Below are 144,179 nucleotides of genomic sequence, written 5' to 3' on the forward strand. Positions count from 1 at the left end.
CGAGTGAATGTGTGTGTGGGGGATGGGGTCAGGGGGCAAAGGGGGGTGGGTGGGCAGAGGGGGGGAGTGATGGTAGAGCAGGGAGGGAGTTGAGTCTCCTGACAGCCTGGTGAAAGAAACTGTCTTTGAGCCTGCTGGTCCTGGCTGGAAGACTCCGCAGTCTCCTCCCTGACGGCAGCAGGCTGAAGAGGCTGTGAGATGGGTGGGTGGGATCACCTGCAATCTTGATTGCTTTGCTGGTGATGCGGGTGTTATAAATGTCCAGAAGAGGCGGGAGAGAGACACCAATGATCCTCTCAGCTGCTCTCACTATGCGCTGCAGAGTCTTGCGGCAGGACACGGTGCAGGTGCCGTACCACACGGTGATGCAGCTCGTCAAGATGCTCTCAACGGTGCCTCTGTAGAAGGTGTGCATGATGGGGGGCGGGGCTCCTGCTCTTCTCAGTTTGCGGAGAAAATACAGGCGCTGTTGGGCTTTTTTGGCCAGTGATGCAGTGTTGTGACTCCACGACAGGTCTTCAGAGATGTGCACACCTGTGAAAGAATGGCTGTACGAATAGAAAGGCAAAAGGGATTACGCTCGAACATGCAAATATATCGTGGGTGTTCTTTCTGCATGATTTTGCAACGAAAACTGAAAATGCAGTGTATTCTTTTGAGGATGAATTGTAGTTTGCAATAATGAACTGTACTCATATACGTAATATACAGGGCGCCGCGGTAGCGAGATGTTAACTACCTCGCCTGGTATACAGGAGGTCGTGGGTTTGATCCGACACCTGACAACTGTATATTTGGAGTTTGCGTGTCTCTCTCCCCGTGCTCACGTAGATTTTTCTCCGGGTCCTCCGGTTTTTCTTTTCACATTTAGAAACGTGCGTTTAGAGTATTTGGCCGCTATAAATGTACACATGATAAGCCACTTCGTTGAGCTATCATTTGTGGCCAAGTCTCTTCTGAAAAAAGCTATATAGCTCAGTGGACCTTACCTGAACAAATCAAACGAAAAGTTGAGTTTTTAGTTTAGTAATCCTCATCCGTCTTTGCCAACCTGCACTGCCCACTGTGGTGAAGTATTGTCAGGTAATCCCCATGACCTGCATGGCATGGGGAGGCCAGCATCCAGCAGCGCATTGACACAAGGGCTGTGTGTTGCCAATTGGTGGTGGCTACGCACGGCTGTGATCCAGCAATTGGCACACCTTCTCACGCTTTGTACGTATGTAGGTTGAACTTCTTTCACACTGTAAGTAGCCAACCGAGCTAATCGGAGGTGCGGGGGGAAGGACATGTAAGCACTCATTAATTGGCCCATAATATCTTAATATTAAGCGGTCCACAAAGCTTGGAGGGGAATTGGGTGGCAGCTCATCGCGTGGCTGCCTTACTGCTCGTCTGTCGCTCCTTGTGCCTCTGAGTTGTGAGCGAATACGCTGCGGCGTGTTATATTATTATAACGATTTAATTGTAACATTACATGCGGTATGAATGTATTTTCAAGGTCAAGAGGTCACCAGAGCCAGTGCCGCTGATTTCGCCAAACCACATCATCACTTCTTTCCTTCTGCTAGATCCTGAAGGTTGTTGTGAAGGTAACACCCATCCTTCAAGGTATATAAACATGTTTTCCTTTACGTATTTTTTGTTCTAAGCAAAATTTTATCAACAGCCATTACAAGAGCTTTTGGGTAGCTGTTGTGTAAATACATTACATTTATTATTTCTTTGTACACAAATGAACATTCAAATATCCAACTGAGAGGACTATGGAAATGGAACAATGACATTAGCTGACACGCAGGTTCTAGATGGGATGTTGTGTCGTAGGATCGTGGCTGACGACCACGATCATTGACACAGCATGTTGTGTACCAGCAAATGTTACATGTCACAGAAAGCGTCCATGCTCGGGGTCAGTATGTGGCGTGCCAACCACTCAAGTGTTCGTAAATGAATAACACAATCTCGCGTGTAAATTCCTTGGTGCCATTAGCATATCGGAAAGGCACGCAGGTTTCAAATCCCCGATGTGCGCTCACACGCACACACCTCCCTGGCCTCGGCAGTGGGGCTCAGTTAAATGTCACATTCTGGCAGATGCTGCGAGCTGGCCAACCCTCCGACACATCACCCAAGTTCATTAGCTGTCGGGCCAAGCAGTGCACGGTATTAGCCAAACTTGAGCAATTACTCTGGAGAGGCAACCTTTTTCCTTGGCCTTGCCTGGGTAATGTGGCGGCTTGGCTGTATGCTAATTAACCAACCGAGCCTTTTTGCATCAAAATCCCTTTGCCTTTTGATCGTCATCAGCGCAACACCGTTCCGGCATCACAGTGATGTACTCCACATGCGCTACGTGCTTCATCATCGTCCATCTATCGATCCACTGCTGGGTGACTGCCTCCCGAATGCGCCACCGTCGGCTCATTATCTTGTGATGTAATAATTATCCATATGGTTCACCTTCCCACTTGATTATTCCATCGCTGTATCTCCTTGGCCAATGACCCTCGGAAGCGTTCCCCGAAATTAATACGAACGGCACTTGACGGTGCTGCGCACTGAAACTATGGGATGAAGGGATGTCCAGTCGGTGGTAAAGAATGATGATGGAGTGGCAGCCGAGGGAAGCCCGGCAGCGCGTCCACCACAGAGACAGAGCGGTGAACTTACACCACAAACCACAGGATCGTGAGAGATGACGAGAGATTGTGGGAGGCTTTCATCCAGCAGTGAATTTATCGTGGTTACTGATCGTGATGATGACGACGACGGCGAGGGTGGTGCTTGTTTACTGCAATAAAATAATACTTTGTTATCATGCAATATTAAGCCCCGTAATATTTGTCTTGTTGAATGTGTAAAACCGCAGGAGGGCGACAGAATGCGTTGTTAACGGGTGAATGGAGCAGTAAACTAGCTTTAGAAGTATATGCGTAAAAGGTTGTACAAACCCATCATCCGATGGCTCAGTAGGCCAACTAACGGTACAAACTAATAATGCGTGCGCCTCCGGTAAAGTAGAATGATATCACACCACTCATGCCTGCGTGATGCAATTTAAATAAGACATCTCTGCTTTCGGGATAATCATGAGTATCCATCATACACATCTCCAAGTGAGTGTCCATGCTGGCGTGTAGCTTGCACGTGGCGTTGCGCGATGTGTTCACGCTATACCCGTGCCAGCTAAGCGCATGTGGATCCTCCCTGGCTGTCTTCTCTTCGTGTGTATTTGCATAATGACACGGCACATTGGCAGGCTCTTGAGAAGGAATGCTCACCATGCCATGTGTTCTTTCCGCAAATGCTGCTGCACTTGATTGGGCTAATCTGTAGCTCTGAGAGTTCAATATTGGTTTTACTGTCGTGCGACAAGCATTGCTTCTCCTGCGGCAGAGCGGGTGAGAAAGAAAGCGCCAGCCTAGAATGCGTTGACTCGAGATCACTCGAAGCGATCTCAGAGGTAGCTCTGTGATATCCACTTCAGTGGGCCGCTGTCTAACAGGAAGGGTTGCAGTGCTCTGTGAGAGATCCGTGTGGACACTTTTTATCATGACATCATGCCAATAGCACAATCCAGATAAAATTGTGGGAAAATAACAGCAACATTTGATGTAAAAAGTGTTTTATGGGATCAACTCATGTTGTGCTATAATAATAACAACAAGATTAAATCTGTATGCTAAACATGCATTATGAAAATCAATTAACAATTAATTAACACAGGCTGCACATACATACTAATGTTTGAATTGTCAAGCTCACCATCACCGAACAGTGTGATACAATAGTATAATTGGAGTCATACTGAGAGATCGTAGCGTGTGTTTGCCAAAGTATATATTTATTTTACTCCCGCAATATATCAAGAATATATTAGAATAGTATTGGCTAAAACACTTTCAATACTTCTGACCAACTTAATATCATTTTTTTTGGTGGGGGGGGGGGGGGGGGGTTTGTGTCGTGGTTGTCAGAAAAACACTAATCATGTTTATGAAAATATTCACATTCTTAAGAATTTGGATATTCTTGAATATTTAGAGCAATTAATTACAGCAGTACACCACATATCATGGCATTTTCAACTATGGTTAGGTTCATTTAAATGCCCTCTCTCAACTAATTTTGAAAGCAACCCATTAACAACCACCTACACAAATTAAAAACGATTGGTGCACAGCCCAGTTTCAATCTACTGATGGATGAAGGCGTTCACCTAACAGGCTGGGCTTGTGGTGACCACACATCACCGTGCTGGTCAGTGCAAGTTGGTGAAGGGTGAGCGGGTGGATGAGCGGTTAATTGCAGATATCATTCCTCACTGATGTTAGCCGTCGGCAGGAATCAAACTCAGGTCGCCGGATGCAGAGTGCGTTGTGCTAAACGCTGCCACATCACTCAGCACATGTACAATGACACGCGAATTCAAAACGACTCCTAAATAAGTAATGAGGTTTACATGATGGCTACAATCTGTACACATCATTGCACGCTCCTTTGAATGCCACAATCTCACAGATATAGTTTCCAACTTCAAACAATTAGCTTCCCCCACTGTAGGGTCTCATTAGTATTCACAATAATATGAGCTGCGAGATCTGATGTTTATAAATATTTTTTTAGGAAACGTGCAGAAATATCCCGACTCCACAGCAATTAGTGCCCCCACCCCCAACACACGCACAAAAAGGTTCAGTTTAGTTTTTTTTGGTCTGTTGTTGACACAAACCTTAAATATTAACATTTATAAACGTATCAATATTTGAGATGCAATCAAAGCAATTTTCTCAAAGGAGGAGTAAAAAAAGTCAAGTTTCACAAACAACAACAACAAAAATTTGCTGAATGTAAATAATATATAAAAACAACGTTTGTTTTCAATAATTATGATTTTTGGACAGATGGCTGGAGTAGAAATGGATGGGGAGGGGAGGTGCGCACAGCAACTCGCACTGTGCACACGTCTCAGGCAGCGAGAGTTGAAGACAACAGTCGCCCCCCCCCCCCTTGCAAACCTAACGAGCGTCGCCTCTTGCTCACCAGACATCGTAATTGGCGGTGCACAGCACCACAACACGCCCGATGAATGGATGCACGAACACGCATAGCACCACGCTATCTCCAGATTACAAGAAGCACTTTCCCCCACCCCACACAGTGTTATAAAACAAGAGTTAGTGGGGGGGGGGCTATAATTTGTTGAGCGTGTGTTTTGTAGAACTTGTATAACATCTGGCCAGACGGCCGCGGCGGTAGAAGTCTACAGTGATTGTGCCGTGGATAGGCATTTCCACCGCTATCTCAGGGACTGTGAAGTGGAAATGAGCCACGCTCATTTTGACGTTCAGGTGCCAGATTTATGTTTGCTTAGCAGGGTGAGAACTCAACATATCGGGGTAGAGTTGTCACCCACGAGATTGACATGGGTCACCAAAATCTCAAAACGCATCGCAAATAAACAAAGTTACAGCAGCGATGCACGTACGTATGTTGAACTTATTACGCACCGTACGGACCCAACCGTGCTCATCGAGGTAAATAACAATCAGACTTGACTTGAATTAATTAATACCGGGCAAAGGTTTGGGGGCGCGGCGGGTGGGGGTCTTACTTTTCGGAACATCATACAACCTTAGAGAATGCGGTGATACATAATCCACATTTTCTCACTGAACCCGGTTCTTCTCACCTTGCCGTTATTGCAGCAGCAACACTTTATACAACAAGAGCACGCGACTCCCCGTATTACCTCTTCTCCAACCACCAACACTCAACAGGGGTAAAAAAAAGTAGTGGGGGGGGGGGGCTGGAGAAGCCGATCGGGAGGCTGGCTTTTGGGACTCATTAATGGGGCCCGTGCAGGCAGGCGCAAGCAATGCCACTGGCAATGCGCCGCAGTGAGGCGTGCGCGTGTGTCTGCGGTGTGTCGGTGTGTGTATGTGCAGGGTCAGGAAAACATCAATAGGAGGGGTGCGGGTTGTGAAATGACTCGGAGGAGCTGGGACGGGGCTGTGTGTTGCTATAACAAGAGCTCAATCCCCACCGAGTGCTCTGCGGCCGGGGCTGCCGGTCCCGTCTGCTTGCTCAGCTGCGGGCGAACACTCTTCTGAAGGCTTTAATGGGATTTTGCCTCGGGCAATTTTATAAAGACGTCGGTTTCCACTCTCCGAGCAGCTGAAACCATCCCCATCAGCTGGGTCCCGACAATGAACTGAATTACATGCTTCAATTAGCAAGGAGCCCGGGCCGCACCGCCTCGCTGAGTTTAATGCCGCAGAAAGAGAGAGAGCGAGAAAAAACCCCAACCCCACCCCGGCCACATGCAAGGGAGGTAAAGTCGGGCACACGCGATATTGCACACGCTGCGGTACACGCTGCGCGCGCGCACGCAACGCAAGGCACACAACGTGGGCGCGCGCGTGGGGTGCATGGGTAATACGTGAGCGTTGAGCTGTGTGAGTTCAAGGAGGCACGCTGAGTGAGAGAGCGAGTGAGTGTGTGTGTGCTGGGGTGTGTGTGTGTGTGCTGGGGGGTGTGTGTGTGTGTGTGCTGGGTGTGTGTGTGTGTACAACTGCGCTGGCACCCACATACAAACAAATACGCCGCACTTTTAATGCGCACGGGGTTACGCGTGTCTTTTAAGTCTTCACCGTCAGCAGTGCGTGATGCAGTAATGTATGATGCAGTAATGTGTGATGATCATGATATTGGTGGTCGCGGGGGTTAGTGATACTCTTTGGTTCTTTCGATAAAGTCACGTAAGTAGAAAAATAAAAAATAAATCACGACGTTTCGATCGCAACACAAGCGGTCGTCCTCACCTGATGACGATTGCTTGCGATCGAAACGTCGTGATTTATTATTTATGTTTCTAACTACGTGACTCTACCGAAAGAACCAAAGAGTATGGATATCTGCAGTCACGAAAGCTTCAAATCAAGATTGGGATTAATGATGAAATATGATCTTGACGATAGTCGTGAAAATGTATAATAATGATAATTCTTGATGATAATTGACGATGTGATAAAGCATGATGATCAATAATTCAGGATAATCGTGATTTGTCGTAATGGTGATCATCGTTCGTGATGATAGTTGCGAAGTATGATTTTAGGACAATGATCATACTTTGAAATTCATGATCATGATTTAGGTGGTTCATGATGATTATAATAGGTCATGATAATGATCATAATAGTAATTCATGACGATGCTACATGATGATGATTTTTCATGATTATCGCTCCGATATAATAATCCATGATGATAAAAAAAACCCACCGTGGCTATCAAAACAGAAGCGCAGAGAAAAACGCTATAACAATAACAATTTCTTTGTTAAGGGCTTAAAATTAAACAGGAACTGCAAACAACAGCTGGTAAATCCAATTTAATCCATTAATTATTGATAGAGCGCCTTGCCTGCCTTGTGAATTGCGAAGCCTCTTCTCATTACGACCGTGCCGTTAACTAGTGCGCTTGCAGACGCTGTTCTGATCCTCTCGATAAGGTATGAGGGAATTCTCATCCCCAACACTCGCCAGCCTAGGTGCACGCGTGGACTATTTACAGAGCAAAGTTGATCTTTGCGGCTTCGCGCTGGCGTTAAAGGTTTTCGGTCGACGGTCGGGGCCTGGACCGAGGGCTGCTTGCGACCGCTCTTTTTTCTCTCCCGCGCTTTGGAGCATTGCCAGCTGTCATTAGGCTCTTCGCAGTAATTAGCTTTAGATGGAGGGAAGCCACTACGTTAATAAGGGGCTAGCTTCCCAGTGCGTCCCGTGTTGGTGTGTTCGATGGCCCGTGAGCTGGTCCACCCCGGTTCGATTCACAGTCACAAACGTGTGTGTGTCTATGTGTCTGTATGTATGTCGAGGTTGACTCAGCCTCAAATGAGTATATGATATATGTGGCGCGGTGTGTAAACATCGCCACTGGGGAGACAAAGACGGCCGGGCGTGGTGTTGGCCATCCACCCCCTCGTGTGCCGTGCCGGCCTTTATAGGTGCTCGCTAACAGCACTTGCCCCAACAATCTGTGGTGGTTATACGGGGATCTTTGTTTTGTCTGTATATGTATATATTCCTGCGTGTATCCCGAACCTCGTAAAGGTCTTACCCGGCAAAATAAAATAAGAGTATAGTTTAAAACAGTCCTCCTCCATGTGCACTCATCCTTAAATGACTGCTGCGCCTGTTATACTGGCAGCCGGGAAGACAAAGACGGTCGTGCGCGGGGGTGGCGCTTCACGCGCCGCACTGAACTTAGTAGGTCGTCGCGAGCAGCACTTGCCATACCGAATGTACAGAATATAAAGCAGGAGGATCATCACCAGTGGCGAGTGGTATTTGAACTTTGAACCTGTCCTGACCACCACTGCCCCCCACCCCCGCATTGAAAAGCGTGGTGAAATATAACGCAAAAATAAATCATTTATCAATACATTATTTGCCCTACCTTCCCAGATATCCACAATCCATCACAAGTCGAAGCTGCGATGACGTATAGGACGTGTTCACGTGTGTGGGTGTGGAGAGCGGTAGCGCACCGGTTAGCGCTACGCTGCGCTACGAACCTCGGAGACCCGAGTTCGATTCCCGCTCACGGCCAACACCGGTGACGATTATCTGAGCCGGTCCTGGGCATCCCCTAGGTCGACTCAGCCTCGAAATGAGTACCTGGTGCGGTGTGTAAAATCATCGCCACAAGGGAGACAAAGGCGGTCGGCTGTGGTGCTGGCCCACCCACCCCCTCGTACGGAGATGCTCGCTAACAGCACTTGTCCCAACAGTCTGTTAGGGCTATAGGGTAGACATTTGTCTTCCTGAGCTTGTGCAGTGGTTTGCAACTTCTTAAATTCACGGCCACCATCGGCGGCGAGTGCATAACTGAATTGGTCCTGGGTTTCCTATAGGTTGACTGAGCCTTAAATTATACCTCGTGCGATGTGTAAACAGCGGGAATTGGGAAGACAAAGGCGGCCGGGCGTGTGTCTGACCACCACATCACCACTCTCTTCCTACGCGTCGACATTAATAGCTGCTCATAGCATTTGCCCTCACGGTCTGATAAATGCTCTGAAGGAAAACGTTGTATTTTTGAATGTGTATGTGTGTGATATCTACCACTTTCTTCGAAAACAATATCACCTTTGATGATATAAACAAGCATTGTAATTTAGTTATGATTACTCTTCATAATACACAGTACTATTTCAACTTGCTATAGAGGCATCTCGGGGCCGTGAGAGATGGCGACGGCTTGGGGAGGCCTACATCAAGCAGTGGATCGATCATGGCTCATGATGATTGTCGTGGTTAGTGATGATAAAGGATTCATCATCACGCGCCGCGTCGGACTTCGATAGGTGCTTGCGAACAGCACTTGCCCCAACAGTCTATAATGACTACATGTGAACAACAAGCCCATTCAATGGACCCTTTGTTCAATGTTTGAGTAGAAGGGCCGTTGTACGAAACGTCGCCCTTATATGTTGTTGTCCTTTTAAGGCAGCGATATTGAGGAACGCGTTGAGTTTCTGTGACTTGTCCATAATACAGATTTTTTTGGGTTAGATCACGTAAATATAAATATGTCGTTAAACCCGCCACCACCCGATGCAGCCAATTAGCAAAGTTTGTCAGGCAAACAGAACATGACAATTCGTTACGAGTACAGCACACCGGTGTGTTGGAGAGTAAATCCACAACATTTACAATATCATTGATGATATTGGTCGCGATAACCTCCTACGCGTTCAACTAACTTATGTTACTTGTGCTTGTGCATCAGCGTGCCAACGCGGCTATCACAGACACGTGCTGTTGTCGTATGCATCTCGAGATCGTTGTCCTTGTGACGTTGCTTGCTCAAACGATCGCTTAAATTGCGTGACCCCCCCCCCCCATACCTAAAAGTAAGACGGTGTATTTGACTTGTTCTGGCGATGATACGCCCTAACAATCACCAACTGCTCGAAGCGTCTCTCAAGCCCCCTTAGCTTCATTGAATTCTGTGAGTGTACTCATTTAACGTAAGAGGGCGTTTACCCACCGCCTCCTTCCCCCCTCCCCCCCAAAAAATGTAGAAAGCATAGCCTTGTACAAACCATGACCTGCAGGGAAAGGACCCCTTGGTATTTACGGTACCGTCAGGCCTCTTTGCATGAGGCTGTATCAATGTGAGGTTTTATACATATATGAAATATTTAACCTTGGGGCTTTAGCACATAGTCGACTACCGTTTGTATTGTTCCCCGCAGAAATGTATGCAGGTAAAACGATATCAATTATCATTTTTATAATGGGTCACATGGGCGCTGAGAGTGTGCGCTATTCGAATTTCGGTCCTCTTGCGATAACTGAAACTGATCACAGCGAATGATATTCTGGTGCAGACCCCGCAATTTCCTGCTCTTGCCACTGCTGTCAGAAGGGCCTCCACCAGGGAAAGGTCTGGAGAACCCCTCTAGAAGAGAGGATTTTTTTTATCCTAATCGTCAACTCTTGTGAGACATCTTGCATGCGGTTGGTGGTAACCACTTTTTGACCCAATCACACGTGACTTGCCGATCGACTAACTCTGGCGTGTTCTCATTTAGTTCGGGACATTTAGTACGGGACATTTAGTATGGGACATTCAGTTCGGGACATTCAGTACGGGAAATTTAGTACGGGACATTTAGTACGGGACATTTAGTACGGGACATTTAGTTCGGGACATTTAGTACGGGACATTTAGTACGGGACATTTAGTTCGGGACATTTAGTACGGGACATTTAGTACGGGACATTTAGTACGGGACATTTAGTACGGGACATTTAGTTCGGGACATTTAGTACGGGACATTTAGTACGGGACATTTAGTACGGGACATTTAGTACGGGACATTTAGTACGGGACATTTAGTACGGGACATTTAGTACGGGACATTTAGTACGGGACATTTAGTTCGGGACATTTAGTACGGGACATTTAGCACGGGACATTTAGTTCGGGACATTTAGTACGGGACATTTAGTTCGGGACATTTAGTATGGGACATTTAGTACGGGACATTTAGTACGGGACATTTAGTACGGGACATTTAGTTCGGGACATTTAGTACGGGACATTTAGTACGGGACATTTAGTTCGGGACATTTAGTACGGGACATCTATTACAGGACTGCTGGGTGGACGGAGATGGTGGGATCGATTTCAGAAACTTGTACCAATTGTTCCAACTGCCGTGCTGGGCAGAACTGACGGATGGATGGTATTCATTTCAGTGAGAAGGGCCCAATGAGCTGCTATTGCTCTCTTTCATGAGCATCCTGCGACAGTACACAGTGGAGAGATGTTAACGAACTCGCCTGGTATGCAGGAGGTCGTAGGTTCGATCCCAACCCAGACGCCTGCTGTGATGTGGATTTTTCTCTGGGTCCTCCGGTTTTTCCCTATACTTTTAAGAAACAACACGCGTTTCGAATATTTGGATGCGATACCTTTCCACACAATAAGCCTCTTTGTTGAGCTCTCATTTGGGCCAGGCCGCTCCTGAAAAAGAGATATATAGCTCAGTGGACCTCACCTGGTAAAATAAAAATATATAGTTTAGTAGAGATGTTATACACAGTGCAGATATGTATCTTACCTATATATGCTAACTATTACACCGCGGCAGCATCCCGATAGTAATGACCAAACAACATTTTCTTAAAATACCAGACCAGCGCAAATTGGGTCTTCACACATAGCTACGGACGGCAGTTGTGGTGGTCACGTGTAAACACCAGGGATAGGAGGCAACATTACTCAGCTTTTAAATGAACACGATTCATTGTTGTTGTAATTGAATTTCAAACAGGCTTGCGAATGGTTATGTGTGGACGTTTTTACAAGGCGAGCGAGATTAAACGAATTACCACATGGCTATCCACGGATACCAGTTTGTAGCGGATGCCTTGCGGGGTTTAAATACATGTTATAACTTACACAAATACGTACCTTATTTATACATATGTGAGCAATGCTTTGAACTGGCGTTGTGACGATTTGTGCAGTAGTTTGTCATACAGCGCATTATTGTATTGTAAAATATGGTGGGGAGTGGTGGTGCAGTGGTTAGGCGGAGGCACGAAGTTTGATGCCGTGAACCAGGCGTCTTGAGTTTCATTCCCAGCAATGGCTCTGTCAGAGTGGACTGGTCGGCCCTCCCCCCACCTCGCAACTTAATCAACCCACGCTGATTGGCGTGGTGAAGTATGGTGAAGCAAAACCCCCACGAACTATCCACGTCTTGGGGAAGCATTCACATCCTGCAGTGGATGAACAAGGTCATTTGATATTCTTTGGGTCTTTCGCTAAAGGCGCGTAGATAGGTTCAAAGAAAATAACAAAAAACTACGACGTTTCGATCGCAACACAAGCATTCGTCATCCTCTTCCTGATGACGAACGTTTCTTTTGCGATCGAAACGTAGTTTTTTGTTATTTTCTTTGAACCTATCGACGTGACTTTACCGAAAGACCCATAGAATATGAATTACTGCAGTCAAGATTTAAGGACATTTGAATGACAGCATTCACGTCGTATGAACAGGGGCGGTTTCTTCATTAGGGCGATTGGGCGACGCACCACCAATGTCATTGAACCACAGAGTCACGCTAGCCGTCACTGTCAGCCTCTGGATATAGTCCAATCAGCGTCATGTCACGTTCTGTGGAGTACCGCCTCTTTTTGGGCGATTTCACTCCGGCTGAGAATCGCCCCGAGTGGCCCCATAGACTTACATTGAAAGATGTTTTTTTCGAACGGCGGGCGCTCCAATGCATTCTCTATGGCTTCTGGGAGGGCTTGCACTAACGTGCTTACGTCATCATACGTGCTAACGTCATCATACGTAAGCACGTTTCATCCAATAATATAATTTATCGCCACCTAGTGGAATCTTTAATAAAATAAACTTGAGTGGTTTGTTTTAATAGTGAGTATAGAAACAAACAAGATGTATTGTAAGAATCACTTTATTTTTCATTAATATTAAAGAAGTGAAGTTGCCTTTAGATGCTTAAGCTGTTAATTTATCCATTGCATGGGTGGACCTTATCCTTATCAATCATCCAGACATTTGCCCCCCCTGAGAGATTTTGCAGGAGCCGCCACTGCGTATGAATGTGTACACGTACACATATAGCCCTGTGTTAATTCACTTCTGCCCAAGGGTATCCCTACGCCATGCGACAGTTGTGTGTATCACACTTCACCAGTCTGGTCAGTGCACAATATAACATATCGTTTTTCAATACGCGGGTGTTCATTTATTTAATAGATTCGCCTACAGACTAGTTTCGCTTGCACTTCAAAAGTCGCCTTTTAATTCGACATCGGTTTGAGAGTGGTGACGTGCAGTGGCATCGCCATGATTGTGGATAATTACCCTTAATTCCCGTGTGGATTAGGCGAATCAATACGGCGGAGCTCCCCGAGCCAATCTCGTCTCCTTACGCTCATCAGGCCAGCCAAGGTCAGCGCAGCCCGGCAGGGTTCAATACCAGCTACAGCCCATGCCACCTAATCGCCTTTTCAGTCTCCTGCACGAACTCGCCTCTCCACTACAACGTGTAACAGATAAATGGACAGGCAGACAATGTCTCCTTCACATATACATATTCGTCCACGTACAAACATAAAAGTATTTCTTACACAGCCCATCTTGTGTGTACAATCCATTCAACACTCCGGTTATTGTTTTAAGGCTGCTAAACAACAGCTATGATGATACAGAATCATATGTAGCTTTTTGTTAATCCATTGTTGTATTAAGGGCGTCCTACACACACCGTGTTGGTCATGGGCGTTGTTTGACCATACTTCACCGCTCTGGTTAGCGTGAGCTGATGAAGCGGAGGAGTGCGGGTGGTCAGATATCACGCGCACTGTTGCAGATATCACTTGCTCCTATGCTATTCTTGGATATGGCAATCTTTTCAAGAGCTAAATCCTTAAACTTGTTACGGACACTTTCCGTGGCCAGGAATCGAACTCGACGTCGCTGGGTTCATATGCAGTTTTAAGAAGAAGAATAAAAAGATAGCCCTTGTCAATTCACCGCTGTATGTCTTGGTCATGGGGGTTGTGCGACCGTACTTTGGTGCACTCGTCAGCATGGGGCGGTGAAGAAGGGGGGGGCCTTATATTCAGATATGATGTCCGCCGCGGCGGAGAGTCAATCCCATGTGACTGGACTCATAGGGCAGTGCCCGAAAGCACTGTGCCACTGCTTATCGTAATACATAATATCGTCATGCTACGATATATAATAATAATCCATATCAGGGTGCATTTTAGCCGATATAATGTGTAATCTGCTAGCACAGCGAGGTCTATGCCTGCTGCATTCTACTTGTTATAAAGCAGAAATGTCTTGTAGGTCTGTACATTGTAATAATTATCGACATCATCATCAAGCCATGATTTATCCACTGTTGGATGCAAGAGGCCTCCAAACATCAGGGTCCTAGAATGCCATAATATATATGACTCCTGCAGTGAGCTCACCATAGGTGTAAGTATACACAGGGGAAATATTAACGAAAAAATCCCCTTAACAATCAGAATGTACAAATCAAAATGCAATATTGAGGAAAGACTGCCGTTCAGAATTTGTTTTCGAGCCCACACTGCCGGTGAGAATCGAATATAAAATTGTCAACATTTTTATTGCTTTTCAATATCCCAGTTTGCTGAAAAAAAAACAAGTAAATGTAGCATATTTACCCACGTGACAACTTGATTTAATCGGCTCTGTCGGGTGGTGGAGGGTTATATATAGATTTTTTTTAAAAATCCAGTCGATCGGCTAGTTGTTTGTGGTGGTTTGAAGTGTGGGTACTCCCACTCTTCCTCGAAGGCGTGAAAGAGTGGGCCACCAATACCCTACAGACGTGCTCTCTAGTCTATAGCACCCTCTAGTTGAGACCTTTCCACCAGCAATGGACAGAGCAAGCAATTTCAGGGCTGCACCTTCGCCTTTACTAAAGGAATGTGTGAAATAATGCAGGACATCAATTTGCTCATCATAACCGCAATTAAACATACTAAACACTCGATTTAAAGCTTTCGTGACTGCAGGGATTTATCTTCTTGGTTCTTTCGGTAAAGTCACGTAGAAGGGAAGTAATAAAATAATAAAAATAAAACATATTATGTTTTATTTTTATTATTTTATTACATATTATGTTTTATTTTTATTATTGTATTACTTCCCTTCTACGTGACTTTACCGAAATAACCAAGAAGATACTAAACACAATTTATAAGTTATTTATTACCAGGTAAGGCCCGCTGAACTATATAGCTCTTTTTCAGAAGCAACCTGGCCACAAATGATAGCTCAACGAAGTGGCTTATCACATGGACATTTATAGCAGTCGAATACCTTAAACGCATGTTGATTCTAAATGTGGAGGGAAATTCCGGATGATCCGGAGAAAAATCCACGCGTGGAGAACATCCAAACTCCAAATATACTGGCATCGTCAGGGTGGGGATCAAACCCACAACCTCTTGTATACCAGGCGAGGTAGTCACCATCTCGTGCCACCATTAATAAAATTCATCGTGGCACATGCTGTCGCCGAGAGCTGACGCTCCAGATACAATCTGCGAAGCTTAATAGCCCCGCTCATTAGCCAAGAGTGATATTGTTCTCAGCCAGCTACAATGATGAGCTAAGATACTGCATTTTAAATACAATTTCTTGCAAGTGTATTGAATATATTGATTGAAATTCAGATTCTACGTGCTATTCATTTTTTCGCGTGCATATTTGTGCGTATGTTAGAGCACAATGGAAACTCCCGATGATGCTTGGACAACCAAATGGAGTCCACAGGAAGTTACATACTCCTCGCAAAAGACCCGACGCAGAAGATCTCTCCCGGACCTTGACGCAGTTAACTCACAGCATCCACACAAACCATGGCAGCAGATACGGATACTCTATGGTCAGTGTGGCGGAGTCTGTGGTCACCCAAAACAGACCATGGAAAGTATGTACTGTATGCTGAACTTATTTCGCACCACACGTAGCAAACCGTGCTAATGGGAGGTGCGAAATGAACGACTTTAACGACGCAATTATCTGGCTCAACCACCGCAACGTCAAAATCAGCAGCCATGCAAAGAAAAAGACGATGGAAACTCCTACGGAGGTGAAGAATTCTAGTAAACAGCTGTCGCAAAGCACCAAGAGCAGTCCTAGCAAGTAATAGCGTCTGTGGAATGAGAATGGTGGCTCGAATGACAACTCCACGGGTGTGCACACTCCGCCAGTGCAATGTCAGGATCTATTTTTTCTCTCCAATACTCGTATATATATTTTTTTTTACGAATGATAGAAATCGCCAATAGTTTTAATAATTGAGATTGTAACTCTATAAAGTTCAGGAAGGCGTGCAATACACACTAAATTCGATATTTGAAAACAATATTCCGAAGAGGTGATTTTTTTTTCTGATGCATTATATGGCTGAAGAATCAGCTATTATCCATAGATATTACGTTAGCTTGATATGTAGATGGTTTAAACGAAACACCACGCGTAAAAAGCGTATGATAAACAGTCCAAACTAGACAAATAATAATATTGTTTTCTGAGACGGGTGAGTGTTTTATCACGAGGTAGTATTTTGGAGTATCTGTCATAAACACCGTCATGTCTGTGACACGTAAACCATGGCCCCCAGTTCCCAGCAGCTTTCCCTTCGTCTGTGTTCAACTCCACGGGAGGCAAACGAAATGACTCACTGATCGTGCGACGCGTGTGCTGTATTCGCAAGTGTTTAGCATTGCATGGGGACTGAAGGCAGTGTGAAACTTCAGGTTTACCTTGAAACTAAATATTCCCATTGGCTGTAATTTTGGGAAAGCCGAATTTGAAATTGTTGATTTTCAAATGTTTCTCGACGTTAGTGCACGGAGGCTATATTTGTCCCAAATGTTTACTTTCAAAGCCTTTCCAGTCGAATGTGAATGTTAATATAATTGCAACACATAGACCTCGTCCGTGTCATTAAAATCAGCTCTGAGATTATTAAGCCAATGCTGCCACCTTCTGCTAAATGTGGGTGCACAGCTGGAAACGAATGCACACAATTATGGCCTTATTCCGTGTGCAATTCTAATGAATAAAGATCGGCATCAGCCACACTCAATCCATTGCCGAATGAACGATCGCCTTTGTGGCCGGCTGGAACGCTCTTCATTCCAATATTAGGAAGCCACTGGAGCTATGCACGTTTAAATCCAGATTGAAAACGACTTTCTTTAGAGCTGCTTTTTGTGTTTAGTTTGTTGTCTCCTCCCTCACCTCCGATTAGCACGGTTGGCTACGGACGGTGCGAACAAAGTTCAACATACATCTCCCATGGTTCTGCGATTTAACAATCGCATATTGATACACTGCACTACAAATCTCATGTTTTCTAAGCACCAGATTGAAGTGGTTTATTAACAAGTAAACAATGATTTTTTTTATAGCAAAGGAACGATATGCACAGCAGTATGGCTGGGTATCTATACTACATTTACGTTGGGAGTAAAATACATTTTTATCGAACTGGCAGAATTGGTACATAACCACACTTTAGCTATATGTCGGTTGCTATTGACATTAACAATTTTACAGACGCTACAGGCCTCCTTTTCTCAATCCACTGCTGTATGGTCTCCAGAGCCACTCCGTGTCGTGAATGGTTTATTTGACCATACTTCACCCTAATGGTCAGTGCAGGTTGGTTAAGGGGATGTTGGCTCTGGACTGGTCCAGACATCTCAATCGCCACTGGTGACAGCACAGCCGTGGTTGGGAATTGAACTCGCGTGCCAGCAGCTTGTTACGCAGTGTGTGAATCAGTCCACGACGCCACCCAACATCAACAATGCAGAGCAATACACGTGATGGGGCTTACTTCGGGTCTCACCTAATGCGCCTATTCATTGCATATATTGTACAATTGGACCTGTATGTACATATTCTGGCTGTCAAAGGAAAACCTCAAATGAAATGGAGTGCTAAGCTTTCATCGAACTGGCAGAATAGGGAGAGGTTTATCTTCTTGGTTCTTTCGGTAAAGTCACGTAGAAGGGAAGTAATAAAATAATAAAAATAAAACATAATTTTTTATTATTTTATTACTTCCCTTCTACGTGACTTTACCGAAAGAACCAAGAAGATGAATCCCTGCAGTCACGAAAGCTTTAAATCGAAAGGGAGAGGTTTTTTTGTTTTTAGGATTTACGTAAAACTACTTTTAGACGTCACCGCGACTCTCTCCGTTGAATACGGTGAACTCTTTATATATTCAAAAAACGCTGCCATCCGCGTCACAAATTACACCGCAACAACGTTACAGGGCACACAAAATTATACACAACGGATTGTTGTTATGACAGTGTCATCGGTAAATCTGAGATGGTTCCTCCACTCGTGTGTATGCTTTTTGTTTTACCAATGCAAAGTTCACAAATGGTCATCTCACGTCGCTGTGAATAACCTTGGCGACATGAGTCTCCTAGTCTCACTTGTCTTCTGATGCACTTCTCACTTACTCCTCTTCATCCCGCATGGGATTCATAATCGTCTTGTTTTTGTGCGTGTCGTAAACCCTCCACCACCCGACGCGGCAAATAAATAAAAGCGTCACGTGAATAAAACGTGGCCAATTGCATAACTGCTTGAGCCGCACACCACAGGCGTTGTTGTTGGAGAGGAATCTTAAAATACTTAAATGCGTAACGAAGTTTCGCTGGAGATTACATCCAGCATCACCACGTTGCTAACAGGAGCTCAGACGCAGAGTAAAATAGTTTTCCAGATCCGGCCCTTTAAGTAGTAGCCATGACGTCATCGGTAGTCATGCGCGTGATCTAATTTAATAATTCGTCGATTCCGGGTTAATTGGCTGTGACTTGGCAGGTTCGGTTACATGGCCTGACCCAAAATAAACCAATTGAGTCATAGTGGCCGTGAAAGCCCACGTATAGATTAACTTTTCAATGTATTAATGCAATTCCATTTTAGATATTCTATTTTTTGTTTTTCTTTTGTATATGCATGTGGTTCATCAAAGACGTGGCACAAGTTGGCACACTCTTAGCAAATCTACTTTCTAAAGGTTTACACAGAGATGAAGTAATGTACCTCAATAACTGCTCAACGCGAAAGAGGTGATGCAACGGCATTGACACATCTGGGAGCAGAATAAGGGGGCATTTACGGGGCCAACCAACGACATAAGCAAGCCAGTCGTCACACACAATAAGATTCTGATAGAAAAAAAAACCTCGTGAATATCAAATGCAATTATGGCTAAGGCTTGCAAACTATGGAAGAGAAATTGACTTGAGACATTGATGCCGTCATCCCAAGTACGCGCAAACCAAAGTCTACATAAAATATATTGCCATTTATACTTTTGTGCTTTTAAAAAATGGTCAGTCTGCAATGTTTAAATATTTTGATCTTCTACCGTTTGCGAGATCTCGGTGGTTTTCTTCCGTCGCATAGACAAGGGTTCAAATGAAATGGCAAGAGGGGAGAGACATGGGGAAGAAATAAGTGGATTTATGAACGTGGATTGTATTATTCTTTTCTCACATGTCTCCCCCAAAAGCTCAGGAATCAAGAATACTGGAACAATGCTGTGATGGGTATGCCTTTCATTTCATTCTAAGCTGTAGCCTATACAAGCCCATGGGATTATATTCTACATTTGTACAAATTAAGCCGAGGGGAACTGCTGGTTAAAATGGTTACTGATAGAGTTAATTACGCTTTCCTGCATTGCAAATGTAATGGCTTACATATTAGCTTTTATATAAGAAAATCAGCATTAAAATATAAATTTAGCTTTCTAATGCATTTTTTGGGAACAATCATTTTCGGAAGAATCTCCCAGCATACTCGGACATTGCGTCGGGATACCGGGGTACAACCTCAAACACATCAGAGACCTATACAGCACAACCGCGAACGTCTACACAGTGGCTAAAATAAATATTATTATTCGCAATGAACGATCAGGCGACTGCTGTTGCGGACAGAGCCAACATGGGTCGGAGAGGTGAACAGCATAGATGCGACCGATATTTCTCAGAGCTACGATGTGGAATTTTCATTCGGTGCACAAGGTGGATGGAACAATCGTCCCTCTCAAGGATTGAAGTGCCCTTCGTTTCACCGACTTGTGCAAATGACACACTCGCTCGGACAACTAGAATTCGCATAGAGAAATCGACAAACGAAAACCGACAGTAATTATCTGTTTATTTTGTTTAAGCATGCAGGAACACACCGCACTAACAAGAATGCAACATCAACTTTGGACGAGTTATTCAATTGCTTTTCGTACACTTACAGGCCTTTCAGTTCATGATATAAGATGTCGAACACGTGTGCTTTTACAAACCAAGGCAATGAGGCCAGTTCAGTAAGCTAAAATAACATCTAGTGCTGGATATCCAAAGTTGCTTGTGCTATGTCATTGTTAAGGGCAAGGAGATTATATGATTTAGTCTATAACACCTCTGCCAAGCCTTCCTAAAATCCCCTCTACCGTAAAAAGGCATCTATAAAAGCAGGCACATCTACTGATAAGGCACACACTACCATAATCCATGGAAAGTTCTCCCAAACAACTGTCATACGGTAACATTTTCATCATCATCATAAATGTCTTAATAACATACAAAGTCGATGCTGTGTGTGCATGTACTTATCATAAGTACATTGGACATCGAGTAAAATTAAAGGAATACAATACATTTTATTGTGGCCAATGTAGAAGAATAAAAATGTTTCCATTGTCGATCACAAATGTTTTAAGATCGCCAAACGACATGCAATTATTAATCCTGCCAAAGTAAGCCTGAAAGGAATCGATGAGAATTTAACCCATTACACAGTTAATAGTTAGTAGATACAAATGGTAAAAAAAAATCCACACACACCCCTTTGTTTGAAATTGATATATGATTATCTCGGGACATCACAGATACCACGCATATGATGGTGATGTCAAATAAAAAAAACGTGTGTATAGAAAACTGGGGCCAATCCTGAGTAATGTTGTTATTATTTCTCGAACGTGACTGAGAAAAAAAATGATGGATATTTAAATGATTTAAACTATTGTTTACGGAGGAACTCTCATTCACTATAGTCAATATAACCCCCTCCCCCCCACACTTATAACAGTTAAACGGTTGAATGTATTATTTTACTTTACACACCGTCAATCCAAATTGTGCTGTCGAAATCTTGAAACTAATATGGCCATTCATACTCTCATTCGGCACAGCCTCATATCACGTCGGGGAAAGAATAAGAAAAACAAAAAAATATCGGAAATTTTTAAATCGTGCCAGTGGAACGGCGGTTATTAAACTACAGTAAGTATGCAGAGGCCAATCTCCTCCCCCACCCCCCTCTTAGCTCAGGAGTGCAGCGTTTGGGGACTTTTGTCCAGGGAGTATCTGTGTGACCCCCCCCCCCCCGCCGCTACTTCGCGGTTGGTCATCTGTCCTATTATAATAAAGACTTTTAAGAAAAGAAAACAATAGGGTATGCAACCGTCGCCCCATTTTCATAACGATCCTGGCCTCGCGAAAGCGCAGGCAGTCCTCCCGACATGAGCAGCCACTTTCATTAATCTCAGCACCCCCCCCCCCCACCCCGCGGCCATTCCGTTAGGGACAAGCTAGTACGTCTCCTTCTCGCGCACCACCTGCTCGCGCTCGCCCTGCCAGTTGGCGAGCTCCACGAACTTCTCCTCGGAGATGAGGCCGTTCTTGAATGCGTCGACGAGCCCCATCTCCTCACCATCGACCATGATGCGAACCTGCCGCTTGATCTTCTGCAGGCGGATCGTCTCACGCTCGCGTAGACGGTTCTGCAGCTCAGCCACGAGCGTCACCTGCTGCGCCAGCATGGAGCTCAGCCCCGACATGCGGTTCTGGAGCTCCAGGAACTGGTGTGTGTGTGTAGAGGCGGAAGCAGAGATGGCGGGGGGGGGAGTTAAATACGAAGCAATAATAGAGCACTCGTCGGTGGGAGCATACCAACTGATTCATTATTGTTATAAATTAATGCTTTTGTTTGCATGGAACAGCGTCCCCCGTTATTCAGATGGAGTGCTCTCACCAATAATATATGGTTACGCAGCAGTATATATTTTTTTAATAAGCCTGACTTGGCTGATGAGACCCAAATGGTTGAAGCTGCCACAGATTAATGCAGCTGGACAAGATTGGGATGGACTGATATAATTTTTTAGTTTTTTCATAATATGTGCAGACACAGAATGAAGTTCTGCTTACGTCTGCTTTATTATCGTGATAAAAAGGGCAATTCCACACGTTAGCCAAAGGTTTGGCTGTATACAATACATGGATAATTTCTTTGACGAAATAAATATTCACGGACTTAATTTTGCTTAGGATTTTTTTTTATCAAACCCGTAAATAGTGTTGAAACAAGTTATAAGTGGAGTGGGCCAGAATAAAAATCATCATATTTACAGTCTGATAAAATAAAATATATGATTCAAATAAAAATGGATAGCAATTGTATTTGTTTCTGAGATGTTTCCTTTGATAAAAATCTAATTTAGTTCACTGAAGTAAGCCATACTAGATGAGAAAATGTCATGCCTAAAACCGATCATCACCTGTGGTAAACATGTCTCCACTGAATAACATGTAATAATAATTTTACTTGTATTTTGTGATGTCTATTTAATGAAATATATGCTCTAAAAAATCAAGTTCCTGGTAAAGTTAATTGATGGTAATAAAGAAATAACAAATAAACAAATCAGTTGCAATCTATTGTCAATTATAAATACAACTGTTGCCAAGATAAAAAAAAACACATTAATCAACAGAAAGGTACAAAAAGCAACATTTTAAATTAATTGCACTCTTGTTATTCGCAGTGCAGCTGCGTTTAGCCACTATATGACCCAAAATGTGTTATTGAATTATAATGCATTATATGAGTTTGTATATTTAAATTGCAAAATTTCTCAGTACGCCTAAATTTAATGTTATGAGTCCCTTGCAAAAAAATCTTACAGAAACGGTCACGTTAATCACGATATTCCATTGAAATAAAAAAAACTACTATAATATGAAAAAGAGAATAAAAAAATGGTCTTATCTCTCGGGAGATAATCAAAACCTTTAAAGGAGCTTGTTGAATATTAGACATTCTGTAGGATTTCCTTGCAAAGGCTCAGAGAGTGTATAACTTATATTGTTATATTGACATGAAGTAGAAGAGACAATAAGTTTGGTTATTTATGAATGCATACACACACAGCCAAAGAAAATGTTAAGCCAATTATCAACAAATTAAAATATTAATTGTGATAACGCTTAACCTTGCTTTCTGTCAAGTAAATAACACAACCTATTTCACAAATCGCATATGACAAAGATGTGAATTTATCATGCAATATAAACAGCACACACATTATTGCATTGGTGTTGCTGTTGTTTGTAAATACACAACAGAAAGCAGGGTTAGACACACACACACACACATTATTGCATTGGTGTTGCTGTTGTTTGTAAATACACAACAGCAAGCAGGGTTAGACAAACAGGGGTTACACTTGAATTGTAAGGGTGCAGCAAACGTGGATTCAGGATTTCAACGTGGGGGGAAAAAAACTGTATATCTTACTTCGTATATGTTAGTCATAACAACACTTGAATATACATATTCTTTGGGTCTTTCGGTAAAGTCACGTAGATAGGTTCAAAGAAAATAACAAAAAACAAAAACTACGACGTTTTGATCGCAACACAAGCTCTCGTCTTTATAAAAAAAGACGACCTCTTGTCTTGCGATCGAAACGTCGTAGTTATTGCTTTTTGTTATTTTCTTTGAACCTATCTACGTGACTTTACCGAAAGACCCAAAGAATATGAATTCCTGCAGTCTCTAAAGCTTTAAGTCAAGATTTGAATAGACATGTTATAGACTAACAATTCTATCACGCATGAGTTTCCACTGGAGGCCACTGAGATAATCCTGGATCCACAACTGCCCTTTTACCGTGAGTAAAAAATCACACGTTAATAAAATGTAATGAATAAATGCCCACCTGACACGACAAGGTTTGTCTCAATTGCTCTTGCTAATGAAGAATAAAACAAAACCAGAACATTCAGCATTCTGCCGCCAACTCGCGTTGCATCACCACTGTCAAGTCGAGCACTAAAAACAGGTCACGGCTCTCGTTGAAATTGATGCTGGGTGGATCAATCGGAATTTTACAACGGGGCCACACCTGCCTCCTGACTGACAACAGCGTTCAGTGTGGCCTGTTGTTGTTACCGGGGTTTCCATTTGCCGTTGCATCGAATAAGTGCTGTTTATTCGAATCAAAGTTTCTTTGGAAAAACATTTTTTATGAAGATGAATGAAAATGCATCTAAGTATCCTACCATAACACTTATCCAGAATATAAAAGAATATATATTGTGGAATAATTGGCATATTTTGGGGTGGTTGATGAGTTTTACATAGAAATAAGCTACCTGTGATGCTTTATAATCAGTACACATAATTCAATTGTATGGATGTATGTTTAACTTCCTTCACACCGTACACAGCCAACTGTGCTAATCGGAGGTGCGGGGAAGGGACAACAAACTAAACACAAAAAGTAGTTTTAAAGAAATTAGTTCATGTAGCACTTGGGTCATTTGTTTATTTTAATGAGGGCCTTTCTTGTGAGTTTTAAGTCAAAATGAGCAATGCGTTGTGTATTATAATCAGGGCACAACTCTAAGTAAATGACTGAAAATGAGAGAGACAACTGCATGTAGGCAAATTTAAACAGATAATTTAGTGATATTCCGTTGTGCACAAGCATGAATAACAAAAACTCACATTCATGAGTAATGCTGCTGGCTTAAAAGGAAAATAATATATAATAAGAAATATTTGTGCTTTGGGTTATTTATTTAATTTCAACACTGGCATTAAAATATTTAAATTGTTTATTCTTTATATAGAATGCTATTTTCATCTTCTTTTTTAGATGACATTTAAAAATGGAATGAAAATTGACAAAAGACGAACAAATTCAATTCGTTTCTATGTACGCTAAACAAGGCAACTGTAATATAAAAAAAAGTGCTAAATAAGTTTCAAAGGATAATTCGTGCAAGCATTAATATTAACGGACGTCAGTTTAGACATTTGGTAAAATAAATAAAATAACCCTGTGTGATTTGTTAAATTAAACATAATAACCCTGTGCGCCCTGACTTTTGGGCCACTCTGTATATAGTTTCCATTTGAAGGTAGTTAATTTATTTTTGAGAAAAAAAACAACAGTGGGCTTTACCTGCTAAGATACAAATAGTTTAGTTTTCTCTGTTTATTTTTTTACGTGACTTGTTTACCTTTCCTATACTTTTAACTCCTACCGTGTTTTTGTACTGTTTGTTGTTGTAAAATTCTGACCCGCCCTCACTTGACGTCTGTGAAAAGAGCTTTATAGCTCATCGGATTCCTCCAGTAAAAATAAAGATTCTGATTCTGTCTTGCACGAATATATTTTTAATAAAACAAGCCGAGCTAATACTCCAACATTGCATGGGAGATGTTTGACCACCCTTTACCGACTGTAACGAGAGCAACAGTTATCGCCACTCAGTTTCAATTTCAAAGCGGTGGAGACGTGAAATTGCCAATGGAGAACCACTTGCATTTCAAACCGGGTACGTACGCTCGACAGCAAATTATTTACAACCGACCGTTAATGCATTGCGGACGGAAAAAAAATCATCGCACTTCACATTCTGTTCGTATATCATTTCATCATAACAAATAATACACATCATATATCACAAGTTCGATATGAGCACATCCCTTAGGAGCAGGTGCAGCTGTGCTTATATCCGAAGTCGTGTGCTTATATCATAAGTTGCCATTTGCTTCCCACCCAACCAGTGTGTTTCTTATATCAGAGCTGTTCCTACATTAGGAGTGCTTCTAAGCAGATTCTACTGTATATACCAGTGGGTAACAAAAACACGTGCTCTGATCTAGTACCATTTTAAAAGTGCGTGTGTGTGTGTTTTTGTGCAGTATATGGACGGAAAATATCAAATTAAATCTATGAACCTGTAATTCATGCAGTTCTATTCTTCTGTTGATTGATTACAAAAATGGAAATCATTACGTTTGATTTGAATAACAAAATGTCTAAGAAAGTTACCCCCTTTCACTAAAATTCACCTTTAGATTGTGCAAGCCGCAACGGAACCGAAAGCAGCCCTGCCCTGCGTCTGAAGAGCGAGCGCCTCGCCAAATCCTTGCTGGCAGCTTTAGCCAAATAAGGCGAAGGTGCAGCCCTGAAATGTCTTTGCTCACGCCACTGCTGGTGGAAAAGGCCTCGCACCGGAGCAGGGGTCTGCAACCTGCGACTCCGGAGCCCCTCACACGCGGCTCTATAAGGACCGCGTCTCGTGACGTTGTTTTTTATTAAGGACCACCGTCTCGTGCTCACACTCCACTGTGGCTCTTGAAATGTTGCGTTTTGTACCGACTTCGAAAAAAATGGCCCTCCTCGTTATTTTGGTTGCCGACCCCATGCACTAGGGGGAGGACTAGAGGGTATTTGGCCTACTCTTCCATGCTGACCAGATGTGTTGGAAGTGGTGGAAGCACCTAAACTTTACCCCACCATGCCACGACCTGCCATTCAACTTAACTACGGTGTACTCATTTACACTGCTGGGCAGGCAGTTGCACGCATGCACGTATGCATGTTGAACTTCTTTCGCACCGTACGTAGCCAACCGTGCTAATCAGTCAACTGCTGGAACAACACGTGGAACGAAACTGGGGAACAGAACCTTGACCTCTGAAATTGCAAGGCCAATGTGCTGACCATTACTCCATGGCAGCTCCCCCACTCCATCTCCCCAGCGGACGAGGTCCTCTCGGACACGTCCCACTCCTTTGCTGCCACTCTTGACCATCGTCCATCATTATTTTGATCAACGTGTCCTGCCCAAGCCCACTCACTTTCCTCAACCGTTCGGATGATGACATTCACCTGGGACAAATTCTCCAATGTGTGCGTGTTTCTCTTTCTGTCCCTTGGTGTATATCCAAGCGTGTGTGTGTATGCTTTGTTGAACTTCTTTCGCACCGTACATAGCCAACCGTGCTAAGCCCATGTGCATCTCTCCGCGTTTCTCTGAACACGTTTCAGTGTTTGTTCACAACAGACACTTAGCTTTCAAATACAGCTGCACGGACGTGCGTCCACAATATAAATAGGTGCCTTCACTAACGCGGCATAATTCACAGGGTGATTTGAATGTAGTTCAGTGTCGGAGGTATCACTCACGTCCTGTTTGAAGCTTTCCATGGATGCTGTTTGCTGAGGAGGGAGGTATGTATAGCTGGTCTCAATCTGGCTTCTGTACTTAAGCAGCAGTGATTCATAGTTCTGTGTTTTTACAAAAGGGACAAAAACACATCTTCAATTTCAAAACAACAAGACAATGTAAAACTATACAACAGACGTTTTATTGCACATGCATATCGTTAGCAAACGTAAAATTCAACCGCAACTGACGTAATACATAAATTATTGCATTTTAACCAGAGCTGAAATTCCATATTTAATGTTGTGTATTTTTAGCACAAAGGTGAGGTCACATTTATAAATAATTTCCATGTTTTTTTAATTATAAAGAATTTACCTTCATTGCCCCCGTCAACTCTTCTGAGTTCCTCTGGTAATCGCCGAGCTTCTGGGCGTTATTGGTTATTTCCATCCGGATTTTCTGTATCAATCACAATCACAAAAAAACAGTTTTCAATCATCATGTGTGTATGCTTCGTAACATATGTTTGTATGTATGTACGTTGATCTTCTTTCAGACCGCACTTAGCCACCCGTATTAATCGGAGGTGTTAGAACATAAGCAATGTCAAGTTGTCACAGTACACAGACACAGATGCATTCCATTCACGTGGAAGGTGTGAGCAGTGTTTGGGTCACGCATTGGGGACATTCGGCCAATTCCTTATCAACGTGCGAGCCATTGTGCGGCTGCGGATGAAGGCCTCCCCGTAGCATGTCGCTCATTCAGGGTGCGTGACCAAACTTCACAAGGAGGGGTCAGTGCCGGTTGGTGAAACGAGCACCCACGACCGGTTTGGGGTGCCACGGTGGCAAGATGTTCACTCCCTCGCCTGGTATGCAGGAGGACATGGGTTTGATCCCGATCCCGATCCTGAAGCCTGTATATTTGGAGTTTGCGTGTCTCTCTCTCCCCGTGGTCGCATGGATTTTTCTCTATAGCTCAGTGGACCTTCTCCGGTAAAAAAAAATAGTTTAGTTTATAGTTGAGTTCAGATATCACTTGCCACTGATATCTGCCGTGTTCAGGAATACAATTCAGGTTGCTCTTTTATAAGTCCAGTAAAGGCTAAATCTGAGTAACGTGACTTTTTTGTATTGTTGGTCATTACTTCGTTCAACATTCTCGACTAATGGGTCACACCAGTTTGGGTCCTCAAGAAGCTCATCGACACATGGAGCAAAGCGCGTGTCGGACATCACGCCAGACAGCTCACGGTGCAATCCGCGAAAAAAAACACATTGGAGAGTTCTCCTGGACATCTGTGAAAAGAGCTTTATAGCTCATCGGATTCCTCCAGTGTAAATAAAATAAATATTACTTTGATGTGGATTGCACCCACCTCCAGCTGGCTGAGCAGCAGAGCGATTTCCTCGTTGCTCTCCCCCTTGGCCTCTTGCAGCTTCTGCAGTTGTGAGGTGGCCTGGTCGAACCAGCTCATGAAGAATGTGCGCAGGTCAAAGTACTGCTGCATCAGCTGCCGTAGATTCTCCAGTTGCTGGACCCTTCGTCGGCAACACAAATCGTCGGGAAAACACAGAAACATCAATGCACATTGAATAGACTCAGCCGTATCGTGCCACTCAGTGGTGTGGCAGAGGGGGAGTACAATGAACTGCATTGTTGAACTGTGCTATGACACGCCCTCGTCTATGCTGCTCACCTTCACCAAAGCGCATGTCCAGCCTGGTTGAAGTATGGGCAAATAATGCCCCCCACGATCTGATATCCGAGTTTATTCCCGTAAATTTCCCCTGTTATCCGTCCGTGGAAAAATGGATAATAGGATTAATTTTCAGCCACTTCTGGGTGACTGATCTTGTCTATGGGCAAGCGCTGATAATAAGATGAATTATAGTGCCTCCGGGAGACTGTTTCCATGGTGACTCATTTACAGATAAAGTGCGGATAACAGGAAGAATCGACACGCGGATGATAACACTTTATGTGGATCAATTCAGATAACAGGGACGCAGATAAGAGGAGTGTTACTGAATATGGACAAACAGGGTGGGTTCCTACTTCGCAGGTTTTCACGGTTGTTTGTACAGCTCTCTGCGACATATTGCGTGCATGCACGTATGTTGAACTTCGTTTGCACCGTACGTAGCCAACCATGCTAATCGGGTCCATGCCGTACGTAGATTGTTACACGTATGTCCGACGTTTCACTCCAGCGGTTCCAAACAAGTTCCCGGCCACTTTGGGGGTAAAAACGTCAGACACCGCGCCGAACAACCACGCGGCAACGACCCGAAATCGCAATCGGGCGAGGGCGGCTTCGCGCGCGTCGACATTTTGGACCCGGGCGACACCAAAGTTTTACCGCATCTTGCTGTGACTGCCCACTCTGCCCCAGCGATCCAGCAGCTGCTGCACCCGCGCCTGGTGGGCGTCCAGGTTGGCGTCGCGCTCCCGGTGGGCGCTCGCCAGCCGATCGTTGGCGGCGCGCGTCGCCTGCAGCTGCTGTTCCAGCGCGGAGAACGCCTGCTTCTTCTGCTGCAACTCGGCCTGCCAGCGCTGGTGGGTGAGGCAAGAAGAGAGCCATAAATGTGTGCGACGCTACACTCTTTGTCCGGCTATGGCTCAAGGTGGGTGGGGGGGGCGGTTTAAATACAGCATAAAGCACAGAACCTGATAATTACCTAAATGTTCTTCTGCAGCAGGCTGATGCAATATACGAAAGTGTAAATGTCATCAATGCCTCCTATATTCCTGCATTGCCCTTGTAATTCTGTTGCAATGGAATTACCCAGTTATTTTTTAAATATATGTCCTGAATTTTTTCCTACAAAAACACATTCAGGGAGTATGAAATAGGACGAACAAAAAATCTTAAATTTTGTACCTTTCTTTTTTCACATGACGTATTTTACCCTACTCATAATCATAAATGCAGTTGGTGAGTGAGCAAGTGTGGGGTGTCAAACAAAGATGGTCACTACATTGCGCGCAAGTGCGCTTCTGCGGCCGTGTGGAGCTATGCACTTTTAAATCTAGATGGAAAACAAATTTATTTTGAACTGCATTTTGTATTTAGTTTGTTGTCCTTCCCACGCATGTCCGATTAGCACGGTTGGCTATGTGCGGTGCGAAATAAGTTCAACATACTTACAAAAACATAGACCGCTAGTGGCAGTTAGATTAGGATGAGTGCAGCTTTGCCCGGGATGTTACCTTGAGGTTGCTTATGAGGTTATCGATGCCCTTGATGTCCCCAGGCACAGAGGCTCCATCGCACAGCTTCGTCTCGTACTCCCGCACAATGTCTTCGGCTTGCTTGGCGCTCCTCACCAGCCCGTCCATGCTCTTCAGCCTAATCCACAGCAAGAGGCACAGGATCCATACCACAGGGTCAAAGCGACGTACAGAAAACCTCTGTTATCCATCATCCGTGGGGAACGGAGGTTGCAGCTTAATCAGATGTGCCGGTTATCCGAGAGTCATATTTATGGTTCACCAATTTTTTTTCAAGTACATGAAACTTTACAAGAAGGAAACTAAGCCCACATTTTCACGATGATGGAAGAAATAATATACTCTTTTACAGAGGTGCCCACCGGTCAGTTGTAGAGCATTCTAAGAAGTCGTGGGGCTATTTAGAGTACAGTATACAAAAGTACAGTACTGCATACAGTAGTACAGTGATGTACACAATAGTACAGTGATGCATACAGTAGTACAGTATTGTATGTACGGACTTCCCTGAGCGCCACCACTTGGCAGCATCCAGAAGCTCCTGTAAACAAAGATCTATGATAAGTGCACAGTAAGAAGGAAGATTTGTATTGCAATCTAGGACAGATACCAGTGAATAGAGCAATCGGGATGGTAAAGTGATGGACAAACAGAGCTCTTTGTTATAATATTATTTAGTAAAGGTGATGTTAACAAGTACAGCCCTGCCATCGTTTGCTGATGCCACTTCTGGCAGAGAGGCCTCGGCTCAAGGAAGCTCAAAGAAAACCCCTCTAGAGGGTACGGGAAATACTCTTCCACACCGGTCAGATGTCTTGAAATAGGTGGGAGTACCCACACTTTACCCAACCACACACGACCTGCCTATTGGTGATAACTTTGGTGCAGCGAGTCGGCAGCACGGACAGCCGTGGGAAGGGAATTACAGACATTTAGCACAACGGCAGAGAATAAGCGACTTCCCACTGAATAGATAGAGGTTGATCGGGGCGTTCACCAGAAGGCCTTTGTTGAACGTGCACGCTTTATACAACACGACCTTCTGATTTGTATCGCTGCTTGCTTGTCCATGCGGCAGATATTCGCCTATCGTGCGTGCTGCGCATATGCAGGTGTGTATCATACTCGTCCAATGCCATGGAGGAGTAGTTGTTGAGGAGTCCCATCCTCTGGTTGGCTCCCTGGAAGCCGGCTTGGAGGGTCGGTTGGGAGGCCACGATGCTGGCGCTCTGCTGGTTGATACGGCCCAGGTCACCCTGCAGCTTCACCACCTCTCCGTGCAATTTCTGTGTGGACAACACATGTGGCCGAAGGGACATTGAGTGGGGCCTACTTATCATCAACAAGAACACCCGCCAATCGCCACTAAGTGGTGGTGACATCGCCACGGGGCCTGTGCCAGGCCAAGTGCATTTTGAGGCCACGTGAAGTGTAGCAGTCACGGAACAGACCCAGGAGCCATGGGTTGACTGCCAGAGATGACTGGCAGTTGCACTACCTGTGCACCCTACTGTGCCAACCTGCTGTATTTTAGCTGCCCGGTGCTCCGCCCGTTGCTGTGCCCAGTAGCTTCCTTCACGAGCCTTCTCTATATCATCAAGCAGGGCCATACCTGCTTTCTTCTAGGTATCAATCAATGGATTTAACGTTTGGTGTTATCCTTATGTGACCTGTGTCACACTGTGCATTTACAAATCCAATTGTTTACAATTTGCATGTGTGCACGTGCACAAATTTGTCAATCCACTGATGGACAATGGCCTCACGAAGCACAGTGAGTCGTGGGGGATAAATAATTCGACCAGATTTCACTGCTCCGAGCGAGTAGGTGTTGGGTGTCGTAGTAATTGGTTCATGTCACGACTGCAGCCCACTGGAGATGCTACATTCTCTATAGTATGAACAAAAGTGTTTTTTTGCATCGACTCATGATATTGAATTTTGGCGATTTGTTGAATTGTGAGTGCAATGCAGCTCTGTGTGAGAATTCTGCTATTGGGCAAATTAACCCATTCCCATTCCCATTCCCATCCCCATCCCCATCCCCATTCCCATCCCCATTCCCATCCCCATTCCCATCCCCATCCCCATCCCCATCCCCATCCCCATTCCCATCCCCATCCCCATCCCCATCCCCATTCCCATCCCCATCCCCATTCACATTCCCATTCCCATCCCCATCCCCATTCCCATTCCCATCCCCATCCCCATTCCCATCCCCATCCCCATTCCCATCCCCATCCCCATTCCCATTCCCATCCCCATTCCCATCCCCATCCCCATCCCCATTCCCATCCCCATTCCCATTCCCATTCCCATTCCCATCCCCATCCCCATCCCCATCCCCATCCCCATCCCCATCCCCATTCCCATCCCCATCCCCATTCCCATCCCCATCCCCATCCCCATTCCCATCCCCATCCCCATCCCCATTCCCATCCCCATCCCATCCCATCCCCATTCCCATCCCATCCCCATCCCCATTCCCATTCCCATCCCATCCCCATCCCCATTCCCATTCCCATTCCCATCCCCATCCCCATCCCCATCCCCATTCCCATCCCCATCCCCATCCCCATCCCCATCCCCATTCCCATTCCCATCCCCATCCCCATTCCCATCCCCATTCCCATCCCCATTCCCATTCCCATTCCCATCCCCATTCCCATTCCCATCCCCATCCCCATTCCCATCCCCATTCCCATCCCCATTCCCATTCCCATTCCCATCCCCATTCCCATTCCCATCCCCATCCCATTCCCATTCCCATCCCCATCCCCATTCCCATCCCCATTCCCATTCCCATTCCCATCCCATCCCATTCCCATTCCATCCCCATTCCCATTCCCATTCCCATCCCCATCCCCATCCCCATTCCCATCCCCATCCCCATCCCCATCCCCATTCCCATCCCCATTCCCATTCCCATCCCCATCCATTCCCATTCCCATCCCATCATCCCATCCCCATTCCCATCCCCATCCCCATTCCCATCCCCATCCCCATCCCCATTCCCATCCCCATCCCCATCCCCATTCCCATCCCCATCCCCATCCCCATTCCCATTCCCATTCCCATCCCCATCCCCATCCCCATTCCCATCCCCATCCCCATCCCCATCCCCATTCCCATTCCCATTCCCATCCCCATCCCCATTCCCATCCCCATTCCCATCCCCATCCCCATTCCCATTCCCATCCCCATTCCCATCCCCATCCCCATCCCCATTCCCATTCCCATTCCCATCCCCATCCCCATCCCCATCCCCATCCCCATTCCCATCCCCATCCCCATCCCCATCCCCATCCCCATCCCCATTCCCATTCCCATCCCCATCCCCATTCCCATTCCCATCCCCATTCCCATTCCCATCCCCATTCCCATCCCCATCCCCATTCCCATTCCCATTCCCATCCCCATCCCCATCCCCATCCCCATTCCCATCCCCATTCCCATTCCCATTCCCATCCCCATCCCCATCCCCATCCCCATCCCCATCCCATTCCCATCCCCATTCCCATTCCCATCCCCATCCCCATCCCCATTCCCATCCCCATCCCCATTCCCATTCCCATCCCCATCCCCATCCCCATCCCCATCCCCATCCCCATCCCATTCCCATTCCCATCCCCATCCCCATCCCCATTCCCATTCCCATCCCCATTCCCATTCCCATTCCCATCCCCATTCCCATCCCCATTCCCATCCCCATCCCCATTCCCATTCCCATTCCCATCCCCATCCCCATCCCCATCCCCATCCCCATTCCCATTCCCATCCCCATTCCCATTCCCATCCCCATCCCCATTCCCATTCCCATCCCCATCCCCATCCCCATTCCCATTCCCATCCCCATCCCCATCCCCATTCCCATTCCCATCCCCCATCCCCATCCCCATCCCCATTCCCATTCCCATCCCCATCCCATTCCCATTCCCATTCCCATTCCCATCCCCATCCCCATCCCCATCCCATTCCCATTCCCATCCCCATTACCATCCCCATTCCCATTCCCATCCCCATTCCCATCCCCATTCCCATCCCATCCCCATCCCATCCCCATTCCCATTCCTCCCATTCCCATCCCATTCCCATCCCCATTCCCATCCCCATCCCCATCCCCATTCCCATCCCCATCCCATTCCCATCCCCATTCCCATTCCCATCCCCATCCCCATCCCCCATCCCCATTCCCATCCCATCCCCATCCCCATCCCCATCCCCATCCCCATTCCCATTCCCCCATTCCCATCCCATTCCCATTCCCCATTCCCATCCCCATCCCCATTCCCATTCATCCCCATTCCCATTCCCATTCCCATCCCCATCCCCATCCCATCCCCATTCCCATTCCCCATTCCCATCCCCATTCCCATCCCCATCCCCATCCCCATCCATCCCATTCCCATTCCATTCCCCATCCCCATCCCCATTCCCATTCCCATCCCCATCCCCATCCCCATTCCCATTCCCATTCCCATCCCCATCCCCATCCCCATTCCCATTCCCATCCCCATCCCATTCCCATTCCCATTCCCATTCCCATCCCCATCCCCATCCCCATCCCCATTCCCATTCCCATTCCCATCCCCATCCCCATCCCCATTCCCATTGCCCATTCCCATCCCCATTCCCATCCCCATCCCCATTCCCATCCCCATCCCCATTCCCATCCCCATTCCCATTCCCATTCCCATCCCCATCCCCATTCCCATTCCCATTCCCATTCCCATCCCCATTCCCATCCCCATCCCCATCCCCATCCCCATTCCCATCCCCATCCCCATCCCCATTCCCATTCCCATCCCCATTCCCATCCCCATTCCCATCCCATTCCCATCCCCATCCCCATCCCCATCCCCATTCCCATTCCCATCCCCATCCCCATTCCCATTCCCATTCCCATTCCCATCCCCATCCCCATCCCCATCCCCATTCCCCATCCCCATCCCATCCCCATCCATCCCATTCCCATCCCCATCCCCATCCCCATTCCCATTCCCATCCCCATTCCCATTCCCATCCCCATTCCCATTCCATCCCCATCCCCATCCCCATCCCCATCCCCATCCCCATCCCCATTCCCATTCCCATTCCCATCCCCATCCCCATTCCCCATTCCCATCCCCATCCCCCATCCCCATCCCCATCCCCATTCCCATCCCCATTCCCATTCCCATCCCCATTCCCATTCCCATCCCCATCCCCATCCCCATTCCCATCCCCATTCCCATTCCCATTCCCATTCCCATCCCCATTCCCATTCCCATCCCCATTCCCATTCCCATTCCCATCCCCATCCCCATCCCCATTCCCATCCCCATTCCCATCCCCATCCCCATCCCCATTCCCATCCCCATTCCCATCCCCATTCCCATCCCCATCCCCATCCCCATCCCCATCCCCATTCCCATTCCCATCCCCATCCCCATCCCCATCCCATTCCCATTCCCATTCCCATTCCCATCCCCATCCCCATCCCCATCCCCATTCCCATCCCCATCCCCATCCCATCCCCATCCCCATTCCCATCCCCATTCCCATTCCCATTCCCATCCCCATCCCCATCCCCATCCCCATTCCCATCCCCATTCCATTCCCATCCCCATTCCCATTCCCATTCCCATTCCCATCCCCATCCCCATCCCCATTCCCATTCCCATTCCCATTCCCATCCCCATCCCCATTCCCATTCCCATCCCCATTCCCATTCCCATCCCCATCCCCATTCCCATTCCCATCCCCATCCCCATCCCCATCCCCATTCCCATCCCCATTCCCATCCCCATTCCCATCCCCATTCCCATTCCCATTCCCATTCCCATTCCCATTCCCATTCCCATCCCCATCCCCATTCCCATTCCCATCCCCATTCCCATTCCCATTCCCATCCCCATCCCCATCCCCATTCCCATCCCCATCCCCATTCCCATTCCCATCCCCATTCCCATCCCCATCCCCATTCCCATTCCCATTCCCATTCCCATTCCCATCCCCATCCCCATTCCCATTCCCATTCCCATTCCCATTCCCATCCCCATCCCCATTCCCATTCCCATCCCCATTCCCATTCCCATTCCCATCCCCATCCCCATCCCCATTCCCATCCCCATCCCCATTCCCATTCCCATCCCCATTCCCATCCCCATCCCCATTCCCATTCCCATTCCCATTCCCATTCCCATCCCCATTCCCATCCCCATCCCCATTCCCATTCCCATCCCCATTCCCATCCCCATCCCCATTCCCATTCCCATTCCCATTCCCATTCCCATCCCCATTCCCATCCCCATCCCCATTCCCATTCCCATTCCCATTCCCATCCCCATTCCCATTCCCATTCCGAGACATCTAAAGGTTGCAGGGTGTGGGGTCCCGGTCACTGCTGAATCGCGGAATGCTTAAGCGGTTCACGTTAATTATATTTAGAGAGGCATAGCGCCGTTGTTTGTACTTAATGCAGAGAACTGTAGTGACTTGACCGCACTCAATAATAGCTGGCGCCAAACTGTGCCACATGTCCTCCTGCATGGCTTTGTGGGAGCCTTTGTACCAAATATGTTATTTTATTTTAGTTTTTCTTCCGATTCTGTATATGTATGTCATCGGAATGTAATCAGAAGAAAAAACGATGACGTACGAGTACATCATTGGACCTGCATCATCCTACAAGTACGTCATCGGAATGGGAAAGGTTTAAGGATATACATTTCTAAGGGCTGAAAAGTTAGATGAGGATCTACCACGAATCGCCCGATTGATCGTCGCATCGCTCCAGCGTGAGAGATAACAGCAGCTTTGGGGAGACCTTCATCCAGCAGGCGGATGTATCATGGCTGATGACGGCCACGGTCATAATCATCATGATGATGACGACAATTTATCTAATTCCAAATAGAAATTAATTCAGGACTTCTTCTCCCACGTACAAAAATAAAGCTGTGACCATCGGAGGGACGGTCGACGGACACCGAGATTGCGCATCATGCAGGGGAGGGGTTGGTGGTGGGGTGACCTGCTGCTGTCCAATGCGTTTGCTGTTGTCCTGCACGTGGTCACGCTCCAGCAGCGTGCGCAGAATGAGGGTGATCTCCCGCTCCAGATCCTCGACGCGCGGAGTGAACGTCTGCAGCTGGGAATGCAGTCCGGCCATCGCGTTCTCCTGCTGGCTCTCTGAAGTGCGTGGGTGGGTGGGGTAGGTTGGGTGGGGATCGGGCAGCAGAGAAAGAGATGCACGGAAAATGTTACGGAGTAGCACTGCATATTCTGGCTCGTGCCACTTCTGGCAGAAGGACCTCCACTAAGGGCGCTCTAGAGGGTAATGCTAGGAATGGAATATATATGTAAGAAAGGACTCTCTCTCAGATGTCGATCTCCGTTGTCCTTTATTGGGTTCGTAGAATCTCGATACCACGGCGTCCTCGCTCAGGCCCGCGTCCCTCTCGACGACCTCTCCACAGCCCCTCGGCTGCTCCGATATGCAGTCTCCCTGCTGCTCTGATATGCAGTCTCCCTGCTGCTCCGATAGGCAGTCTCCCTGCTGCTCCGTTAGGCAGTCTCCCTGCTGCTCCGTTAGGCAGTCTCCCTGCTGCTCCGATATGCAGTCTCCCTGCTGCTCCGATATGCAGTCTCCCTGCTGCTCCGATATGCAGTCTCCCTGCTGCTCCGATATGCAGTCTCCCTGCTGCTCCGCCTTGCAGCCACACCGCTGCTCCGCTCTCCAGCTTCACTGCTGCCCCGTATACAGCTAGCCTCCCACAGCCGCTAGCTCTCTGCGTCTGACACCGATGGCTGACGGTGTCGACGTCTCCCACCGTGTGGCGACCGCGCCACTCTCTCTGTGCTGCCCAGTGTGGCCTCCTCCTGTTTCACTCCGTCTCCACTCCCCCTTCCCCTTCCGGTTCTCTCCCTAAATCCTCTCCCCCACGTGACCCTAACTCCACCCACTCCCCACGTGACCCAGACTCCGCCCTCCCTCAATCCTTGCTCGCATTACATATATATAGGGTGGGAAGGGGGCGCTACTACAGTTAACAAACCATCTCAGCTGTAACAGCTATGAATCTCAAGGCTTTTATAAAAGTGACCTCATGAAACCCTCTGTTATCCAGAATGTTAATGTTTCTTGATCATTCGTTTGATATTTTGGAGCATTTTGCATGCACCTCTGATTAGTGCGGTATGCACGGTGTGAAATAAGTTGAATATACGTACATACGCACGTACAGAGCCATAATATGACTGAAAATAAATATTATAGGATTTCACAACCCTCCCGCGTGGTCGCATGAACCGCGCGGTCATCCCCACACACGCAACCACCCCAGCTACACACGCAATGCCTCGCTTCCATCTCTGTTCGCGGCGGAGAGCTCGTCATGTTTAACACCGTTGGCCCTCTCCGTGTCTATTCATCACAAAAACAAACCCCCCCCACACCATCATCCCCCCCCCCCCGCTGCCCCCCGTCTCTCTGTCAGAGGCGCTCGTAATGCCGCCCGGCGTGACTCTCGGCGAATACATTTCCACACTCGGCGCGTCTCAACGGGGCGCGGAGAAGCTCCACCGTGAGAGAAGCCTTTGTTCTTTCATCCATCGATTTCCCATCACACCAAGCGGCCATGCAGTCCAGTGGCAGCAGGGCTCACCTCTAACACTAAAAGTTCACCGGTTTAAGCAAGAATCCCTCCCTCCTTAGGTGCGAAAGTGCATCATTAAAAGGCTCACGGCCCTTCAGGAGATGATGGCGTCCAGCGCATGACGTTCTGAGTTCTTGCTCACGGGGACGCAAAGGGGCTACGTGACACCCTTCAAGATAAAGGGCGAATAAAGTGTCGGAATTCCACAAGCGGGGCGGAACGAACGCGCACTCTAGCCGAGTGAGTCGTGTACATTATCCCCATTCGGGTAAATCGCTCGGAGGCTAATATGGCTTTCTCGAGAAAAAAAATTCACCAACGAGAACCCGGTCCGGGCCGGCGATTGGTCCGTCATCACAGTGACAAAATAGGAGATGCGAACGTTAACAGGCGAGTCGTCCCGAGATACTTCACACACGTCCCTAAGTCCACAACAGCAGCGAGGAGTCGTGGTGGAACACTTGGCGAGCACAGTCGGCAGCCCACACAGTGCCAACAATGAAAGCCAACAACCGACAGAAACGAAACTAAAAACTTAACTATTTTTTATTTTACTAGGTAAGGCCCACTGAGCTATATAGCTGTTTTTCAGAAGCGACCTGGGCCACAAATGATAACTCAACAAAATGGCTTATCGTCACGTGGGAATTTATTGCAGCCAAATATTCTAAACGCATACCGATTATAAATGTGGAGGGAAAAACCGAAGGACCCGGAGAAAAATCCACACGCCCATAGGGAGAACATGCAAACTCCAATTATACAGCAGGCGTCAGGGCTGTGATCGAACTCACGCCCTCCTGTGTACCAGACGAGGTAATTAACATCTCGCCCCCGTGGCGCCGAACACTCGCGAGCACACGGCGCTTCATGATACCCCCCCGGTACCTTTGGAGATTCTCTCCAGCAGCTCCTTGTAATACTTGCGGCAGGCCATGACGTCTCTCTCGCTTTGCGCGTGGTCGGCCGCGTTGATGGAAGACCCGGCCTGTGCCTTGAAGCGGGTCAGCTCCCTGTAATGAGTCTCCATGCGCTCCAGGCCACATTCCGTCTCCGTGCGTGGCGCCGATTTCACCTTACAGAGGGCACGCATCGCACACGCGTTGGCAAGGTCGGCCGTGAGCGAGTGGCAGAAGGATGACTGCCCAGTCAATAGAACCTGTCGGTGTGAAGATTCGTGGACCGCGTTGTTGTTCAGGCTTTCGCAATCAATATTATCCATAATAGTTTTTTTTTTAAGTTAGATTACGTATGTATAAATGTGTCGTTAAACCCGCCGCCACCCGACACAGCCAATTAGTAAGGTTTGTCGCGTAAACAAAAGGTGCCAATTAATTACTGCTTCAGCACACCGGTGTGTTGGAGAGTAAACCCACAACTGATTGGCTGTGTCTTGTGGTGGCGGGTTTAACGGCACGTTGATATTTATGCGACCTAAACAAAAAAACACATTATTCTGGTTGTTCAGAATGCCTGACATTTGGCTCAAATTGCCGGGAGCTTCAGCTCGAGCTGACAAAAGTTTCAGCTCAGTTCCTAAAGGATTCACCCATCAAGTGAAGCGAAGCAACGGACATCGTGCCGAACAGCCTGGAAACACAACAGAGAGCTAAACAGCACTAAACAGCAAGCCCGCGAACACCTAGGCAGTGGCAATCTCATTCTAATTCCACTGGGGTTCGCATAGCTGGAGGTCACTCATTCACCTATGCTGCCCCCAAGGGCTAGAACTCCCCCCAGTCATGCATGCTGTCGACTCCCTTTCCCTCTTCAAGTCCTGTATTCTTTTGCCTATGAACGGCTACTATATATACACGAGAGTGCACAGTGAGCAAGACGTGTAATATTGGCATGAATCCATCAAGGAAAACCTCGCTGAGATGGTCTTACACAGGTATGTTTGCCAAATAATGTTGTATGTATGTACGTTGAACTTCTTTCGCACCGTACATAGCCAACCAACCGTGCTAATCAGAGGTTCGAAGAACTGCCTTTAAGGATTGCCTTTACGAAAGGCAAATAAATTAAATTGAGGGCTCTTATTCGGTTGTAATATTTGAGGTTCACATGGCCAAACTTCGGTACCTGTAGGATTTTTATAGTTAAGAATGTATGCACGAGGGCGTATGGAGCCAGATTAAGACTCCATTAGGCAAATTTTCCAAGTTTTACTTTTTTCATTTTACATAAAGCAGTAGTTGCGAACGAGAACATAGAAACAGAGCGTGACATTGAGCCTCACCGAATCCGCCGTCCAAGACTTGATGGTGTCCGTGTCTTGGCGCAGGCGCTGCCAGGCCGTCACGCTCTGCAGGTTGCCTTGCAGCGAGTTCCACAATGTCCACACCTCCGCATAGAGCTGCTCCAGCCTGCGCGCACGGCCATGCGATAACCGGGTGCCAGCAAACACGCACGAGCCAAAATGGGGGGGGGGGGGGGGCGGGGGGTTAAATGCAAAGATCTTCCCCACGGCCTGTCACTCGGTCGTCGAAAGCCAACTTTTTTAAAACCGGCGCAAAGAAATCCCGTGGGGAGTTTACCGCTGGGTATTTACGTTTCGGTCAAATCACCCTGCAAGGCGCCCGGTCTCGTCAGATCTCGTGAAGCTAAGCAACGTTGAGCCGGGACAGTGTTCTGATGGGTGATCGCCGTTTACGACGATTTCTATAGGCTGCTGCGGGACAATGTGGTCGGTAGCAAAAGCCAGTGCAGCGAAGTTCATTGTTAATGTGTATGTATACGCTCCCATGCCTATGCTCAATGCTTCCGCCAACCCACACTCATCAGCGTGGTGAGGTATGGTCACATAACCCAGCAAGATCCGCATAATGTGTGTGGTCCATACATATTTATTTTTATTTTGTGTGCATTGTGAAGAAAACATTTCGGTTTTAAACATAGACAATAATTGATTAACATCAGTATGCATGAATAACTGATTACTACAATGTTAACATGACGCTGATCAATGTTTGTTTGACGAATTACTCCCAGTGCCAATCAGGTACAAGGAACCATAACTTCACTGGAGGGTCTCCGTTCTAACACACATTTTCATTACAGCGCTTTGCAATGTAGAGGAGAGAAAGCAACATCCTTGCCTCTTAGCAGTTTCAGCATCAGATTGAGTTTTAGCCTTTCCAGACAGGTTGGAGACTTTCGCCTTGTACTCCGTAAACTTTGCCTTCTCCGACTGAGAAACAACAAGATTCAGAGTGAGGTTAATGCAGCACACAGGTAACAAGAATACAGTTAAAGACTACACATCAAAGAACATTCAGCACTGGTGAGATACAAGTTACCAAAGTTGATGTTGCACGTAGTCTTGGCCATCATAGTTTGTTACTAACAGCACACAACCTGGAAGCCTATACGGCTTTGCATCTCTATCCGTGTGCATGTTAATGTGAGCGATGCATATTAGTGGTGGCTATGGATGTGGCCTGTAATCCAGGACCGTAGTAGCGAGGGTTGGTAGATCGTACTATGTTATGCAACTCCCTACCGCTGGGAATCGAGGTGCAATACCCTGGCCCGCCAGGAGACGGCGGTACAGCAAAAAGGTGGATTCCACCTTTTCCGTCTGTATGGGATAGAGTATTCCCCCTTCGCACGTGTGGATTTTCTCTGGGTAATCTAGTTCCATCCCACATTAATTGACCAATAACACCTTTATACACGGAGGAGCGCAGAACTTGGGTAATTGTTGACACCAGCTCATCATGTGGCTGCCTTCCCCAATCGTCTGAGGTTCCTTGCTCCTCTTGGGGGTTCTCTCTCTGCGAGTTTGAACTGTGTGGAACGTTACAGGTTTAAATAATAATACTAATTGTTATCATTCATGCTAGGATACCTCAGCGTCCTCAGTGATAGTCTCTACGCGAGAGAAACTGGTCGACTTGTCCACAGAATACTTCTCCTTGATGGACTCCTGCAGGATCTTCAAAGTAATCTCAAGCTTGCCAGCCTCCTTAGCGAACTGAAATGACAATGGAACACACCCCCAACCAGCATACTCGTACAGTGACCAACCGATTCACACGATATCCGGCATTTAAAGCACAGGCAAGAGGCCACTGAGCTAACACGTGTGTCTTTTTCAAGTCTACATTGGGGGAAAATACAGACAAAAAAGGTGGCGCTTAGAAAATAAAACCCATAAAATAGATTCATCGTGTTTAGCACCAACAACATCCAACTTACTGAACGTGGAAAGCAGTGATATGTAGCTTAAAATACAGTACGGTTAGAATGGCAAACTTTAAAAGGTATCTGTTCAAAATTGTGGATCGTATTTAGAAACAAAGGTAATGAATGTAAAGCGTCTAACCCAACCCCCCCCCCCACCCCTATAGAGACACGGAGAGAGACAGTCGACCATAGGCAGAGAAGAAGAGGAGGATCTTGAGAATGGACTTGAATAGCGGTTGAGGGGGAGGGGCGTGAGAATAATCTAATTTAAGGAAAAATACACTGAGAGACTCATACCCGTGTTGCCCTTATCAGTGTCTACCTCATTACAGACCAATTTAGACCTCATTGATCACCGCGTGCCCTTATACATCTCAACGTTCATCCTACATAGTCCCATCACAAGGGAGAAACACAAACAAATAGACAAAACAATGTTTGCCCGTATTGAAACGGCTGTACGCCGTATGGACTTGAAAACTCAATTTCCCCTGTACAAGAATACGGGGTAAACCGTGCGGGTTGACGGGCATTGAGGATCGAATTTCCCCTCTAGAGCTCCGTGGTTTGTGAGATCGCGTCGCTCAAGAGGCAGTGGCGCGCCCGCGTACGGAACGGCGGCACGGCTGTGGCACAGCCACCGCCGCTCGCCACGCTCACCTCGTCGTCCTTCTGGCGGCTCATGTTGGTGGTGATGAAGCGCAGGAAGTGACGCATCATGGTGAGCAGCGTGGAGTAGCGCGTGCGCAGATCCACGTACTGCGCGCGCAATGGGGTTGACAACGTCGACGGGGGAAGTGGGGGGGGGTGTGGGGGGTGGGGAGGGTCACGTGATAAGCCACTTCGTTAAGCTATCGTTTGTGGCCAGGCTGCTTCTGATAAGGAACTAATAGCTCAGTGGGCCTTACTTGGTGATTACAACCAGCTTTTTCAGGCGATTTTCCTTAATTGTGCAAAAGTCTTCCTGTTTCGGTCTTATAAATACAAACGTCATATTTTTCTTCTTCTTCATACTCAAATTGTAAATGTTGTGGATTTACTCTCCAACACACTGGTGTGCTGAAATAGTAATTGGCATGTATTGTTTACTTGACAAACCTTACTAATTGGCTGTTTCGGGTGGTGGCGAATTTAACTACATAATTATTGTTACGCGATCTAACCCTTGAAAAAACCTTCATTATGTCTATACTCAGGTTGCCACCTCTGAGGTATTTAATGAGAAAAAACGGGGATCTTCATGGGAAGATAAACATGTCACAGCCCCAGAGGAGGGGTAAAACTCTTCGTGCAAATGCACGGGACCAGCTCACCTCGTTGGTGACGATGTCCGACGCAGAGTGGTGAATGCCCTTTCTCTGCGGAAGCCTGTGGTACTTCTCCACCTGACCTCGGAAAGTCATGAGCAGCACCTCGTAGTCCTGCAGAGAAACGAATGTGTTCGCGCCGCTCGGTCATGATACGTTGAGGGACGTTCTTTTGAACATGTGCGCGTACGGCTGTTTCATCAATCCACTGCTGGATGAGGGACTTCGTGATGTTGTGCGGGTCGTAGGGGTAACTTGAGTTCATCACACTGGTCGGTGCGAGTTAGTGAAGGCTGGGGGCACAGACATGTGAGCATAAAAATTGCGGGACCATAAATCTTGCTGTGCCCCTCTCTGTTGATGACAATGGAGCTTGCCTAGCTGCAGCCTATAACACCTGTGTTAATAATACTACTTTCATTTAATATAGCGCCATTCGTGCTAAAAGTTTATTTGAACAGTGAGAGACAGAATAACAACAACAAAATCCAGAAAAACGCATGTCAAAAATGTTATATATTGATTTGCATTTTAATGAGGGAAATAAGTATTTGAACCCCTCTCAATCAGAAAGATTTCTGGCTCCCAGGTGTCTTTTATACAGGTAACGAGCTGAGATGAGGAGCACACTATTAAAGGGAGTGCTCCTAATCTCAGTTTGTTACCTGTATAAAAGACACCTGTTCATAGAAGAAATCAATCAATCAGATTCCAAACTCTCCACCATGGCCAAGACCAAAGAGCTCTCCAAGGATGTCAGGGACAAGATTGTAGACCTACACAAGGCTGGAATGGGCTACAAGACCATCGCCAAGCAGCTTGGTGAGAAGGTGACAACAGTTGGTGTGATTATTCGCAAATGGAAGAAACACAAAAGAACTGTCAATCTCCCTTGGCCTGGGGCTTCATGCAAGATCTCACCTCGTGGAGTTGCAATGATCATGAGAACGGTGAGGAATCAGCCCAGAACTACACGGGAGGATCTTGTCAATGATCTCAAGACAGCTGGGACCATAGTCACCAAGAAAACAGTTGATAACACACTACGCCGTGAAGGACTGAAATCCTGCAGCGCCCGCAAGGTCCCCCTGCTCAAGAAAGCACATATACATGCCCGTCATGAAGTTTACCAATGACCATCTGAATGATTCAGAGGACAACTGGGTGAACGTGTTGTGGTCAGATGAGACCAAAATGGAGCTCTTTGGCATCAACTCAACTCGCCGTGTTTGGAGGAGGAGGAATGCTGCCTATGACCCCAAAAACACCATCCCCACCGTAAAACATGGAGGTGGAAACATTATGCTTTGGGGGTGTTTTTATGCTAAGGGGACAGGACAACTTCACCGCATCAAAGGGACGATGGACGGGGTCATGTACCATCAAATCTTGGGTGAAAACCTCCTTCCCTCAGCCAGGGCATTGAAAATGGGTCGTGGATGGGTATTCCAGCATGACAATGACTCAAAACACACGGCCAAGGCAACAAAGGAGTGGCTCAAGTAGAAGAACATTAAGGTCCTGGAGTGGCCTAGCCAGTCTCCAGACCTTAATCCCATAGCAAATCTGTGGAGGGAGCTGAAGGTTCGAGTTGCCAAACGTCAGCCTCGAAACCTTAATGACGTGGAGAAGATCTGCAAAAAGGAGTGAGACAAAATCCCTCCTGAGATGTGTGCAAACCTGGTGGCCAACTACAAGAAACGTCTGACCTCTGTGATTGCCAACAAGGGTTTTGCCACCAAGTACTAAGTCATGTTTTGCAGAGGGGTCAAATACTTATCTCCCTCATTCAAATGCAAATCAACTTATAACATTTTTGACATGCATTTTTCTGGATTTTGTTGTTGTTATTCTGTCTCTCACTGTTCAAATAAACCTACCATTAAAATTATAGACTGATAATTTCTTTGTCAGTGGGCAAACGTACAAAATCAGCAGGGGATAACATACATTTTTCCCTCACTGTACATATAAGGGACCAAATCTCATATACAGCCACTACAAGCAAAATCTAAAATGAATAAACAAATGAAGAATTGGCACCAAAAAAAAAAGTGCATTCTTTACACAGACAAATTCACAGCTGAACTACATTTTGCATTAAATACTTTAAATTGTGTTTCGAGTTTTGAAGACAAGTCCGACTTTTTTAGGGTATGAATGTAAACGCTGTTGAACTATGCCTTGTACTTGCAGTTTAAAATGAATACAACCTGTATTTTAGTCAAATCTAAAGGACTCTTTAAAAATGTAATTCTTTTCAATGCTTAACATTCTCATATCATACAGGATTATGTATTATTGATCCTTTATCACGTTTGATGTATCGCTATGTGGTCCTCTCTTGAAAATTATGTAGCTACTCTCAATGGGCTCTCGTATGGTTATAAATCATTTATACGAATAAAATGAATCACACATTATGGACTGAATATTTGTACAGCTCAGTGTAAGTCATACATTCAAATTGCCCAGTAACATGTGCTTCTGCTAAATTGAATGTCAGTCCACACTTCATACTGTCTTTGTGTATTACCTGAATAAAAAAAAAAACTATATCGCATTGCGTATTAATAAACAGGTCATTAAAATTGTGAATTGTAAAATTGCACACGTCATAAAGTGAGCAACATTTCCAATTGCAAAGTTGTTTAATGATCTATTCCAGCAATTACGGAACTTTTGCACGTTAACTCTGCATGAATATTTCACGATGTAATTTCATTTCAGTTCCTCTCCACGTGTGTCCTGGGGGAAACGTTAGTCAACAAAGGCAGCCGGACATCACATATTTTTATTCTAAAGTTAGATTTAGGATTCTTTTTTTTCTTCCCCAGACTAAACAAATAATCTCTCGCACTGTGACAAAAGCAGAATGACCCAAGTGTGAAATGTGTAAATGTTTAGATAAAAAAAACAATTGTCTTAATCGTTCAACTTAATTGCTTTACATTGGTATGCATTAGCAATGACCCACGCCTCATTAGGTATGTAAAGAAAGTGCTGAGTCCCAGTGCTGTAAATGGTGGAGCCCTACAATTGCTTGCTTATGCCAATGCTGGCAAAAGGGCCTCCGCTAGATAGAGCTCGAGAGAGTTCCCACAGAGATATTGTTAAGCCGACTCTTCCACACCGGCCAGACAAATTGGAAAAATAGGTGGCAGCACTCACACTTTAGCCCCACCGTACACGACCTGCCGGTCGTCACAGTGTGGCGCCACACTAGCGAGATGTCAACTACTTCATCTGGTATACAGGAGGTCATCGGTTCGATCCCGACCCTGGCGCTTGTATATTTGGAGTTTGCATGTTCTCTCTGTGGTCGTGTGGATTTGTATCCGGGCCCTCTGGTTTCCCCTCCATATTTAGAAATATGCACTATTTGCCTGCTACCAATTCCAAGTCGTAAGCCACCTCGTTGAGATATCATTTGTGGCCAGGTCGCTTCTGAAAAAATAAGTAATAGCTCAGTGGGCCTTACCTGATGAAATAAAAAAAATTGGTTGTAATAAGTTTTAACAGTGTGGTATACTTCTGGGTGGACAGAGGTGGAGGGTATTTAAGAAACGTGCACCACTGTTTGAACAGCCGCACCAGGAGATGGGAACCGGTTGACCTCGGCCTCGCAAGTCGAAGGTGCTGACCATTACTCCACGGACGGCATCCGTCACCAGTGCTGCACTTGTTAATGTGTTTACCTTTACTCCGGATGCGAACTCTTCCGAGTACCTCTGGCACTCGTTGACTTTGCAGTCGTTCAGCTCAACCTCCTCCGCAAGTTTCTGCCGACATAAATGGAATAAGACAGGGAGAAAAGTGGCATCATATTCCCGTTAAAATACAGATATGTTAAGGGCAGGAACCCGAGAATGATTCTGAGAGAGCGAGCGCTGCTTGGTGCACGTGATTCGCTGCAGTAAGGTTTGCTATACTGTGACCTGTGACGGAAGATCATGAGGTGGTTTCCACCACCAACAAGGAAAGTTGACCGCAAAAGGCATTGTGGAGAGGGGGGTGGTGTGGGGGGTAAGAATGTGGGGAGGGGGTGGTGTGGGGGGTAAGAAAGTGGGGAGGGGGTGGTGTGGGGGTAAGAGTGTGGGGAGGGGGTGGTGTGGGGGGTAAGAAAGTGGGGAGGGGGTGGTGTGGGGGGTAAGAAAGTGGGGAGGGGGGTGGTGTGGGGGGTAAGAATGTGGGGAGGGGGTGGTGTGGGGGGTAAGAATGTGGGGAGGGGGGTGGTGTGGGGGGTAAGAAAGTGGGGAGGGGGTGGTGTGGGGGGTAAGAATGTGGGGAGGGGGTGGTGTGGGGGTAAGAATGTGGGGAGGGGTGGTGTGGGGGGTAAGAAAGTGGGGAGGGGGTAAGAATGTGGGGAGGGGGTGGTGTGGGGGGTAAGAATGTGGGGAGGGGGTGGTGTGGGGGTAAGAATGTGGGGAGGGGGTGGTGTGGGGGGTAAGAGTGTGGGGAGGGGGTGGTGTGGGGGGTAAGAAAGTGGGGAGGGGGTGGTGTGGGGGGTAAGAAAGTGGGGAGGGGGTGGTGTGGGGGTAAGAATGTGGGGAGGGGTGGTGTGGGGGGTAAGAAAGTGGGGAGGGGGTGGTGTGGGGGGTAAGAGTGTGGGGAGGGGGTGGTGTGGGGGTAAGAAAGTGGGGAGAGGGTGGTGTGGGGGGTAAGAAAGTGGGGAGGGGGTGGTGTGGGGGTAAGAATGTGGGGAGGGGTGGTGTGGGGGGTAAGAAAGTGGGGAGGGGGTGGTGTGGGGGGTAAGAGTGTGGGGAGGGGGTGGTGTGGGGGGTAAGAATGTGGGGAGGGGGTGGTGTGGGGGGTAAGAAAGTGGGGAGGGGGTGGTGTGGGGGGTAAGAAAGTGGGGAGGGGGTGGTGTGGGGGGTAAGAATGTGGGGAGGGGGTGGTGTGGGGGGTAAGAAAGTGGGGAGGGGGTGGTGTGGGGGGTAAGAAAGTGGGGAGGGGGTGGTGTGGGGGGTAAGAAAGTGGGGAGGGGGTGGTGTGGGGGGTAAGAATGTGGGGAGGGGGTGGTGTGGGGGGTAAGAGTGTGGGGAGGGGGTGGTGTGGGGGGTAAGAGAGTGGGGAGGGAGTGGTGTGGGGGGTAAGAGTGTGGGGAGGGGGTGGTGTGGGGGGTAAGAAAGTGGGGAGGGGGTGGTGTGGGGGGTAAGAATGTGGGAAGGGGGTGGTGTGGGGGGTAAGAAAGTGGGGAGGGGGTGGTGTGGGGGGTAAGAAAGTGGGGAGGGGGTGGTGTGGGGGGTAAGAAAGTGGGGAGGGGGTGGTGTGGGGGGTAAGAAAGTGGGGAGGGGGTGGGGGTGGGGGGTAAGAATGTGGGGAGGGGGTGGGGTGGGGGGTAAGAATGTGGGGAGGGGGTGGTGTGGGGGGTAAGAATGTGGGGAGGGGGGTGGTGTGGGGGGTAAGAGTGTGGGGAGGGGGTGGTGTGGGGGGTAAGAATGTGGGGAGGGGGTGGTGTGGGGGGTAAGAGTGTGGGGAGAGGGTGGTGTGGGGGGTAAGAGAGTGGGGAGGGAGTGGTGTGGGGGGTAAGAGTGTGGGGAGGGGGTGGTGTGGGGGGTAAGAGTGTGGGGAGGGAGTGGTGTGGGGGGTAAGAGTGTGGGGAGGGGGTGGTGTGGGGGGTAAGAAAGTGGGGAGGGGGTGGGGTGGGGGGTAAGAATGTGGGGAGGGGTGGTGTGGGGGGTAAGAAAGTGGGGAGGGGGTGGTGTGGGGGGTAAGAGTGTGGGGAGGGGTGGTGTGGGGGGTAAGAAAGTGGGGAGGGGGTGGTGTGGGGGGTAAGAATGTGGGGAGGGGGTGGTGTGGGGGGTAAGAAAGTGGGGAGGGGGTGGTGTGGGGGGTAAGAAAGTGGGGAGGGGGTGGTGTGGGGGGTAAGAATGTGGGGAGGGGGGTGGTGTGGGGGGTAAGAATGTGGGGAGGGGGTGGTGTGCGGGGTAAGAATGTGGGGAGGGGGGTGGTGTGGGGGTAAGAATGTGGGGAGGGGGTGGTGTGGGGGGTAAGAGTGTGGGGAGGGGGTGGTGTGGGGGGTAAGAGTGTGGGGAGGGGGTGGTGTGGGGGGTAAGAATGTGGGGAGGGGGTGGTGTGGGGGGTAAGAATGTGGGGAGGGGGTGGTGTGGGGGGTCAGAGTGTGGGGAGGGGGTGGTGTGGGGGGTAAGAATGTGGGGAGGGGGTGGTGTGGGGGTAAGAATGTGGGGAGGGGGTGGGGTGGGGGGTAAGAATGTGGGGAGGGGGTGGTGTGGGGGGTAAGAAAGTGGGGAGGGGGTGGTGTGGGGGGTAAGAAAGTGGGGAGGGGGTGGTGTGGGGGGTAAGAATGTGGGGAGGGGGTGGTGTGGGGGGTAAGAATGTGGGGAGGGGGTGGTGTGGGGGGTAAGAATGTGGGGAGGGGGTGGGGTGGGGGGTAAGAATGTGGGGAGGGGGTGGTGTGGGGGGTAAGAATGTGGGGAGGGGGGTGGTGTGGGGGGTAAGAGTGTGGGGAGGGGGTGGTGTGGGGGGTAAGAATGTGGGGAGGGGGTGGTGTGGGGGGTAAGAGTGTGGGGAGGGGGTGGTGTGGGGGGTAAGAGAGTGGGGAGGGAGTGGTGTGGGGGGTAAGAGTGTGGGGAGGGGGTGGTGTGGGGGGTAAGAGTGTGGGGAGGGAGTGGTGTGGGGGTAAGAGTGTGGGAGGGGGGTGGTGTGGGGGGTAAGAAGTGGGGAGGGGGTGGGGTGGGGGGTAAGAATGTGGGGAGGGGTGGTGTGGGGGGTAAGAAAGTGGGGAGGGGGTGGTGTGGGGGGTAAGAGTGTGGGGAGGGGGTGGTGTGGGGGGTAAGAAAGTGGGGAGGGGGTGGTGTGGGGGGTAAGAATGTGGGGAGGGGGTGGTGTGGGGGGTAAGAAAGTGGGGAGGGGGTGGTGTGGGGGGTAAGAAAGTGGGGAGGGGGTGGTGTGGGGGGTAAGAATGTGGGGAGGGGGGTGGTGTGGGGGGTAAGAATGTGGGGAGGGGGTGGTGTGCGGGGTAAGAATGTGGGGAGGGGGGGTGGTGTGGGGGTAAGAATGTGGGGAGGGGGTGGTGTGGGGGGTAAGAGTGTGGGGAGGGGGTGGTGTGGGGGGTAAGAGTGTGGGGAGGGGGTGGTGTGGGGGGTAAGAATGTGGGGAGGGGGTGGTGTGGGGGGTAAGAATGTGGGGAGGGGGTGGTGTGGGGGGTCAGAGTGTGGGGAGGGGGTGGTGTGGGGGGTAAGAATGTGGGGAGGGGGTGGTGTGGGGGTAAGAATGTGGGAAGGGGGTGGGGTGGGGGGTAAGAATGTGGGGAGGGGGTGGTGTGGGGGGTAAGAAAGTGGGGAGGGGGTGGTGTGGGGGGTAAGAAAGTGGGGAGGGGGTGGTGTGGGGGGTAAGAATGTGGGGAGGGGGTGGTGTGGGGGGTAAGAATGTGGGGAGGGGGTGGTGTGGGGGGTAAGAATGTGGGGAGGGGTGGTGTGGGGGGTAAGAATGTGGGGAGGGGGTGGTGTGGGGGATATGAATGTGGGGAGGGGGGTGGTGTGGGGGGTAAGAATGTGGGGAGGGGGTGGTGTGGGGGGGGGAGTATGAATTTGGGGAGGGGGGTGGTGTGGGGGGTAAGAAAGTGGGGAGGGGGTGGTGTGGGGGTAAGAAAGTGGGGAGGGGGGTGGTGTGGGTGATACAAATTTGCTGCTTTGAGCTCTCACTCACCCTCTGCAGGCCGATCTGCTCGGTGATGGCACGCGCGTCCTGCTGGGGCATGCTCTCTATCTGCTCCTGCCTCTCCATCGCCTGCCCCAGCCACGGGTTGAGCGCCGCGTGGGAGTCCTTGTAGGACTTCAGCATCCGGCCGAGGCTGTCAAGGTTCTGGTTCCTGTGAGAGCGCACGAGTACAGCGCACGGTGCCGAGCGGATCAGACACGGTACTTGTAGCGCCACGATTGCGATGTGCTGTTGGGCACGGTGATGTCCGACGTTTCATCCCAAGCGTTGGCAGCTTCTTCAGGAAGTGAACTGAACTACATTTAAAACAAGGAGGCTGTCACGACTAATTTTACGATTATTAATAAAAAAAAAACATATCTATTGTGAAATATACGTAAGTATGTTGAACTTCTTTCGCACTGTACATAGCTAACCATGCTAATTGAAGGTGTATGGGGGGGGGGGGGATAACAAACTGAACATAATAAATTAGTTCGATAGAAATTAGTCCCACCAAGTTTTCACAGTGATCATTGCTCCGATGGCCACACACAGTGGCCTGCTCTTGCAAATGCCACCAGGGGCTTTTTTTATACACCCACTGTGTGCAGCAGATGGCAGCCCTCCACCGTGGATCCCCCGGATTTGAACCATGACCCTCTGCGGGAGAAATGTGCTGACGGGGCATGCGGTCGGGGAATGTCACCTGGCGTCGATCTGCTCGCGGACGGCGCGCCAACGCTCGGCCAGGTCCGAGGCCCGCGAGCGCCAGCCCTCCAGGTTGGGGTCCCTGCGACTGTGCGTCTTGGTCAGCTGATCGTTGGCTGCCCGGGCCTGGACCAGCTGCCTGTCAAGGTCAGAGAACACCTCCTGCTTCTGGTTGACCTCAGCTCGCAGTTGCTGCCCAGGGGGGGAAACAACAAAAAAAGGCAACCTCAGGCACCGGTGTGACCGCGTTTTGAAAATATTCACAATTCGTCGGCTAGAGATGTTGTCCTTCCCCCGCACCTCCGTTTAGCACGGTTGGCTATGTACATTGTCAAAGAAGTTAAACATACATGCGTATCTATGAGCAACAACGACCATTTGTGTGGCCAGCCGCGATCAGCCCGTCCTATGGACAAGGGTTCATCTTTATAAACTAGTCTACAATAAAAAGGCAAAGCACAGGTGGCTCGAAGCCTCGTTAGGATTCGTCACCTTTATGTTTGTATATATCTCAATCATTGTACGTTAATGGCACGTTCAATGGCAAGGTGCCTTTCTTTGTACAATTGAAATCCCATCATTTAACACGAGACGAAAAAAAGTATTTGATGGAATTAGCTAAGATATACTCTTAGATTTTTTTGGTAAAGTCACGTAGGTAAAAAATAAATAATAATAGAAATAATAATAAAAATAAAATAATACATCACGACGTTTCGGAGGCAACACAAGTCTCCGTCATCAGGTGGGACCGTCACAGCTAGATTTACTGTGACTTTACCGAAAAACCTAAGAGTATGAATCCTTGCAGTCACGAAAGCTTCAAATCTAGCTAAGATATAACATCTGTGAACACTAAATCTTCTGGACATATGTGAAAAAAATAGCTTCATAGCTCATCGGATTCCTCAACTACAAATATAGATGTTGCTTCAGATTCTGGTAACATGTCATAAAATATAACACTTGGGTGGCATTAGCCAAAATATAAGTGGACCTATCAACAAGTGGTGTCTAGCGATTGAGCGTGCAGGTAGTGCAACTACACCATGGCCCACTGGACCAGAGGTGGACAGGCCCCCCGGGCTACGAAGAGTGGGAGGTGGTGGGGGGGAAGGTGGACAGGAGTTCCCATTTCATCCCTTGTACTCGGGGGTGGGGGCCCGGAACAACCGTCCCGCGACACTGATTAACGCGCACAAAGTTGACACAAATGCCCAGCGCCTCACCTTGAGCATATTCCTGTAATCTTCAATGCCGCGCACGTCCGCCGGAGAGGTTTCTTCCTCCACCAACTTGGCCTCGATTCCACGCACCACTGGCTCGGCCGCGATGGCGCTCTGCACCAGGCCATCCATGGCCTTCAGTCTGAGTGGACAAGGCCAGAGGCAATGTCAGTCCCCAAAGAAGCCACTTTCGTTCAACACTCCATGCAAAAATTGTAAACGATGACGTCAATTCTCTTTCACGCTTTCCATTTGTTTAACACGTAGGTTTTCGCGACCAATATCATCCATAATATAGGTCTTTTTGGGTTAGATCGCGCAAATATAAATGTGTCTTTATATTTACACGAGCTTTCCAGAGCTTTTAACAAAGTGTTGACGCATTAGCCTCGTCCATCCGTCTATAAATATGATATTCCATATGACGTTTGGGAATCACCCGACTGGGAAATGGCCAAATTGATTTGGATTGTGAAAAGAACTTCATAGCCCCATGGGATTCCTCCAGTATAAATACAGATTCTAATTATGGTCGAAGAGTTGCCCAAAAATTAAAGACAAAATAGCAGAGCAGAAAGTACTGTTCACATATGTGTAAAGTTTTTGCCCTGACAGCTTCCCATCAATATCTATACTGGTAAAGAAATACTTCTTAGGACAAACTAATGTTGGAAAATGTCAGTCAAACCATGTACATGTAATGTGAGGATATATCCGGGTGGTTGATGGATCACACCTCATTATGATGATTGGCTCTACCGGTCCTGGCCCATAGCCAATAGGGGGAAGTCTAGGGGCGTGGCCCTGACGTAATGGCAAGGTGACATCTGTAGGTAGAGGATTGGATCTGCTGGCTTTCGCCACAGCCAATGGGGGGACGAGTCAGGAGCGCGGTCCTGGGATCGTACAATGGAGTCTAGAAGATTCCATGGAGGTTAACCAGGATTGGTGGAAAGGTATCACGTGACCCGGGTATTAAAAGGGGTGGAGATGGCCAACACGTGGTCAGATCTGGAACGAACGGAGGGTGAGGCCACACTGGAGCGGGGTCCAGGCTGCCACGTGGCCGCGCGTGTCTCTCTCTCTCTCCCTCTCACGCTGTCTATCAGCAGCGTGAAGGAGTAAGACAGGAGTGTTGTGAACGAAAGACAAATAAAGACCGGATTCCAGAAGTCGCTTCCACGACCTTTATTACATACATGTAAAATGTTTTATCATCAACTGTATCTCAGTTTTGTGGTTGGGAGTCATATGGCTAAGAAAGATCCTCATGGGAAATGTCTTCAATCATCAGTGAGTCACAAAGAAAATGCCATTGTAAATGGCTGCTCTTCTTCATTCTCTGTACAGGGCAAGCAAATTCTCAGATCTATTTTTAATGTTAATCCATCACAGACGCACCGGGCCAAAAAAAAGGAACAAATGGAAGAAATTTGCATGGTGTTTTTCTTTTGTGCCGTTCTCAATGGCTGGGCTGGGATCGTGAAATTGCTACACTTCGCAAGACATTTAACCCATTGTGAAATATAAATTACAACCAAAGCACCATCTTAAAAAAGATTGTAAGAAAAAAAAACGGTGGCATCATGGCCAAGAGAGGAGCTCGAAGCGGACCGCTCCTCCTACCACACATGTTAAGTAAACGACGCCTTTCACAACAAAATGTTGGTTAACTTACTTCTTCCCCGTCCCCTCTAACCACCCCCTCATATACAGGGTGCTTCAAAAATGTTTTAACACTTCCGAGAATTTGCAACAATACCACAAGAAATGTGCCTCCGGGCTCTGGAGACCTCCTGGAGAAGATTCCAGGCATGCGTTGGCAATGATGGCGAACAAATGGAGACTGACTTTTTGAAGCTATTAATATACATTTCTTATCATGTTACAGTATATTATCTGTTCTTTTTCCATTAAAACGATAGTCCCATATAAATGTTAACATTTTTTTGAAGCACCCTGTATATAAAGCCCTCACCCCCATCCAGCAGAAGATCCCCACAAGTTAGGGTGTCGAGCCTTCCACCCCGCCACCTACATATGATTTTGAAGCGCCGAAAGTCCTCCCCGCCCTGCGTTTTTTTGTCTCTCTCCCTACCCTGAAACCACCGGCGCACGGTACCGGGCTTGCACGCTTACCAAACACACACACAAAAAAACGTAAGCAAAGGGAAAGTGCCGCGCTGGCTCGCATTACCACGATTACTCACTCTTGTGTGGCCATGGTGGAGAGGCTGTAGACTTGGTCCAGACGCTGGCCCGTGCGCTGCAAGTGAGCGGTGATCGCCGGTGGGGCCGATGGAATCAGCATGAGGGTGACCTTCTCCTTCACCCTCTGGAAGTCATCGCGAGCGCCGTCCACCTCCTGGTGCACTTTCTGGACACAGCCCCACCAACGCACCCAGGTCAGTGTCGTCGCGATCGCCTCTGCTGGCAGTACGTGTCCATGCTCCCCGCCTTCACCAACCGGTGCTAACCAACGTGGTGAAGTGGGACAGGCAAACCAATCCCTACCCCCCCCGCCCCTTACTGTGTCCTGCATGGCATGAGCAGGCCCTCATTCAGCAATGGATTAACAAAGGACTGTACGTGTGGCGAGCTGTTAACTACCTCGCCTGGTATACAGGAGGTGGTGGGTTCGATCCTGATCCTGGTGCCTCTCTATTTGGAGTTTACATGTTCTCCTCGTGATCACGTGGATTTTTCTCCAGGTTGTGTGCTTTAATATGACAACATAGCCTACGTGTGTTTAGAGTATTTGGCTGCAATACATTTCCACACAATGAGCCACTTCGTTGAGCTATCATTTGTGGCCAGGCCGCTTCTGGAAAAAGAACTACGAGGCTCGGTGGGCCTCACGAGGAAATAGTTCAGTTCATAAGTTGTGTTTGGTTCCACCTCTCAAATTGCTCACCTGCAGTTCGGAAATGCGCTTGGCACTCTCCTGCGGGGGGTTCTGCTCCAGCATGGTGTTCACCTTCTCCACGATGCGCTCCTCATAGCTGTCGAGGCGCTGCGAGACGCTCTGGCACTCGTTGACGCACGTCTGGCTCAGGGTCTCCATCTGGGAGGCTGCAACCGCAGGGCGATGGAGACACAGAGGACAGGACGGATCAGAGTGTCGTTTTGCTTTCCTTCCCTCCTCCAACGCACGGGGGTTAGGACGACGGGAGGTATGTATTTATGTATGTTGAACTTCTTTCGCACCATAAGTAGCCAATCGTGTTAATTGGAGGTGTGGGGAAATGACAACAAACTAAACACAAAAAGCAGTTTAAAAGAAATTTGTGTTCAATATAGATTCAAAAGTTCCAAGCCTCCAGTGGCTTCTATATCGATGGGTAATAGTGTAATTTTGCTACTCTTCCTCGTCCACCGCGTGGGGTTAAGGTAATGGGAGCTGGCGGCCGGGGGGAGAGGTGGGCAGGGGGGAGGAAGGGCAGTGCGGTCCCAGTGGCGGAGTTTCAACGGGAGGAGGGGGAAGAGGGGGAGGAGCAGCGATGACGCTTCGATGACTCGTCGGTTGAAATCGATCCTCGACAGTCACGACAGGCGCGTCGCCGCATGTCAGAATGAATCACAATTCGCGCAACTTACGCGACGCTTAGCGTTGCTCCTCGCCCTCGACCGACCCATACTGACCAACGCGGTGACGGGTGGACAACCCCCTCACGATTTGCCTCGGTAAGGAGAGGCTCTAATCCGGCAGGGCATTGACAAAAGGCTGTTGTAACAGGTGCAATTCTAATGGGGATTTATTTCCGAGTTGGTGCATGGCTCACGGTGTCGCTGCCGCTCGTGATTAAGGCAACGTGATAAAATGCTTGAACAAAATGAATAAAGCTTTATTGAAATGACAGTGGAATATGTTGGCTGTGAAAAAAGTCTGTAGGTGTCTAAAAGCACCGAATCCACCTGTAGATTACAACCCATAACCGCGGAGAGCACCCCCTTGTGCAGTGCTTTACCCGTGAAGTATCGACAGTTCAATGTTAATGTGCAGTTTTATTGAGGGACTGCGTGTTACCTTGGTGTGGTCTGGGACTAATTTTGTTGTTGTTATTTTTGCTGCCACGCTTGCGTTTAGTGTTGAACAATCGGCAGGAATTAATGTACTCATGTGCATTATTTATTTTTGGTGATTTGGTTACCTTTTCTCTATTTTGCACTGCTATCGTTTTTTTTCTTCCTATTGTTTGTTGTAACTTGCTGACCCGCCCCTACTGGACATCTGTATAAAGATAGAGTTTCACAGCTCATTGGATTCCTCCTCCTGCAGTCTAAATACGGATCCTGAGCTCAGCGCTGTCGAGTGCCATTCGTATGGACAAGAGCGGATTAGAGCGGCGCATGTTGGGGGGGGGCTTGTGGGGGGGGGGGCTTGTGGGGGGGTAGGGCTTGTGGGGGGGGGCTTGTGGGGGGGGGGCTTGTGGGGGGGTGGGGCTTGTGGGGGGGGCTTGTGGGGAGATGGGGCTTGTGGAGAGGGGAGTGGGGGGCTTGTGGGGGGGCATATGGAGGGGGGCATATGGGGGGGGGGCTTGTGGGGGGTGGGGCTTGTGGAGAGGGGCAGAGGGCTTGTGGAGAAGGCGGGGCGAGGGAGGGGCGAGGGGGGAGGGGACGCCCACCCTTGTCGACGCTCTCCAGCAGGCTGCGGTAGTGCTTGCGGCACTCCTCCACCTCGGACTCGGCGCGGCCTCGCTCAGTGCGGCCCAGCGCCGGGCAGCCCTGCGCCACCTTGAGGAAGTCGCGGTAGTGCTCCTCAAGGCCCTCGACCGTCGCCTTGCTCTCCGCTCGCGGAATCGCTTTGAACTGCACGTGGGTGAAAGCGACGCACACGGCGGTCGGCATGCTTCCACCTCCTCCTTCTCCTCCCCCATCACGTTCTTGCTCTCTCTCCTCGCCCCCATTCACCGGAGCAAGCTTCCCCCTCCGCCATTAGCTCACTAGTTTCCGCTTCTCTCTCAAAACTCACTTTTTCTCCCTTCTAAACACTCCCCCTTCTAACCACTACTAACCACTTCTAACCACTCATCTCTGGCCAAACATCCATTGAGATTATTTAGATTATTCTGGTGCTGTAAATGTCCAAATGACGGGCTGCTTTGTTGAGCTATTATTTGCGGCCCAGTCGCTTCTGAAAAAACAAGTGAATACCTCAGTGGCCTTGGCCTGGTAGGATGGGGGATGGTTTCGTTGTATTTGTGTGTGCTTGGGTGATTTGTTTACCTTTCTTGTACTTTGCACTACTGTCAATTTTTTGTACTGTTTGTTGTTGTAACGTTCTTACCTGCTCCTGCTTTGTAGCTAATCAGATTCCTCCAGTATTCATAAATATTCTCATTCTGATCTCCCCCTTCCGACCACGACCGTTCCTGCTCCCTCTTCATAATATCTCCCCCCATGGCTACCACTCATTTCCCATCCACCCAATTAATTCATCATCATCATTTACTCTTGCCAATGTTTCTTTTACATAATTCACACATCACATGTTCTTCTCGTCTATTTGATTCACCTCATCTTCACCGTTACATTAATCTGTACCGTTGTTAATTCTCTGTAAAGCGCCTTGGTCAGGGCATCGGTCAAGGCGCGATATAAATTACAATAAGATCAGATACTGGACATGGTGAAGGTGCAGCCCTGAATTGTCTTGTTCATGCCAATGCTGGTGGAATGGCCTCCACTAGATGGGAGGCTTTAGAGAGAGCCCTTTTCAGACAGTATTTGGCCTACTCTTCCAGGCTGGTTAAACATCTCGGAAGCACCCACATTATATGCCACCATGAGTGGCCCGCCAATTGACTAATCGCGGTAAACCCAATCGTACTGCCGGTTGACACAATTTGTCGGAATTACAAAACTTGCCCATTGTTTCAACTGCGGCGCTGGGAGATTCAACCTGCAACCTCTGGGTTGCGAGTCCAGCGTGCCAACCATCACACCACACAAGCAGGGTCCCATTGACAGACTCCGTCGTGACGTTGCACAATGCCACACTTGCAGCAGCGCGTTTTGAGCGCTGGGGCAGGGGGTGCCTTGCCCCCCCCCAGGTGGCCAAAGCTACGGGCTGGGTGCCCCCTTGACAACCACTGTGAGATTTGTTTTCAACAACAGTGTCAAAAAAGGAAAGAAAAATTAAAATTGGAGCACCCCGACAGTGTTAAATCTTGGAGGCCGTGAGCGTAACGATGTGATTAGGCAAGAGGAGGCGCTATATATAATAGCCGAGGTGCGACCGTGCGAGACCAATCAACTATTGGGGCCCCACCTGACCGATTGCCGCACCCCTTGAGCCGACAATGAAGTCACTAAGTCACTACGCCACGAGACCACTGCGCCCATTTGTACTCGTAATTGCTTTCCGACAGAACCGGCTCCGTCTGGGACCATTCACAGCGTTGCCTCTTCCCTCCCCCTACCCCCCGGCACCTGGCTCCAAGCTCGCTCGACGTACCGAGTCGGTGGTCCACGAGCGAATGTTCTTGGTGTTTGCCAAGAGCTGGTGCCAGGCGAGGAGGCCCTGCAGTGCTGCCAAGCGCTTCTCGTAAGCCGCCGCAACTCTGTCGTACAGCTGCTGAATCCTGCAGCCAACGGGGGCAAAATTAGGGAAGGGGGGGGGACATGAGATTGGTGGATGCCTTAGCTGTGATCTTATCTGATCGCCGCCACAACTGCCTCGCAAATATCACAGGCACGGGAGATTCCACGGTTACGGAGTTACGGAACCAAAGTAGGCGTACGATACGTGCAGTCCTTTTCTCAATAGACTTCAGGATGAAGACTTGGTTGATCAAGGGGGTTGTTTAGCTATGCATCATTCTGCTGGTTGGTGTGGGTTGGTGTCGAGGAACAGGCTGATACCGGTTCAGTTTTTTTGTCTTTAATTTGTTGTCCTTCCCCCGCACCTCCGATTAGCACGGTTGGCTACATACAGTGCAGAAGAAGTTCAGCGTACATACGTGCAGATATTACTCGTTACCGCTGTCAGCCATGACTGTGAATCAAACTCAGGTAGCCACATTGATAGTGCAATGCGTGAACCACTGAAACGGTAGTTAACATCTCGCCACCATGGCACAAGAGCATTCGACCGTGGAGGCAATGCTTACGCAACCGCCAGCGGGATTGCGCATGTGTGCGTGCACGTGTGTGCGTGCGTGTGCGTTCTATGCACTCACCCCCGCGCCATCTCAGACTGCTCCGGTGTCTTGGTGCGCGCGCTCAGCTGTCCGATGCGGATATTGTATTCCATCATCTTATGCTGTACGTCCTGCGATCACACGTTTCAAACTGATGCCTTCAGTAGTTGCCGAGCGCAGCCGGCGTGGGCGCCCACGCGTTTGTTTTCATATATCACCCGTGGGCGAGTGGCGGAACGAGTGGACGCCCGTCAATCACGGCCCCGATCAGGGGTCGTTGATTGGCGGGTGGACCGATCCCTGATGTCCTGCTGCTGGACAAGAGTTTCTAATCTTTAATGCATGTTTTGAGTTTTTTTTTTCCTCAAAAAACATATATATTCTAGTCAGTGGTCGTTTTTTTTTTTAAAGATGATACGTGTATCCCTTGTAGCCCCAAAAGAGAAGAAAAAACGGACGAGCTACGAACTATTTGGGCACAATATGTAACCTTGTCAAGAAATAAATTGAAATATACATTTCCTAAAATCCTAAAAGAAAACAAAGCTGCGAACCAATTTATTTCAAGATAAGCCCGGATTTTTGTGAATTGCATGGAAAATTGTCCATAGCTCATAGTAAAATTTTATTTTATTAAATTATTTGGAAACGGCCAAAATCTGTCCCATGACAAGCAGCGATTTGTGGCGCAGAACACCGTAGGGTTGCCATCTGTCCCGGTGCTCCCAGAATCATCCTCTCTCTTGGTGGAAGCTCTTCTGTGAAAGCAGTACGTCTTCCCGTTGTTTTGTCAGTTGCGTCATAATGCACCACTCAAGACAGTTACAAGCAGTTCTGCTCTCCTCCAGTGCTGCTATATATTCTTCTTCCCATATTTCCCGTTTTATACATATATACAGTAACACTGACATAGCAACACTCGTATGAGCATTAATATGGACTTGCTTCCCCACTTCCAGCGAGCGAAGGAGAGCAATAAAAACACGCAAAGGTGTGCTCGCAGGCAACAGGAAGGCACGACTACCACTGTGCCTCGGACGCACGTCATGTGACCACCACATTGCATGTGCAGAGCTTTTGCAGTTGCATAACAGCTGGCAGCAGCAGCACCCTCAATAGCCATAGCCGTTTGCATGTGGAACTCCTTTTCCATCACACGTAGCTAACCTTGCGAATTGGAGGTGCGGTGATTGCGAGCACACACGTGCGTGCCGTTATTCTTTACCCGTTTCCAACACGCATGCATTTCCCCCGCTTTTGATGAGTTTTCCCCGTCGTTTGCAAGGAGCGTCGGATGGATTCATCGCCATGGGGGGGGGGGGGTGGTGGCCCTTACGTCCAGGCCTTGCAGGAGGGCCTCCACGCGGTTCTGGCCGGCGGAGGAGTCGCTGCCGTACTTGCGGGTGAGCGTCTCGTCGGTGGACTGCAGGGCCTGCTCGATCTCCCTTGCCTCCCGCACGAACTGCACGTCGCGGCCGACAACGCGGACGCAGGCGGCTCGGCGTTAGCGGACGATCGATGGGCTTCGCCGAACCCGCCACCGCTTGCCGCCCGCCCACGACAACGCGATGGTGATCGCGCGGGGAAGGTGTTTCGCGAATCGCAGTGAATGCGTTTCAAATCGACACCGTCGACAGATGCCTCCCGTGCGTTGGTGGGGAGGTCCTCACCTCGTCGCCCTTGCTCCTCTTCTGAGAGTCGGTGAGGAGCCGCAGAAGCTGGTTCCCGGTGGCGGTCAGGGCGTTGTATCGTGACCGCAGGTCCATGTACTGCAGACAGCATTGAAACATCGCCGGTGTGTTCTTACGGACAGAAAGGAGTGCTGCAGACCTGCGGTACGTTTTGACGCGATACGGACAGGCCGTCGACTGACCATAGCAGTGAGGTTATGCGAATATGTATACATTTCTTAGTAAACAGACGTTTCTTACAAGTCAACAATCTTAACGAGCATATTTGCGAAGAGATGTATGGAATGCATGTGAAAAGTTGGTATTTTGATATACATGGTGAAACGTAATGGGCAATTTCCAATATCACTTTAGAAGAAAAGTACAACACATGTAAACCATTCATAAATCGTAAACCACTCATAAATTATTTATAAGATTAAAAAAAATGTGATGCTGCATTTCCAGTGATGAAATAACACAAATAGCACATTCAAATGTTCGCCAATAACACTACCCGACAAGGAAAACACATTATTCCCAACATTTTGGAGCAACGGCTCTTCTTCATAAGCAATAAAGAACTCCTTTCACCTCTCAGAATATCTCTCTTATAAAGAAGGGCCATTGCCTAAACGTATATTTTCCTTTTGGGAATCTTGTTGTTACTTTTATTTTAAATTCACGTGTAGTGAAACTTGGCACCATGCCCCTTCAAGATACGCCACTGCCAGGAGATGAGGGAGGATGCTCCAAGTCGCTGTTCGTGCCCGTGTAAAGATTCAACGCTTGAACGACCGTGGAGACGTACCTCCTGCAAGATGGCATCGGACTTCTGGGCACTGTGAGGTGGCGCCTTCTTCATCCCAGCTGGGTGATGTTGCCCAACCAAGGCTTTGTAGGTCTTCAGTGCAACCTCAAAATCCTGTAGTTACAGCGGACATTTGCAGGTTATTCATCTCTCTCCGATGCGACTGCAGGGTCGGTACCGCGTGCCGTTCGGCAAGGTGTCCGACGTTTCGCTCCGCGTGCTGGGAGCTTCTTCTTAGCAATGAATCGACATTCCAGAGGTTAGTTCATTGTGCCGAACAACACGCGACACGATCCGAAAGCACATCAGAGAGCTGTAACAGCATGGGCACAAAACAACCAACGCAGCGGAGCTTTCAATGACGACGTAGTCACACGGAGACGGTGGAGACAGGAGCGCAGTCTCACTTTGACCGACGAGCAGCACTGATCGCAGTACTTCTGGCACTCATCCATCGACGCTTGTTTACGCTGAACTTCATTGGCCAGACTCTGCAACCCACACAAATCACATACACACGTCACACGTATATGTCAAAAAGAAATTCACTTAATTTTTGCATCTGTGCACAAGTTATATATTAGCTGTGTTTTACAAGTGATACAGACCTCCGTGCTGGATATAGACGTAAACATAATTTAGTTTTAGTCAATCAGCTTATTGCCATCATATTCTTCTTTTTTTATAAGGCATTTGAAAAAAAGCAACAGGCAAAATGTTATTTTAAAATGTGCGAGACATTCCATGGCATCAGGGGTAGCTGAGTGGATTCCGTGTGTTCTACCGGAATACATTGGATTGTAGTTTTAGATGACCCTGCAGCATTGCTTTAAGCAAGTCTCATCAGCAGTCAAGCTTGCTAAATTGATTGTTTATCAGATGTAATTGGTAAGAGCTCTCTCACTAAATGATGGGGGATGCTGTCACTGGCAAAACAGTATTGTATAAAAACGAATGTATTACATTTGCAGTGTCACACATTTTTACTTTATGAAGCCTCTATAAAACAGTACCAGACTAAACATAAATGCATAACTGTGTAGAGATAGACAAACCGCATCACTCTTAGGTTCATATACAGTATGGTGTACCCCTTACAGGAACACATTTGTTTACAGAACACGTGATGTCTCAGTAGCATTAGACAACAGTGGGTAAAAGAGCAAGGTTAAAATAACTTGGGGAAAAGCGACGATGATGGGAGGACATTTTAAAGTGGAGCAGTGCGAGGAAAGAAGCAGAGACAGAAGCGAGGTGACCTGCAGTGTGGTGGGTGAGTGGGTGAGTAGGTGACTGAGTGTGTGGGTGAGTGAGTGTGTTGGTGACCGAGTGTGTGGGTGATTGGGTGAGTGGGTGTGTTTGGTGACTGAGCAACAGAGTGGGTGATTGCTTGAGTTTTTGTGTTGGTGACTGAGAGTGTGGGTGAGCGACAGAGTGAGTGGGTTGATTGGGTGAGTAGGTGTGTTAGTGAGTGTGTGGGTGAGTGACGGAGTGATTGGGTGATTGGGTGTGTTGGTGACTGAGTGTGTGGGTGATTGGGTGTGTTGGTGAGTGAGTGTGTGGTTGAGTGATGGAGTGAGTGCGTGATTGGGTGAGTGGGTGTGTTGGTGAGTGAGTGTGTGGGTGAGCGACAAAGTGAGTGGGTTGATTGGGTGAGTGTTGGTGTTTTGGTGACTGAGTGTGTGGGTGAGTGACGGAGTGAGTGGGTGTGTTGGTGAGTGAGTGTGTGGGTGAGTGATGGAGTGAGTGCGTGATTGGGTGAGTGAGTGTGTTGGTGAGTGATGGAGTGAGTGCGTGATTGGGTGAGTGGGTGTGTTGGTGACAGTGTGTGGGTGAGTGACAGAGTGAGTGGGTGTGTTGGTGAGTGAGTGTGTGGGTGAGTGATGGAGTGAGTGCGTGATTGGGTGAGTGAGTGAGTGTGTTGGTGACTGAGTGTGTAGGTGAGTGATGGAGTGAGTGGGTGTGTTGGTGAGTGAGTGTGTGGGTGAGTGATGGAGTGAGTGGGTGTGTTGGTGAGTGAGTGTGTGGGTGAGTGATGGAGTGAGTGTGTGATTGGGTGAGTGAGTGTGTTGGTGAGTGATGGAGTGAGTGCGTGATTGGGTGAGTGGGTGTGTTGGTGACTGAGTGTGTGGGTGAGCGACAAAGTGAGTGGGTTGATTGGGTGAGTGTTGGTGTTTTGGTGACTGAGTGTGTGGGTGAGTGATGGAGTGAGTGCGTGATTGGGTGAGTGAGTGTGTTGGTGAGTGATGGAGTGAGTGCGTGATTGGGTGAGTGGGTGTGTTGGTGAGTGAGTGTGTGGGTGAGTGATGGAGTGAGTGCGTGATTGGGTGAGTGAGTGTGTTGGTGAGTGATGGAGTGAGTGCGTGATTGGGTGAGTGGGTGTGTTGGTGACAGTGTGTGGGTGAGTGACGGAGTGAGTGGGTGTGTTGGTGAGTGAGTGTGTGGGTGAGTGATGGAGTGAGTGCGTGATTGGGTGAGTGAGTGTGTTGGTGAGTGATGGAGTGAGTGCGTGATTGGGTGAGTGGGTGTGTTGGTGACAGTGTGTGGGTGAGTGACAGAGTGAGTGGGTGTGTTGGTGAGTGAGTGTGTGGGTGAGTGATGGAGTGAGTGCGTGATTGGGTGAGTGAGTGAGTGTGTTGGTGACTGAGTGTGTAGGTGAGTGATGGAGTGAGTGGGTGTGTTGGTGAGTGAGTGTGTGGGTGAGTGATGGAGTGAGTGGGTGTGTTGGTGAGTGAGTGTGTGGGTGAGTGATGAAGTGAGTGCGTGATTGGGTGAGTGGGTGTGTTGGTGAGTGAGTGTGTGGGTGAGTGACGGAGTGAGTACGTGTGTTGGTGAGTGAGTGTGTGGGTGAGTAACGGACTGAGTGGGTGTGTTGGTGAGTGAGTGTGTGGGTGAGTGATGGAGTGAGTGCGTGATTGGGCGAGTGGGTGTGTTGGTGACTGAGTGTGTGGGTGAGTGATTGGGTGAGTGTTGGTGTGTTAGTGACTGAGTGTGTGGGTGAGTGACGGAGTGAGTGGGTGTGTTGGTGAGTGAGTGTGTGGGTGAGTGACGGAGTGAGTGGGTGTGTTGGTGAGTGAGTGTGTGGGTGAGTGACGGAGTGAGTACGTGTGTTGGTGAGTGAGTGTGTGGGTGAGTGATGGAGTGAGTGCGTGATTGGGTGAGTGGGTGTGTTGGTGAGTGAGTGTGTGGGTGAGTGACGGAGTGAGTGGGTGTGTTGGTGAGTGAGTGTGTGGGTCAGCAACCATGACCCCCTGCCCCCCCCCCACTACAAAAACTTGGTAGCACCCTCCTGAAAAGTAGTAATGGGACTCAGACAGAGATACCCGGGCAAATCAGCAGAATGGTAATAAAAACATGAAAATAATAACGTGCGTCTCTGCTTGGTGCAAGGGGCGCAATTTGGATCAACGGATAAAATGTGCCTTACACAACTACAACGAATGATGAAATTGCCGCTAGGGAGACGGTGGCAAGATGTTACCTGCCTCACCTGGATTTCAGGAAGCAGTGGTTTTGATCCCGACCCTGACGCCTGTATATTTGTAGTTTGCATGTTCTCCCCGTGAGTGCGTGGATTTTTATCCGGGTCTTCACATTTAGAATCAACAAGCGTTCAGAGTATTTGGCTACGATAGAGTTCCACACTATAAGCCACTTTTGTAGAGCTATCACCTGGGGCCTGGTTGCTTCTGCAAAATATCTATATAGCTCAGTGGCCCTTAGCTGGACAAACCAAAATTATTTCTGTTTAAAATATAATTCACAATTACCTTGATTTGGGAGATCTGCTCACTGAGCCCGGCCTCCCCGTCGGGCTGCATGGACTGCACCTTCTCGTGCCGCTGCGTGGCCTCCTCCACCCACGGCTGCAGTGTCCCGTACGACTGCTTGTAGTTCTTCAAGGAGCGGCCCAGGTTCTCCAGCTCCAGCAGCCTGCGCAGCAGCGGCCACCATAAGACACGTATCCGTAAAGAGGTGGGGGGGGAGAAGCTAAACGGCACACAGCCGTGCAGCGATTTCCCACCCACGCACCACCGCCAGTGGGAGGGCCTCCAATTGGGAGGGAGCTCTTTTAGAGACGCCTTCTGAAAAAGGTACTTTGGCCTACTCTTTCACGCTCACCAGACGTGGCGGGCACCCGCACTTTACCCCACCGCCGGTAGCGACCTGCCGGTAGCGACCTACCGGTGGACCAACTGCGGTGCAACCGTCAATACCACTGGCTGGACAGAAGTGGGGCGGGGGTTTGGGGGGGGGTATTTAATAAATCTGCTGATTCTTCTTCTTGGATCTTTCGGTAAAGTCACGTAGAAGGGAAGTAATAAAATAATAAAAAATAATAAAATCAAATAATTCTCACGACGTTTTGGCTACAACGCAAGCAGCCGTCTTCAGGTGAAGAATGAGACACTGCCAAGCTAGGAGCTTATATATAAGCTGAGTTATATATAAGCTCCTAGCTTGGCAGTGTCTCATTCTTCACCTGAAGACGGCTGCTTGCGTTGTAGCCGAAACGTCGTGAGAATTATTTGATTTTATTATGTTTTATTTTTATTATTTTATTATTTCCCTTCTACGTGACTTTACCGAAAGAACCAAGAAGATGAATCCCTGCAGTCACGAAAGCTTTAAATCGAAAAATCTGCTGATTGTTTTAATTGCCGTGCCAGGAGACTGAACCGGCGACCTCTCTGGACCGTGCCAACCGTTACGACACGGCAGCGTCCCTTTTTCTCGTGATGTAAAGCAGCATCATTGTTGATCGAGGTGAGGTGGTAATTGGCGCTGAATAAGAACAACGGTATCGTCATCGGTCCAAGGACACGCAGGCACCTCGATAGCACACGTGTGCGATCCCCACAAGGTCTGCTTACGTCTGTATTAAATCGACCAAAAAAAGAATCGTACTTATCCATGAAAGTGCCTCCTCTCACCAATTAATCGAGCGTCTAGTGCGCCATTAATATCAGCCGAGGGATGTGGCGGTGAGGCGGTGAGTAGGCAAAACGCGAGACGGTGAGGCGGTGAGGCAGCAAGTTGGTGAGATGGTGACAAGGTGAGATGGTGAGGCGGTGAGGCAGTGAAATGGTGAGGCAGTGAGATGGTGAGATGGTGAGGCGGGGCGGCAGCGAGTTGGTGAGGCGGTGAGCCAGCGAGGCGGTCAGGCAGGGAGGCAGAGAGTTGGTGAGTCGGTGAGTCAGTGAGACAGTGAAGCAGTGAGATGGCGAGGCGTCGGCAGCGCTCACCGGTTGTCGATCTGGTTCTGGACGTTGTCCCAGCGCGTGGCCGCATCCTCCACGCGCTCGCGGTAGAGCTCAACGTTGACGTCGCGCTCGCTGTGGCCGCGCTGCAGACGCTCGCTGGCCAGCTTCGCGCGCTGCACCTGTCCCTCAAGCGCCGTCTGCGTGGCCTTCTGCTGGGACATCTCGCTCTGCCATTGCTGTGGGGGGCACAGTAGGAGGGTGGGTGGGTGGTTAGCCACGGCAAGTCACACCGTCACCGATGTTGACATGACATCACAAACTTTGGTTGACGCGTCTTTACAAGTAGAATGCCATTGAAATGTGATGGCTTAAGTCCTCCCCCGCCGAAGGCTCAAGGTGTGTTTACACCACCATGGTTGGCTACGTACGGTGCGAAAGAAGTACAAAATACATACATACGTACGTGTCCCGTATGTTAACTAGAGATTTATTTTTGTACGTGTGTATTTATGTAAGTTGGTAATTCTTTTGCACCGTATGTAGTCAACCGTGCTAATCGGAGGAGTGGGAACGTTACAAAAATATTCCCAACTCAGAAAATATGAAGATCTGCCGTAATATTAGCAGTTGTGTATATTGTTATAACCCACCCCCAGAAGATTATCTGCAACATTATTTTACTTATATTTTCATATAAATATATAAAACAGATGACGTATCGATCTCCTGAGCTGGTTGTTTTTTTTTCTTCTGTATTAAAATAAGATTCACGTCCTGACATGTTTCTTGCATATTTGCCATACATCTCCTCTGGCTGGAACGATCAACAATTCACAGTACCTCAATGAGACGTATCAAAAAAAGTGTGACAAAACGCAAGAGGGCAAAAAACCTCACAGCTGAACGGGTGATTATTTTCTGACGGATACCTTGAGGAGCTTTGTGAAGGACTCCACCTCATCCACGCTGTTGGGGACATTGTCTGCCTCGAGGAGGCGAGTTTCCATAGCCCCCACCATGGTCTCGGCCTTCTTGCAATTCTGCACCACCGGCTGTAGAGCTTTGAGACTGACAAAAACATCACGAGGTAAAGCTTTGAGACTTAATTAAAGGCTCACAGAGTGCTTGCCACAAATGAACCGAAATAACTTTGCTGATCTCATCGAGGAGCACAAACCATCAACGCGCCAACTCTTGTCATTCTCGCGGCGGCGGCTTTTGGCTGGCCATCTGAAATGCTCTTCCCTCCAATAATTAGGAAGCCACTGGAGCTATGCACTTTTAAATCTAGATTGAAAACTAATTTATTTTAGAACTGCATTTGCGTTTAGTTTGTTGTCCTTTTCCTGCACCTCCGATGAGCACGGTTGGCTACATGCGGTGCGAAAGAAGTTCAACATTCTTACAAAATGACAGACTGCAGAGGCAGTAACATTAGAACACGATGGCAAGGTGGCTCAGCGGTCAGAGCACCGAACTGGGTGGGTACGTGATACGTATCTCATCGCTTTTCGCCACTCACTCTTCAAGGCAGGTAGTGGAGAGGTCACCCACAGAGTCCAGCCTCTGCTTGACGTTGGTGAGGGTGGTTCGAAGTTCCGCCTGTTTAGGGCCCAAGTTGGCCTGGTTCAGAATGGGGCCACAGTTTTGGCCAATTCGTTCCACCTCATCCTTCAGGTTCTTGATCTCGAGTTGGATTCTCTGCAGGATGGAACAAAAATCGTAAATTCCCCTTTTCAAACAAAACAAAGGTTCATAACACGATTATAACCAAAAATTGCCTCTACATGTTAAAATAAAGATGTATGCATATATATTTTTTTCACTGTTCACTCAGCCTGCAGCTTAGCTTTAGGGCTTCATGTAAACCCAAAGTGCCCGTAGGCTGACCCCAGCTCAGCCTATGGGCACTTTGGCTTCAGCTTCGATGAAGAGTAAGAACCACCTCGGAGTGGGCCCAGGGTGGTTCAGAGGTCAGAGTGCAGAGCTGGCACAGTTCATCGAACTGGGTTCTTAAGCGTCGTGAGGTGATGGCCTCAGCCCGGTCACCGAGAACCGCACAAAGAAAGTCCATCATGTTGAATTTGGTTTGACATTTAATTTCGTTTGAGCACAGATTTGAGAATTTTAATAAATATATGTTTAACTGTCATGCAATAAATATTCATATTTAAAGGAGGGCAGGTGGAAAAGTGCTTCCTCACTCCTTTGTGGACCAGAGGTCGCTTGAAGCTATGCTAGAAGTAGTTCTTTGATATCTACTTCCATGGGGCAATACTCTGACATGGAGGACTGCATTGCTCTGCGAAATATCTGAATTAATTTTATATCACATGACAGAGATAGCAGAATTGGGTTTAAGTTGGGGGAAAAGACAAAAAAGACAAAGAACCACCCAGCTCAGCAGCTACCAAATTAAATATCCAGGTTGTGAGACACTCCGGAAAGAGGGACGCTCCCTAAACTTATGCCAAATGTCAATAAAGTTATACAAATATGGTCACACACGAACACATAAACACGTAACAATTTATAATACGAAATAATGATTTACAACCCACCACACAAAAAATAAAAGTATATTATACATCCCATCAACCACATGGATTTCGGAAATGCGTATTTTCAGCAACATCGGTTCAACACGAGCAAACTCTGGACCACTCTCAACATTCGCAGTCTCATCAGCAGATTCAGGCTTGCTTGAACCAATGCTGGTGAACTGCCAGATGTTTCGATTATAAAGAGCCACAACCAATTTTTGTTTCTTATTATCCAGAGGATACGGGATTGCTGCACGTGCAAATTCAAGTCAAGGCATTTAACCAAGGCGAGAACTCAGGAAACCAGGATGAGTCTCATTAGCGAGATTAACCTAGCTCACCAAATATTACCAAAAAGCAAGAATACTAATAAAAAGTTACAGCAATGAAGCAAGAAAATGAAAATCAGAGCAAAAAAACCCAACTGCGTGTCATATGAGAAATCACAAAAATATCCCGCAAACACGAATCAACATTCCTGTAACAAATTCCCTGAAGCACAAGTCGGCTGGGGCAAATTATTTTTCGAAACAGAAAGAGGGCGACTCTTGTGCTAATGCGGAAACAGATGCGGATATACGTATATATATACGCTCAAGAGCTTAGTTCGAGGGGGACAGCCGTCACTCTGTGGACACGTCGCCCGTCTTGACGCGCAAACTCCAGCAAATTGCGCAATTCAGTTGGCGGTCGACGTTCAAAGCGGACCGCGACGCACAGAGGGATGGCGCCACCCCCGTGGTCGCCTTCCGTGATCCGTGGATCAAACAAATCGCTCGCTACACCGGTGTACGGCAGCGAGAGCAGTTTACGCGAACACCGTCGCAAGAGGTCACGCCTTCGGCGCGACGGCCCTCCGCCGACCGAGCGCGATGAACAAGTGGTGTAGACACGTCCGGACTGCGACCGCGAGGGAGTCGCCGGCGAAGAATCGACAGCCGGGCGTCACGCTGCGATCGGTGTGGGAGTGCGAGGGGGTGCCCCTCCCCTACCTCCTGGTCTCCGGTGCGCTGGCGGAGGTCTCCCTCTGGGTCGTGACCGAGCGGCGTGCGGACCTTGGGCAGCGTCTGCTCCACGTAATTCTCCAGCAGCTGCAGGATACGCTGCAGGCTGCCCATGTTGCCCTGGCAGGCCGAGTCGTCTTGTTTCCCTTTGGTAGAAAATGAGGTCGGTAGCAGGATTGTTTAACATGCAATAACAAGCATTTCACGACCAGTATTATTCACAGTAAAGGTTTTTCTTTTGTTGGTTTTTTCTTTTATTTTCCATAGCAAGAGTTGTTTTGGGGTTAAATCACGTAAATGTTAATGTGCCGTTAAACCCGCCACCACCTGACACAGCCAGTTAGTAAAGTTGGTCACACCAGTGTGCTGAACTAGTGACGAATTGGCATATTTTGTTGGCATAATTGGCTGTCGGGTGGTTGCGGGTTTCACGACACATTAATATATGTGGGATCTAACCTAAAACACCTCGATAATGTATAAATGTTAATTTTGGAGCTTTCGTGACTGCAGGAATTATTCTTTGGTTCTTTCGGTTAAGTCATGTCTAAAGATAAAATAATAAATTAAATAATAGCATATTGCGACGTTTCGATTGCAACACAAGCAATCATCATCAGGCATAAAAGAAATAGCAACAAAAATCTAACTAGAAAACTATAGACAGACATACAAGCAGACAGACATCACAAGGACACACAGAGAGAGAACACATATCGGCACAAAGAGAGAGGTCGTTTCTGTGACGGGGCCTTTCTGTGACGGGGCACTTCCTCTCTCCGCCCCCGCACCCCTCTCTATATTTAAGGCCCCGTCACAGAAACGACCTCTCTCTTTGTGCCGATATGTGTTCTCTCTCTGTGTGTCCTTGTGATGTCTGTCTGCTTGTATGTCTGTCTATAGTTTTCTAGTTAGATTTTTGTTGCTATTTCTTTTATGCCTGATGATTGCTTGTGTTGCAATCGAAACGTCGTAATATGCTATTATTTAATTTATTATTTTATCTTTAGACGTGACTTAACCGAAAGAACCAAAGAATGTATAAATGTGTCGTTAACCCACGGTCCGCCGACGCAACCAATGAGTAAAGTATTGTCGCGTAAACAGAACGTGCAATCAGTTACTGCTTCAGCATACAATTTGAGTCCGACGTTTTCCCTCATTGTGATGAAGCTGGCCGTTGTAATCACAGGTGAAATGACGTGCTCAAATTGTAAACATTGTGGGTTTACTCTCCAATGCACAACCGGTGTAGGAGAGTAAACCCTCTGCCCGGCTTGCGTTGTTAATGTGTACTGTGCATTGTTGCCTTGCTGTCTTCTAGGACTGTTGTTGCTTTTGTTCTTTTTGCTGCCTTGCCCAAGCTTCCACTTACTGTTTGATTTACCAAATTGGCCGGAATTTATATACTTTTGCAATTTGTACTTATATCCTTTATTTATTTTCTTTGTGTGTAACTTGCTTACCCTTCCTATACTCTGCACTCCTATCGGTCTTTGTATTGTTGCAACTTTCTGACCCGCCCCGACTGGACATCTGTGAAGAAGAGCTTGATAGCTCATCAGATTCTTCCAGTATAAATAAAAGATTCTGAATTATTCTGAAAACAAATGTGGAAGAGTAGGCCAAATACCCTCCATGGAAGGGGCTCTCTAGAGCCTCTCTCCTGTGGAGGTCGTTCCGCCATCAGTGGCATGAGAAAAGCAAGCAATTGCAGGGCTGCACGATTACTCGTAACCTTCCCCACTTTAATCTCCCGACCGGCGATCCGGAGGTTGCCGGTTCAATCTCCCTGCGCAGCAGTTGAAAGTTTCCCAAATTTCCATGCCTCTGTTTAACTTGCAGTGTTAATGGGTACACCTCGGTCAGTCTATGAACTAGTCTATCGACTAACTGTGGAACTGTGTGTTGTCTTACTGTGGTCTAGGACTGTTGTTGTTGTTGTTGTCATTATTGCTGCCTTTCCCAATCTTGCGTTTGAATGTAAAAAAATCGTCAGGAATCGATATATACCCGTACACTTTATTCATTTGCGTCCATTTATTTTATTTTTTGCGTGCGCACACGGAGGGGGAGGAGTGGCACCTTTTTCGATCTGGCCCAGCAGCATCTGGTAGTGCTGCTTGCAGGAGCGCACGTCGCTATCGGCCCTCGAGCGGTCATCGGCTCCCAGCACCTTGGAGCCATGCAGGTGTTTCTGGAAGCCCTCGTGATGCACGTCCAGGTTGCGCATGGTGCCCCGGTGCTCCTCTGGGCCGAGCCGTTCGAACTGGCGGCACGACAGCGGCGCGGCCCGTGAATGCGCGCAAAAAAAAAAGGCAAACGAATTAAGATCTTTCGGGGCGATTGCCATTCGCGTGCACATATGAAGGCCAGCACTTGGGACACGGGGTGGGTGGTGGTGTAGTCAAGCACCACGCCTGGCCGCCTTCATCTCGCCAGTGGTGATGTTTACACATCGTACCCGGTTCTCATTTGAGGCTGAGTCCACCTAGGGAAGGCCCCAGGACCGGTGCAGATATCCTTCACTGGTGTTGGTGGCCGTGAGCAGGAATCGAACTTATGTTTTCGGGTTTGTAGTGAAGCACGCTAACCGCTGCATTATCGCTCCTCACACACATGCATAAATGTTGCAAGTGACATGGCCCAGCAGTAGCGCATTGACTGCAGCTGCCGGCAGTCCAGAAATATACATTGTTGTACTGTACTGCACTCTCAAGTCTAAGTATTTCACCTTAATCAATCGGTGCTGGCAGCTGATTGGTGAATTATGGCGAAATATACTCCATGACTGACAACGCGTTTGAAGGCCCTCCTCCAGCAGAGGATTGACAAAGAGGGCAATACATGTGTAATGCGGGCGTAAACGGCCCTCCAGAGGTGATGTCAGGAGGGGAGGAGTTAGGTCACGTGGGGGGGTGAGGGGTTAGGCTATAGAAGGAGGGGAACCGGAAGAGGACAGGGAGTGACGGGGAACCAGGAACAGAGAGAGGCCACGAAGGGCGAAGCGGAGGGTGGCGAGATCGCCACGAACACGGGGGAGCGAGGATCGGCACCGTTGGCCAGCGGTGACCGACCCGAAGCAGCGAGGAGGCTGCAGTCAGCAGCGGGGCTGCACAGAGAGTCAGCAGCGGGGCTGCATACAGAGTCAGCAGCGGGTCTGCATACGGTAGCAGCCAGAGGGTCTGCATATAGGGGTAGCAGCGGGAGTCTGCATAGGGGTAGCAGCGAGTCTGCAGGGAGAGAACAGAGGTTACGGTAGATGAAGCAGAGAGTCTGCGGGAAGAAAAGGGAAGCTATAAAAGCAGTCAACAGCCGGGGGCTACAAATACAGGTTATAACAGAGTGCCGTGTGGGAGAAGACAAGAACCCAATAAAGGACACGAAGACAGAAAGAAGTGTCTGAGTCCTTTTATTACACATGTTAAGATCCAAGTCAATTGAGCAAACTATAATCCGAGATGAAAAAAGGATTTCATTCCTGAATCGAATAACGACCGCAAATCGAGTCGATTCACCGCACTTCCTGTTAGTGTGAAACCTGAATACATGCCTCATGCATGCAAGCAAATGCGACCACACGCGAGACAGGCTGACCACTCGATGAACGGACACGAGCAAAGTCCCACCCCACGTTCGCTCACCGAGGATGGGTTCCAGGCTTGAACGGTTTTGATGTCCTCCTGCAGTCGTAGCCAGCCCAGCAGGCTCTGCATGTCGATCTGCTGCTGGTGCCACAGGTTGAGCAGGGTCTGGTAGAGCTGCTCAGTTCTGAACAAAAAGGAAACGGCGATTGGGGAGACAAAACCGGACAACAGAACAGCGTGGTGGTGAGATGTAAACTCCCTCACCTGGTATGCAGGAAGTGGGTTCAATCCCAACCCTGATGCCTGCTGTATATTTGGAGTTTGCGTGTTCTCCCCGTGGTCGCGTAGATTTTTCTCCGGGTCCTCCAGTTTGTCGCCTCCACATTTAGGAACATGTGTTGAGAGTATTTGGCTGCTATAAATGTCTACATAATAAGCCACTGGGCAGGTCGCTTCTGAATAAGTAATATTTAAAAATATTTTTTTTAAACACGCTTTAATGAAATGTACCGTACGAGTAATGGCAGAACTCCACAACTCCAGGAAGTGGCCCCGAAGCTTGCCATAACGGGACCGTGGTGATTTACAGCCAACGTGAGTTGAGCGTGGACAATTAGACCCAAGCCGAAACATAAGATATAAAAAAGATTGCTTAAAATATTTATATTTTATTTTTAATGATAGAATATAGTATTGTCATCAGTATGACATACGTATACCAAGTTTGCAGTTGATACGACATTGGGAAGTGGGTTAAAATTGAGTTACAAGATTTGAGGATACGACAACAGACAGAGTTGAGGATACAACAGACAACTCAGTAGGCCTAACCTGGTAATATAAAAACAATAGTTTATATATCTAAATGACTATGAAAACGGTAATGTTCTTCTTTGTATGGTTGCTGATGACTCAAATTTTACATTGAGTCGTTCAATGTTCCATGTTTTGTTCTGGGAGACCACAGTCACCGAACAACGGAGGATTTAACATTTTCTATTTGGCATCAAGTATCTGCATGACAATAGTGTCAGTGCATAATAATAGCATCAGGCAAGAGAACCATATACGTTTCAATCATCGGCACTTCCTGAATAAGTGCAATGCAATATTTTCAATTCATCAGGAAATGTAGATGTTTTTTTTGGATAGCGCACAAAAGGCTGTGCATTCTTCACATATTCTTGTGTGTTGTTTGAAACACCAGTGTATGCACATCTAAGACAATTATTGAAGGCAGACCAGGATCACATTGATGAAAGAGGCAAGCGAGAACACAATTGAGTATTTTTGGAAGACTAAACAAATGCTTGCCATGTTTTTTTTTTTAGTAATATTTACAGTATTTGAATGTGTTGAGTTAAAACACTGACATGATATTTAAGCTCACACCCAATATGATTTTGACAGTATGGCTATGTTGCCTGACAGAACCTGTGGCGATGACAAGCATTATAATTTCACAACTGAACACGAAAAAAAAACGAAAATTACAGTTGGCATTAAAATGTACTGTATTGCTTAACACACACACACACACAAGCTCCCTTAAAGTCCACAAATCCTCAGGTATTTGTATTTACATTTTCTCATGTAGCGGTGAATATTTTTTTGCAACTATTGTAAAAAATCAATGCACATGTTTTTTTACCTGTCAGCAGAATCCTTCTGATCTGCAGTGGTGGCCTTGGATGATATGTCGTACACAGGCTGCTTATACTTTGCAATCTCTTCCTTTACGATCTATAACAAGGAGCGCACAAACACACATGCAATGCTCTCTCATCGGGCACAGAGAGGGCTAAAAACTAATGATAAAAAGTCACAAGTGACGAAGCTAATAACAACAATCACCAGCAGAATCAGAATTTGTATTTCGACTGGATGGATCCCATGAGCTATGAAGCTCTTTCTCACAGATGGCAAGTATGGGCGGATCAGCAAGTTACAACAGAATTTTTTTTTTACTATCGGAGTACAAACATAGAGAAAATGGTAAGCGAGATATGAAATATGATTAAATAGTAAATTCATAATTTATCAAGATTGGGCAAGGCAGCAAAACCAACAATAAAACAGTTCCAGACCACACAAAGATAACACACAGTCCCTCAATAAAAGCATCAGCCAGCAACGCTGTGTAATCGACGGAAAGAATGAGTTGCTCCAGTCAGTTGCGGAAGAAGTTCCCAGGTATGGAGAGTGAAACGTCGGGCATTGTGCCAAACACCCACACACTCCTGAGAAAACGCTCACCACTGAATCCTGAATGAGAGCTTCAAGCCGGGGAATGGTGGTGAATTTGTCCACAGAGTACTTCTGCCTCAACGAGTCCAGCAGCCTCTTGAGAGCCATCTCCAGGTCACTGGCTCCCCGAGAAAACTGACAAACACAGCACAGTCAAGTTTTGCTGATCTAGAGGGAGCCTACCTAGCCCGCCATCATCTTGCGCAAGCGAATTATACGAGGTTGTCAATTGGGATGCCGCCACGGTGTAATCGTGAGCGCGCCGCCTCACAGCGTTCGGTCTCCCGGCGCGACAGCTGAAACGATGGTTTCGAGTTCCTTAAACCCTGCCGCCTCTTTCCACCCTGCAGTATAAAATTGGTACATCGCAGATATTCGATCAGCAGGTCACGTATGGTGGGGTAAAGTGTGGGTATTTTTACACCCTATTTCCAAGATGGCTGCTCAACTTGGCAGTGTAGCCCCAAACACTCTTTAAACGGTCTCTCTGGAGCTCTCTTTGGTGGAGGCCCCACTGCCAGTAGTGGCATAAGCATGATATTTCAGGGCTGCACCCATACCTTTTGGAGCATGCGGTTGCTATAAATTTCCACGTGATAAGCCATGCTATCATTTGTGGCCAGGTCGCTTCTGAAAAACAGCTATATAGCTTGGTGGGCCTTACCTGGTAAAAGAAAAAAAAGTTTATAGTTTAGTTTAGTAACACAGTTTCTAAGCTCCCATTGTCACTTGTCTTCCTCTTTTTGAATGCATGTCGAACTTCCTTTGCACCGTAACAAAGCCAAGCGTGCTAATCGGAGGTGAGAATGGAACGTGCGTGTGTTTGTGTGACGTCAGCGTTACCTCTTTGTCTTTGAACTGGCCAGACTTGCTGTTGATGAGGCGGATGTAGTTGCTCGTCTTGTTGAGCAGCTCCGTGTAGCGCGTGTAAATGTCCATGTACTGGGTACGCGGAGGTGACGGCAAACGGATTTAGTCACAACACAGCTCTCGAGAGGGGGCAAAAGTTACGTGAGCGCCTCTTGGAAAAAGAACATTTGATTGACATCCAAATTAGTAATTGCATAATACAAAATTCCTTTTAAAAACTTTGCAATTTAAGTGGTTAACGTTGATATAGTTTTTGTTTTCTTTTTGACACATTAACCTTTCATCGAGTCACCACACGTCCCTTCGGATTTCAAAATACATTTTCTAAAAGTATCACCCGAACACGCCTGCTATCATCAAACCTTGGAAACTAGGCATACGTGAGCCTGGATATTGCTTGTAACGGAAATAACCATGCATAAAACAGGTACTATATAGGCTGCTGTGGGACTAAAGTGTATGGAGTGCATAACAATATAACGTTGTACTGTACCATGCTCTCACATCTATGCTCCCCACCTTCATCAACCCACACTGACCAGCAAACCCTAAAGCCTGCAACATCTGGCATTTCCAATCATGATCCTATTGATGTGTTAACCAGGCTCAGACCTGCTCAGAAATCGAGCAGGTGAATTCACTGTGATTTGGCCCTCAGTAACATCGAGGTGCATGTGTGCAAAGACAGAGATCCCCTGTACAGCCTCTAACACTGTTGGGGCAAGTGGCCTTAGTGAGCACCCGTGAAGGCCGGCACGGCACACGAGGGGGTGGTGTGGCAATCACCACGCCCGGCTTCCTTTGTCTCCCCAACGCTAATGTTTTACACACTGCACCAGGAACCAGAGGTGTGGACTCGAGTCATGTGACTTGGACTCGAGTCAGACTCGAGTCATGAATTTGATGACTTCAGACTCGACTTGGACTTGCATAACAATGACTTTGTCCCACCTCTGAGGTGTGGACTCGAGTCATGTGACTTGGACTCGAGTCAGACTCGAGTCATGAATTTGATGACTTCAGACTCGACTTGGACTTGCATAACAATGACTTTGTCCCACCTCTGCCAGGAACTCATTTGAATGCTGAATCGACCTCAACTGAATGCCCAGGGATCGATTCAGACAACCGTCACCGATGTTGGCCGTGAGCGAATGCCGTTTCGCTGGGTAGCGCAGCGCAGAGTGCGAACTAGCCGCATTGGCGCCCCCACCACCACGTGTGCACGGTTTGCGCACGCACACACGCGCGCACGCACGCACCTCCTTGGTGACGGTGTCGGAGAGGGAGGTCTGTTCTCGGGGCGTAATGGTAGAAGAGTGGAACTTCTCCACCCACAGTCGGTAGTTCTGAAGGTGGTCTTCGTAATCCTGCATGCAATGCGGGGCAACGGGGGAAGAGACTCGCCTGAGCACTTGAGAGTGATAAAAATCCATTTGACGATTCACACCGGTGCACGAAACTAACTGGGGATAAGACACGCAGCAACATTACCACCATCCTGTAGCACTACAAATACAGGCAGCAACATTACCACCATCCTGTAGCACTACAAATACAGGCAGCAAAATTAGCACCATCCTGTAGCACTAAAGAGACCCAGCAACATTACCACCATCCTGTAGCACTAATGCCCATCTGTGGTCATCCTTGCAGCAGCGGCTTTTGGCTAGCCATCAAACAAAACGGTCGCTGCATCGTGCGCTTTCAGATGCGCTTCTGCGGCCGTCTGGAACGCTCTTCCTTCCGATATTAGGAAGCCACTGAAGCTATGCAAGTTTAAATATAGAATGAAAACTCATTTCTTTAGAACAAATTTTTGTGTTTTGTTTGTTGTCCTTGCTCCGCACCTCCGATTATCAAGGTTGGCTGCGTACAATATGAAAGAAGTTCAACATACATACACCTGCAGACTCGTTCTGCAATCGCCTTGCATGACACAGGGACAGCTGCCACCCGGGGTCCCCCTTGGTTGGACTACAGCCAAGGCATTGGAATTGTTGAGATGAGAAGTGACGTAATGCACGTTGACTTCGTGAGCTATTTAGGCAGCCTATACATTCCCGATCCTTAGATTTCACTGCTCCGAGACAACCTCATACTGACACACACACTGCCAACCAGTACAGACATGATAAAGCAAACCCACGTAATCCAAGACTCCAACGTTAACATCGCAAATGATCATATTGCATGACTGAATGGGATGATGCCGTTAAGTAGCAAGTAGTAATGTGACCGATGTGTTCCCAATTAAAGATAAAGGATGCTTCTAACGTTCATGCCCTATATCACAGGCCACAGGTCTACAATTGTTTGTTTTTTTAAGATATGTGAACGTAAGACCGCCACACATGAGTATGGAATATTTGATGTGAAAACTACATTCCGAGCTGGTGACAGTTATACAATTTTTTGTTTACTTTTAAACAATACGTTTTTTTCCTACTGAGCTATATACTATTTTTCAGAAGCGACCTGGCCACAAATTATAGCTCAACAAAGTGGCTTATCACGTGGAAACTTATTGCAGACAAGTAATATAAACGCATGCTCATTCTAAATATGGAGGGAAAAAAAAGGAAAACCCGAAGCAAAATCCACACAACCACGGGGAGAGAAAGAGAGACAAGCAAGCTCCAAATATCCATAGTAGAGGTTTTTTTAGGGTTAGATCATTTAAATATAGATGTGTCTCGATTTAAAGCTTTCGTGACTGCAGGGATTCATCTTCTTGGTTCTTTCGGTAAAGTCACGTAGAAGGGAAGTAATAAAATAATCAAAATAAAACATAATAAAATAAAATAATTCTCACGACGTTTCCGCTACAACGCAAGCAGCCGTCTTCAGGTGAAGAATGAGACACTGCCAAGCTAGGAGCTTATATATAAGCTGGGTTAGAGGTGGAAGAGCGCCTTAACAAAAAGAATGTGCATATCAAGAGGAATTTAGCATATTCATGGGAAATGCATAGGAGGTGGGCGGGGGGGTTTCAAAGTCATATTATGCCCATGCATTATGCAGGATCAACAGCACCAAGGGAGGGTGCAGGGAGTAGCATTAACAAAGGAAAGGAATGTTAATAGTATGTAGCTGCAGTTACTAAACAACCACGTAGAAAACTAAAGTATAAACTACATAAAAAACTAAAGTATAAACTGCATAGCACCATCAGTATATTTACTATACTCTACAATAAGCTGAGTTACTAACAGCAAGTAATACATTACAATTCTACGTCGTAAAAATTATATAATATGCTTCCATCTAAACTTTATTCTCTTACATCACACGAGCATACACCGTACTGCCATAGATAAACCCAACATTAAATTATATACTGTATTGCTATAAACCTTATACATTTTAATATAACACTATGTATTATTCTACCCACCCTAATGTGTATCACACTGCTATATGTTTACTATACAATTACGATACTATATATTACTTTGTACATTGTATTAAGCATATTAATGTTATACTATTTGTTATTATACACTGTACCATTGACCGTCGTGTCAATGGGTGAGTAGTGAGGGGAAACTTGCAGCGGAGCAAAGAATCCATTCCCTGCGGAGAATACAATGCCAGTGAGTGGAACGCGGTCTGAAAGTCACCGTAAACGTGAACACAATCAGTTAAGATCCGAAATGGTTTATTACGGCCTTCCAATGATTGCTAAGCCAGAATCCATCTTCTCGGTTGAAATTGTCTCTGTGTTTGTATATGTGGATCGCCTCATGAACGAATCTCTCATGATAGCCAGATGGCTTGCAGAGAACCTCTGTCTTGGAGAAGTCAATGTCATGCGAGCCCACTGAGTTGTAACAGTGATCTGCCACTGCTGAGGTGTTTGTCCTACAGTGTTTCAGGTCTGCTTTATGTTCACGGATGCGGTCCGAGACATGTCGTTTGGTTTCCCCAATGTAACTGCTACCACAGAGGAAACTTAGTTTGTAGATGCCAGCGTACTGTATGTCTGGAACCACATCTTTTACAGACGGGACCAGATCACGGATTTTATGTACTGTGTTGAATCGGACCTGGATCTTGTGTTTAATCAGGATTTTGGAGATCTTTTTTGTGACCCCAACAATGTAGGGTAAGGTGATGGTCTTGAAAGGCTCCTCAACAGGATCCTTCTTGATGGTTGGAGTGATGGCTTTGCGGATTGTGTAGTCGGAGTAACCATTAGCCTTAAGAGCTTGGCGTATGTGCTTGAGTTCACTGGCAATGTGTTCCTGGTCGGAGATGCATTGGGCTCTATGGTATAGAGTCTTGATGAGGGAATTCTTCTGGGATGGATGGTGGTGGGAATCCGGTTTTAGGTAAGCATCCGTATGGGTGGCTTTCCTGTAGACAGAGTGGCTCATTGAACCATCAGGTCTCCTTTTAATTAGGACATCCAAAAAGGGTAGCTTGCCATTTTTTTCGACTTCCATGGTGAATCTGATGGCTGGGTGTATGGAATTGATGTGGTCGAGAAATTGGTCTAGAGCAGGCCGGCCATGTGGCCAGATGACAAAAGTGTCGTCTACGTACCTCTTCCATAAGGTCGGGCGTAGAGTGGCAGTCTGGATGGCGTCAGTCTCAAATTTCTCCATGAAGATGTTGGCTACAACCGGAGATAGGGGGGAGCCCATTGGGGTGCCCTCAGTTTGCTTGTAGAAAGTTCCATTCCAGGTGAAGTATGTATTGGTTAAGCAGTGTCTCACCAGGGGGGGTACCCCAGCATTCAGTCCTTGATGAACCAAGTCTTCAATGATTGTGATGGTGTCAGGTACAGGAACCTTGGTGAATAAGGAAACCACATCAAAACTGACAAGCAGGTCGTCTGGGGACAGGGCAATCCCCTTGATTGTCGATACCAGATCAGTCGAGTTTAGTACCGCAGAGGTGGTTTTTCCAGTGAAAGGCCGTAGGATTTCAGACAAAAAACGAGCCAATTTATAGGTGGGGGAGTTGATAGTAGAGACAATGGGACGAAGAGGTGTATCTTCTTTATGTATCTTTGGCAAGCCGTATAATCTTGGTGGCCTGGCTGCAGAAGGTTTCAACGAGAACTGTTTGGTCTGATCAATTAATGCGGTTGAATCAGAAATGATTTGCTTGGTTTTTGAGACGAGACTGTTGGTGGGGTCTCTTTTTATTTTTGTATAGCTGCCATCGTTGAGTAGTTCTTGGATTTTGTTGTTGTATTCTGTTTTGTCCATGATGACAGTGGCATTGCCTTTGTCGGCTGAGAGGATGACAATGTCATCCCTCCTTTTTAATTGAGCTAATTCAAAACGCTAATCTTTGCTGATGTTGCTAGCTGGCATCTTAGCGTTTTTGAGGGTTGCAGAGATTTCAGATCTTGCTAACGGACCGCATCCGTGAACATAAAGCAGACCTGAAACACGGTAGGACAAACACCTCAGCAGTGGCAGATCACTGTTACAACTCAGTGGGCTCACATGACTTCTCCAAGACAGAGGTTCTCTGCAAGCCATCTGGCTATCATGAGAGATTCGTTCATGAGGCGATCCACATATACAAACACAGAGACAATTTCAACCGAGAAGATGGATTCTGGCTTAGCAATTATTGGAAGGACGTAATAAACCATTTCGGATCTTAACTGATTGTGTTCACGTTCACAGTGACTTTCAGACCGCGTTCCACTCATTGGCATTGTATTCTCCGCAGGGAATGGATTCTTTGCTCCGCTGCAAGTTTTCCCCCCACGACTCACCCATTGACACGACGGTCAATGGTACAGCGTATAATAACAAATAGTATAACATTAATATGCTTAATACAATGTACAAAGTAATATATAGTATCGTAATTGTATAGTAAACATATAGCAGTGTGATACACATTAGGGTGGGTAGAATAATACATAGTGTTATATTAAAATGTATAAGGTTTATAGCAATACAGTATATAATTTAATGTTGGGTTTATCTATGGCAGTACGGTGTATGCTCGTGTGATGTAAGAGAATAAAGTTTAGATGGAAGCATATTATATAATTTTTACGACATAGAATTGTAATGTATTACTTGCTGTTTATAACTCAGCTTATTGTAGAGTATAGTAAATATACTGATGGTGCTATGCAGTTTATTCTTTAGTTTTTTATGTAGTTTATACTTTAGTTTTCTACGTGGTTGTTTAGTAACTGCAGCTACATACTATTAACATTCCTTTCCTTTGTTAATGCTACTCCCTGCACCCTCCCTTGGTGCTGCTGATCCTGCATAATGCATGGGCATAATATGACTTTTAAACCCCCCGCCCACCTCCTATGCATTTCCCATGAATATGCTAAATTCCTCTTGATATGCACATTCTTTTTGTTAAGGCGCTCTTCCACCTCTAACCCAGCTTATATATAAGCTCCTAGCTTGGCAGTGTCTCATTCTTCACCTGAAGACGGCTGCTTGCGTTTTAGCGGAAACGTCGTGAGAATTATTTTATTTTATTATGTTTTATTTTGATTATTTTATTACTTCCCTTCTACGTGACTTTACCGAAAGAACCAAGAAGATATAGACCCGCCACCACCCGACACAGCCAATTAGTAAAGTTTGTCACGTAAACAAAACATGCCAATTCGTTACTAGCACAGCACTCACCGGTGTGCTCGAGAGTAAACCCACAACATTTACAATTTTAGTACTACGTTTCACCCGTAATTACAACCAGCATCATCAGGCGACAGCCAGATTAATGGAGAAATCCTCCTGTTTCATTCTTAAATAATATACAGCCGTCAGGGTTGGGATCGAACCCATGACCTCCTGCATACCAAGCGAGGTAGTTAACATCTCGACACCGCGGCGCCCCAGACACAAGCAATAGCCTTGACAGACAAGGTCGCGGCAGACGTACCTTCACCATGTCCACACAGCGCTCTGAGAATTCACGACAATCGTCGACTTTGGGCTTGTTGACTTCAATTTCACTCACCAATATCTGCATCGATGCCATAACAAAAAAAAGCCATGTGAAAATCCTTCAAAGAATGAGCGGGGACATTTTACATCACAGCAGTGTTATTGTGATGATTCAATAATATATATAGGGATCTATAGATAAAATACTTATCATTGTTGCAGATAGTTCATTGGAACTTATACTTAAATTCTTGTGAATATTTTTTATCTAAGTGATATAAGATTTATATCATGAGCAGGACAACCAGTATTTGCCAGGTAATCCAATCCTAGATTTGAGAATAGTACAAAAAATAATCTGTCCCTCGACATAAAAACATAATCTGTAGAGGGACCTATGTGAAGAAGGAATATTGTCTGCTTATGTATTGCATTACTCATATCCTCCACCACAATGCTAACAATTAATTTGTGTAATGTATTGTGTCGAACTAGGACACATGTTGTAGTAGTAAAAGTGTTTGCCAATAATGTATCTGGCAGTTCACCAGCACTGGATCAAGAAGGCCAAAGTCTGCTAATGAGACAACGAATGTCAAAACCAGTGCTGAGTTTTGTCACTGCTGAGGTTATGCAGGTAGACATTATAATTTGTCCACCTTTTTTCTTGATGTGGGAGAAATGCTAATAACATTCCATGGTTTCGGTTACACTCAGACATACTAACTTTTTCATCCACGCTGGGATGATGAAGGTAAATGATTCAGTTGTATTCACGTGTCATACGGCCGATTAATTCCATGAATGAGCTCTATAGAATTATTGTACCTTCAAAATTACACGCAAGATGTATAATTTAGATGATTTTGACATTTTAACTTGGAGGTTAATTTGTGATTGCTACTGGGCGGGACTGGGATGACATCTACTGCCGCCGAGGTATTTAACTTTCAGAATGAGAACATTGCACTTGTACGGGAGGAATCCAATGAGCTACAATGCTCTTTTTCCACAGATGTCCAGTCAGGGCACGGGGTAAGAACGTGACGACAACAAAACAACACAACGACATTTTGCAACGCGAAGACCGCCGTCTCTTCCGCTCGGAAAGTTGCCGAGCACATGCAGAGAACCGTCGGATGTCGTGGCAAACGCACCGGCCGGCGTAACCCGAGAACGCTTCGGGCAGCCCGTAGAGGCCATCCGCGCGGGGGGGGGGGGGGGAACCCCCACATGCGGCCGCTCACACCTTCTGCTGCGTGAGCTGCTCCGTGAGCTCTTGGCTGTTGGACGGCTGAAAGGCCTCCAGCTGCTGCTGCTTGACCAACGCGCCGTCCAGCCAGCCGTCCAGCCAGTTTCTGCTGTCGCGGTATGGCCGAATGAGGACGGTCAACTTCTCCATCTCCTTCAGCCTGTCAAGAGAGCAAGGGTTGTGCGGGCGCACAGCACGCAAGCCAGGGTTCGGTTTGTCTCCCAGAATACTGCCGGACTGGCGTGGAGTATGGGTTATGGGTTTAAGGCATTGCTGATCCCTAGTAATCCTACACTATTACGCGCTACATATTCCTAGAATTCAAACAACAGGTTCATATTACTCTTTGGTTCTTTCGGTAAAGTCACGTAGGTATAAAATAAAATAAATCACGACGTTTCGATTGCAACACAAGCAATCATCATCAGGTGGGAAAACCACAGCAATAATTTGTTTTGCTGAAGTTGTAGAGAGTTGCCGTGGTAAGAGGTTATATAGGTAAGAAAGGGGGAGGGGCAAGGGGTTCATATTAATTTGACGCATGAGCTCGCACATTCTTGTCGGTGTGATTTTCGTTTGAATAAGGAAAGAGGGATCTTATTTTTATGATTACTATTTTTGTGATTTTTTATCCAGGAACACATCACTGAGCATCAAGTCCTGTTATGTTTTCGGTGTAGGTAGTGACGATTGCTATGTAGATTCCAATTGAGTCATTTGTGGTTTAATTTGCTCAAGTGTGACAAATGTAGAAAATAACACTGGCACACAATGGACTATTCTTGCGAATTAAATCAGACGATCTTTAACATTCACTGTGAAGCTGACATCGTGCATTTTAGGGTGAATACGCACGCTGCAGCATTAATCGTGGCGGCCACTGAATTTGAATCGCACGAACCTCTGCAATGAGTGAGCCGTGTCGCGATGTGGTGGTGCCAAAATAACTCCTGCAACAGCCTCCGTGGACACGTTGTGGCGCGAAATTAAGCACTCGACTCCAGTTACGCGAGTGTACAAACGACACCGCATGAAGTCTTTACTTAAGATTTTGTTGTTGTTGTAAACCGCTTTGCTTTTGACCCACAGCATGTGGCACAAACATCCAGGCACTATTGAAGCAGGTTATGAAAGCCAGCTAGGCTACATTTCTTTTTTAAAGGTTAACCGTTTTTGAAATACGCAATGCATCTGTGGCACGTGACCATACTGTTTCATGGATAACATAGGTGACCCAGCCGTCTACACCATTTACACCATCTGCTGCAGCCACACATTGTTGGCTGTTGCACAAGTTAAATAATAAAAACTATGCACATTTATTGGTGGGCATGTCTATGCGTAACTTACAATCAGATACAATTATAAGCACCAGGTGTGTGTGGAGATTTAAAGTTTATAACTTATTGTTGATGCACAGTTTTGTAATGTACCTACTAAAGTGAGCTATATAGCAGAAGGGACCTAGCCACACATGATCGCCCAACAAAGAGGGTTATCACGTAAAAATTTATAGCAGCCAAATACTCGAAACACATGTTTCTAAATGTGGAAGGAAAAATCGGAGGACTCGGAAAAAAATCCACACGGCCATGGGGAGAGAGACACGCAAACTCCAAATATACAGCAGCAGGCGTCAGGATGGGGATCGAACTCTTAACCTCCTGTATACCAGGCAGATTATGTATGTTGAACTTTTTTCCCACCGTACGCAGCCAAGTGTGCTAATCGGAGGTGCGGGGGAAGGAGGTAGTTACATCTTACACCCTAAACTATGCCCCTTAGATCATTCTGTTCACCCCGCCCACAAAAATGAACATTCCCTATTAGTCATCAGTGGTTGGTTTGTGTGTGTGCGTTTACTTAATACAATTTTCTCCAAATAATTTTAATCCAATTGCGCAATGAGTTAGATTCACCCTGCATGGCAGAGATATCACGCAGAAGGAAATGGCAGAGAACTGTCCGCCACGTGGCAGTGAACTCAATGGCTTTTAGCTGTGATTTACCCACGTTAAATTCAAACTTAATGTCCAGGGCTTCACCTAGGTTGATTCATCCTCAAAATAAGATACCCGGTGTAATGCGTAAACATTGCCACTGGGGGGAGACAAAGGCGGCCGAGTGTGGTGCTGGCCACCCACCCCCTCGTGTGCTGGTGCCAGCCTTCATAGATGCTATTCGCGAATAGCACTTGCACCAACAGTCTGTTAAGGCTATACGGAGGAATCTTTGTCTTTTCTTGCAGTCATTGGTGATTGGGCTGTGACCATGCATGCACTGGACTCGAGTGCTGGGATAAATCAGAATGGACGACTGCAACCCAGAGTCAAAGCCAAGTTCTCAACGAGCTCTGGGGACAGGGCTTGTGTGCACTGCTAAATGAACAAAGATTTACATCATGGGACCTCCTTTGCCAGTACCAAAATATGAGAAGAGGTTTTCCCCTTTTTTCTGGCAACAAAACAGGTGTTAAGATGTTCAAACACCAAATAAACCCTTTTACAAGGAATCATGTCTGCATTAACCACAATACTTGTGGTCAGAATGCAAACAAAAAATATACTCTGATAACATATGGATTGTCTTTGAAACTGATTGGCCCACACCAGAGACAGCTTTCTTTCGAGCCTTGTCTCAAACGGTGTTCGACCAGAGGACGCCAAATGAGCCTAGTCTAACACCGTTTGAGACGAGGCTCGAAAGAAAGCTGTCTCTAGTGTGGACCAATCAGTTTCAAAAACAATGCATATATTATCAGAGTATGATGAACCCAGCGAGTTTAATTACCGGAACACGACAGAAACACGCTCAAGCGGTTGACATCTGTGACCAGCCTTGGGGCAGACCACCCTTCGCAGATCGACACCGCCCACGTGTGGTGAAGTATGGTCAAACAACCCCCCCTCCCCACGAGCAAAAGGCACGGTGAAGCCTTCGCCCAGCAGTTTATTGACAAAGGGCTATAAATGATTATTGTTATTGTGTATATATTTAAATGTCTGAATATTTTATCCATGTACACGTGTATAAACTATGCAACTCTACAATAATGTTACTGCACAACATTCAAGAAATTAATTTCTAAGACAGGTCGAACAATGCACCCACATTTTGCAATGAAAATGTTATCAGTGTATACGTTAACTCCACAAGCACTACGATGCTTGTGTTAACTCTATACTTCAAATACACTCTGCAGGGATGCTACTGTTCACCTTCGAACGCGAATCTCCACTGCAAAACACATTATGCAATTAAAACAGGCAGGCATTTGAAGCAGCGTGCTGATTTGACTTAACCCGACAGAGTGTGCACATAGGAACCGGAGCTCTGAATGGCCCCCCTCACTCCACACCCCCCCCAACCCCCTACCCACCCCCCTCCCTCAACTGTCTGACACATATGCCAACGTATTCATTTGGAAAGGAAAAGCGCCCTGGGACACTGAGTACACAGCATTAAACATGTCAGGAGGAGCAGTCGCATGTTCATCGTTGAAGCATCAAGCCAAACGACGACCGCACACTCACTCACACGTTGCACTCCCAGCCCCCTGGCAAGGGAACAAGCGCAGACAAGACAGACCATCTCGCTCAACCGCTACCCTTTCAAAATAAAAAATATTTTACTCTTCTTATAACATTGGAGTCACGTTTGGTGAAGGTGCCAATCAATACTTGGGCGCCACGGTGGAGAGATGGAAATTACCTCGCCTGATATACAGGAGGTCGTGGGTTTGATCCCGACCCTGACACCTGTAAATTTGGAGATGGCATGTTCTCTCTCCCCGTGGTCGTGTGGATTTCTCTCCGGGTCCTCCGGTTTTTCCCTCCACATTTAGAAACATGCGTTTAGAGTATTTGGCTATTATAAATTTCCACGTGATAAGCCACTTCGTTGAGTGATAATTTGTGGCCAGGTCACTTCTGAAAAATAGCCACATTGCTCAGTGGGCCTTACCTGGTAAAATAGAAATAATGTTCATGGGTTATAGGGTTTTATTCAAGACGGGAGAATAAACATCATCAGGTAAAATTGTAACACGAAGGTAAAAATGGCATCATTTGATTTGAATGAAGATCGGTCTCGTTTGAAATGCTCCCAGCAGACGTGTTAATTCAGAAGGTCCTCAAGAACATTTGCTGGGTTGACAATCACATAGATTTTTTGTGGAATTGACTGGAAGACAATTAATTAAGTGAATTATTACATTTACTAAATCAGTCAATAAATATTTTAACCGTGAGCATTGTGTACACACGCTGTATGTACACACTGTACAAAGAAAAAAATGCACCTGTTGGTCGGTTAATTATGAAGTCGTATCTTTAAATGCAAAAAAATACAAAAAATAACAGAACATGTCCGTTGAGTTATTCGTGAAATATAAAAACAGCAACCTATTATGAGATTAATTGCAAGAGCAAGTTACAGTCACGTCAGAACGAGTCAAGTCTAGTCCAGCAAGAAGAAGATAACTCGTGCTAAAACAAGCACAAATTCAGCAATGGCATCACAGCCTTTCCCCCAAAAAAGACAAAGATCCCCCGTATAGCCTGAACAGACTGTTGGGGCAAGTGCTGTTAAAGACCACCCATGAAGGCCAGAACGGCACACGAGGGGGTGGGTGGCCAGTACCATGCCCGGCCACCTTTGTCTCCCCAGTAGCGATGTTTACACACCACACCAGGCACTAATTTCAGGCTGAGTCGACCTAGGGGAGGCCCAGGACTGGTTTCGACAATCGTCACTGATTATGGCCGTGAATCGAACATGATTCACCAGGTTCGTAGCGCAGCGCACTAACCGCTCCACTACCACTCTCCACAGCCTTTCCCCACACACACACACTCGGGAGTGTTGGAACTCGAGGAGAATGCACGACAGACAAAAAGCGCGTCCTATTACTCATTTTCTTTTAGCGTTTCAGACTTGCTTCAAATTAATTTAACATTCCCTATGTCAGTGTGCCCCCCCCCACCCCGACTCTGAGCTTTCCAAGACCCCACTCCCCCCCCTTTAAACAAGGTCACGAAACAGGCCTGGTTTACGTCTCTTCATCTCCGTCTCTTCCCAATCTGCGTCAGAGCCGCCACGGCGATAACCGCCGAGCGGTGCCGCATTTGTGCCGCTCGTTGCGGACGTTTGCAAATTCGAGCCACCCCCACCCTGGACCACCCCGGTTAATACTGCGGGTGCTTGCGTCGCAAATACATTGCCTTCCGCATCGCAGCGAGACAATGAAGATCCCAAGCGGCGTAATTCGCGCGAAGCAGTAGGCCCCCACGTGCCGGCGTCACGGTCAAAAGATTTGGCAAATTACTCACAAATTACTTGATTGGAAAATATCCAAAACAAATATCACCCGCCCCCTTGCTGACTAATTGCCCACTCACAGACTGGTGCTGTGTTAGCTTGTGCCACACAGGGACAGCTGCCATAAGGGGGGTCCTCCCCATCAAATTACAATTAAAATAATCTGTGCCTTAAGTTTCATGGTTGACTCCTGGGTGGGTTCCTCTCCACCCCAACAATAACTCTGCTGCTGTTTGTGGCCATGGGGCCGGGTAACTGGCTACACGGGATTTTCCATGTAAACAAAAATTATCATTGAATCGAATTGAAATGATGGAATAAGTTCAGAAGACGAACAATAGATAGCGACACCGAAGAGGAGGGGGAGTAAACACAGTTCACTTAAAATTGTTCGAACTTTTTAATTAGTGCTCCTATTGATGTAATTATTTCACCAGAATATTAGTTAAATCCTAAAAGAATATGAAAAAAAACACATTACCTTTAGCGCTCAGAGTCCAGCATTGTGTGACAAGTATGAAAATGGCAACAGTCTCTTATTTTACGTCGCAGAGCAACGGTTCTCTACGAGTATGTGTGGAGGAGAGGGGAGTGAAGAACGAAAACCACCTAAAGCTGGGCACTGGAACGATTCAGACAAGGGGCGACGACCGGCGCTTTGCGAGGCTGGGGCATTTAATCGCTGAGCACAGGGGCTGGCAACCAAAATAACCATAAGAGCAAAAAATTTTCGAATTCGGTACAAAACTCAAACTATACCGCAATGCACGTGAATACATAAATACATGCGTACAGAAAGTCACGAAGCAATCCGTAAAGAGCGCACATGTCGCTCCGGAGCCGCGGATTGCCGACCCCCCGGCCCAATGGGACACAAAAAACGCTCCAGCCCATTTACCTGAGGCCGATCTGAGCTTGCAGGCGCTGGCCGCGCTCGTGCAGGGAGTGGGCACGCTCCCCATAGGGGCTCACATCCGGGTACTGCAGACTGTGCTGCTGGTTCAGCTTTACGTTCACGGCCTCGGCACGTGGGAGCTCCTCCTGCATGCGGCGAAACAGCCGCTGCTTCTGCTCCAGCTCCGACTGCCATTGCTGTGGTAAAGATACAAGGGGGGGGAAGGCGATTACAAATGCCAGAGTCGAGAATTCTGGACGAATTTGCCCGGACTGTCCCCTATGCGCGTGTGTGTGTGTAGCTGTCGAGGCGCTGCGACACGCTTTGGGGCTCAGTCTCCACCTGGGAGGCTGCAGCCGCAGGGCGACGGACGCACAGAGAGGGACGTTAGAGATTGTGAGCGTAGAGGGTGGGATGGGTCACAGTGTAGTTTTGCTCCTCTTCCTCCTCCACCACGCTGGGTTAAGACGACAGGAGGTATGTGCGTATGTTGAACTTCTTGCGCAAGTACGTAGCCTACCGTGCTAATTGGAGGTGCGGCCTACAGCACTGGGCGGAGGCCACATTAAAGAATGAGCGGTGAATGGGAGATGAAATGGATGTCGTAGGATACCCCAATACACGTTTAGACATGGCGAAGAGACACCAAGTTGTTTAATTTTAATTTACCAAAAGTTATGGTAATGTGGAGTGTGTTTTTATTTCATCAACAAGGTGACTTAAACACTCATTATGCTGACAACGGGACATTTAAATACACAGCTCAGTGTTGAGTAAGCAGCCATTAGTTGCTTAAATGTAATTTAAATATAGTAAAACACCTCTTATCTGTGACAAAGTTGGTGGTGGGGGGAGGGGGAACTTCACGGATTCTATCTGCAATCATACGCAGTTACCCAGCTACCGCCACGAACCCCTCCGCTAGGAGGTGACCCTCCTCCCCGCCCCCTCCCCCCCGACTGTAAGGTGACAGGAGCCACCGTGGCATTTATATTATTTTGTTAATTTTGCTGCTATAAATGTCCACATGCTAAACCACTTTGTTGAGCTATTATTTGTGGCCAGGTCGCTTCTGTAAAAGAAGTTGATAGCACGGTGGGCTTTACCTGGTAAGATAAAAAAAGTTTTATTTGTATAGACTGTTTTCTTGAAGTGACTTGTCTACCTCTCCTATACTTTGCACTCTTATCGTGCTTTTGCATCATTTACCTGCCCTATTACTGGACATCTGTGAGAAAAAAGAGCTTTACAGCCCATCATATTCCTCCAGTACAAATAAACATTTCCGATTCTGATTAAGTAGCGAGCGCGCGCCCCCACCTTGAGGAGCACGATGTAGGCCTGGATGCCCTGAGGGCTGCTCGCGGCCATGTCCTCCTCCGCCAGCTTCACCTCGTACAGCTTCACGACGCTCTCCACGTCCTCCACACTGCGCACGGTCGAGTCCACCACCTTGAGGCTAGGGGTCACAGGGCAACGGACAAGCGGGCATTAAGCAGCTGCCACTCTACCGTGGTTCGCCAAGAGCTGTCTGTATCGTTTATCGCTTCCGAATAAGAGATATATAGCTCAGTGGGCCTTACCTGGTAAAATAAAAAGTTTAGTTTTAAGTTTAATGTTTTGTTGGCCCATGTGTGCTTCACCACGACGGTCAGTTCAGTTGGTGAAGGCGGGCCGCATAGATATGGTTTAAAAATGGACAATAGAACAATGGACATTTCTGCACCACCTTCTGCTACCCATAACATAACTCTGCAGCCTGTGGCATCTATTATGTACGAATGTATGTCGGTGCTTCTTTCGCACCATACGTAGCCAAGCGCGTGCTGAGAGGCAACGGTTCGTGGCCTGCTCCTCGTAAGTGACGCTGACCCGCATTACAGTTAGGCTCCGTAAACAATGCAACGATTCATTGATGCGTCGTCGGGCACGTAACGACGCGTTCGTCCGTCAATCGAACGTATCCCTGTGCTCACGATGCGTGCATCCAACTGTGCCGATAAAAATCTTTTAGAATTTTAATTTGTATCCAACTGAAGTGATCACAGTGGGGCGAATGGATTGAATAGAACTGCACAAACAAGACAGTAGAAATGGGTTTCGCTTTGTCCGACACTCAACTCAACAGGGCCCGCACACAAAGAGCAGTGGAACAAGTGACGCCCAACAACCGGGTCTTTGGCCTGCTGTATAATGACCGGTGTTAGACTATCATGAACAGTGGCAGTCCTATGAACAGACTTGTCCCCACCAAAATCTGATTTCAGTTGCGAAAAAAAAAAATCTTTGAACATCAATACACTCTGACGGGAGCAGTAAAGAGTATTAATATATTTTGCTTGCTAAAGAATATCAACATACGCGTACACAGGCGTCATTACATGGCTATTAAAAGTATTTGCACATGGTCTTCTTGACGGCACGTGAAGTACTTGCGTCATCATCCTGTAAAAATGCATCAGCTTGGCTGTGTGAGCACTGGAATCACGCGCGTGTGCGTGCGTGACAACAAGAGATCCTTACTCCTCCATGCATTGAGCTGACAGCTCATGCAGCGGCTTGTACTTCTGCACCAGGCTGATGAAGTCATTGTGCTGAGCGATTGCCGGATTCTGGTTCAGAGCCTCCAGCTGTCCTCCCATGCCATCCAGGGACTGCATCAAGGCCTATATAAAAAAGTTTGTGGGCATCGGACATTCAATGTAAAAAAAATATTTGCTGGTAGTGAACTAAAATAAAAAAATAAAAACATTTCACCAGGTAAGGCCCACTGAGCTATATAGCTTTCTTTCAGTAGCGACCTAACCACAAAAGATAGCTCAAAGAAGTTGCTTATCACATGCAAATTTAAAGCAGCCAATCAAAAAGAGACCAGATGACTCAATTAGCCACTCTGTCTGCAGGAAAGTAACCCATACTTACGCCTATCTAAAACCTGATTCCCACCACCATCCATCCCAGAAGAATTCCCTCATCAAAACGCTACACCATAGAGCTTAATGTATCTCCGTCCATGAACACCTAACCAGTGAACTCAAACACGTACACCAGGCTCTCAAGGCAAATGGATATTCTGACTACACAATCCGCAAAGCCATCATTCCAACCGTGAGGAAGGAGCCATCTGAAGATCCAATCAAAACCATCACCTTACCTTACATAGCAGGGACAACCAAAAAGATTTCCAAAATCTTGAATAAAAACAACATCCAGGTCCGATTTAACACAGTGCATAACATTCGTGACCTGATCCGATCTGTAAAGGACAAGATTCCTGACTTGCAATATCCCAGCGTCTACATCTAAGCTGTATCTGCGGCAGCAGTTACATTGGGGAAACCAAACAACATGTCTCGGACCGTGTTCGTGAACATAAGGCAGATCTGAAACACGGCAGGACCAATACTTCTGCCGTAGCTAATCATTACTTTAATGCGGCTGGCTCACGTGAAATGTATTTCTCTAAGACGATGGTACTTTGCAAGCCAACTGGCTATCAACAAAGATTCGTTCCTGAAGCCATCCATATATACAGACACAGACATAATTTCAACCGAGACGACGTTTTTTAACTCAGCAATCATTGGAAAGATTTCATCAACCACTTTGGGTCATGACTTGATTTGTGTTTTCTTGTCCACCTCCACCGTCAGCAGTGTGGGTGTGTGGAGTGAGGTGCAATGCTTTGATTGGTGTAGACCAGGGGTCCTCAAACTACGTCCCGCGGGCCACATGCGGCCCGCCGAGGACATTAATCCGGCCCATGGTCACTAATTGGGCTGCGCTTGTGAGCACTAATTGAGCTGCGCTGGTGAGCACTAATTGGGCTGCGCTGGTGAGCACTAATTGGGCTGCGCTGGTGAGCACTGATTGGGCTGCAGTGGCGAGCACTGATTTGGCTGCGCTGGTGAGCACTGATTGAGCTGCGGCGGTGGGCACTGATTGAGCTGCGGCGGTGGGCACTCATTGGGCTGCGCTGGTGAATGGTTCAAGGGGCCAATTGACTGGACTTGCCCCCCAGGCCTAAGGCTGCCAGCCCTCCCCTGGCTGCGCTTGACTGGCTCTCCCTCCCTCAGCTCCCTCACTTGCCCCTCAGCTCCACTCCGAGTGATATTCCTGTGTGCTGGGGATGTACTGCGATCTGTGAACAAAACTGTAGGTGTAATTAACTTTTTAATGGCACCCGCACCAGTGTGAGCCTGGGGTTAAAGCGGAGTTCCCCCAATCAGACTGCATTGATGGGCAGTGCAGTCTGTATGTCTCTGTGTGGGCAAAGTTATTGCTGGTATATTGTTTTTGTAGCGCTGTATATATATTAGTATTTTACTAATAGCAATTTTGACTCCCTAGGAAACAATGATGTCAAGAAAGAGAAAAAATTACTCGGAGTATAGGATATTCAAAGAACAGTGGACTTATGATTACTTTTTCATGCAGTACAAGGAAAGAGCTGTGTGTCTGATATGCCAGAATATACTGTCTGTGTTCAAAGAATACAATTTACGTCGACACTATGAAACTCAACATAAAGATAAATATGATTGTTTGGTCGGAGAAGTGAGAAAAGATAAAATATTAAAACTGAAAAATACATTAACAACTCAGCAAAATACTTTTGTGAAGCAGAAGCAGCTAAATATTTCATCACTGCGAGCAAGTTTTCAAGTTGTCAAGCTAATAGCGGGCACTGGCAGACCATTCGTGGGTTAAAGAATGCCTTCTTTCTGTTGCCAAAGAGATGTGTCCAGAGAAGGCCGATTTATTTAGTACAGTGAGTCTTTCAGGACCTACAATTACACAGAGGATTGAAGAAATGGGAGACAATTTGCATCAGCATTTGCAAAACTCCACAAAAAACACTTTCCTATTTTTCCTTGGCACTCGACGAAAGCAATGATGTTCGTGATTCTGCACAACTTCTAATTTTTATTCGTGGGACGAATGACTATTTCGAAGTCACAGAAGAGCTTGCTGCACTGCAAAGCATCAAAGGAACCACTACAGGAGAGGATATCTATGAAAAAGTTTGCCAAACTGTGAATGGTTTGGAGCTGAACTGGGCTAAACTAGCCAGTGTGACAACTGATGGTCCTCCGAGCATGGTGGGGTCTAAGAAAGGAGTAATTGCTCGCATTAACCAAGAGATGGACAAACATAACCATTCTCATCCAATAGCCATACACTGCCTCATCCACCAACAAGCGCTGTGTAGTAAATCACTGAAGTGGGACTCTGTTATGAAAATTGTGGTATCTTGTGTTAACTTCATTAGAGCTCATGCACTAAACCACAGACAATTTCAGGAATTTCTGTCTGAACTAAATGTTGACCATGAAGATGTTCTGTACCACACATAAGTCCGTTGGCTGAGTCGAGGGAGAGTTTTGAAACGTTTCTATGACTTACTTCCACAGATTACAGCTTTTCTGCTTTCAAAAACAAAGAAGTACCAGAGCTCAATGATGCAGAATGGAAATGGCACCTTGCCTTTCTGACAGATGTAACAGAGCTACTCAACAGTTTCAATGTGCAACTTCAAGGAAAGGGGAAGCTCATCTGTGATATGCAATCACATGTCAAAGCATTTGAAGTAAAATTAGGCCTCCTCAAACAAGTTAAGGAGGAAAACTTCTGCCATCTCCCCACAACTCAAAATCTGTTAGCGGAAAAACCATTGGTTGCAATTCCCAAACAAAACATGTGTGGATTCACTGGATAAATTGCAAAAGGAGTTCCAATTTAGATTTAAAGAGTTTCATCTCCATGAACAGGACATACAGCTTTTCCGTAACCCATTTTCTATTAACATTGAAAATGTGGATACAATTTACCAAATGGAACTGGCTGAACTGCAGAATTGTGACTCTCTGAAAGACGCATTCAAGTCAAGCAGCCTTCATAATTTCTATGCATCTCTCCCCTCTGAGACATATCCTCATCTCAGGAACCATGCACTCAAAATGGCAACTATCTTTGGCAGCACTCATGTCTGTGAACAGACTTTTTCCAGAATGAAACATTTGAAATCTCCAACCAGATCTAGACTAACGGATGCACACTTGCATCACTTGTTATGACTAGCAGTGACAAATATGGAACCGGACATTGACCATCTCATTAGCCAAAAGCAGGCCCATAGTTCCCATTGAAATACTGGCAAGTTTGTTGATTTAACTTTACTTGTTCTTCATTTTAAATATTGTATTTGTTCCCGTTTTGTTTCTTCACTTCAAAATAAGATATATGCAGTGTGCATCGGAATTTGTGCATAGTTTTTTTTTTACTATAGTCCGGCCCTCCAACGGTCTGAGGGACAGTGAACTGGCCCCCTGTTTAAAAAGTTTGAGGACCCCTGGTGTAGACCTACTGGCGGTGTCAGAGCCTTCTCCTATATTAACATTAGCTGCCCCGCCCATCTCTAAACCTTTATAAACAGCTTGCCCTCAGAGGCTAACTTCCCTGTTCCTGATGACGACTGCTTGTGTTGCGATCGAAACGTCGTGATATTTTTTTTATTTTTATTCACTTTATTTTTATTGTATTGTTATTTTTTTTCTATCTATGTAACTTTACCGAAATAACCATAGAATACAGCCAAATACTCCTAACGCATGTTTCTAAATGCGGAAGGCAAAACCAGAGGATGCGGAGAAAATCCACACGACCACGGAGATAACATGCAAACTCCAAATAAACAGGCATCAGGGTAGGGATTGAACCCACAACCTCCTGTATACCAGGCGAGTCTTTAACATCTCGACACCATGGCGCTACTTGACTCGCGTGCCACGCTTCTTTAAAATAACAATAAGTACATTTGGTATCCGTGCCATCCTTATAGCATGCAGGCAATCATGAAGCTGGTACGGTTAGCAGACAGACGTAGTCTGAGCTGTCGCGGTGTCACGGTTACATCGCTCAATATGCATTCCAGAGTTCACCGGTCGAATTCAATCTCCCGGCACGGGAATTGAAACAACAAGGCAAGCGTTTTGTTAATTTTTTTAATGCATTATAATGTATATATTAACGAAAGTAATAACTGCATATAATTAAATGCATGCTCACGAGATCTGGCAATGAGAAGCAGTTTGGTTGCCGGCTCCAGACTGAGGCGGGGCTTCACATCAAGCATGAAACCACAAGACTCTGCCCATGAATACCCAAATGCCACCGCCAGCTCTGAGTAATGGTGTCCAAAGTAACGTAAATCACAGTCTGTCACCACGTCTTTCATGGTTAATAATTAATAGCATTCGTTATAAATTAAAATGAAATCTTGTGGGATTAATAAATGTCTCTCGTACAAAGATGAAGTCGTGAAAGAGAACGAAGCTCACGCATATTGAGGGCATCATTGTATATCGGTTTCATCTCAAGTTACGTACAGGGACTCCTCTACTTACAAACGAGTTAAGTTCCAGAGATCATTTTTGTAAGACAATTTGTTCGTAAGTCCAATTTTACTCCTGTCGATTCCAAAAATGTTGTACTGCATTTACATTAAACATGGAGAATTGTTTTAAAAGTTGTATAATCGCCTGTAGATGTAGATGCCAATTTTTTAATGTCCTGCAAATGTAGATGCCACCACCGCCACTTATTGCATAGCGGTTGAACTTACAACTCTCGGTCCAAACAGGCAACTGGACATACTAACCAGATTTGTTTGTATCTCTGAAAGTTTGTACGTCGAATGTTCGTAAGTAAAGGAGTCACCTGTACTCAAATGGGACGCTGCCTCGGTGTAAGGGTTCGCACACTGGACTTACAATCCAGAGGTCACCGGTTCGATTCCATCTCCTGGCGTGGCGGTTAAAACAAATGGGCGAGGTCCTTAATGGTCCCCCTTACCCACTGTCCACCGACCAGTCGGTAGATCGTGTGTGGTTGGGTAAAGTGTGGGTACTCCCAACTCTTCCGACAAGTCTGGCCAGCGTGGAAGAGCAGCCTATTTATTTTTGTTTTAGTTTGTTGTCCTTCCCCGCACCTCCGATTAGCACGATTGGCTACGTAGGGTGCGAAAGAAGTTGAACATGCATACAAAATATCCTTCAGAGAAGCACGCTGGAGCTCCCATTCGTGAAAACACTTCCACCAACAGTGGTACGTGCGAAGCAATTCCCACGCTTCACCTGTGCCCATGTATTCCTTTTTCATTTGTACCCTTTAAACAACTGTGAATTACCTGGTTCATACAGGACTCAAAAGAGGTGCTGATACATCGCCTTCAGCAATCGAGGCGTTGGCAAAAGGTAACGAGCAGCTTTTGTTTTTTGCGCGCAAAATTACGTCTCACCTGCAGGCTATTCAGCCGATCCTCGCTGTCTTGGATCGGGTTCTGAACCTTGAGCGGTGTCTGTATGATGTTCCACAGGGAGTCCTCCCAGTTGCCAATGAGCAGCACCAACTTGCGCAGTCTGGCCTCATCCGCCTCACTGCTCCCGTCTTAACAAGAACACAAACGACAGTTGGACGCCACTGGAGCTATGCACTTTTAAATCTAGATTGAAAACTAATTTCTTGAGAACTGCTTTTTGTGTTTAGTTTGTCCTTTCTGGCACCTCCGAGTAGCACGGTTGGCTACGCACGGTGCAAAAGAAGTTCAACATACAACCAACCAACCATGCACCAATGCAATTGATTGTTTTTATTTTACTCTATGAAATGTTTTTTTTACAACTAAGGATGAGAATGTGTGTTCATATGGCGCTTACATTACTCAAAAAAAATCAAAGCACCTTACATAACACATCATATCAAGTATTTCAATGCCCAAATGTAGATTTTAAGCCTAGGAAAATCCGTGATGACAGCTAACCCTGAATGACACAATGTTAATGAAGCACTGACCCTGCATAATTGAGTTTTAAGCTAGTTTGTTTTCCCTAGGATCTGGTTGATAAGCATGAATGTGGGGGTATTGGTATAATAACCATTCCAGATCCTATAGAAAGACAAAGTAGTATCAAATACAATTACTCCTGGCTTAAATTGACCGGAATAATCAATTTGATTGGGTGGGAAATGAAATCATCCGAGCTCTAACAAGCAAAAGGTCTTCATATAATATATATAGAAATTATAAAAAGCATTTACAAAAAAGGAACCACAACATTGCCAATCAATGAAGTGAGAAGCAACATCCTAATCAGAACAAGAATTAAGCAAGGAGAACTACTCTCATCACGACTATTCAAAGCAACGTTAACATATATTTCCTGAAAACTGGATTGGAGACATGAATGTGCAAATGTAGTGTCGTTGGTATGAGTACCGTTGTGTAGAGACAGTATCATGTGGGTGGCTACTGTAGGGGCGGAGCCTCTCCCCGGACACCGGATGGGCATACCAGGGGAGGCTGGGTAAACAGGGAGAGGCACGTGACTGGAGGTGGTGTGGGCAGGGGGATGCCAGGGTTGAGGAACACGTGAGGTGGACCCTGAACCCTCACTAAGGATCGGGAAAAGAGGCATGGCCAAAGGCGGGGCCTGGCCACGACGTAAGGATAAAAGCCAAACCCCGGGGGGGGGGGAGCGGGGTCGATGCTGCTGGAAGAAACCTTCGTCGTCGGCGGGTCTTCGGTTCTCCGGGCGTCGCGCACGTGGACCAAGCAGCGCGTTGGCTACCTGGTCCGGTTTGTAGTTGCCCATCCAGAATGTAAATAGCCATCTACTCCAAGTGTATATAGCTAAGTGTAGGAAAGGTGGGTTACCACCTTATGTTGTTATTTCGTTAAGAGTTATGTGATGTTAGTTTATAAACTGTGTTTCAAACTTAATTTGGAGCTTTCGTGACTGCATGAATTATTATTTGGTTCTTTCGGTAAAGTCACGTATAAAGATAAAATAATAAATTAAATTAAACACTATCAAAATAATAAATTAAATTAAATACTAGCAGAACCAAAACACATGTGTTTCCTCCAAGTTCTAGTGTGTGCCTGATTGGACCCACTACACAAATATAAATATCGATCACTAGCCTTTTGCCCGTCCAAGGACAGGATGTATTGCAGCAAATCTCAAACTTGCAACCGAAAAGCAGACCGCGACGTGATATTAATTGCATCAATTCACGTGCAATATGTAAGGCCGCGGTGACACAGACTTACTTAATTTAAAGGTTATAATCCCTTGTTCATCATGACGTACTTTTTACTTCGATGTCTCAATAGCGTTACGTAGATCACGTGACGTGAGGGTTCTGCCTTTGTAGTGAGGGTTGTGAGTTGACGCTGAGGAGGGGGGAGGAGGCGCCTCGCCCCCCATGTGGAGTGACGTCACCCGCTAATTATTATTTATGGGGGGGGGGTGTCCATTTGGAGGACGTCACATGTTCATGAGTATTAATGAGGGGGGCTGTTCGATGTGGAGTGACGTCACCTGCTCATGATTATTAATGGAGGGGGGGGGGGTGCTCCATGTGGAGTGATGTCACCTACTCATAATTATTAATGAGGGGGGGGAGGTTCCATGCGGAGGACATCATCTGTTCATGATTATTAATGAGGGGGGCTGGCCGACGTGGAGTGACGTCACGCGCAGGATACAGACATTCTTGGCTCATTATATATATAGATAATAACAGCCATATTCATATTTGCTTATGGCTGTCGTTATAACCAATGAAAATGAAACCTTTGAAGGACTTTGCAGAGCGGTGGGCACGCTCCACTATTTAATGCTGCAACGTGAGTTCAATTCCTGGCCGTGGATGACATCAGCAGCAAGCGCTATCCAAACCGGTCCTGCGCAGCCACACCCTTCCCACCCACTTGCGCCAACCTGCTCTCACCAGCGTCGTTAAAGCATAGTCGAACAAACACCGTGACTGACATGGGAGAAGGGAGGCCTTAATCCAGCAATGCATTTACAAATAGCTGCAAATTATTATTAAATTGATGATGAAAATGACAACGACAATGATGATATCACAGACAGAGATATCGCGAAAGATGCGGGCAAGTAAGCAATGAACAATCAATACGGGGGGGTCCTCTCTCACCAAATTCCATGGAGGTGTGGAGGGATATGTTGTGATCCACCACCACCTCGTGATCCACATTTCTGCCCCCCATGTCCGGCAGCTGCGTTTGTGTCATCGGCGCCTTGCCGGCTCCCTCCCAGAGCTCCACGACGTCGTTGAAGTACTGCACGGTGCTTGTGTAGTCGCGGCGCAGCTGCGTCAAGTCGTTGGGACCGAACAGCTGTAAGGGATAGAGTGAAAGTGTCGCTCAAAAGTGCAAGTGTGTACATTTGTAACACGCGCACGGTTTTTCCGTCGGCTCTCGGACAGGCGCAAGCGGGGAAGGTAGCCAAAGAACCGGTGCCAACAGTTGTCCAAGCTCTGTGGCCCTATATGGGGATATTTAACCAATTCCATTCACGAGCAGCAGGACACAGGATAACCCAGAGAAAATCTGCTCAATTGAGGGGGCAACACTCAATCGCCCGTACCGATGGAATAACCGATGGAGATTAAATCCCCTTACTGTACTGCCGTACCCAGGCAAGCCAGGAGATGGCGACCCTGATGCCCCAGCGGGTTTGGGAGTTTCACGAATCTGCGTGATCCACTAACCCTCACTGCCTCCACAGCACTGGAGTAGAGGTGTGCGCCACCAGTGCGCACGCACACACACACACACACGTCCTGAGCCAGCACATTTCTGGCAATATTGAAACCATGACGATCGTGGGATATGACAAACATTCCAACACAGGCTCCTGAAAAATGTCTTAAGACTCGTAATGGATTTCATGGAATCCAGACGTCTGTTATATTTACCTTAAGGAAACGTCTCCCAGAATACATTACAAATTATTTCAATAATTTCACGTCACCTTGGTTTCTCGTTCACATTCACATTTAACAAGTGAACTGTGTAAAAGATGACCCTTAAAGAAAGGGACCTTGCCTATTACATGTAGCAGTTCACCAGGGTTAATACAAGCAAGGCTGACTGCTGATGACACTGAATCACGGCTGATGACGTTATGCACTCCCAGAAAGACATGGGGGCAGAAAGGCAGTGTACAAAACACCTTTATTTTTTTACGTGTACACAGATGTGTGAAGGAAAGATAACTGTCCATTTATCCATTTTGCTATTTATTCCATATAAGATGCTACAGATAAAAATATACTCTTGATTACATGGCTCAAATTATTTAACGGTGAGTTAATTTAACACCGCATATGTCAATAATCGACAATTCGGGCATTCACAAGAACTGTCATTCGTCACCGCCATTCGCCACCGAGTGACGGTGATTTCACCGTCGCACTTGAGCCAGCCGAGGTAGAATCTAAGGCCACGTGAAGCGCGTAAGCCTCACTGGCAGGTCACGGAACAGACCCACATGTTACGAGTTAAATGAATGAAACGACTGGCAGATGCTACACCTGTGCTCCCCACTATGTCAACAAAGACAACGACAAACATCTCCCGTGTAGCCTTAACAGACTGTTGGGGCAAGTGATGTTAGCGAACATGGATGAAGGCCGGGAGGGCACACAAGGGGGTGGGTGGCCAGCACCACGCCCGGCCACCTTTGTCTCCCCAGTGGCAATGTTTACACACCTAGGGGAGGCCCAGGACCGGTTCAGATAATCGTCACTAGTGTTAGTCTTGAGTGGAAATCGAACTCTGGTCGCCGGGTTCATAGCGCAGCGTGCTAACCGCCACACTACCGCTCGCCTCACTATGTCATCACACACACATACACACACCTGTGAATCCTGGCTCATTCGAAGGAACTCTTCATAGTTAGACTCCAAGTCTTGCATGACCCGCGTGTACTCTTCAGGAGAAGGCTTCTGTAAAGCACAAGAGATGCATTTGAAGAATTTGCTTTTGTAGTGTGAAGTTTATGGGACTGCATGTGATATTATAGCCACACTCTGAAAATGTTCCTCACTCTGGCAGTGAGCAGTGTTTCCGAGAACGGCCCAGAAAGATGCCACCTTAAAACTACTTCCAAAGCCATTTTAACTGGCCTCTCTTTCTCAATACCTGATTTTGGCAATTCGTTTTAACGTTATAATGCAGTGAATAAAACTGCAGATCTCCAGGTATAGATGCTAAAACCGGGGCTTAATTAAGCCAGGTCTGTCCAGGTGAGCAACTGGGAATATATTTCTAGAACCTGGCACACCACATCCAGTATACCTCTTGTTAGCCACTATTAATCGCGTGCCTCTTCCAGTCGAGCTGGAAAATATTCAGTGAGAAAAGAAATCCCTGGACACCCGTGATGGCGCGTCAAGATGAGAGGCGGTGTTTTGTTCACGCACGTGTTCGAGGCTCCACGAACGGACGGTCTCCATATCCCGCAGCAGGTACTTCCAGAAGATGAGGCACCGGAGATTGATGGTCACCTGCTGCCACATGGTCATGTTCCCTTGGTTGAGGTTGTCAATTCTGCACACAGCGGTTCCCAATGAAGTAAAGATGAGCAGAAACACGAAGGGGACAGCTCCAGTATTAATCACCCACGCAATAATACTCTTTTTTTTCCAGCCGCTTGAGCACAGTGCCAAAAAAGGCCAACAAACACATCAAGCAGCCAGCAAAGAAGAGCAAAACCCAAAGATACGACAGATAAAAAGTGAAAACCTTGCTGGAATTCAGCGAGGTTATTATTGTGCGAGCTTGGGGAAAAGAGACGACTGGAAGGGAATTCCAAAGTCGGGCAGCTCGAGGGAAGCAGTGGTAAGAGAAGTGTTGTGACCTCCAGTGTGGTGGTTAAACCCAGTGTGGTGGATGAGATGGACCGGTCAGTCTGGTAGACCGAGTCCTCAACATCGGTGGAGGAATCATAAAGTGAGCTCACAGGAGTGGTATCTATGGCAGTAACTCACGATTTTTATTTTACCAGGTAAGGACCACTGAGCTATATAAATATTTTTCAGAAGCAAACTGGCCACAAATGGCAGCTCCACGAAGTGGCTTATCACGTGGACATTTATAGCAGCCAAATACTCTAAACGCATGTTTGTAAATGTGGAGGACCCAGAGAGAAATCCACACGACCATGGGGAGAGAGACATGCAAACTCCAAATATACAGACATCAGGGTCGGGATCGAACCCATGACCTCCTCTAAACTAGGTGACAGAGTTAACATCTCGCCAACCACAGCACCCTATAATGATGAAGAGGCGACTGACAGTCGGTGAGCAAGCGAGCGACCAGAGCAAATCAGTATGCGGATCAGCTAATGCGCAATCTGCGAATCACGTTGGTGACGCGAAACAAACACTAAAAACACGGCTCACCGATTGGCGACCTCCATTGCGTCCTGGTTGGGAGGGGGCACTTGAAAGCAGAGAGAGAGCAGATCGATGTCGCGACCTCCAGGCCCGATTCCCCTCCACTTGATGCGGTTGGAGTTGTTCCTCAGGATGCACTGATCGTTGGGTTTTATCAACACCTGCACGCGTGAAGGAGCATGGACGACGATCACAACCCGCTCGACTCTAAAGGCATAGGCCTTTGTTCAATCCACTGCTGAATGACGGAACTCCCCGCGACGTGCGGGTCGTCGGGGTTATTGCACCATACTTCACTGTGCTCATCAGCGTGGGTTAGTGAAGGTGGGGAGCATAGACATGGAGGCATAGAAAATTCGGAACAGTTCAAATATTTTTTTGCCACAAAGCCCTCTGCTGTTCGAACCCACAACCTCCTGCACACCAGGCGAGAGAGTTAACATCTCGGCACCGTAGCGCCATTCTGTACGCATATATGTCTGTCGATGCTTCTTTCTCCAAGTACATAGCCGACCGCGCTGATCTGGGAGTTTGGCGATCCACTGGGATAAGAGTTCGGTGGCAAGAGACGAGGCCCTGCGCGGCCAAGTTGGGGAGTCGAGCTCACCTCCTCCGTCTTGTACTCGCACAGCGCCTTGAGGGGGATCTGGTTTTGCACGGGGTTGGCGGGGTTCCTGGGCTTCAGCTGCACGACGGCCTTGGCGCGGCCGGCAAGGTTGGCAACCGTCCGGTTGTAGTTGAACAACGATTCCTTCTCGGCCTGTCGTCGTTGTTGTTTCGTTTGAATGCGTGTAATGAGAGACAACAGGAGACAAGAGACGGCTTAAGTGTCACTTATGTGTGATAAACCAGTCAATTGATGATGAAGAGAACTGTGGGTAGAGAATTTAGTTTAAATCTATTGAATATTTTTTTTTACTTACCAGGTAAGGCCCACTGAGCTATATAGCTATTTTTCAGAAGCGACCTGGCCACAGGTCGCTTCTGGAAACTTACAACAGCCAAATAATCTCAACGCATGTCTAAATGTGGAGGCAAAAACAGGAGAACCCAGATAAAAATCCACACGACCCCTGGGAGAACATGCAAACTCCAAATATACAGGTGTCATGGCTGGGATCGAACCCACGGACCTTCTGTACACCAGGCGAGGTAGTTCACATCTCGCCACATGTTTCATTAAATCTTCGTCGTAGCATCGCACAGCAGGTGCGGGATATCTTCTCGAGCGACGGATAGTTTCTGGAATAGCCCAGAAGTGCAACTGTGGTCGCCAATCTCAAACCATGGACCGCATAATGAGCTATTACCCGATTCAATCATTCACTGATAGCATTTTAGATATTCAGCTTGACTCACCAAACTGAATGTGATCCTATCTTGATAATTGGTTCTTTACCCTTCTATCTGGCAACAAAACTGACACCTTTTTGCAAGGAGTCATGTTTGCATAGACCACAATACCTGCAGTCATAATACAAACAAAAGAACATAACTCTGATAATGTGCACTGTCCTTGAAGTTGATTGGTCCACACCCGAGACAGCTTTCCTTCGAGCCTAGTCTCATATGGGTTGGACCAGATGACGCCAAAAGGCGCACAACTCAAGGACAATGCACCATCAGAGTATGAGAGCTCGGGGCAAGCATCTACACTATGGGGACCTTTACTGGCAAATGAGGTCCCCATAGTGTAGATGCTTGCCCCGAGCTCTCATACTCTGATGGTGCATTGTCCTTGAGTTGTGCGCCTTTTGGCGTCATCTGGTCCAACCCATATGAGACTAGGCTCGAAGGAAAGCTGTCTCGGGTGTGGACCAATCAACTTCAAGGACAGTGCACATTATCAGAGTTATGTTCTTTTGTTTGTATTATGACTGCAGGTATTGTGGTCTATGCAAACATGACTCCTTGCAAAAAGGTGTCAGTTTTGTTGCCAGATAGAAGGGTAAAGAACCAATTATCATATTTTTACTGGCAAATGAGGTCCCCATAGTGTAGATGCTTGCCCCGAGCTCTCATACTCTGATGGTGCATTGTCCTTGAGTTGTGCGCCTTTTGGCGTCATCTGGTCCAACCCATATGAGACTAGGCTCGAAGGAAAGCTGTCTCGGGTGTGGACCAATCAACTTCAAGGACAGTGCACATTATCAGAGTTATGTTCTTTTGTTTGTATTATGACTGCAGGTATTGTGGTCTATGCAAACATGACTCCTTGCAAAAAGGTGTCAGTTTTGTTGCCAGATAGAAGGATAAAGAACCAATTATCATATTTTTACTGGCAAATGAGGTCCCCATAGTGATCCTATCTTATCAACTCCCCACCCACTCGACATGAGTTTGAAATATATTTTTTGTTGACCTTTCTTAAGTTTGTATTAAACAAATTATCCTTGCGTTATACAAGTTGTTTTAATTTACAGACATATTTTTACTGAAACATTAAGATGATGCTCTGTATAAAGAATATATTGGAAATTCAGTACACAGCTCAACAAACGAATCCCTTAAAACGGAGGTTTCTGTCAGATAATAATTTTCTTGGCGAGGACACGCAATCATCTGGCCAAATGTGTCTTTAAGACCCTCCACCACCCGACAAAAACTAAATTGTCACGTGTTCAAGCGTTTAACATTCTCATTTGATTCCGACTTCCGAGACTTTCATTCACACTTCCTGAACATTATCCTGAAGATGCTTGGCGTAGCTTGAAACAAACCGTTGCATCCAATTGCTGAATTTGGTTGTAAGGAATTGTTCTTCAACTTACCGGCGAGCTGAAACAATAATAATTAGCGTGTTCAACGGCTTGTACGCAGAGTGACAATTTAACCAGTATGGTTGTGTCAAGTGGCGGAGGATCTTAACCCTTTTCCGTTACGGTAACGTACGAGTACGTGTGCGTCATTGGAAAATAACCGGAAGAAAAACTAAAATAAAATAATTTTATCGGTACCGAGGCTCCCGCAAGGCTATGCAGGAGGGCGTATGGCACAGTTTTGCACCAGCTATCACAGAGAGCGGTCGTGTCGCTACGCTTCTCTGCCGTGAGTACGATGTCTTTAAAAACGGTGCTACGCGGCTCTAAATAAAATTAACGCTCAGCCGCTTCCATGCTCCGACATTCAGCGGTGAAGGGGACACCCACCCTGAAACTTGCAGTCGCCTCAGAACGGAAACGGGTGAACGACACCAATGTGGCAAGATAATTTCGTGGCCTAGCCCCATTAACTTACAAAACCAACCCCAACGAAGCATGTGTGTTTGTGCAGAGGCAATGTGGGGGCGCGTCGGTGTGGGGGGGAGGAACGAACCATGATGCCGTCTAGCAGCTCCTCCAGGTGAGCCACGCTGCTCGTCTTGTCGGCCGTGTACTTGCTCCTCATTTTCTCCTGCCGCGCCTTCAGCGTCTGCTCCGTCTGCTTGGCGTCCTCGAAAAACTAGGCGCATTGGAAAATGGATACGGGACGCTCAAGCTCTCAGCAGACCGTACGTGGCCTTCCATTGGAAACACAATGCTTTGTATAGAGAGTGTGCGTTGGGTCGACGCTAGAAAAATGTTTTGAGCTTGCAACGTGCACTTCGTATCGCTCGCTCTCAAGGAGCGTGCATAACAGGTGATTTGGTCACAATGTCTCTTTAACAAATGTAGAAAGAACACTTAATAAGATTTCCGTTAAAATAAATGTATACAATAGGCGACATTTGGATAGACTCACCTCCACCTTGAGGATGGAGTTGAGCGCAACAAAAATATTAATTTGAGTAGGAAATTACTTTTAATTTGTTGTAGCAGGCAATATCAAACAACCCTTAAAAAATGGAAATAAATACGTGTACACATTTATCAAGTGCAGTTTGTTTATCCATTCGTGCACAAACAATATAAATCAACACATGTGTATGTACGGTAACAACTCCACCGTGGGAAGAACAAATTAATGGTCACATTGGTCATTATACCTAACAGAAAATGGCTTAAAAACATAAAAGATTGGTGCCAAAAAGATGTGCATATTGGCACAAGACAGAGGAAAGTGGATAAAAATAATGAAATGTGCACTGTGACACCTACGACTGCCCATGGATTGTGATGATGGCAATTTTGAATGAGCCGTTTTCCAGATGAAGACATATGTGAGTGTAGATAACGAGCATATGAAGCCTCAACAAACTCCTGAGACATTACAGCATTGGCAGATAGGTGAGACCTACCTGAAAATATGCCATGTTGTTTTGCAGGTGAGAGTCGATGCTCTGGGTGAGTTGCAGCATCCAGCTCCACTGAGTCTGAAGGACATCCATGAAGGCCTGGCCAAAGCAGAGGATCAGGAAGAAGGGCGGGAAGATCGTTAGAGTAATTAACATTGAACGTGAATGAGCCATGAGGCAACAGCAAACAAATGGGACTTGAATAGTAGACAATTTAAATAACAAAGATCATATTAGCTTGTGAAATTTACTTTTGTACCGTACTTTCCCTTCAACTTAAAATGTTATTGTAGTCCATCAGTCCACTTATTGTCTTTCAAAAGATCATTATCTGGTAGCATTTATTGAAACAAGCAACATCTCAACCAGTTTCTCAACTTTTTTTGGGTTAGTCAGCAGAGGCAGGCTTGCTAAACAAATACCAATGTCGTTTCCAGTTGTTATCGGCCAGAGCACTCCCATCTATATAAGGGGGTTCTGGTCAATGCAAACAAATCAATAATCCCATCATGATTTACATCAGTACATAATGAGTTTAACGGGGAGGCTTTCGCGACCAATATCCATAATACAAGTTTTTTAGGGTTAGATCGCATAAATATAAATGTCTCATTAAACCCGCCACCACCCAACACATCCAGTTAGTAAGGTTGGTCACGTAATCAGAACGTGCCAATTCGTTACGAGTACAGCACACCGGTTGTGTGTTGGAGAGCAAATCCACAACATTTATAATCTGAGTACGACGTTTTGCCATACTCAGATGTAAGCTGCCGCCTGATGATGCCGGTTGTAATTACTGCCGAAACGTCACTCAGATTGTAAATATACGAGTAACGAATTGGCATGTTCTGTTTTTGTGACAAACCTTACGAATTGTATGTGTCGGGTGGTGGTGGATTTAACGACACATTAATACTTACGCGATCAAACCCAAAAAAAACTGTATTATAGAGTACATAAGGATAATAGGTTTTTCCCCTTTTTTCTGGCAACAAAACAGGTCTAACAACATACTCTTTGGTTCTTTCGGTAAAGTCACGTAGGTAGAAAAAATAATAAATCACGACGTTTCGATCGCAACACAAGCAACCGTCTTCAGGTGAAAAAGAACCAAAGAGTATGGATTCCTGCAGTCACGAAAGCTTCAAATCAAGAAAGGTCTCCACCGTTTGAGACGATGCTCAAAAGAAAGCTGTCTCTGGTGTGGACCAATCAGTTGCAAGGACAATGCATATATTATCAGAGTATGTTTTTTGTTTGCATTCTGACCACAAGCATTGTGGTTAATGCAGACATGATTCTTTGTAAAAGGTTTCAGTTTGGCGTTTTAACATCTTAACACCTGTTTTGTTGCCAGAAAAAAGTGGAAAAACCTATTATCATATTTTGGTACTGGCAAAGGAGATCCCATGAAGTACATAAGGAGTTGTTCTCATTAGATTAATATTTTATGTTTGAAAAAAAACTTTTCTGTTGTTTCTAATTGCTAAACTGCTTATAACACTTACCAGAACGATGCACCGCTAACTGCAATGTAATACAAACAAAAGTTAAATTGGCACCTCAATTGTGTCTTGTCCAGGGTGGTCATCATTCACTAGGTTTTCTCCAAATTTCTGTACACGGTTTATCTCAGTCTCCCTCTTCTCCAGGTCCTTCAAAAACTCCTGCAAAAAAAAAACAACATAACAGTTCCAGATGTACCTTTGCTTCTTAAGCGGAGAGAGCGAGGGAGGACCGGGGTGGGGTGGTAGTTAATAGGTAAAGCAACATAATAGCGCTCGGGTACATTTTCATTATCCGTGGAAAGAAAAATACGGTACATTCATGTCAATATTATGGCCAAAATAATTAATATTCCCTATTTTATCTCATTCCAAAGTCAACACACGACCAATGTTTTTGTATGCCTTTCATGAGTCTGCCAGCATCTGGACAGCATTTTCATCCAGGCCAGGGATCTGCAGGTGGCTAGACACAGCTGCTGCTGCTGCTGCTGAATATTTTGTGTTTACAAAAGCATGTGTAGCAGCTTTCTTGATTTTTTCCACACCAGTGTGGGCATCCGTGTAGCCTTTTAGCTCAAACAATGTTATCAAATTCCTCCTGGTACCACACGCTGATCTGGAGAGGGGTGAGAGACCCACCAAATCCACAGACGCTCTCACTCCTCCGAATTTGAGGAACCCTCCTCTTAGCCATGACAATTTTCCCCTGCAGCCCTTATTAAAATTTTAGAGAGTAATGTCATTAGATGTATTACTGCAGTGACGTTAATTAAAATCCATGTTAGAATTTCCATATGAATACACAATTCACAGGAATTGACAATGTTTGCACACAAATTTGCTAGTTAAAGTGCATGGTGCAGTGCTCATGTAACATGGGATAATCCCAATATCATGTTTACAAAGCAGTTCATCGACGAGCCTATTTTAAGACACTGCATCTATTCCTGGTGAGACAAATGTGGTTAGGTACTCTTTATTAAAACATTTCATTACCCTGGGAACTATTTCTGCGTGCCAAGCTGTTCTATGGCTTTGACATTTGCTTTCTTTGTTAAGTCAGTGGGTAGCCAATGATTGTGACAATCACTCAAGACAATGACATTCAATACCAGCCCACAGGCTCTAATGTACAGTGAAGGGTTGAGACGGCTTAAGAAATGCTGAAGACCACTCTGGAGAATAAGCAGAAATGCACCACTATCACTCATATTTGAGAGGAGTAGCCAAACATAGTCCCAGACAGTGGTTAATAACAGCTGCAACACTGTTCAAATAATTATTTCGGCATAACCACACAACCATCTCGCCTTATTTGATCTGACACTCATTCAAAAAAGAATCGGAATATAGGGCATAAACATGGAAGTATTATTATGGATAAGTGTACTTTGTAGTCTAGTGGTAGTGCCTTACACCAATAATCTCTGCTCAAAGTCAGGCCTACCTGTATTCCAGAAAATATTGAGTGAGAAATTAAGCTCTGATCCCAGCAGTAGAAATAAAAATATGGCTGATGCTCGTGAAAAGCTGCAACGTTCAGAGTATTTGTTGCCTGCTATAAATTTCCACGCGATAAGCCACTTCGTTGAGCTATCATTTGTGATGGCCAGGCCGCTTCTGAAAAAGAGCTGTACATAGCTCAGTGGGGGCCTTACCTGATAAAATAATAATAATAAAACAGTTTAAAGCTTAAGGAGAATGAGCACTCAAAAATAACTTCCGGTATGGAGAGCGACGGTGGCGACGGACGTACGGAGTGAGAATCCTTCTTGGAAGAGAGGTCGGTGTTCTGGTCGCTCCAGTCAAAGGCGAGCTCCTCCTCCTCTCGCTGGTTGAGCCACACAAGCTGCTCGGTGGCATTGCCAATGAAGCGCTGCAAGTCCTCCAGGTTCTGGATGTAGCTCTGTGACTCCGACTGTAAAGCACACATTTGCGTTGGCGCTTTCCGACCGAGGATGGGGGAATTTACATGCATGAGCACCCTGGAAACGATTGTTTAAGGGCGCTTTATGAATTTAAATTATTATTATTGGCTCTCTCTGTCGATTCATCCATCATGGTGGTGCAGGGGGTTGAGGGGACGCTATAACAATAAGAACACAACTGTGGTAAGTTGCTATCAGGGACTTATCCGATTGAGAAGTGGCCAAATTCATCAAACGGGTGCCCAAACCTGGGAGACATGAAGCAGAGCAGAGAACAATTGTTTGGTAATGTGCAAACGCATTTAATCTAAACAGTTTCCATCCTTTACACCATTGGAACCTCATTTGCCAGTAGCAAAATATGATAATTGTTTTTTTACCCTTTTATCTGGCAACAAAACTGACACCTTTTTTACAAGGAGTCATGTTTGCATTTACCACAATACCTGTAGTCGGAATGCAAACAAAAAACAGAACTCTGATAATGTATGCACTGTCCTTTAAGTTGATTGGTCCACACCCGAGACAGCTCGGGTGTGGACCTACTGGCAAATGAGGTTCCAATGGTGTAAATGCTTACCCCGAGCTCTCATACTCTGATGGTGCACTGTCTTTGAGTTGTGCGCCTTTTGGCGTCATCTGGTCCAACCCATGTGAGACTAGGCTCTAAGGAAAGCTGTCTCGGGTGTGGACCAATCAACTTCAAGGACAGTGTACATTATCAGAGTTATGTTTTTTGTTTGCATTATGACTGCAGGTATTGTAGTCTATGCAAACATGACTCCTTGTAAAAAAAGGTGTCAGTTTTGTTGCCAGATAAAAGGGTAAAAAAACTATTATCAGTTTCCATCCTGATCAATAAATACAGGAAAACTGCATGTTGGAGAGTGTTACTTAATCCATTAACTTTTATCCGTTATTCTCACTTGTTTTCAATATAAATTGGATGGAGATACAAATTGAGGTAATGTCAGTACCATATCTTGGATCACGGTTCAGAAATTTGTATCACTTAACTTTACGAGCCACGGTTAAGTCTTGTAGACTTTACTCGAGTTGAATTGATTAGCGGACATGAGGGTCCCTGCGATATGCCTGTGTTTTAGACCGTCATTGCTACGCGCATGGAGCAGATTAAAATGTGCGAACATAAGCGCATGTTCTTTTGTTACGATTCGCATACTAAATGACTGCGTGATGAAAGTCTCACCAGCAGGTCGCCATACTTCGGTGTTCAGCTTGTCCAGAGCATCTGCATACTTCTCTTTCATTTGGGGCGGGATGTTGCTCTGGGGCGAAGGCAACAGCAAAGGCATTCTTTAAATTCCACAACGACATCTTGAAGTTATTGTAAAAACAAAACAAACTTCACATTTGTCAATAAGACTGTGGCCTTAAAATGAAAAAATATATCTATAATGTGTGGCATTTAAGGGCAATTGCCCCTTCTTCATAGCATGTAACATATCACTTATGTGCTATGCAGAAGGGCCATTGCCTGAAACGTTGCCGATGATTTCCTTTTCCTTTTGAGGCTACGTAATTATTGACGGATCCGTCGAGGTTTTTGTCAGTGTTTGTGCACCGCAGTCAATGCAGCACAGCCAATTAATATGTTGAACTTATTTCGCTCTCTCCACATTGCCAAGCCTTTGGGGCTCACACCGAGCTCGAGCGAAGTGCGGACACAGCGCAGTTAAACCTTTCCAGCACACCCAACGCATTCATTGTCCACACTGTCAGTAGGAAAATTATGTGAAATGAAAAATTGGTTTTGAACATTTTTTCCTTCTGTATCTTTAACGCCTACTTGCTCGATTTAACTCCTCCGCACATGACACAATGACTCGCGCATGCGCCACGAGCTTACTAATCTCTGTATTATATCAAGAATTTGCTTTAGTAGCTGTGCAGAGCAGCATTGTTGCACTGCTGTTAAAGGTTCTTCGGCAGTGTTAATGCTATTAAGAAATGCGGGTAGGATTGAACCACACTATATTTTGTCTTTAGGATAACAATATATTTGAGGACACTTTGAGAAGAACGTTCACATTCACACGTAGAAACAAACATAACGCAAGCGCATTTTCTAGCTGTTGACACCAAACGTATAACTTGGGGCGCCGCAGTGGCGAGATGTTAACTCCCTTGCCTAGTATGCACAAGCTCGATGGTTCGATCCCGACCCTGACGCCTGAATATTTGGAGTTTGCATGTCTCTCTTCTCCCCCGGTGGTGGCAAGAATTTTTCTCCGGGTCCTCCGGTTTTTCCCTCTACATTTAGAAACATGCGTTTAAAGTATTTTGTCATTTGTGGCGAGGTCGCTTCTGAAAAAGAGCTGTTTCGCTTAGTGGGCCTTACCTTGTAAAAAATAATTTTTTCAATCATTTTAATCCCATTTCTTCCCTTCTACGAATGCCTAAACACAATGAACCGAAGCCCCCAACAAGTTAAAACATGACAGAGGTTCATCTTCTTGTTTCTTTCGGTAAAGTCACTTAGAAGGGAAATAATAAAATAATAAAAAATAAAACAAGACTGTCTTCTCGACAGACCTGTTCTTCACCATAATAAAATAATTCTCACTTCGTTTCAGCCACAACGCAAGCAGCCGTCCTCAGGTGTCTAAGGTATAGGGTGGTGTATATACAGTATATAATTTAATGTTGGGTTTGTCTATAGCAGTATATAGTACGGGGTAGACCCGTGTGATGTAAGAGAAAAAAGTTTAGCTGGAAGCATATCATATTTTTTGCGACATAGAATTGTAATGTATTACTTACTGTTAGTAGCTCAGCTTATTGGAGAGTATATTTAGTATACTGATGATACTGATGTAGTTTATATTTTAGTTTTTTTTTTACGTGGTGGTTTAGTTTCTGCAGCTCCATACTATTAACATTTCTTTCCTTTATTAATGCTAACCCTACTCCCTCCCTTTGATGCTGCTAATCCTGCATAATGCACGGGCATATTATGACTTTGAAACCCCCCGCCCACCTCCTACGCATTCCACAAGTAATGACCAATCCCATATCTGCATTTCACATAAATATGCTAAATTCCTCTTGATATGCAAATTATTTTGTCAAGGGGCTCTTCCCCCTCCAACCCAGCTTAAATATACACTCCAAGCCTGGTGGTGTTTCATTCAGACGCTGTCTTTCCGACAGACCTGTTCTTCACCTGAGGACGGCTGCTTGCGTTGTGGCCGAAACGTCGTGAGAATTATTTTATTATGTTTTATTTTTATTATTTTATTATTTCCCTTCTACGTGACTTTACCGAAAAAACCAAGAAGATGAATCCCTGCAGTCACGAAAGCTTTAAATCGAAATTTAAAAAGACAGAGGTTGTAGGGCCTGTCTCGTTGCTCAGCGGTAGGCAATAGCAGGATGCTAGCCATGGAAGACAACTGCAGTCAGGGCCCTAACAAAAGTGGGGAAGCTTCAAAGCTGCGTCCACCATCACCTCTTGCCGGTTTGCCTCGTCCACCTTCTCCCTAAAGTCAGCGATCGCTCGGTGAGCCATCTTGTGGTTGTGCAGCTGAGACTCCACCGCCTCCGTGTCTGTGCCCCATTGCATCTTGTTGAGACGATCCTGGCGAAGCGGACGGAACACAAAAATAAACAACCTGCCGCGCGGTGTTTGATGATCCATCACCAGACATTCATAAATAATAAAAGAGCTGATCCGTTAAGAGAGTAAATGGAGCTTGACTCTAGTTTGCAGTCATTAGGGGCCAGGCACTTTAAGACATTTTTGGAGAATGTAAAAAAATACATAAACAGTTGGAAAAAAACATCTCTCGTATCAAGCACAATCATCAAGTTAATAGGTAGCAAACATAACATGTTATTATTCGTTTGCTCTATTATAATAATTCAAAGTTCTATCTCGTTTAAGCACCATTTATGTCTAATAACATTAAACTAATGTATAGCAAGAAGGGCTCATCAGAGGAATGCACTGTACATTTCTATTCAACCCCCCCACCCCTTCTGACCTCTGTCCTCACAACTCCCCTGGCTTCACTCCAACTCCACAGGGACAAGACCATTACTTTAACAGTGACGTGACGCAGTGAAAATGACGTTTTGCTACTCGTTTCAGAGTTTTGCGGGTCTAGTCCTGCGGACGCCCTGGCCAACACCGCTTGTGTATTCATCACGAATGTGTACGTATGTACAGTGAGGGAAAAAAAGTATTTGATCCCCTGCTGATTTTGTACGTTTGCCCACTGACAAAGAAATGATCAGTCTATAATTTTAATGGTAGGTTTATTTGAACAGTGAGAGACAGAATAACAACAACAAAATCCAGAAAAACGCATGTCAAAAATGTTATAAATTGATTTGCATTTTAATGAGGGAAATAAGTATTTGACCCCCTCTCAATCAGAAAGATTTTTGGCTCCCAGGTGTCTTTTATACAGGTAACAACAACAACAGAGGGCACTTGCCTCATTCCTGTCCACCCAGGAGATGAGATCCAGCACCGACCGCAGGTGGTTCTCGGCGTCGTACGAAGCGGACGCCATGCTCTGCCGTGCACCCGCTCGCTGTCCCGTCATCACCAGGTTCTCCACCGACTTGGACAGCATTCGCTGCTGCAGGGTTCCGCCGCCGCCGCCGATGCGGATGCTCCGCTGCCCCGTGCTCTGCATCGTCCCGCCGCGCATCTGCTGCAGCAGCCGCTGTGCGCCCGAATTGCTCTGCATCGTGGCGCCCTGCTGCATAGGTTGCTGGTGCACCTGCTGGTATTGGCTCTGATACACCTGCTGAGTCGGGGCTTGGGTCACCGGGCTTATCTGCTGCTGCTGCTGTTGGTAAGAGCTCTGGTAGCCGAAGGACTGCTGGGCAGGCGGTGGCGGCTGCATGGCTGACGCCTGGTGGTGCCGGACGCTGGACGTGTGGAAGGACATGGTCTGCTGCACGGGCAATTGCACTTGCTGAACGGAGGACTGGTACGCCGAATTCTGCTGCTGCATTTGGGCCATACCTCCTTGGGCACCGCCCCTCAATATCATGGTACGGGACAAGGATTCCTTGTAACCCTGGAGGGTGCGCAATTCCGATTCCAGCTGCAGGACCCTGGGTGGACGCAAACACAAACCGTGTAAATACAGACTTTGAAATCCAACCAGGGTGGACAGTGTGAGTCTCACACTCACATTGTGGTGGTGCAGATTGTCACACACAACAGCCGTTAATGAAAGTCAATATTAATTTTGCAGTGAACGTCATGTGATTCTCCCCAGCCTGGATCCACACCTCTACTCGTCAAGCTCAAGCTACACGCGGACCACTCTCATGTACAGTGTCCCCCGTCTTCCAACCTCAGAGATTCTAAACACTTGATGAGTAGGCCTGACAAAATACCAAAATACAAGTTGTCCATTGCACTCAATGTATTGAACAAGAGCCCCTTCTTCCTTGAAAGATTGGCTGCCAAACTTGCATCATCTTCATGAAAGCTGTGAAAACTTGCAATATTAAAACCAATTGCGTGAGTTTGATTCCCAGCCAATAGCCAACATCAGTGGAAAATGTCATCTGAACCAGTCCCAGGCTTCGCCATTCCCCAACCCATGATGACCAGCAGGGTGAAGTATGATTAAACAAAACCTCTATGACCGATATGGCACGAGAAAGCCTTCATCCAGCAAAGGACTGAACAATTACTGGGAATTATTATAAAGCTGTCATATTTTAACACCAGGTTAGGACAATACCGTGTTTCTGAAAAGGATATATTTCCAACGCTGTTGGTGTCACATCACTAATGCGCTCCAACTGGGTTAACTCTGCAGCACCACAGGTGTCATGGCATTAATTATGGAGTGCGTCTACATCGACAACGGCATCATACCTATGAGGAGATTAACACTTGAGCTGTGAGTGCTAAATTACTCACCACGGTGGCTATACTCCGGTAAATAGGACCCCACGTAATTATTCATACAAATAGCCTTTCCCATTATAGCACTGTATTAAGGTTTGTGAAAAAGCAATGTTCACCACTGTTCTGAAGCACTGCAGCTTTATTTTGCAAATGTATAATTTCCACTGGATACATTTAATAATATATGTACAGCTACATGCACAGCTATTGTGTCAATTCACTCCTGCATAACGCTATCCCCATGCTATGTGGGGATCATTGGGGTGACATTACCATACTTCACCACTGATTTCTATTTGCTTAATTGTTGTACTTGTTTTTATATTATTTCTTTTGTGATTCAGATCACGCTTCCAAAGGAAACAATCCATTCCCAGCCAATCTAGATTGAAACAATCCTTGTCTCTTTGAGTTCTCATGTGGTTGCATAAAATAAACTTAGGAGGGGAACCATAGACATTGGAGTACAGCACAACGACAATGTAGCCCTGCAAACAGCCTCTACTAACACCTGCTTAATGCACGTTGATATCCCAATTAATACATGTTCATGCTCAAACCTGCCTAGCTTGGTTTAACACGTAGGCTTTCGTGACCAATATTATCCATAAGAGATTTGGATTAAATATAAATGTGTCGTTAAACCCACCACCACCCGACACAACCAATTAGTAAGGTTTGTCGCATAAACAAAACATGCCAATTCGTTATTAGTACAGCACATCCGTGTGTTGGAGAGTAAATTGTAAATGGTAATTTGGAGAGTAAATTGTAAACGTTGTGGGTCCACTCCATGTTCCTGTGGCAGTGGCGAATCAATCCATAGGACAAGCACGATTGGCTTCAACATAATGTATGCATTTTATAACCGTATAGGACATCTGCGATGCAACTGCAACAGTTGCAATGCCCATTTGTATCACCTCGACGGCGAATTTGTAACTGCAGGTGGTTCAAAATCCACGCTGATGCGGGGCGCTTTGATTACCTTGTAGAACGTTGCTTTATAAATACCACTTATTGTTATTATTCAATTTCAAACGTAACTTTAGGCTGTGCTCAAGTGCTCTTCTCTTTGTGCAGCAGCTGCTGTAAGCCCAGGGCAGATGTTGTATTGAGCAGACGTGCCTGTCATGTCCATACACAGCCTCTGGAACTTAACTGTAGCCCCAGGTAGAGTTTCTTAATGATTAACCTGACACATCCACTCGTACGTTTACTTACTACAGTATTGTCCTGCACATTTAATTAATTTATTTAGAGTGGGTGTTTTGGTATTTTTGTGGAGCAGTAGAGGAGTGGTGGTTATTGGTGGTTTGGTGCACTGCACTCTAAACCCCGCGATAGGATTGAAGCCTGTTTGACCTGGGCAGCCTGGGGAATGGAATCTGTGTTTGGGGGGCCGCAGTTGATTTGTCCCAAAGAAATATGCCGCCTGTATTGCTGCATTGAACTTTATTACAGTAAACTGCACAGCTGTTTTTATTTTTTTATAGACGCAGCTGACTAAAAAATGTGTCCCGCGTTCGAACTATAGAATAGGTGGCAACCATTACCCAGTGATGGGTAGTTTGATTCCCCAGCCAACGGCTAACATCAGTGGTGAACCATGGGCCATACAGTAAACCACTGTAGCCTGCACCCCTTCAGTCAAAGAATGGAAGCACGACACAAACTCTTTCCTGTAAGCCTTCTCGTTGCGGCTGGCAGACCTCAACATTGGCATTTAGCTCCTGAACACATTGCATTATGCCAGAATAGAAAAGTAGGTACGAATGAGCTTCTTTGGTAGCCAACCGTGCTAATCGGAGGTGTGATATATGACTCGATACTGGTATACAACCCTGCACCAACTCAGACTGACTGGCATGGCGAAGTATGGTCAAACCACCCCTCCGAGGGAACGGTGTGGTGAGGCCTTCATCCAACGGTGGATTGAAAAATGGCTGCACACATTAAAACCGAACGTTACAGGTAAAAGTGGTAAGCCAAGAATATAGATATGACAGCAAATAATGGTAGTGGAGAGACAACAACAAAAATTGTAACGTTAGATGCACCATCACAGATAACTGCAGACACAGAAGGTCGCAGCAAGGGGACTGATGAAGGGCGGCACACAGTACTGTTATTGCATTCAACAGGGGGGGAAGTGCTACGAATGAATTAATATCCCTTTTGTCCAACTGCTGCTGGACGTAGGCTCCCAGACTGTCGGTCGTGTGGATCGTTTGACCATAATTCACCACTCTGGTGCAGCTTAGTGAAGGGGGAAACCCAGGCCCCAGGGCCGGATTAAGGTTCCTGTAGGCCCTAGACACTTGTGTTTCGTAGGCCTTCATTGATAGCTTTCTTGATTGTGCAAAAAACACCATTTGAAGACGTTATTTGCTAATTTTGCAATGAATTTTTTTTTCTAAAAGTTTACCTCTGGTGTTAATTTCTCTCACCTTATGGAAAAAAAGATTGACACTGACATGCATAAACACTGTGCCTATCCTTGCCTTATAAACATATTTATTCAAGATAACTTGGTGAAAAAATGTTTATCATACAATAAAAAACGGGGCCATTTTTTTTCCGTAAGCCCTTAGTTTCCATAGGCGATAGACATGGTGCCTACCGTACTTATTGGATAATCCGGCCCTGCCAGGTCCGGTTCGGATATCTCTCGCAACTGACGTTAGCCGTGGCCAGTAATCAAAAAGGTAATATGGCAATGATTATTTAAATGTTATACAAAAAAAGCGGCATGTAAATGTAAATTATTGTGATTTGTCTCCTGATCAAATCTTTGCTGATGGATACCTGGGGCTACAGCAGCTGTGGCACAGCACTGTACACGATTTACCTGGCATAGTAGAGCTCGGCCTGGGGGTTGTTGCCTTCCCTGAGCACCTGCACGTCGTCGAAGAGGCACTGGATGAGATGCTCTGCCTCGCCCAGACAATGGTCTGCCTCGGAGACGTGCCACGGAGGGTGACCTGTACTCACTCGCCGCAGGTCCTACACGCCAACAGACACGGCAGGCAGACAGGAAGAGCGCATCGAATACGTGCAGACACTCGCGCACACGCGCACAGGCACACCACGTCTGGGATTCCAAGTAGAGTAGAACTCATCTTCCATAAGAGGTTTGGGGTTAGATCGCATAAATATAAATGTGCCATTAAACCCGCCACTTAGTAAGCTTTGTCACGTGAACAATTGGGTTTATTCTCCAACACGCCGGTGTGCTGTACGAGTAACGAATTGCCATATTTTGTTTACGTGACAATCCTTACTAATTGGCTGTGTTGGGTGGTGGCGGGTTTAACGACACATTTATATTAATATCTATCTAACCCAAAAACCTCTGTTATGGAAAATATTGGTGACGAAAGCCTACGTGTTAGAACTCATCTCATCCGCGACTCCTGATGTCAATGAGATTTGTAGGGTCGGCATTTTTAAAAGGATTCCTATTATCCGTGATTTTTTGATGTCGCTGCTGATAAGAGGAGTTGCGTGTACAAATACATTCTATTGTCCGAGATATTTTCTTTTCACGGGGATGAATGGACAAAATTTGCAGATAACATTACAGATAATAGGACCCCACAACGTTTGTCTCATACGTGGCTACAGGATAAAATGAGCTCGACTTGTGGGTGTGTTTGCACGGCTTATTTGAATAAAATAAAATTATTTTCAGCAGAGCAGCTCATCGGCTCTCCAAAATGGAATTGCAGTGTCATGTACTGGACATGCACCGTTACTATTTGCGGAGTTTATTTTAGAAGAACCGTAATTGGATACGTTACGTCACATGTAGCATACTGAGTTTAAATGCACCGTATTTAAATTCCTTTATTCAAGAAAGTATGAGGGATGCACAGTTTAAATCTTTAACCTGTTTAGGATACATATTTTTGAAAGGACACTTTTATTTGTCTCATTGTTTTTACAAAATAGGTTTTAATTAGATACATGTCACTTATTAGTCCATGGCAACCCAGTAATACAGACTACGATGTCCAGGTTATCCTTCAAAGATTTTCAGAGCATGTCTTCTTCTGTCACATGGCAAGGTGAAATTACGCAACATTATACGTGTATATCAAGGACATCAAGCCATTGAATAGCCTGTGTGGAGGCTGCGTTGATCAGAGCAAGTACTATAATGTTACTTACAATGTATTAAGGCTTTGATAGCACAAAAAGGGTGATATATCTCAATTGTCAACACTCCCTACATAACTCATAAATCGAACTATTAAATGTATCCTACATACTGTGGAGACCGATGGGGGTATTTTTTTGTTAAGATTTACTGAACACATTAAATGAAAAATGAAACAAAGCACAGCTGCTCTTAATAATAATTAATGTCATTTATATCACGCTTTTCCCACGCTCAAATCACTGAACAGTTAAACATTTTAAATATTATTCAGACTAAAAAACATTTTAAGTGAAAAAAAACAATGGCATATGTATACTCTTTGGTTCTTTCGGTAAAGTCACGTAGATAGAAAGAAAAATAGATCACGACGTTTCGATCGCAACACTAGCAATCGTCATCAGGTGAGACAAACACAGCAGAATAACTGCTGAGGCTGGAGAGAGCTGCTGCAACAAGAGGTTATATAGGCTTGAGGTGGGCTCAACCCAAGGGTAAGTGGGCAGAGCTAGAGATGGAATTTGCATGTAAATGTAAGAGGTTAGCATGTCCATGTGAGACGGCTCCAGCAACAGCGGCTGTGCCAATGAGAAGATGAACATGTCAATGTCAGAGAACCGGGCAACAAGAACAAAAAAACGGCAAAAGCAACTACGAGGCAAACAAGATCTGCAGTGTTGGCCGCTCCACTGTGAGAGACCAGCATGTCAACGAGAGAGACACACAGGGAGAGAGAGAGACACACAGAGAGAGAGAGACACACACACAAAGACACACAAAGAGACACACATATAGAGAGAGACACACACACAGAGATACAACACGGAGAGACACACAGAGAGAGACACACACACAGGGAGACAACCCCTACACAGAGAGAGACACACACAGAGACACACAGAAAGAGAGACACAGGGAGAGACACAAAGAGAGACACACACATAGAGACACATACAGTGAGAGAGACACACAGAGAGACACACAAACAGAGAGACACACACAGAAACATCACAGCCAGTTAGTCTGTTTAAAAAAACGAGAGCTCCTGCCACATCGAGGGAAAGGGGCAAAGGTATCTTTGTTAGTGAGACACTTAGCCCGTTAATGTAAATACATTTAACCTGGTAATTTACTCGGAGTCGGAAATAACTGCTGACATCAGCAGGTAGGATGGAAACATCACAGTCAGTTAAGACTTTACCTGGTCAATAACGTCATTCCCATGATTGCTGTGTCTGTGTTTATATATCTGGATGGCTTCATGAACAAATCTGATGATCGCTGGTGGGTTTGCGGAGTACCTTCGTCTTGGAAATATCAATTTCGTGAGCCCACAGCATTAAAACAATGATCAGCAACGGCAGAGGTATTGGTCCTATCGTCTTTCGGATCAGCCTTTTTGTTCGCGAACACGGTCTGAGACATGTCGTTTCGTTTCCCCAATGTAACTGCTGCCGCAGACAGAACTTAGTTTGTAGACACCAGGGTATTGCATGTCAGGAATGACATCCTTCACAGATGGGATCAAATCACGGATTTTGTGTACTGTGTTGAAACGAACCTGGATCTTGTGTTTGTTCAAGACTTTTGAAATATTTTTGGTAACCCCTGCTATGTATGGCAAGGTGATGGTTCTCAAATTTCTCCATGAAAACATTCACTACCACTGACGAGGGATAACCCATTGGAGTGACCTTCATCTTGTTTGTAGAATGTACCATTCCAGGTGAAGTAAGTGTTGGTAAGGCAGTGCCTCACCAAAGTTGGCACATCAGAATTCAGTCCCCTTTGGACCAAGTATTCAATGATTGCAATGGTGTGGATGAGGAAGGATAAAATCCCAAGAACATATAACAAGACCCTTGTTTGTAACAATACAGCACAAGGCGTATGCAGTGTCTTACTCTGTGAAAATTGTAACTTATCTATACTGAAAAAAATATAAAACCTACATTTAAAATGTGCTACCAGCTGCACTAATATTCGGAATACTTTATTTAAGAATTAAATAAGCGAAGAAGAAGATGGTACAGCCCTGCAATTACTTGCTCGTTGTCACTGTTCACATAAGGGGCTTCACTGGAGAAAGCTCTGCTGGAGAGAGCCCCCCCTCTGGAGGATAACTCGGCCTTCTCTTCCACACTGACGAGACCTTTACCCTACCACACACGGCCCTTCCCATCGACCAACTGTGTGCCCATGAAAAAAAACTTGCCCATTGTTTTCAACTGCCGTGTAGAGAGATTGAACCGGCCACCTCTGGGTTGCAAGTCCAGTGTGGTAACCATTCCATTTCGGCAGCATCTATAATTTAATACAATTGTTTCTTAGTTTGATGGAGTTTTGTTTTTATACTGACGCAGTGTGTTTCCTTTGTGTGACAGGAAGCATATGCCTCGGTTGGCTTTATGTGTCCGTACAGCGGCATCGGATAATGTACTATATTGCTTTTCGCACCAGTTATTGAGTCACGAGCAAGTGAAATTACTGAAATGTTTTACATCTCTTTTTTTATTGAACTGTTGAACGAAGCCCCCAACCCGTGTCAGTCACGGGGGGGGGGGGGGGGGTGGCATGGTGAGGGGGCACACTAACGGAGGGGAGAGCAGGGTTGGGTTTTACACCACTTGAGGCACACAACACCAGCACATATTACAAATGGAAGAATACTTCATAGTACTGGAAGACAGAGGAGAGTGCTGTCCCCTATACAGCCACCTCGTAAACAGGATGATCCTGGGAAGAAAAGAAAAACACCAGGACAGGTGGCAACCCTTATGAGGAACACATCAGATTCCACAAGCTACTGATGGCTAAACATCAAACCAAGGTGGCCCAGGTTCAGAGCACTAAACTCTATGGCCGAATACATCGTACGTCTGAAAACCAATTTGAAGGCACCTCATTGATTTTTGCTTCGTGGGTGTCTCGAACCGAGCCCACCGTGTCACGAGGCAGACAGCAATATCATCAATCGAAATAGAGCCAACGCGGGTTATTACAAAGGGGCTTTGCACTGTACTATATATATAGCAGGGGCGACACTGTGCCATTGTGTAAAATGGGCAGTACCCCAGTCAACTTGCAACGTTAAGCCAACATTGGGCTGTGGCTGGAACCGTTGGGGCAACGTTTGCCCAACGTTCCTTGTCGACTGGGCCTCAGGTACAGTACATGTAAAACCTGCCGGCTTTGGTCGTTTACTTCTGAAAAAATATATGCGAGAGGAATGTTTTAGAGTACTCCATCGTCTCGCCATGACTGTGACGGCCAATGCTGCTGTGTGCTCAGTTGCAGCGTTCCTTGTAGTTTTGCAGGGTTTGTAAATATTTTCTCAGATCGCAAAACGGCTCTGGATGTTGCATAAAATATGCGACGCGATGCAACACGAAATGGGATTTCACATAGGGTCAGTGTAGAGGAGCAGCTGGATTGAGGGCAGTTGTGGCAATGCATTGCCTGGAATCCAGCACTGGAGGCTGAGGCTTTGGTAGACCAAGTATGAAAAATAAGAATAGGTTTACCCTTCATGGCAATAAAACAGGTGTCAAGGTGTTCAAACACCAAATAGATAACTTTTGCAAGGTATAATCAGAAAGAGTAAACACTTCTTATTTTCATACCATGATATAGCCGCTTACCCCAAGCTACAAATGCTCTGATAGTGGCATTGTCTTTGTACTGTTCGCCTTTTGGCGTTCTCTGGTCTGACACTGATAGTGAGACTAGGCCATAAAGAAGGCTGTCTCTGGTGTAGGCTAATCCTTTTCAAAGACAATGTAAATATAATCAAGAGCATGTTTGTTTGCATGTGGTTAGTGTAGACTTAATTCCTTGCAAAAGGTTTCTATTTGGTGTCTGAACATGCCATACCTTGGCACGCCAGGAGGCGGCAGCACAGCGAGTGGACTAACCGCTAATCACCATCCGCTTCCACTTGTACGGGGATAGAGCGTTGCCCCCTCACTCGCGTGAGTTTTTATCTGGGTGCTCCGGTTAACTGATTGACCCATACATAATAGACATTTGTGAAAAAGAGCTTCAGAGCTCGTCGAATTCCTCCAGTCTAAATAAAGATTCTGATTCTGGTATAAACACTATTTAATTGGCTTAAAACATATTTTAGGAAGAAAAAAAATCAATGCACGGCCTTCCTGAAAGAGAGTCATATGACTCGGTGTGGCTCTCCTGGATAAATAAGTATGCATGCATTATTATATTAATGATAGAGAAAATATGAAAGTTAGAGACAATGTATTGACTGCTAAGAAGAGGGCAAGACTAATGATGGAGGGAGGAACATGCCCAAGACTGACAAATGACGACAGCTTGGGGAGCCCTTAATCCAGCAGCGGATAGGTCGCAATTGAGGACGATGATGGGAGTCTAAATGCACCTGCATTATGGAAACGACCGAAAAAAGATAAACCACAGTAGAGTACATATGGATGCATTTATAGATATTAATAAACTGAAACTAAACAATATTTGATTTTACCAGGTAAAGTCCACTGAGCTATATCGATCTTGTTCAGAAGCGAATTGACCACAAATGATAGCTCAACAAAGAGACTTATCACGTGGAAATGTATAGCAGCTAAACACATGTTTCTAAATGTGGAGGGAAAAACAGGACTTGGAGAAAAATCCACGTTTCCACGGCGAGAACACGGAAACTCCAAATATACAGGCGTCAGGGTCGAGATCGAACCTACGACCTCCTGTATACCAGGCGAAGTCATTGGGAGACATTTCAAACAGATTAGACAGTCAAATGAAAGAAAAAGTCTGAGCCTGGACATGAACAGTGGCAGGGAGCGGCCATCATAGACAGCCGGAGGGAAAGAATACACTTTTTTATATTTAAACTGCACATGCATTTATACAGTACATGCTTGCATAAAATATATAATTGCATATGCACACAAAGTAATTCACTGGCTTCGACAGACCAACAATATTAGTACACACTATTTCCAGTAGTTGGATGATTTCAAAATTATTTCACATCCATATAGTGCAGTGCTGTGCATACAGGAATCATGACGTGGCAACGTGGTGATATTTTGACACTCGGCTGGTAGGCGCACTGAGATGTGAATTGTACGCAGCGAGAGAAATGTCTGTGATATTTTCAGGATTATTTGATTTATGTTTTAATATTAAGCGGATTGTTTTTCTTCTTCTATAGAGCACACACAAACCATGGCAATTTTCATCTTAAGTTTGCCCATTGTGTCAAATACAATATACGAGAACTGTTGAACTGTATCACGTAAGACTCCATTTTAGATTCGCATAGCATTTACATGGACGGCCACACCTCAGGACGAGGTGCAAAAACAGCGGGGATATTTACTTTATAGAGAAGAAGTGTCACAGTTAGAGAGAAAAAAAGTATGTCTTGAGCCTGCACTTGAATGAACGTGGGGCATGACATAGTCTGCAAGACGTTCTTGCCGAAACACTAAAGTTTGCTTCGTGGGAAACGATTGGTCTCAGCTCGTCAAAAACGGAGCTGAACACTGGCGTGTATGCACACACACAAGATATCATGTGCAGTCATTTTCACCACGACCATTCCTCACGGACATTTATAACTCAGAAAAATGTAGAGCCTTCAAATGCGATTGGTGCTTGTAAGCGAATAAAAAATAGATGGATATACACGTGCGTATTTTGTAAAAATAAAAATGCTCTGCTAAGCATGAAGTTTTTTTGTCATGTGCAGAATTTGACAACTGCATTGTGCTACCATGCCAGAAATGTGTTGGGGGCAGGCGAGTTAACACGCAGTGGCTGAATTTGTATGGTCACTGTGAATGGAATGTACATGGACCCCACTAATACTCTGCAACTGAATAGCATTCATAATTATCGTCTCGTGCCTCGACATAACACGCCTTAAGTGAAACGACTCATCCCACAGATATGCATCGGGTAGCTGCAGATATCACAACAAATTACATCAAAGACATACATACAAATAAACAAACAATAAAAAAAATCCCACGGATTCTTACGCACACGAATCATTGAATATATTTCGAGCTTAAGAGTCGAAGGAGAATGTGAAAGTGTCAGGCCCGTGTTTGCTTACTCACGCCACTGATTTGGGGAAGGGACCTCCAAAACGCTCTACAAAGCCCCTCTAGGTTTGTATTAAGCCTATTATTCCTACACACTCTGATTACGTAATTATATAATACATACTAATTAATAAATGCATCAATACACCTCTAATGTACACAGGCTCCCGTCGCTTTTTGCGGGTTCCGTTTGTACGATTTCGCGTATATGTGGCTAACCGATTTCAACCCAAAATTCGATGTTGCGCCCTTTGAATTCGTTCACACGCGGCTATGGGGCCGTCCATAAATGACGTCACGCACCTGGGGGGGAGGGGGGCAGACATTTGTGACGATGTGTGATGAGGGGGGATTTGAGAAATGTGACGTCACATCAAAATGCGCAACTTTAAATAAATATAGACAACACGTTCTACTTAATTAAATAGACTTTTTGATAAATGTTTTCTCCTACAACATCAGAGTGCAGCGGCACATTAAATACACACTGCAATGACAATAGTTTAAAGCGATTTGAAGCATGTTTTTTTTTTGGGGGGGGGGGGGGGCAGAGCTTTGTGACGTCATATTTGAGGGGGCCTGACTTTTTGTGACGTCGTGTAACGAGGGGGGGAGGGTCAAAAATCGTCCAAAATCGCGTGACGTCATTTATGGACGGCCCCTATGCAGTGGGACGTGGGACAAAGTTGTTTGTGTCACCACCGTGCCGCGTTACTCAGCGGGCAGCTGTCGCATGCGGTTTCGATTCGTGTTCCACTTTTTTTTGGAACGCTTCTACGCCCGCATATTCCTGCGAAGGGAGAAACCCCTACACGGGGTTACTCGTAGCAATGTGCGAAATGTGGACACATTTTGAAACGGTAGATCCGTGCGTGAAGACGGCGTGGCTACTCGACTGCAATGATGGCATTTAGTCGCAGTCTCAAGGTGCACGCGCTGCAGGGCCGCACCCGTCACTGTCGGCTTGCTAGTGTTATACGACTGTTTTCCTCGCCTAAGTGTACAACCAACACGTTAAATAGAGTCGTGACAGCGAGTGAATCTGGAAAAGAGATAAGGAATCGAAGCGATGCGCCGTGTGCTCGGTACAACAACAAAAAACCGGAGTTTTTACATTCTCGCAAAGTATTGTTTTTGTCTCATTTGAGCTACCTGCTTTGACTGCCCCTTTGCAATGTCCACGCACAGTTCTAATTCAGTAACTCGTGTGTCAACGAATGGCCATGTGAGAAGTTTTAATTAAAGTTACGGCACTGCTCCCTTTTTTTTCAACGCTTTTACTGAACTTGATTTCTCTGTTTGTCAAATCTTGCAATCAAAATTTCGTCCACGTCCCATTGTCCAATCAATTCCACATTTTGCACACTGTACTCAGATCCGGTGACAATGCATTCCTGTATTAAAATAGGCATTATCAATTAAATCGCTACTTTGAAGCAACTGACATTGTGTTTGGATGCCTTATTATTTATATATCTTAGTGTGTAGGTCAAAAACGCCGCGGTCCCGAAACCCTCGAATCACCTCGCCCAGGAACCAGGCGCCACGTGTCTCAGGCGCGCCAGTTGTGAATAACCGCGTTGTTGTTTAAAACCTTTTTTTAAGGAGTTTATTACCTGGACATTCCCAGCATAAGGCACGCAAAACAAACACCACTCTCGCCTGACTCAAGATGAGTAACATAAATACTGTATCTGCTTGAACTTCACAATCAATACACCCACATTGTAAAGTACTGTACTGCATGTCATATATTGTGTTAAGCAGGGGGCGACATGAGTCACCGGTGGCGATGAGATGAAATGTCGTAATTTGATTCAAGAGCGATTCTATGCGGTGTCTGTAAAGCTCACAGTGGTCCCATTTACATACAGCACACTGGATACGAAGCAAAGTAATACAACAATAAATACTCAAACAACCTTTACACGTGCGATCCTATGCATTCATTTTAATTTCTACGCATTCATTTAATCTCCTAGTTAAATAAAGGATATCGCCTAATCTTTAGCTTAAGAAACACTATTAACCGGTGAATCGATGCATTGTTACAGCACGAACATTAACCGACCTTTAGCACTAGCGAAGAGTAAGGGGCCACCCATTGAGTAAGTCCGCAAACTCTGTCAAAACTTAACCCCCCCCCTCCCTGTACGCACGCGGACGTCCCCCCCCCCCACCAGCATATATAGCTTGACGCCCCCCCCCCCCGCGAATCCTATAGAACAGCCGATATTACTGGTAGGAACCTCCTGGTTACACCAGCCCACAGGGGATTATTGTGTCCGTCGTGCAGGGAGGGGCTGGGTGGGGGTGGGGCTGGGTGGGGAGGGTGGGAGGAGTGGGGCTGGGTGGGGAGGGGAGGCGCTGGGTGGGGAGGGTGGGGCTGGGTGGAGGGTGGGAGGGGTGGGGCTGTGTGGGGAGGGGCTGGTCACCCCGTGGTGCCCTTATAAAACTCAACGTTTAACCTACTCACGCCGGCTTGTGCCCGCCCTCACAGTCGGCCATATTTGCGGAATACACCACGCCGCCGTTGACCCTGGCCATTGACCGAGAAACCCAACGTTCCTAACAGCTCCCTCCGCAGGAATGTGTTTAATCCACGCAGAAACGATCAAGGATTTACTACTATAAGCCAAGAATGTGTGTCCCGCGTGGACGTCACTCCACATGAGGCCCACCCACCCCTTCATTAATATTCATGAGTGGGTGGATTTTTACACTAACACAGAGGAAGGTCGAGCAGAACTAAATAACGTATTACGCAAGTCGCTTCAAATATGGCGTTTCTTTACAGAAAGTGACGGTAAAAAATAAATATACGCAGCAGTGCTACATCCCCCCCCCCCCCGTCATTAATAATCATGAGCGGGTGAATCACAAGAAAACGTAAATGTACATCATTAATGTCAGCTTCCGTCCTAGGATGGGCAAACAAGCTAGTTTATAATATTAACGTGTTTAAGCCAACAGACTATCTAACTCATTTGAAGGCCAACGTAGACAAATTATTATCGAGGCTTCACCCCCCCCCCCCACCCCGTTTCCTATGCGTAAATTGTCAGTAGACCCCCCCCCCCCATACTCAAGCGAACGCATTTGGGTTACCCCCCCTTGCTCCCTCCATGCGTACTAACTAAATGGATTCCCCCTATGGGCTTAAAAGCAAATGAGGTCAATGTCTCTCATTAATGTCATTGTTTAACTGGAAAAAAATACCGTGTAATAAAATACAAACCTAAGCAACACCATCATTATTATCAACCTTATTGTCTTGACTCGCACTGCCTATTAAAGCGTTGCTGATCATCGTGCCAGTCTTTCATGAAAGTAATGCATTGAAAACAGAAATTGTGCATGCAATGTGCTAGCATATGGCAGAAAAAATATTGTTTTGCCAACACCATAAGTTATATTGCATATATACTGTACTTGATATTGTTAGGTCACGTGCAGTGGGGTAAAGCGTGGGTACTCCCACCTCTTCCAATACATCTGGAAGAAGAGGCCAATTACCCTCTAGGGCAGTGGTTCTTAACCTTTAACTGCAGCCTGCACCTTTTTGGTTCTTAGAAAGGGTATCTCAAACCCCAGGGAGTGCATGCACACCAGGTGAAGAACCACTGCTTTAGAGGGACTCGATGGAGCCCCCTCGAGGAGAGGTTATTTCCCCGGCAGTGGCTTTGAGCGAGCAATTGCAGGCTGCACCTTTACCTTGTTCACATGCCTAATTGGTGAGATGTAAAACACCGTGCAGTTTAAATTTACTTCTCGCATTGAGAGAGAAGGAATAAACACACTCGTCATCACCAAATACTTTCTCATATTGAGGCTCAACAAAACGCTGCCTTTGGTGGGAACCTCACACACATTCTAGGGTTTATGGATCACGTCGGTAACGCATTCTTGTTTTTTGTTTTGCCAAGCAGCAGTGTTGGGGGTCGGGGTGGTGACTCACGGCTTGGAGGAAGGTGTCTGCTTTTCGCAGACAGTCTTCACATTTTGCCAGCTCCTGCTGCATCGAGTTGCTGGCATCTTGCACAACACCGCCCCTGCACAGATAGTTGGTACATTTTAGTGTGTACGGACAGCGGTGCAGCCACTGTACTTTCATTCACTCAGAGGAAAGGTAAACCGAACGAAACAACAAAATATTGACGTACGGTGCGGTGCACACCAGCAAGGGTGCCGCTGAGTGTAAGGCACGGGTCTACCGAGTCCCTGACATCCCCCCCCCGACCACTGACAAATCTATAAACTGTCAAAAGTCAGATTATCACGTAGGCTTTAGGTTTACAGATTGTAAATGTTGTGGATTTGCTCTCCAACACACCGGTGTGCTGTACTACTAACGAATTGGCATGTTCTGTTTATATGACAACCCTTACTAATTTGGCTGTGTCGGGTGGTGGCGGGTTTAAAGACACATTTATATTTAAGCGATCTAACCCCAAAAAAAACTATATTATGGATGTCAAAAGTCAGTTGCCTGCCCTTTCATTCAAGCATTAGATGTATTAATTTTTACAATCTTTGACATTTTCACGGTCTCTGCCCAAAAGCAACATAAGAATATAAATGCAATTTTCACGAGTGTAAAAAACATACATTCCTACGTGATTGGATGTGTATAACGCAATCCTCTAGAATCGATATTTGATGATGATGAATAATTAATGAAGTGATGCATCATGGGACTTCTGGTATGTTTCTGGTTGCTTCAAAAGCCACATGATTCAGTTATTTATTTTGTCAATTGTAGGGATGATAAAGAAACATTTGAATTTCATGCAGCAACATTTTTGCGGCTTTTGTAATCAAATCGTACAGTACAGTATGATAAAAAAAAGATTTGCTGGCTGGTTTCCTGGCTGGATTTCTGGCTGGCGTGCAAGTGCTCGGTGGTGACATCACCACGCACATATGCGTGCTGAAGTCACACCCCCACTTCACCCACCGCGTATCCCGTGCAAATGTGCGGCCAATGCTATGATGTATATAATAAAATTATGCGTAAATGTTACATTCATGTTTGTTAAAAGCATAATAAATAAGCAAGAACGTTTCATACCATACTAGAAAAAAAAGTTTTGCTGGCTGGCAGGCCGTCACATCCCGATGGGGAATGGACAGATGGACATGTCCAAAGGTCGCATAGGTTGTTTGTTTAGGAAATATATATATTTTTGTACGCACATGAAATACCTAGCAGTACTGCATCCGATACACTGGAGAGACGTGTCCATGCTCATGCTGATTTTATCTGTCCAACTTGGCCGATTGTGTCTTCTCATGAAGAGCAATGGTCACAACCTCTGACCTATGACATTTGCTTGGAAACTTTGCAGAACTTGGGCATGTATTTTCAAGCAACTGTACCGTATATACTTGTCCTGTATAACGTGACATTAAATGTAAACAAATCAAATTTGTACCCCATGTAAAATCTAATGAAGGCACCTACAAAATTCATTTGTGATTTTTTTGTTTGCATAAATTACATGTTTACTATCATAAGATACTCAGTTTGTCATTCCAAGTTGTGTGTTGGTGTAAGGAATATGTGACTACAGTGATGTAATTATAATTTGTGATGGCATCAAAAGTCTAAATATTAGGTTATTGTAATAATTATTAAGTTTATTAATAGTAGTTTTACACTGTTGAGAAATGTTTCAATTTCAGAAACATCCGATTGCCTTAGCGTCTCCGAGTTCCTTTGCTGTTAGGAATTTGTCAAGATTCTGACATTTTAATTGAGGTCAATGTGTGGAACACCCAATATAACTGTTACCTCATAACCATACTTATTTTCAAACTATTATCAGCGAGCAGTCTCAAGAACAGCCTTCACAGTATATGAGACAAAATAGTGTGATTTGATGCATTAAACGGGGATTTAATTTGTAAATTTAAATTTGGGAGTTAAAAAAAACCCACCATCATACTCCACAAAGAAGCCAACATCATTACTGAGTTGATATTACATTTTTAAAGTGACTGCAGCCTGCAGAAGTGATAAACACCCCTCCGTTATCTTTAATTAGCTCACCATAGCAATGCAACATGGCAGCAGAGTGGCAATCATCTTACAATCACCCAAACAGCCACATGCAAAGGGAAGACAAGAATTCCAGCCGATTAGTTGTAGGGCCATTGGTTACTATAAACACTCAAAAGGCGCACGGGCACAGCAAAATGTGTTTATTTCAGTGACGCTTGGAAATGAATACGAGTTGAAGGCGCGGCCCTACAATTTCTTGATTACGCCACTGTTGACGGACGGATGCCCTAGAGAGACCGTTTAGGGCGGGGCTCTGCAACCTACGGCTCCGGAGCCGCATGTGGCTCTTTAAGGACTGCAGTGGGGCCTCTTCTTGTTATTTTGGTTGCTGACCCCTGACCACGGAAGTCCAGTTTACCATAGAAGTCCAGTTCACTATAGAAGTCAAGTTTACCATGGAAGTCCAGTTCACCATAGAAGTCCAGTTCACCATGGAAGTCCAGTTCACCATGGAAGTCCAGTTTACCATAGAAGTCCAGTTTACCATAGAAGTCCAGTTTACCATGGAAGTCCATTTCACCATGGAAGTCCAGTTCACATAGAAGTCCAGTTCACCATGGACAGGAGTCGGCAAATTGCGGCTTCGGAGCCGTATGCGGCTCATTAAGGACCCTTTCGTGGCCTTATTAATTTCGAACCATCTCGTATTCACAAGCTCTTAATATAGTTTTACCGAATTCGAAAAAAATTGCTATTCGTGTTTGTTTGGTCGCTGACCCCTGGTTTTAGAGGGTATTTTGGTAGACTTTTACCATGCTGGTTAGACAGGCGGGGGATATCCACACGACCCCATCAAACCATTAAGCCTGACAGCCTCAAACGGGTGCGTCGGGGGCCCGCGGGCCTCGCAATGGAGAACACTGGACCATGGTGTACAGTTCTCATTTACCTCTGGATTGCAAGTCCAGTGGCGCTAACCCTTCCACCGTGGCAGCATAACACGAGAACAATCAGCGCAGCCAATAATACAAGGCTATGGAAGATAATGGCCTTCTGATCTAAATGCAGTGAAAGCCAAAGGATTAGACATGTGCATGCATAAGACCACCAGCGGTTAGCCACAGCAGCAGTTGCCACATTCATCAAGTCTCCAACCATGATTACATTAAGTCCTCTTAAGGGATTTAATTAACCACATTAACCATGCATTAATCAATGCAAATGTGTGGTTACAATGTATATGCTGCAGAATTGCATAGTGCATACACCGCATGCTAAACGGATCTAAGGATGGGTTGTTTATGTTAATGTATGTATGTTGAATACATTCGTTATAAACATGAGGGCATTTTAACAAGTAGCTACAGTTGGCACTTAATAGAGACGCACCAACAATGCAATCATGTCAACTCCCCCATGTACATTGAAGAAACATAAAAGCTAAAAAGTGTATTGTTTATATCACACGCGTTTGTTTGTTTTTCACTCACATTACGGGCCAATGCGTCCATAATTCTTATCCAGCAGTGGATCGACCATGGCTGATGAAGACGATGTTTAATTAATGTATACAATATACTTCGCCGGATATACTTAAAACCAAGTGGTTGACTTAAAACCAAGTGGTTTTGTATAAACATATGCAATGCCAACAATCGTGACAAACTGCCTTGCATGAACATCGGACATCATACATAGACGGTGCTGTGTGTGTGTTGCTGCCCTATGTAACTGCAACTCTACGGTCCCAACTTGGCACGATAATCAGAATATGTAGACTGCATGAATCCGATGAACTATGAAGCTCTTCTTCACAGACGTTCAGTGTGGGCGGGTCAGCAAGTTACAAACAGTACACAAACAACGATAGAAGTACAAACGAGAGAAAGGGTAAGCACGTCACTAAAATAAATATAAGTACAGGGTGGTTCGGATGTCTTGTGACCCCCATTTAATTATCTAGAACGTATTTTTTAAATGTCTATTTAATACAGAAATTAATATGCAATGGGACAATAAATGCAGGGTGTCAATTAATTGCGGGTCACAAGACATCTGGCCCATCGTGTACAAACTGCATTCAGCGCGTTAACGCGTGCCGATGTCTTTATGAACGTAAATCCGGCAAAAGCAGCAACCTCCAGGCTGCCCGCCGACAGCAGCACGATGCCCGCACGAGCAAACAGAGCGAAATGGTGCTCTCGCCGGAGCGCTCACGGCAGCGGAGGGTGGGATGAGTGCTCCAAGTTACCTGTCAGTGACCCCGTTTGCGGGGTGCGAGAGCTGGTAGGTGTAGCCTGCCGTGGGTGGAATGATTCGTCCGCCCGTAGTTCCAAAACCCTTTTGGGGCAGCGAGTTCGCCTGTCGCTGCTGCTGCTGCTGGCCTGCTGCCTTCCTCATGGCTCAGCTTTGGTTCCCCCCCCCTCCTCTCTTCTTCCCAAGCGACGTTTAGATCCACCAGAGACCAGGGCTTGTCCTTTTGTCTGGGGGCGAGTGGGTGTGGGTGGGTGGCGGACGAAACCTCCACCCTCCGACTTGGTTTGTTTTTGGTTTACGAAGAAACACGAATGGTAAAAACGCAATGAAGTTTTCTTCTTTTTTGTTTACACAACGAGCGATCGACGAATCCGGAAGAGCCGAGACTCGGTGAAAACGCACGCAACTGCGTCTAATTTATGTCGGCAAAGGAAGAAGCCGCAGGTCGAGAGAGACGGAGGTGGGGGCGTGGAGAGACGCCCTCACTTTGGCTGCAACGACCAGTTGAGAGTAAGGAAGGAGTGGCGTTGTCGTCGCGGCACACACAGCGCTCGCTATCTCTGCCTTGCTCGCGTAAGCAAGGTCGGGGAGGGATGGGGTGTGGCGGTGGAGGGGGGCGGTGGGGTTCGCACTCCAGGCAACCGCATACCGGGGCAGGTAATGTAACGTGAGCCGGAGTCTGCCTGCGGCGGTGACTCTGGGGCTGGGGGACCCGCCTACCGGAGCTGCTCCAACAAGCCCCGCGTGCGTGCACGCCGAGTGGCCGGGTTGGGCGTTGGGGTTTTTTTTGAAGATGTGTTCCCTCCCTTCACAGCCTCACCCCGTCTCTCTCTCCCATGTACTAACCCCCACCCACCACCCACTCACCCACCCACGCTCCCACCACCCCCTTCAAACCACCACCCCCTTCAAACCACCACCCCCTTCAAACCACCACCTCTCCCCATCCCCACCCGTGACCTCGCCCCTGAGCCACCGCCTCTGCCGCCCACAATCTCGCCCCCCCCCCCACCAAACTCCCAGCCATCTCGCCCGTGAGTCACGAATGTCCACTCCACTTCTACGCACGCCACTCACGCCCACCCCACCCGCCCCCCTTTGCCGCCCCTCCCTTGCCACGCCACCGTCTCAGACCCCAGCGCCCAACCTACTCACCACCCACATTCCAAGCTTCTTTCCTTTACCTGTGTCCCAACCTACCTCACCTTTTTCGCCAAACCACCACACTATGATGGTGGTCCAGATGTCTTGTGACCCGCACACCCCCCCCCCCCCCCCATTTAGTTCTCTAAAACTTTATATTTTAAAAGTAAGATTTTTTTTTTTATATGCAAAGGTGAAAAACATTGTTGGGTTCAATTAATTGGGGGTCAGGAGACATCTGGACCACCCTGTACAGCAAAGACAAAGATTCCCCGCATAGCTTTAGCAGACTGTTGGGGAAAGTGTTGTTAGCGAGCACCTATTAAGGCTGACACGGCACACGAGAGGGTGAGTGGTCAGCACCACGCCCGGCCGCATTTGTCTCACCCACCCATGCACTACATTAAATTGGCACGCAACCCTCCCTCCTCAAAACCACCGTCTCATAACCTTGGCTCAATATCAATTCACTCACCCTCCCATCTTCCGACACCAGGCCACCATTTCCCCCTCCCTGCTTCAACCGCCCAGCTGTTGCCCCCCCCCCCCGAACCATCTGCTCCCACGCCACCCTTTGCACACAAATCATCCGTCGTCTCCATAACTGATTTTTCTTTCTTTCCCGAAGCCCGTTCGAACCCAAAAGGGTGGAATCGTCCACCTCCAAGTTGCCTCGGTGTAGCGCCGACGTGAAGGATGTATTAGCCTGGCAGCTAGCTCCCTCTGCTTGTGTCGCCACGTTCTGCAGATTATAAACACGCCTTCGGGATTGCTCGGGATCTGAGTGGCACGATGACAGATATAATCATTGTATGCATCCAGTGGCATTGTTAATGACAATACTGTGAATGTACGTGATATAATTGATTGTGACTGTACTCACTAGCTTCGGTGTTAGTTTATCAATGAACGTGTGCTAATGAGTCATTAGGAGTTGCCGTCAGTACTGAACTATTAAAAAAATGATTTCACCAGTTAAAGCTCACTGAGCTGTATAACTCTTTTTCAGAAGAGACTTGGCCACAAACGATAGCTCAACGATGCGACTTAACATGTGGAACTGTATATCACGCAAAATACTCGAAAAGCATGTTTTATAAATGTGTAGGGGGGGGGGAAACGGAGAAAATCCACGGGGTGAGAGAACATGCATACTTCAAATATACAACAGCCGTCAAGGTCGGGATCGAACCCACGAACTTCCTGTATACCAGGCGAGGTCGTCAACATCTTGCACCGGTGGTTGTGGCAAGAGAGCAACGTCAGGCAGCAGCAGCAGCAAATGCTTATGACATGACAAATTTAAACAGGCAATCGCAATTTTAAACATAGCATTATAATGGAATGAAATAGAAGATCAGTGAAATCACTTGTGCGAGGAAATGAATGCACACATTAGACCATGAGTCTGAAATGAATCCACTCAAACATTTCAAATCAAGTGAAAACATATTAATCTTCTGAAGTGAGAAAACCCACAGAAGTGGTGGGTTACGTTGAAACCTGTTAGCTTGTAATGCGGCTATGCAAAGTCTATTCTTTATAGCAATCGCATGTGTAGTTAGAAATGTTTAATCATTTATACATCTCACGTTAACACGTTAACATTGTCCTCTCGTGCCAGATTTTGAGGGACTTAGTTGACCCTCCAAAGTATGTCCCCGCGACTTAGCTTTCTGATATGACCATTCCATTAGATTTCAAATACTGATGAAGGGAGACACCTGATGATTGATAAGCACGACCCAAGTGAGTACAGGGTGGTCCAGATGTCGTGTGACCACTAATTAATTGACCCCTAACATTTGTGTTTCCCGGCATATTAATTTACGTATTAAATAAACCTTACTTTAAAAGACAGAATGAATCGGGGGTCACGAGACACCTGGACCAACCTGGAGAGAGGGCTGAACCAAATAAAGTTATACTCGGATTCAATTCATTATCTCACGATCTAAACATAACGTGGAACATTTCACAATCATGAGGCGTATGCAGTATGAAGCAACTTAAATTGTATTAATATGTACAATGCTGGGTGACGTGGAATTGGAGTTTGGAAAAAATTGGATCAGAGCTTGTTATTGCGTTCACCAGGCCTGCTTACAGAAGACCCGTTGTTACATTTGATGCAGACTGCAAGCAGCGGTTGAATTTACTGGATTTTCAATGGCCATCCACAGCTGCAAAAGCATTTGCAGATAACTGCAAAGCTGCTTTGAAATAAAACATCCAGTCCTTGCTGAAAAACCTCTAGCTTATGTAGACGTTTGCATGTCTACATATTATTTATACATATGTAGTGAGTTCCAGGGAGACTGACGACGAGTCGAGGCACACTCTTTTATTCAACTCAAGGGCAGTAACAATACTTGAAGGGGTAACGGCCCTTCACCCGTACTAGATGGGAAAACACCCCGAGCACTATTTCCCCTGTCCTATTCTCAGTCCTCCTCTAATAGTGCTATGGGAGGCTATCTGATCCGGCCCTGGTAAAGCACGGATCCTGGCACCCAGCTAACCCGGCCTTGGTCTTACAAGAGCAGAGGTCCAGAAGCTCTTGGGGCTGCGCCACTGGCTTGCCCAGCTCGGCCCTGACAAGGGCAGCGAGACAGGGGAGTCCCAGGGCCTATTCTGCCGGTCTTCAGACTTCACTGGTCAGCTTCTTCCACTCTGGCCCCGAGCTCTCTGGCTCCCCGCCTTTTATAGGAATCCCCTCCGAGGGGTGGAGTTATGGGGGATCACAGCGCCCCCATGGCCCCCCAGGGTTAACGGATGCGGACGTGGATGTAGACACCCGTGTGTGGGTGCAGACACCCTTGTGTTTTCTGTCCGCCCTTCTCCCCGTAATAACCCCTACACATACAAATAGG

General features: G+C 46.4%; 1 protein-coding gene across 1 annotated transcript; it reads right to left on the reverse strand.

The window, feature by feature from the left end:
• Nucleotides 1-20,300: 20,300 nt before the first annotated feature.
• On the reverse strand, nt 20,301-115,752 carry LOC133349075 (plectin-like). The gene is made up of 54 exons (XM_061562214.1): nt 115,576-115,752; nt 113,874-113,978; nt 112,312-112,407; nt 111,411-111,536; nt 108,703-108,855; nt 108,102-108,256; nt 107,118-107,244; nt 106,554-106,640; nt 104,826-105,027; nt 102,118-102,266; nt 96,342-96,484; nt 95,139-95,277; nt 93,822-94,015; nt 87,602-87,764; nt 86,348-86,431; nt 80,725-80,832; nt 79,436-79,534; nt 78,602-78,727; nt 77,997-78,088; nt 76,403-76,529; nt 74,844-75,027; nt 72,747-72,904; nt 70,734-70,912; nt 70,141-70,279; nt 69,254-69,447; nt 67,778-67,940; nt 64,415-64,498; nt 64,008-64,121; nt 63,197-63,295; nt 62,863-62,988; nt 61,566-61,657; nt 60,842-60,968; nt 59,010-59,193; nt 57,299-57,456; nt 56,595-56,761; nt 54,388-54,526; nt 53,157-53,350; nt 52,457-52,619; nt 48,484-48,567; nt 44,792-44,899; nt 44,139-44,237; nt 43,141-43,266; nt 42,389-42,480; nt 41,530-41,656; nt 40,176-40,362; nt 37,664-37,821; nt 31,774-31,934; nt 30,628-30,766; nt 29,777-29,970; nt 28,793-28,955; nt 27,787-27,870; nt 27,429-27,530; nt 24,162-24,194; nt 20,301-22,019 (listed from the first exon to the last, which is right to left on the reverse strand). The coding sequence occupies exons 1-54, from the start codon at nt 115,750-115,752 to the stop codon at nt 21,750-21,752; spliced, it is 7,443 nt and encodes a 2,480-aa protein (XP_061418198.1). The 3' UTR covers nt 20,301-21,749.
• Nucleotides 115,753-144,179: the final 28,427 nt, after the last annotated feature.

This window comes from Lethenteron reissneri, chromosome 29 (genome assembly GCF_015708825.2).
Source record: "Lethenteron reissneri isolate LAM-NWPU_2019-01 chromosome 29, ASM1570882v1, whole genome shotgun sequence".
In the NCBI taxonomy this organism is placed as follows: Eukaryota; Metazoa; Chordata; class Hyperoartia; order Petromyzontiformes; family Petromyzontidae; genus Lethenteron; species Lethenteron reissneri.

What these genes read in the sequence shown, in the direction of transcription:
- LOC133349075 (XM_061562214.1), bottom strand. Translation starts at nt 115,752, where the DNA reads ATGTGTGCTTTACAGTCGGAGTCACAGAGCTACATCCAGAACCTGGAG. An exon ending in CCGACACCGTCACCAAGGAG is followed by an intron (nt 79,535 to 80,724) that starts GTGCGTGCGTGC and finishes CCGCGTACCCAG; the next exon opens with TACATGGACATTTACACGCG. An exon ending in GATGCTGAAACTGCTAAGAG is followed by an intron (nt 41,657 to 42,388) that starts GCAAGGATGTTG and finishes CCGTGCGCGCAG; the next exon opens with GCTGGAGCAGCTCTATGCGG.